Source organism: Talpa occidentalis, unplaced genomic scaffold (assembly GCF_014898055.3).
Source record: "Talpa occidentalis isolate TD23 unplaced genomic scaffold, MPIMG_talOcc4v2.1 talOcc4.13, whole genome shotgun sequence".
Lineage (NCBI taxonomy): Eukaryota > Metazoa > Chordata > Mammalia > Eulipotyphla > Talpidae > Talpa > Talpa occidentalis.
Window position 1 is genome coordinate 49202911 of NW_023601322.1, and position 132207 is coordinate 49335117.

Genomic DNA, 132207 nt, shown 5'->3' on the forward strand with positions numbered 1-132207 from the left:
TTAAAGGAACAATTCTAACATTTTATCATTAAATGACCTTTACTCTACTTTGTTTTGTTTGTACCCCAAAATTTAAATTCTTTTTATTCTAGGTTTGCCTCTTTATCTTCCTCCCTCATTTCCCTTCCAGTTTTCTTTCTCTTTTAAATGATGGAAGGGTGACATCGTTTATTACATCTACTGAGATTGTCATCCTTTCCCCCTCATTTAATTGGCTAATGTTTAATTACTTTCATCAATTTCCAATGGTAGTTCACCCTTGCATTCCTTGGATAAAACCAACTTGCAGATTTGATCTAGGAATTTTGCTTCTGAGTTAGGAATGAGATTGGTCTGTAATTTTTTCTTATACTCAGGTTCAATATCAAAATAATAGCTTGTAGATTGGGTGAGATGGTATTCCTTCCTTGTATATAATCAGGAATATTTTGTATAAAATGGATATATTCAGTTCCTTGAGTTTGTATAATTTTCTAGTAAAAGTATCTTGACCTGGTTGGATTTTTTGTGGGTAGATTTTTAACCACTGATATAATTTCTTTGTTGTTTATAATCTTACTTTGGTTTTCTAACTTTTTGAGTGATTTTTGGTAATTTGTGTTTTTCTGGGAGTTTTCCCAGAAAACTAAGTTTTTGAGTTTATTAGAATAAAATTGTTGAACAGCTTTTGTCATCCTAATCTATACCTTTCTCATTCCTAGTACCGATATTTGAGCTTTTTTTCTGCTTAAACAATTACACCAGTTTGTTTGTCTTTTATTTCCTTATTTTCTTATTCTGTTTTCCTATGTCCTTATAATATATAAAAATAAATATGTACATATGTATAGCAAATATACCTATGTATGTATACATAAAATGTACCTATGTATGTGTACATAAAATACACAACAGAAGCTTGTTTCTCACAGTTCAGGCCCTTGGAAGCCTTAGGTCAGGTGCTAGCCAGGTCAGTTTTTTTTCAAAGATTTATTAATTTATTTATGCATAGAAGAGCTGGGGTGTAGGCCAGAGGTGAGGGGGTATAGGAGAGAGGGGGGAGAGAATACACCAGAGACAAAGTGAGGAGCACAACAGGTGGGTGTAATGAAATACAGTGCTAAGGGGAGTAGCGGGCAAGACAGGAGATGTCTGCTGCGCCATATGTGGGTTAGCTCCCTGGCTGGGGATTGAACTCAGGTTGTAGTGATGATAGAGACTTAATTTCTAGGCCACCAGGGAGGCCACACAGTTTTTGTCTTTCTCTGACTTAACTTGGCATAGGTTTCCTTTTTTTTAAATGTCTGAACAGTATTCCATTGGCTGTATATACTGTGTTTTATTTATCAATGCATCTAGCAAATGACAGTTTGTTTCCATGCATTGGCTATTGAGAATAATGCTTCAGTGAACATAAGAATATACATATCTTTTTGAGTTGGTGTTTCTGTCTTCAAATAAATGCCCAGCAACGGAATTGCTGGGTCATATAGTAGTTAATATTTAAGTTTTTGAGGAACCTTCATATTTTCCACAGTGGCCCATACCAGTTTACATTCCTACCAATAGTAAACATAGGTTCTCTTTTCTCTACATCCTTGTCAAAACTTATTTCTTGTGTTTTTGATAACAGACATTCTAATGTGTCAAATAATATCTCATTGTGGTTCATTCCCAGTTGATTAGTCATGCTGAGCACCTTTTCATGTACCTATTAACCATCTACATGCCTTTGGAAAAAATGTCTGTTCAGATTCCCTGCTCATTTTAAACTCACATTTATTTTCATATTTATTTTTACTAATGGCAGTATCATAATATTTTTCCTAAATGATACAAGACCCTTAAGTAGCTTAATTCCTCTGTTAATTTTTTTTCTCTTAATATTTTTAAGAATGGTTAACAGGTCAATATCAGTATTATACCACCTGAGAGCTTTTAAGAAATTCTCACCCTTAAGGGGACCTACTTTTTAAAAACCGGACTCTTGCAATCTACACAAGATCTAGTAAACACAATATGCATTTTAACCAGATCACCAAATTATTCATATGCACATTATAGCAAACTTTAGAAGCACTGCATTAACAATTTCGTTAAGATAAATTTACTGATGGGAAAAGCTCAGTTTATCTAAAAATGTATTTTACCCTCATTTTCTGTAGTTGTACTGATTAACTGAGAGTGGACAGTTTTTTCCCCCCTCTCAGAACTTAAAAGATAATGTAGTATCTTCTGGCTTCCATTGTTGATAATAAGTTTATTATCAGTCTTATAGTCATTCCTTCCTGGTGATGTTTTATTATTTCTTACTGCTTGCTCACTTTTTGCCACTCCATATTTCCTTAAATATTTCATACCTAGTTTTATTGTCTTTGAAAATGCAGTGCAGCATCTATATATTTCTGCTATTCTCACTTATGATTATTCCTCATATTTGGTGCTTTCTATCAGTCAGGCTCCTTCAGAGAGAGGATCAATAGCATTTAAGGTGAGATATATATACACCCCTCACTCTCCATCCACATACAAAATCTCCTTCTTCTTTGGTATACCCTATCTCAGTGAATGATCATGACAGTTGTATAAGTCAAAAATCTGAAAGTCACCAACACCTCTTTCTTACCACCATACCCAATTATTCTCCAGTACAAATTGATTCTAACGATTAAATATGGAGTCCAGTCTCTTTCCTGTTGCTTTACAGTCTATCCTAGGTATTTTCAATCTCTAGTAAGTCATATAAACACACCTTTTGGCAGCAGCTCTTTCTTTAAGGCTGAAAAACCAGTGGGGTTTCCCTCTGTCCATGGCTGTGGCCCCTGGCTCTGACTTCATAAAGAGCCACTGTGATGGCAACCATGGAGCCTACATAAGCCCTGCCCGGACTGCGGCTGTGTCCTTAGGAGCCAGGAAGCTTTGGGGTAATGACCTGTGGACTTGGACAGAGAGAGAGAGTGTGTGTTTTGGTGTATTTAGTTTTCTTTTGGTTTATTTATTTTTTTACTTATTTAGTTATTTGTTTTAGCTATTTATTTATTTTACTTTTATTTGTTTTTTCTTATTTTCCTTTGTTTATATTTTTCTATTTTTCCTTTTATTTCTTTGTTTTTTATTTTCCTTTATTGTTTTATTATTTGCTTATATTTTTGTTTTTGTCTTTATTCTTTTAATTTTTTATTTCAATTTTTTTTAATTAATTTATTTTTATACAAGAACCGGGGTACAGGCCAGATGTGCGGGAGGGTGATGGGATTCACCTAAGACAGAGCAGGGAGCAGAACAGGCAAACTGAAGAAACACATTGCTGAGGGGAGCAGTGGACGCGCAGGAGAGGTCTGCGCGCCATGTGGGATTCTTGCCCGCCAGCCGGATGGAACCCGCGCTGCAGAGGCTGCGAACAGCTTCACAGCGCAGCGCTGAACCGCCTGCGCCACCAGGGAGGCCCTCAGTTTTTAGTTTTTTGGTTTTCCTTTTTTGTGTGCTCTCTTCCATTTTCCCTTCTGTTGTCATTTCATTGTTCTTTTTCCCCTTTGTTATTTGTCTGTTTTTGTTTTGTTTTGTTCTTAGTTTCTAATTGTTGTTTGTTCTCCTGTTGTTTGTTCTATTTGTCTTTGTTGTTGTTCTATGTTTTAGTCTTATATTTAGTGGTTAGTTTGTAATTCGTTTGTTTTTATCATATTTTTACATGTTTATCTCGTTTGTAATTTTTTTGTTTGTGTATTTTCATTTATTTTTTGTGTGGTTAGTATTGCTAGTAAGGCTAGTGAAGTTAGTATTGCTGGTAGAGTTAAGTGAGCACTGTTAGTAACTGAGCTTAGTGAATACTAGTAATATTAGAGTACTATTAATATTAGATTAATAGTACATTTGTTAGTATCGTAGGCGAGTTAGTTGTTAGCAAGGCAGCAAGGGCTGTGAGCACAGTCAGGGCTGTGAGCGTAGTCAGCACAGTCCAAGTCCACATTCGCTATGCTTAAGCGTCTCACTCTCCAGGGACGTCAAGTAAAAACCCACCTGGTGCTCGGGACACTGGGGGAGGGCGCCCACGCCCAGGTGAGGCTGGCACTGCACGCGCTCACAAGCACGAAGGTGGCGATCAAAACCCTCCGGGAGGCCAAGCTGCGCGACCTCCGGCTCCTGGCGGGTGAGGTGGGGTGCCTGAAGGCGCTTCACCACCCGTGCATGGTTGAGCTATTCCAGGTGGTGGGCACCAGGGAGGAGCTGCAGCTGGTAATGGAGTATGTGGAGGGGGGCGACCTGCTGGACTATCTGAACGAGTGGGGGCGCCTCACTGAGAATGAGGCCCGCCAGATATTCAGGCAGATCATCTCGGCCCTCAGCTACTGCCATGCCAAAGGCATCGCCCACTGGGATGTGAAGCCCAAGAACATTGTGCTTGTGGGAGAGAAGCACATAAAGCTGGCGGACATCGGGCTCAGCGTGCGGTGCTTCAACCACACGCTGAGCACCTACTGCAGTCGCGCAGAGTACAGGGCCCTGGAGCTCTCCCTCCACCAGCGGTATATCAGTCCAGGGTGGACGCGTGGGGCCTGGGCGTCGTCTTCTAGCAGATGGTCACCAGCACGTTGCCCTTCAGGGGGACCAGCGTCGGGGAGATCAGGGAGCGCGTCCTGGGCGGGTTCCTGTACCTGCCCTTCTACCTTTCGGTGCAGTGCCGCGCCACCTGCTCAACAAAATGCTGGCACTGGACTCCCGGAAACGCAGCACCCTAGAAAGTCTCAAGCAGCACCCCTGGGTGGAAATGAGTAAGGGACTCCTGACCTTCGGCGAGGCAATCCTCAGACACCAGGACCCGGCCATAATGAGAACCATGGAATGCCTTGGGTACCAGAGAGAGGTAATCTGCAGGGCCTTAGAACAGAAAAATACCATGATGTCCTGGGAACATACCTGATTCTCCGCTCCAGGAAAGAGGAGGTGGACTATGAGGAGAAATGGTAAGTCACCTTCTGGGAGCCCTTCCCTCACACTGTGCCCCAGGGTGACCGGGGTTCCGAGGAGTGCCTGAGCTTTCCGGGAATACTCAAAGGCCTGCAACACCAGGTTGTGCCCAGGAGCACACCACCACCTCCAGGCCAGGCCCCTGCTGGAGGATTCCCTGGAAAACAAAACCACCTCCGTGCCAGGCCCCCTGCTAGAGGACGCCCTGGAGAATAGCAGACCCTCAGCGCTAGGCCCGGTGCTGGAGGATGCCTGGGAGGAGAGCAGCACCTCCGTGCCAGGCCCCAGCTGGAGGACATCCCGGAAAATAGCACCACCAATGTGACAGGCCCCCAGCCAGAGGGGGATGAGGAATGCAGGACCAACACCACCAATCCAGCCCCCCAGCCCTCCAGCACCACCCTAGGACCTCACCCAAGACGTGGCTGGCACCTCCAGCACCATAACAATGCAGGGGCCCAATTAGGAGGAACCAGCCAGGTAAAAAATGGCAGCCAAGGTGAGAGGGCCAAAGCTTGGAGGGTCCTAAATGCCATCTTGACATTTTGCTGCTGCTGCCCACCATTCGGACCCCACAACAGAGACAAGAACATCTAGCGCCACACCCCGCAGAAGACCCCCGGCCCCACAAAGTGCAGCCGCCCAGTGGCCATGGTAAACAGCAGCACACCAGGGGAGGGCAAGACTCTGGAGAGGGCTCAGGTGCTGGGCCCAGTCAGGAGCAGCATGAGACTCACAGGACTGCAGCACAGAAGTCTGGGCAGCACCGATGTCCCTGGAGCACAGATGTCCCTGGAGCAGAGCAGGTGAAGGGCCAGGGGGGCAATGGAACTGGTAAAGCACCTGGAGGGGAGCAGAGCAGGTGAAGGGGGGGGGCGCTGAGGGGTTGGGGAGAGCTGGGCAGGTGAAGGCCCCGGGAAGGGTGTGGGGCTGTGTGGGCAGAGCCTCCAGACACCCCAGGGCCAGAGGTGGGGAATCCGGGGCCTCTCTTCCCCATCTTAGGCTCTGTGACATCAGGGCCACCCCGCCCCCTTGCTGGGAGAGCCCTGCTGTCGACCCCTGGGCACACGGATGGTGCAGAAACTGCAGGAGCTCTTTTGTCTGAGTGGCATTGTCATTGACTGACAGCCACAGTAGCAAGTCCCCCTGGATTTGGCCCTTTTAAAACTGAAATTCCAGGTTGGAGAATCACTCACCTGCCAGCTAGTGGCAGCTCCTAGGGCCTCCTGGTTTCCTTCTGAGCCTTGTAAAATCAGGAGACAGTCAGAAATGGATTGTTCTGTTAACATGTCTATCCCATGAAACATTAAATCATTGTTTGACACCGACTGCATTTGCTTCTCATCTATGAATGCACCCATACTTCCAACACATGAGTCATCAGGTACCTGTATTTGCTTGAAAAATTCAGAAAGCATTTAGAAAAGTTTACAAAAGTCAGATGGGTCACATGGTGATACCACGGTGACATAAGATAGTGAAACAGACCTACCAATGAGTATGTCATTAGCTATTTGCGCTGAGGTCTTACTATGCCTAATCCTCCATACTACTTTTTAAAAATTAAGTTTGTTGAGAGACTATTGGTTTACAATACTGTATATGTTTCACAGCACAGGGTCACACCTCCACAACACATTATCACACCACACCCACCACCAAGGCACCAATAATCCTCTACCATAGTCCATTGACATTCCCTCCCTTTCTGGCAGCCTCAGTTCTGCAAGTCAGAGTTCAAGGATTTGTTCTGGATAATTTTGTCTGTTTTGTTTATGTTCTTTGCTTATATTTCTTTATATGCCACATGAGTAAAATCATCCAGTATTTGTCTTTCTCATTTTGATCTATTTTGCTTAGCATAATCTCCATTTCCATCCAGAAGAGATGGAATGCTTTATGAATTTGCATGTCCTCCTTATGCAGGGGACATACTAATCTCTGTGCATCATTCCAATTTGTGCTACCTAAAGTGAGCACTATAGTATGTTATTTGTATGATCCTCATAAAATGTGAACATCACTTCTGGATTAAAATTCTTTCAATTGTTCCCCATTTCCTTTAAGAATGAAAATTAAGTGGCGTGTGATTTTTTTTTTAAGATTTATTTATTCATGCATACAAGAACCAGGGTATAGGCCAAATGTACGGGAGGGTGAGAGGATTCACCAGAGACAGAGAGGGGAGCAGAACAGGCAGATTGACCGAAATACACTGCTGAGGGGAGCAGCTGGTGAGACAGGAAAAATCTGCTGCACCACGTGGGTAGCTCCCTGGCCAGGGATAGAACCCACACTGCAGAGGCTGCAGACAGCCTCACAGGGCTGTGCTCAACCACCTGCACCACTAGGGAGGCCCATGTGATACTTTCTGTATAAGTCCTTCATTCACCTTTGCTCTCTACCACTTCCTCCTGTTCTCTGTTCCAGTCACTGCTAATCTCGTTTGACTCCTTCAGTGTGGAGAGTGTGGCATCTCTCTCGTCCCCTGGTCTCTACACACACTGATCTTCTCCCTCCCCATGCAGTCATCTCCGAGCTACTTCATAATCCTCCAGTTCTCAGCATAAAAGTCACCTGCCTCTAAGAAGCTGTTCATCCTTGCTCTACATGCCAATTGCTCTCTCAAACACCCTCTAGAGTCAATCAGATTAGTCTGGAAACTGAAGAAACCAGAGTTAGCACTGTCCATTTTTTTGTGTGTATGAAGTTGTATAAGATGATGCATCTATGAGTTGATGCAATCTAGAAAGAGGGTAAATTTCTGACTAAGCAATGGCAGAAATAATCTTTTAGTCCTACAATATATTTAAGGGTAATGACTTAAAACAGCAAATTCATGATGAAAATTATTGTAATAGGGCCTCCCCTGGTGGCGCAGCGGTTGAGCGCTGGGCTGTGAAGCTGCCCACAGCCTCTGCAGCGCCCGGTTTGATCCCCAGCCACCAGGAGGGTTCCACATGGCGCAACAGACCTCTCCTGTCGCACCCGCTGCTCCCCTTAGCAGTGTATTTCGTCAGTCTGCCTGTTCTGCTCCCCTCTCTGTCTCTGGTGAATTCTCTCACCCTCTCATGCTTCTGACTGTACCCAGTGCTTGTATAAATAAATATTTTAAAAAGTTCTTTATAAAAAAAAAGAAAATTATTGTAATAAAATATTACTCAATAAAAACCAAAAACAGAATCTTCAGTATGGTTTACAGCAATGTGCATAAGATTCCATCTAATAGCATTTATATATACTTAATGTGTCCTCATGCTCCTTTCTTACAATCAATGAATTTAAGTTTCAGCAAGGATACTTTGGTGTCTGGGATATTTTACTGTATGTCAATTATTTAGTAAAGCTTAAATAATTGAAAGTTTATTTTAAAATGAGTTCTCAGTAACAGTATCTTTAATGGAATTAAAGCATGCTCCTTTTGAGAAAATATACACTAAATAATCCCAATACAAAACTTTAATAAAAGTTTGGAAATTTGATGCATACACATACATATGTGAATTTATACACCTATACCTATTTGTATTTGGCAGGAGAGAAAGCAATATCTGAGTATTTATACAGGATGCAAATTGTGACCTAGAGAAATAGAAGCACAGGATATATGCATTATTAGTGCAAATTAAATAAATTAGTTAAAATTTTATTAGTAATGTGGGACCAGTTTACAAATGAGGTGGCAATAGTAGCAAAAGCAGCACGAAGGGAATTGGCATTTAACATCGTCTAATAAATACAACTTGGTGATTCATTAAATATTATGAAACTATAGAGGTTCAAACCTTCTTACACTTGAATAGATCTTTAATTGATATGTTTCAGATAAGCCAAATACTTTAGATAGGTAAGAAATTGCTGACAGGTAAGAAAGTACCTGCTGAAATCATACTTTAAAGGAGTAACTTTGAAAATTTATTTCACTGTCTACAAAAGCTGCACAAATCCAAAATACAAGATATAATAAATAATATATTTCAACAATAATGGAAAATATCAGCCTACCATTTTCAATTTTAGCTGTTCTTTATAGTTCAAATATTTTTTTGTAAGTAAGTTACATATCTGAACCCTAAAGACATGGTAAATATGATCAACTTTCTTGAATAACCTTAATGTGTTTATTTAGTAAGATGCTTTTGGGTGAAATGATTTACTAAAATATTTAGATTTGTTATATAAAATTTATTACATATTCCCACTATTTACTTGGCCTTAGAGATTAGATTTGCAGATGAGCTCTAAAAGTAGTCATAGGTCATTTCTGTCATGTAGCTTGAGACAGAAGGTAATTAATAGATTAATGAACATCAATTTTACAGTAACTTTATCTATGAGAACTAAGATAAGGATCTAAAGATAAGCACACATTCCAATTATTTATTCAATGTATGTGTCCTTTAGAGCTCACACTATTTGTTTTTGTTCTTTATCTTAATAGGATTAGCTTTATTTGATTTTGCGTTAAGGCAAAAGACAGATATCTCCTTTCCTTTGGCTTTAATGAATCCAAAATCTATCTAGGAAGAGGGAAAATAATGTTCATTTCTTAAGAGGTCAACATCAATATTAGGACAAAATTTTTTCTTCTGACAAATCTATGCTGTGTTTGTATTAAACTAAGGTTAAAAATACTAATCCTGAGCAAGAGTAAAAATAAGAAGTTTTGACCAAAGAATGAAACCCTTCATTGTTAAACCCAAACAGTTTAAAATTCAACCATAAAATATAAAGTCAGTAAGGCTAGAATTCAGACTTCTGATATCCATGACAAACCTGAATACTCTGAAAAGAAATCACAACATAGTAGATAATACATCACAGTAAAAAGCATCAGAAATTGATGCTCCTGGATTTTGTTAAATATAACAAAGGTCACTCAGTCCTTCATGGATAAACCTACCCTGGAGGACAGCACTGAACAGTGTATTGCATTGAACAGATCCCTTAGAAAGGCAACACTGGATTCCTTTTCAGATAGGCACAGACCTTCCCCCCCCCCCACCCCCAAGACATTCAAAGACAAAAGACACATTTGGAAATATACAATATGAATCTGTTTCATGAAAACAAAAAGTTCTGGCCACTCTACAAACGGAAGTCAGTCACTCGAGCTCAGCTATGGCTACCCCTCCTGAAAAGCTTCCTACCCAGCAGAGCGGTGTCGTGACAAAATATGTATACTCCAGGGACGGCAGTAAGTGAGGGCTTTTCAACGTGAGTCAACTGAAGTCAAGCTCTACAAATAATCTTCGAGTCCATGACGTGAAAGTGCACATTAGTAGGGGAAAGGCCAGCCCAGCGACGATCCTCTCCCAGCATTAAGGCTCGGCCACACAGGAATGGTCGGCAGGACGTCGCGCAGTGAAGGCTAGGCGAGGGTTTCTCACGCTGAGCACCGCCCTGAGGCTTCTCCAGCCCACCCTGTCCTCTCTTCCGCCTGTCTGTCTTCCTCTTCATCGGCTTCTTCAATGACCTGAATCTCATCAGCCTGAGGTAAAGAAGAATTTTCCACCTGCAGTTTATTCCCGTCAGTTTTACATTTTTCTTCTTCTATGATCTCCTTCCATATCTTGTGGTTTTCCGTGAGGTGATGCATTAGCTGACAAAATAGTCATCGTCTACTTTTCCTCCGTTGTGATTCTGTGAAATGTAAAACAAATATGTTCTAATCATTGTAATACGATTCATTTATTTATTCATTCATTCAACAAATATCTAAGTGCCTAGTATATCCCACGCAGGCTTCTGAGCACTAGGGTTATAGTAGTAAACAGTAAGATAATAATTCCTGCAGTATGGAGCTCATTTTCTAGTGGGAAAGACCTAGGCAATCAAACACAAAAATGAAACATAAGTATGCTAAATGGTGTTCACTATTATGGGTAAGAATAAAGCAGAGAATGGGATTAGGGGGAAATATTGTGAGTGGAAGAGGGGAGGATAGTATTGAAATGTCAAATGATTAATAATGCACAGTTAAAAACAAATATTTTTAATGTATTGAATTTATCACAAGTGTCAACAGTCTAGTGAATATAAATAATTTTTAGAAGGTAGTCAACTTTCCTAAATTGACACTCTGATGGCAGTCACCTAAGATTACTCTTCACTCTGCTAATCTTGAACATAGCATGGTAGGAAAGGGGTAGTTTTTTGTTATCTGTTCCAATTTACAGCAAGCTCGGAAAACAAAACAAAACAAAATTAGATGTAATTTAAATTCTATTTAAAAGAGTAAATACCTGATTCAATTTACACTTACAAAGGTGACAAAAGTTTTTCTTTCCCTTCTACTTACTGCCTTATATAAAAAAGTGTCCTTACAATTGGGTAATTCAAATTCATAATGCCACAAAACATGATTCTCCTCTTAGGGTCAGTGTGTATTTTCTTCCTTCCCACTTATTTTGACCTTTTGCCTAAATCTAGGTGAAGGGCAGGTTATCAGGCTACTGCTTCAGAAGTTGTGCTCTTCAGTCATCTGGTGGGTTGGTGAGAGGGTGGTGTGAGGAGAGGTGAGGTGAAGGCTAGCCACTAGGACTCTCCTGCCTTATATACATTCAGAGGTGCTGACTGCTTTTCATCATCCAAGCACAGGTAAAGATGCTGCTGTAACTAAGAATGCTGGTGTGATGGCATAAGCATGGTGGTATTTAGAACAGTTACTTTAATCAAGGTATGACCACTGAATCTCTACCTTTAGATATAAAAGATCCAAATCCACATTAAATGAACCTTAAGAACATTAAAGAAATCATGGTTTCCCTATATTCTTACTAGAACTTAGGTTATCTTCTATTTCTTCATCTGTATCTAATTGTTCACCATAACTTTCAGTATCATCATCCTCTTCTGCTTAACAACTTTCAATATCATCATCCTCTTCTGCTTCTATCCATGCCCAGGTAGCAAACCAGCAGCATCACAGGAGTTACACAGGGGACCCACTATGTGGGTGATAAACGATTCTTGGAGCTTTGCCAGTTGCAGAGAAGAATGATCCATGAAGGGACTGATGGATAGACCAGGATTTTCTTCTTCATCTCCCTGATCATTTTAAAAAGAAAACTACATTTTTTTAGGCTTTCACATTTGTTGATTTTTATTCAAAATCTCTTTTTCAATACAATTTACAACCTCATCCCCATTTGCAGTCTGATTATACAAGTGCTAAGTAGCAGAAAGATCTAGAATAAATACATCAAAAAGAAGAGGCAAAGCTGTGAAACTAAGCTGCATGCAACAGGTCTATGAGGGCAGGGGAAAGTGTCTGGGAGATAGAGGGAGATAAAACAGTTAAGACACAGTAACTGGAAGGTTTTAGCATAAGTTCTTTCAGTCGTCCTTGTCTTTTGCTCCATGTTTAAGGATACGGGTGAACTCGATGTAATTGAAATTTCCCTTTTTGTCAATCGGTGCCTCCCTGTACGGCTCATCCACTTCCTCGTCTGTAAACCGATCTCCCATGGTTGTCAGCAGCTCTCGCAGGTAATCTTCCTGAATGGTGCCAGTAGCTTCTTCATCAAAGCAAGCAAAAGCATTTCTGATCACATCTACTGGATCTGTGCCATTTAACTTCTCACCAAACATCGTGAGGAACATGGTGAAATTTATGGGCCCTGGAGCCTCATTCATCATGGCATCAAGGTATGCATCTGTTGGATTCTTCCCCTAGAGAAGCAAGCATGTCATGCAAATCTTCCTTGTCGATGAAACCATCTCTGTTCTGATCAATCATGTTAAAGGCCTCCTTGAATTCCTGAATCTGTGACTGGTCAAACATGGCAAACACATTAGATGTTGCGCGCTGGGGGTGCTTCTTGGTGGTCTTGGTCTTTGCTTTTTTGCTCGACATGGTGTCTATTTAATTCTTTTAAGCTTTTGGCCTTGGCTACCTTTCACCGCAGCTGCAGTCCGAGGTACTAAGTTCTCCCTCCGCTGCCAGACACTAGAACGCGGGCTGCCCTGCGCTAGAGGACGGGTCACGGCCGGGGCGCGGGGCTGCGGCGGACAGTGGCGGCGCCGGCACTTCCTGAAAAGGAAGTTTTTTTTTTTTTAAGATTTTTATTTATACAAGAACCGGGGTACAGGCCAGAAGTGCGGGAGGGTGAGAGGATTTACCAGACAGAGCGGGGAACAGAACAGGCAGACTGACGAAATACACTGCTGAGGGGAGCAGCGGGCGAGTCAGGAGAGGTCTGTGCGCCATGTGGGACGCTCGCCGGCGGCCGGGATCGAACCGGCGCTGCAGAGGCTGCGGACAGCTTCACAGCGCTGCGCGCAACCGCCTGCGCCACCAGGGGAGGCCCCTGAAAAGTGCATTTTTGACTGCTGAAAAAACAACCGTAACAACCTTTAATAGCTTTGCTTTAAAATTCTTGACATTTTTTAAAAAGCACTGTCTACATTAGGTTACAGAGAAGCATTAATGAATCTAATTATTTTATCATTTCAACTGTAAGAATTTCTCTAATATTTGTGAAATCCTAAGTAAGACTTTATTCTCACACTGTTCCCACCAGTCAACCCATAATGGTTGATATTCTGTTAAGAGAAATATACACCTTTAAAATAAGTATAAACATATTTACTAACTACCTGAAACATTCTATAATGTCAAATATTCTCTTCTGAGGGAGATGGTATAATGGAAATACTTTGGTGTTGTAGTTGTACCTCAAATGTACAAAGTTGAGTTTTGCAATTTTTTTCTAATCCCCTCCTTTTTGCAGGACCCTTTAAGGGATCCAAATCAGAAAACCCATTTATTAATACGTTTTGAAGTAAGAATTCTGGGCCCAGAGCCTCCACTCCCTGCCCTCATATTCTGCCACTGTGGCTCTAGGGTTCTGGTGAATAGTTTCACATCAAATGGGGTTTTAAAACCTACTTTTGTCACCTGTTTACCTCTATGGTATTGAGCAAACACTTCACCCAATGAATGTTTAAAATCTGAATAATCTACCTTACGGGGTTGCTGAGAATGAGAAGCAACATTATGTAAGTGTTTAGCACAGGGCTGCACAGTCCCCAAGTTCCCAGTGTTTCAATGCCCTGGGGATGATATCCCATGATGTGCAAAGTTTGCAGGCAAGCAGTGTCTATCTGTGATGAGCCCACACGGCTCCAAGGAAACAAGAAATGGTCCCAGTGATTAGCTGTCTATTCATGATTAAAAATCTATGACTTTTTCTTTTATGAGGAAGAAGACTATTGTTTTTCAAAAAGAGAAAAAAAAAAACAAAAACAAATGCTCTACAACTTCGTAAGAATTTTTTATTCCCCTGTTGGATCTGTCCTATGACACTTAACTGGCCATAGGGGTATAAAGATAGTTTAAGGGGGGCCTCCCTGGTGGCGTAGGGGTTAAAGTCTCAGTGCAATCAAGCTATCACCAGCCAATGCAGCTTGAGTTCGAACCCCAGCCAGGGAGATACCCACATGGCGCAGCAGACCTCTCCTGTCTTGTCCACTGCTCCCCTCAGCAGGGTATTTCAGTAGATTCACCTTTTCTGCTCCCACTCTGTCTCTGGTGAATTCTCTCACCCCCCACCACCTCTGGTCTGCACCCCAGTTCTTCTATGCATAAATAAATACAAACAAATCTTTTTTAAAAAACAATAAAGATAGTTTAATTAGGATAACAAAAAGAAAAAACAAGGGAAGAATGGAATTTTGTATCCATGTCTACAGGAAGTTTAATAGCTCTTGTGAGCAGTGACTAGGACTTTCAAATATGAATAGATTAATACATTCAACTGTCACGGGCCACACTGGTAGGGTCTTAGATGACATTTTTCTCCTTTGACATATGAAACCTAGAAAGATTAAATGAAACAGTCTGAAATTGCACATATTCTTAGCCTTCACAGCAACCTTATGAGTTAAGTACCATCGCCATACCTATTATACTAACAAGTGAAAGGACACACAGAGAGGTTAAGTAACTTGCCCAATGTCTAATTGCTGGTAAGGAAGAAGAGCCGGGATTCAATCTCAGGCATGCTTTCAAGCTTATTTAATACAAACTAATTTATGTACTTAAAAGAATTACATTATAAATTGGGTCTAAATGATCTTTTCTAATGTTATTTTGCATATCAGTAAATTTTCTAAAATTGGCAATCATATATTGCTACTTTTTTATTTCCTCTGTACAGATAGTATAACGATGGTTAATTTTCCTTAACATAAAATTCTTTTTTGAGCATTGGAGAACTCTGAGACAGGCTTCAATTATCTTTGAGAATGAGGATGGGAAATGTAGACTCTTGCAATCTACAAATTAAATATTTATAACTATTACCTAAAATTACCTATAATTCCATTGCAATGTGTCAGAATAATAAAATATGATCTTGAACAGTCATTTCCTTGATTAAACTATATGGTATTTTGTAACTTATAGGTAGCAGAGTATACATTAGCATGTTTTGGGATGTTTAGCTAAGGTGGAGGGTGATGGATATTGCATAGCTACTGGTCATTCAGTACAGTCTGGGGTGATAGGTATAATGGATTTAGCATGCATGGTTCATAAACTCACTTCATTACTCCTACTGGAGTAGCAATTCAAATAAAAACAGTTCTGTCACAAAGGTTTTACTTGGTAGATATCTTGATCATTCCTGAATTAGATCATTCCTTGATCATTCCTGAGTAAGGATATCCAAGGAATACAATTCCAAGTCAAAAAGATGTATTTGATATTTTAGACACAATGAACTGATTGGCTTGTGGAGAAATCAGCATACTTCTATATTGTAAAGAGCCTCAAACTCGGACCCCCCAAAAGTACAGATTCTGCAATGCAATAAAGCCAAAATTTTATTTTTTTAATATTTTATTTTTTAAAGATTTATTTATTTATTTATTTATTTATTTATTTATTTATTTATTTATTTATACAAGCACTGGGTACAGTCAGAAGCGCGGGAGGGTGAAAGGATTCACCAGAGCCAGAGCGGGGAGCAGAGCAGGCAGAAGGACCGAAGAAGCACACTGCTGAGGGGAGCAGCGGGCGGCAGGAGAGGTCTCTGCGCCATGTGGGACCCTTGCTCGGCGGCCGGGGATCAAACCGGTGGTGGTGCTGCAGAGGCTGCGGGCAGCTTTGCAACCCAGCACTCAATTGCTGCACCACCGGGGAGGCCCTATTTTTTAATATTTTATTTTATATATTTTTACATCATTTTTCATTTTTGCACAATGTACACAATGTATGATTTTTCCTTTTGGTTATATTCCCCATACAATTCCCACCCCCCTTATTTTGACTGTAATCCTTCCTACCTCCCACGCCCTGTAGTGTGCTTCTGGTTTATAGTTGCTTGTTGATTTTGATTTTTACTTTGTATTAATTAGTCTTTTTCCTGGTCCCTTATTTAGGTTTCCTAAATTCCTGCTATGAGTGAGACCATCCGGTATTTTTCTTTTTCTTTCTGGCTTATTTCGCTGAGTATGATCCCTTCCAGCTCCATGTTGCTGCAAATTGCATGAGTTTATCTTTTTTGATTGATGAGTAACATTCCATTCTGTATATGTACCACATCTTCTTGATCCAGTCATCTATTTTTGGGCATTTAGGTTGTTTCCATAGCTTAGCTATTGTAATAGTGCTGCTATAAACATAGAGGTGCAGGTGCCCTTTGGAATTAATGTTTCTGTGTCATTTGGGTAAATACCTAGGAGTGGAATTGCTGGATCATATGGAAACTCTATGTTTAGTAGGTCAAGAAATCTCCACACAGCTCTCCATAGTGGTTGGATCAGTTTGCACTCCCACCAGAAGTGCAGGAGAGTTCCTTTTCCTCCACAACCTCGCCAATATTTGTTGTTGCTAGTTTTTTTAATATGTGCCATTCTCACTGGTGTAAGATGGTATCTCATTGTAGTTTTGATTTGCATTTCCCTGATTACAAGTGATGTTGAACGTTTTTTCATATGCCTGTTGGCCATTTGTATTTCCTCTTCAGAGAAGTTTCTTTTTAGCTCTTCTGCCCATTTTTTAACTGGGTTGTTTACTTTGTTTTTGTTGAGTCTCATCAGTTCTTTGTAGATTTTTGTGATCAGTCCTTTATCGTTAGTGTTGGGTGCAAAAATTTTCTCCCAGTCAGTGGGGTTTCTCTTTGTTTTGGTTATTGTTTCTTTTGCTGTGCAGAAGCTCTTTAATTTGATGTAGTCCCAGCTGTTTATCTTTGCCTTCACTATCACACTATCACTGCTTTGGGCGATGTGTCTGTAAAGATGTCTTTGAGGTGCATGTCATGTAGTGTTTTGCCTATATTTTCTTCTACATATTTTATGGTTTCAGGTCTTATGTCTAGTTCTTTAATCCATTTTGAATTGGTTTTTGTGCATGGTGTGAGGTAGTAGCCAAGCTTCATTCTTTTGCATGTAGCAACCCAGTTTTCCCAGCACCATTTATTGAACAAACTTTCTTTGCTCCAGTGCATATTCTTTGCTCCTTTGTCAAAGATTAGTTGACCATAGATCTGTGGGTTTATTTCTGGATTTTCTATTCAGTTCCATTGGTCCACATGTCTGTTCTTGTTCCAATACCATGCAGTTTTGATGATTATGGCTTTGTAGTATAGTTTGAAGTCTGGGAGTGTGTTGTAAGGCCAAGATTTTAAAACATGAAATAATTGTATGTTGATCTATCTGAATCCTTGAAAACTATAGAGTACTATATTTCTAGTCCTCTGCCAGACTTTTTTATGTTGTTGATGTTTCTAAGACATTCTTTTGGTAGCAATTGAAACTTCTATTCTTTAAATATAAACTAAGAATACTCTGAATGAATTAAAATCTACTTCATTTGGAAATAAATTTTCCTAGGTTATAGGCTCTCAGGGTTGAAAGGGGCCTCAGAATCATTATGTATGCTATTCTTTTTTTTAACCCCATTTTTTTTAGATTTATTTATTTATTTATACAAGCACTGGGTACAGTCAGAAGCGCGGGAGGGTGAGAGAATTCACCAGCGCCAGAGCAGGGAACAGAACAGGCAGACTGATGAAGTACACTGCTGAGGGGAGCAGCAGGTGTGGCAGGAGAGGTCTGTGCACCACGTGGGACCCTCGCCCGACGGCCGGGGATCAAACCGGTGCTGCAGGGGCTGCAGGCAGCCTTGCAACCCAGCACTCAACCACTGCACCACCGGGGAGCCCTATGTATGCTATTCTTACCTGTAACTCAAGAACATTCATTCCAGTGGAGATGGGCGGTTAAGTTATATCTTGCTGTTTTAAAATTTCAGTAGCAAAGGCAAAATGAGTTTAGGAAATACCAAGACAAGATCAGAATAAATACAATAATTTCTAACCCTTTTGATCAAAATAACTCATATTTCAAACATAATAAAGCTATCTAAATCCTAATAAGTAGTGTCAATTCCACCAGTCTCATGTTTCAGTTTACCTGCTCATAAAATTCATTGACAATGTCTTCCGTCTATTTCAAATGCAAGTTGCGAGCTTTTGCTGGGCCATTTATATCTGCCAGTTTGATGCAGATCTGGCATACTAAGAGGCGGTCATTTTCATTATTCCATTCTATATCATTACTATTTACATCATTGACCTATTTTGGAAAAACAGAATTGTGTTAGGTTCTGAGAGCAAAGGACTTTTTTTTTAAACCAAATTAAAACTGTTTCCTATCAACAGGATAGGAGGAAATTTCAATAAATGCTTTCATCAATCAATTTGTGCCATAAAATGGGCATTTATGGGTTAAATTTCTCTTTGAAGCATAGTACTAGAAAAGATAACAATTTCATACATAACAATTTCATACATTTCAGTATTTGTGATGACCACAGAGAATCATAATTTGTGTGTGTATATAACATATATAAGTATATATGCCAAACAGTGTGGAAAATAATCAAATCAAATAAAAACTAATTTCTACATTAGGAAAGAATACTTAAGGATCTAAGAGGAGGTTGGTTATAGCCATTAAAGGTAAAACACAAGTCTTAGGTGCCAATCCTTATGGTTTTAAATCCTGATTCAGAGTGATTTGTAACATTGGAAAAATAACCTTTTAGTCTATCAATAAATAGAAAAAGTAATGCCAATCTAGCCATATTATCATGAGATTAATAATGAAAAATGCCCAGAGTCAATAGAAAATGCTAAATTAGTGCTAAATGACATTGTCATTTAAAGAAAAGATAATTATCATTATTAATTCAGCAAATTATTATGCTTCTCATGGGCTCGAATTTCCTCTTATAAAAAATGATGTGACCAGATCAATATCTTTTGAACTTCTAATGTGGAGGTAGTGTTTTTGACACCAAACCCTTCTGTCAAAGGAAAATTTATTTGGAACATCAATGTAGAGAACACTTAAAAGGAGAACTCTTTTGATTGAAACTCTTGGACTTCTAGAGCCCCAGTCAGATGGTATTTCCCTGAGACTACAGAATAGAAGTCTGTGAACACACAGATTCAAAACTATTGGGTTGGATAATCTTTCATCTGTAAAAACTTCTGTAATTCTAACATAAGCACATAAATGAATTTATATTAAAGTTAATGGTAATAGAGCTTTACAACCCTGGAATAATTTGAAAGGTATGGTGACTTCTTGCTGATTTTAATAAGCATTATGTTAATATTATTATAGCAACATAGCTCACGTCTCCTTCTGGTGCATTGAATCTAGTACCCCTTTGTTACCTGTTTCTCTGCCCTGAAGTCTACCTTCTTCCTTTAGGTCACAAATATAATCACGACAAAACAACTTCCTGCTAAGGGACAATACCAAACACGTTCTATGAAGCCAACATTACACTAATACCAAAACCAAACAAGGACAACACAAAAAAGGAAAACTACAGGCCAATCTCCCTAATGAACACTGATGCAAAAATCCTCAATAAAATTTTAGCTATCAGAATCCAACAATGTATCCATAAGATAATTCACCACGACCAAGTAGGATTCATTCCAGGGACACAAGGATGGTTTAACATCCAAATATCAATCAATGTTATCCAACACATCAACAAAAAGAAATATAAAAACCATATGATAATATCAATAGATGCTGAGAAAGCTTTCGACAAAGTGCAACACCCATTCATGATAAAAGCCCTTGAAATTCTTGGGATACAAGGAACATACCTCAACATCATAAAGGCCATATATGAGAAGCCAATAGCCAGTATCATTCTCAATGGTGAAAAGCTGAAAGTAATTCCATTAAGATCTGGAACAAGACAAGGATGTCCACTCTCACCACTGCTTTTCAATATAATACTGGAAGTCCTAGCCAGAGCAATAAGACAAGAGAAAGACATCCAAGGAATCCAAATAGGAAAAGAAGAAGTCAAACTATCACTATTTGCAGATGATATGATAATATACATAGAGAACCCCAAAAAGTCCACAGAAAAACTAATTCAACTCATCAATCAATTCAGTAAAGTGGCAGGATACAAAATCAACACGCAAAAGTCAGTAGCCTTCCTATACACAATAAATCTGAAGAAGAAGAAGTCAAAAAAAATCCCTTTTATTATTGAAACAAAAAAAATCAAATATTTGGGAATAAATCTAACAAAAGAGGTAAAGGACCTATACAAAGAAAACTATAAAACACTGTTAAAAGAAATAGAAGAAGACACAAAGAAATGGAAAGACATCCCCTGCTCATGGATTGGAATAATAAACATTATTAAAATGGCCATCCTACCAAAAGCAATATACAGATTCAATGCTATTCCAATCAAAATTTCAATGTCATTCTTCAAAGAAATAGAACAATTATTGATGAAATTCATATGGAATCACAAAAAACCCCAAATAGCCAAAGCTCTACTGAAAAAAAAAGAAGGAAATGGAGGCATCACACTCCCAGACTTCAAACTCTACTACAAAGCCATAATCATCAAAACTGCATGGTATTGGAACAAGAACAGACACACAGACCAATGGAATCGAATAGAAAATCCAGAAATAAACCCACAGCTTTATGGTCAACTAATTTTTGACAAAGGAGCAAAGACTATGCATTGGAGCAAAGAAAGTTTGTTCAATAAATGGTGCTGGGAAAACTGGGTCGCTATATGCAAAAGAATGAAGCTTGACCACTACCTCACACCATGCACAAAAACCAATTCAAAATGGATTAAAGAACTAGACATAAGACCTGAAACCATAAAATACATAGAAGGAAATATAGGCAAAACACTATGTGATTTGCACATCAAATACATCTTTACAGACACATCACCCAAAGCAGTGATAGTGAAGGCAAAGATCAACAGCTGGGACTACATCAAATTAAAAAGCTTCTGCACAGCAAAAGAGACAATAACCAAAACAAAGAGAAACCCCACTGATTGGGAGAACATTTTTGCACCCAACACTAACGATAAAGGACTGATCACAAAAATCTGCAAAGAGCTGATGAGACTCAACAACAACAAAGAAAATAATCCAGTCAAAAAATGGGCAGAAGAGCTAAAAAGAAACTTCTCTGAAGAGGAAATGCAAATGGCCAACAGGCATATGAAAAAATGTTCAACATTACTTGTAATCAGGGAAATGAAAATCAAAACTACCATGAGATACCATCTTACACCAGTGAGAATGGCACATATTAAAAAAACTAGCAACAACAAATGTTGGCGAGGGTGTGGAGAAAAAGGAACTCTTCTGCAATGTTGGGAGTGCAAACTGGTCCAACCACTATGGAGAGCTGTGTGGAGATTTCTGGACCTACTAAACATAGAGCTTCTATATGATCCAGCAATTCCACTCCTAGGTATTTACCCAAAGGTCACAGAAACATCAATTCCAAAGAGCACCTGCACACCTATGTTTATAGCAGCACTATTTACAATAGCTAAGCTTTGGAAACAGCCCAAATGCCCAAAATAGATGACTGGATCAAGAAGATGTGGTATATATATTCCATGGAATATTACTCAGCATTCAAAAAAGATAAACACATGCAATTTGCAGCAACATGGATGGCACTGGAAGGGATCATGCTCAGGGAAATAAGCCAGAAAGAAAAAGAAAAATACCGGATGGTCTCACTCATAGCAGGAATCTAGAAAACTTAAATAAGGGACCAGGAAAATGAATAACTATAAGAAAGTGAAAATCAAAATCAACAAAAAACTATGAACCAGAGACACTTTTTGGGGTGGGGGGCGGGAGGGGAGGGATTGGGGTCAGAATGGGGGGGTTGCAATTGTATGGGTAATATAAAAATAAAATTTATTATTAAAAAAAAAAAAGAACCAAGCCATGTTAGAACCTCTGCCTTATTGATATTCCAAGAGAAAGATAAAATATTTTTTCACACACACACACAAAAAAAACAACTTCCTGCTGGCAAATGAAGGGGGCATCTTTCATTGAGGAAACTAAAGAGTAGTTCTTTACTTTTTTGCCCCCAATGTCTGAGTGATGTAACACAGTCCCGTCAATACCACAGTCACACAAGGGCAGTGATTCTCGATTCTGTGGTGAATGTGAGCTGTCTGAGAGCAGGGAATTTGCCCTGTTCTTTCCTTATTCTTCACTCGCACAGTGACTGTACATGTGGGCAATCCAAAAAATAGTTGTTCAATGAGCATTATTCTCAAGTAGAAGAGGAAAGCATACTTCTCTTCATACCACCAGTTAAAGCATCACAAACAGGAAGTGTGCCAGATATGCAAAGTAGGCATAACTGGTTTCACAGAAAACATCTTTAATTTCTTATAGTTCCTTACTTGGCACTGTGCACATTTTCTCAAATATGCCCCTAAAAGCTTTTGACATAATTAATTGGTTTTCACTCTGTGAAGAAAGGTCAACATTATAGGTTGATGTGTCAGAAGGACATGCAGCAAACAAGAGCAATTTAGGACATGTTACCATAATAATTTTTTTTTTAAATATTGTTACATATTGTCTTACATCAGAGACTCTAACTTTCTGAGTTAGTATTCTAAATTAACATTAAAAACGTTTGCCTTTTATCAGTAACACTGATAAAATGATTTACATTTTTTAAAACAGCCAGTTTGCATAACAAACCTTGGCATTGAATTCAGCAAGGAAGTCAAAATGCTTTTTAAGATCTGTGGCAAGGATTGCTTCAATGACTAAAAAACGAAAGCACTTGAATTCCACATGATCAAAGATCAAGAAGGAAGTGGTATTCTGGGCAAGAAAGATATAGGTTCCAAGCTGACGCAACACGATGATTTTCCAGAACAGATCTGTCGTTGTATAAAACTGCCTAAAAATAAGAAAAATGAGATAGGCATCTCAAAGATTAAAAACTTCAATAATGAACAGAGTTAGGATTAGACTGGAATACAAGCAATGAGCACCTACTATAAGCCAGAGATTTTGCCAGATATTTTAATATCTGCAAAGAAGGGTTGCATTAATTTTATAAATGAGTAGACTTTTAAGTGCAAAGAGGATAACTACACTTCTCCAACATCCACAGCTAAGAAATGAAAGGATCATCTGTGTCCAACGTTCATCTTCTTTGCAGGCACTGTGCTGCATCCCAAGAAATGATAAAGTTAATATTTAAGATTTACTTAATTCAATAAAACTCAGATAAAGCTTCTGTTAATAATAGTAATGAGGTATATAGAGTAGGTTTAGGGATACAATTCTGTTCTTTAGCCAGCATATGGAGTCCAGAGTAGTAGTGCATGAAGAAGAGGGAAGCAGCACTGTTCCAGGTGAGTCAGACACCTGGGTGTCTGAAAGGTCACAGTTTGTACCCCCATTCCAACAAAGCACATGGGAGTAAGAAATAAGGGTGAAAACACAAATTCTCTGGTTCAAGTGGTTTCATCTAGAAAAAAATCCTAATTTTGAAAAAATCAAATAGAAGTAGTAAAGCAAGTGCTGCAGAAAGCAAAGCAGCTAGCAATAACAATAAGAATAAAAAGATGATTTTCTTTAAAGAAACAGTCTTGATAAACAGCTGTCTTGGGATTCCTTCACCCTGAGGTTCTAAGTTTTGAAATTTCTGATAGTCTCATATCTTCCGAGATTATTTGTTAGTTACTATCCTTGTTTTATTGAAACACATTTTCAGGCAACTTTCAGAGATAGGATGAATAAAACATGGTTTTTAGGTCCTTTGCATAGCTGAGTATCTCTGTATTTTGCTCTTAACACTCAATGGCTGCTTAGAGGGATATAGAACTTTAATTAGAAAATAATGTCTCTACACCAGCACTCCCTGTTCTTCCTTTTTCCTTCTATCCCCTTGAATCTATTTCTCTTCTTTCCCTTTGCCCATTTTTTTCCTCAAACCTACACTTCTGTTGGTTAGAGAATCTATCTCCTATATTTTATTTTGTTAAAGATTTATTTTTTATTTATTTATGCACACAAGAACTTGGGTCTAGGTCGGAGGTGGAGGGGGTGAGAACTTTCACTAGAAACAGAGGGGGGAGCGGAACGGGGTGAAGAAAAAGAAACAAGTCTGGCAAGATGACAGCCAAGTAGAGATGCCAGGCTCGCCTCCTCCAGATGCTCACCATCAAATTGCCCTAAAACAAAGCCAAAACCCTGAGGGGAAAATGAGGCACCACAGCAGACACTGCAACTGCAGCATCAGTCTGACAGGAAGGGAAAGGAGAAATTTTTAGAGAACATTATTTAGAATGAAAATGGGGTGGGACAACCAAAAAGAGGGAAGAGAAGATGCTATGCAGAGGCCCCTATAGCTATTGACTCAGGGCTCCAGAGACCCCACAATGTACTGGATAAGGGGGTGCATGAGTTGGCAGCCAAGACAGAGGATGCTTTGTTAGGGAGTTGCAGGGCTGAGGCTGCAAACCTAGGATTACTGGTTTGAGCTTGAGGCTCTTAATATAGAACAACTGGAGCCTGAACTGGGTCAGAGCACCTGGGTTTCCTTACTGAAGACATGACTATTTGAAGTCCAGGCTGAAATATTAAAAATACCTGCCACCCCACCCTAAGGCTAAAACAAACAAACAAACAAAGCTTGAACAAACTAGTGTTCATCAACTATCAATAGAAGAGAAAATATTCCAAGACTAGGCTCTGTGCTAGAAAAGAAAAGAGAACAACTCCTGGCCTGTGACTGCTTATGAACTGCAATCCGTATTCAGTGCTTCTTGTGGTGCCTAAGAATAACCTGCAAAGGAAATGGACATGAGACTATGAGACACCAAAACAGAGGTGCTGCCCTAGAGGAGTCGGTCACTGTGGATTTGGCCCCCACAGTGAAGTGGGAAGTTGAAATTCCCAAGTCTATTGGAGGTGATCCTCTGATGCCCTACTGGCCTGGTCCTCTTTTATACCTTCTACCCTTCGCCATTACTAGTCCTTAGATTATTTCAACAAGTGCAAAGACAACAGTCTGAAAATCTATATCTATTAATCCCATAAAAAATCTAAAATGGGGGGCCTCCCTGGTGGCTCAAGGGGTTAAGCTTCATCACAATGAAGTTATCCGCAAACACTGCAGCAAGAGTTCAATCCCTGGCCAGGGAGCTACTCACATGGCACAGCAGACCTCTCCTGTCTCACCCGCTGCTCCCCTCAGCAGTGTATTTCAGTCAATCTGCGTGTTCTGTTCCCCACTGTCTCTGGTGAATCCTCTCATCCCCCCCACCTCTGTCCTGTACCCCAGCTCTTGTATACATAAATAAATAAATCTTTTTTAAAAATTTAAAATGAGGACACAGAGGAACATACAGAAATGTAAGAGTAAGATAACCTGGAAGGAGCCCCAGCTCCTCAGCAGCCCCAGCTGCTGAGCATGGCAGGAGGGGAGTTCAGGGAAACAGTCCTGGCAAAGCTGATGGAACTTAAAAAAAAAACAAAACAGAGAAGAGAAAACAACAACAGATGAAGATAAGGAAAATGTGAGGCAGCTACAATTAGAAATAACAAGCTAAGAAACACTACAGCTGATATAAAAAATAAAATTGAGGACTTAAAAAGCAGACAAACAGAGGCAATGGAGAGAATGAATGAGCTCAAAGTCACAATGTTGGAAAACACACGCTGGAACAAAGTAGAGAAAAAAGAATTAAAGAAACAAAAATAGCATCAGAGCTCTCTGGGACAACTTGGGATAAAAATCAGTATCTATTCATGGGACACCCAAAAGGAGACGAGAAAGAGAAAGGCAAAGAAAATTTATTTAAAGAAATAATCACTAAATACCATCTGAATATGGGAAACAAAACAGACATTGTGATTCAAGAGGATTAAAGAGTTCCACACAAAATAATGCCACACCAAGAACATTACAACAAAGCTGTTGAGAACCAGTGACAAGGACAGAATACTAAACAAAGACAAAAGGCTAACCTATAAAGGCAACCTGAAAGGATCCACCACTCAGATTGTCAACAGATTTTTCTGTAGAAACATTACAAACAAAACTTAAATTGCTTAAGAAAAAGACCACAAGCCCAGAAGGCTTTACCCAGAAAGAATGAAAAGTAAGAAGCATCACTGAAAAGCAAAAACTAAAGGAATTTTTCAACACCGAGCTACACATGAAAGAATTTCTAAAGGGGTTATTATAAAACAACAGAACAATGACTATCAAGGCAGCAGACACTGAAGTCATTTCACATGGAGGAAGAGAAGGAGGAAAGTAACAACGTGGCCCATGAACTAAAAACGATACCCAGGGCCTCCTTGGTGGCGCAAGGTGTTAAGACACAACCTATGAAGCTGTCTGCAGCCACTGTAGCATGAGTTCGATTCCCGGCCAGAGACCTCTCCTGACTCGCCTGCTGCTCCCCTCAGCAGTGGATTTCGGTCAATCTGCCTGTTCTGTTCCCCACTGTCTCTGGTGAATCCTCTCATCCCCCGCACCTCTGGCCTGTACCCCAGTTCTTGTAAGCATAAATAAATCAGTCTTAAAAAAATGATAACCAGAAGGCCAAAAGACATGAACAAATGTTTATCGTCACATTAATAAGAGAGAGGCCGATTAAAACTACAATGACATACCTCCTCACCCCAGCAGACTGACACATATTAAAAAAAGACCACAAACAGCTGTTGGAGAGGATGCAGAGAAAAAGGAAGCCTGTCACACTGTTGGTGAGTATGCAAACTGGAAATTGCTTTCCATTATGCAAAGTGATCTGGCCCTATCTTAAAAAACTAAAATTGGGGGGCATCCCCTAGTGGCGCAGGCGGTTGAGCGCAGCCCTGTGAAGCTGTCCTCAGCCTCTGCAGCATGGGTTCAATCCCAGCCGGCTGGGGAGAATCCCACATGGCGTGGCAGACCTCTTCTGTCTCGCCTGCTGCTCCCCTCAGCAGTGTATTTCATCAGTCTGCCTGTTCTGTTCTGTTCCCCACTCTGTCTCTGGTGAACCCTCTCACCCTCCTGCACATCTGGCCTGTACCCCAGTTCTTGTATGCATGAATAAATAAATCTTAAAAAAAAACCTCTAAAATTGGAACTACTGTACAACCCTGCTTGGGAATCAATCCAAATAATATGTGACCATCAACACAAAAACCCCTATGTCTTTTTTTAAAAAGATTTATTTATGCACACAAGAACTGGGGTGTAGACCAGAGGTGCTGGGGGTGAGAGGATTCACCAGAGACAGAGTGGGGAGCAGCACAGGCAGATCTACTGCATTACACTGCTGAGGGGAGCAGCGGGCGCCACAGGAGAGGTCTGCCTGTGCCATGTGGGCTGTTCCATGGCCTGCCTGGAGATGGAACTTGTGCTGCAGTGGCTGGCAATAGCTTGATAGCACTGTGCCTTTAACCCCTGCACCACCAGGGAGGCCCCCTCTATGTTCTTTTATGTCATGGCAGCATTGTTTACAATAGCCAGGACATGGAAGCAGCCTAAATGTTGATCAGTGGATGTCTGGATCAAGAGGATGTGGTATGTCCACACCATGTATTATTTTTTTTTAAAGATTTATTTATTTATTTATTTATACAAGCACTGGGTACAGTCAGAAACGCAGGAGGGTGAGAGGATTCACCAGAGCCAGAGCGGGGAGCAGAACAGGCAGAAGGACCGAAGTACACTGCTGAGGGGAGCAGAGGCCGCCGCAGGAGAGGTCTGCGTACCAAGTGGGACCCTCTCCCGGCTGCCGGGGATTAAACTGGCACAGCAGAGGCTGCGGGCAGCTTGGCAGCTCAGCTCTCAACCGCTGCGCCACCAGGGAGGCCCAATCACACCATGTATTATTACACAGTCATAAGAAAGGATGAAATGTGACCATTTTCAATAAAGTTGAGGGAATTTGAAGGAATTTGAGTCAGAATGATAAAAATGAAAACTGAACGCTTACATGGCAGCCACTTCAATAATGTAAAATAAAACACTTATAAAAAAAACAGTGGACATCAATAAACATTCTGAGGACTATAAAGCTAAGAGGGAGCAGGGAGGGAGTGGGACAAGGGGCCAAAATGGATGGCTTCATTCAGCTGCTAGAAATTTACTGAAAATGTGGGCATTGCCCAAAGGTAAAAAAAAAAAAGTTGGAAATAGGAATACAAAGGAAGTTTTGACGAGCTCCATTGTTTAACAGCTTGAACCCTTCAGAATTCACAAGGTCCTCAAATGAGGCTTGTATGGTGAACAATCAAAGCATCTGTGGCGCAGCAAACACATTAAAATCATGTTCAAAGCAAAACCACATTTGCATGACGAATGTTGGAACATTGCTCAACGCACAGGCCAATCCCTGGAACCTGATGAAAACTCAGGAAAGCACCACTGTGGGTACTTGGAGCAAGATGCTGAACTCCAAAGACGCAAATTTTCCCTTTTTATATGCTTCCATGCCTACATACATTGTGTGTGTTTTGCGCTCTTGGCTGAGCAAATGTGTCCATTCCCTCTTGCCAACGTCCATGGGCCTCTGTTAGAAATGGAAGTCCCTGGTGCAAGGGTATGAAGTTGTACAGTCTAGTACATCTGTAAAATGGCACATTCCCTCAGGTCTTTTGTGTTTTAACTCTCTCCGTGGAAGCAGCATATATCTAGGTAGTAACTTTTTTTTTTTGCAATGTCTAATACAATTAATGACAAATTTGTAGTGCCACATTTGCAAATCATTGATTCAGGCTTTTAAAAAAAATCAACTGGTTTCACTAAAGTCAGGAGCAAGTGCAGTATATATTTGCCAGGGTCATACTCCTTAACTAACATTTTTCATTTTTTAATTCCAATGTTGCCATATTAATAAGGAGTAATGATAAAAATATGCTGTGCAGAATACTTTTACCTAGCAAATGGATTAAACAGCAAAGATGTTTGCTTCTTATTTTATATCCAAAGTTTCTAATATTTCAGCTATTACATAAGCTTAAAAGGTTTCTTTTCCCTACTCATGGTTAGTATAAATTAAAAAACTCATCATTTTTCAACATTTCAGTTTTATGGTGGTTTTTGAAAAATTAAGGCAAAATTCCACATTCCAAAAAATGAACAGGGCCTATAAATATGTCTTCATATGCTGTATTAGTTGGCCTCACGTCCATGATAACCTTCTTGACCGCCTTTAGCCAGATCTCCAGTGGGAACAGATTCTTCTGATCACAGCTGAGCTTTGTGGAAATTCGCAGACAGCAGGCCCAATTGATCTGGGAGCCTTCCTCATAGAGTTAAATATTTGAATTGGTCCTGAAGACATGCTGCCTCTAAATTAATTCTCATCACACAAACCACCAAATCTGAGATAGCCCTGAGGCTACAGATGCTTCCTTACATATTTCCACTTTATTTAGTCTGATACTTATTTTATATTCATGTCAGTGAGTTTCCCTGGTCAATGAAAGCAGAAAGTGAGTTAAAAATTTGTTCATGAACTCTACTCAGTTTTCCCAACCTAGACTTTATTTTTATTTGTGTAACTGCACAAGTACCTTACATATGCATGCTCAGTGTAAAACATGCAACAACGCAGACATATATGACCAAGCAGTGAGAGCTCCTTCATACTTCCCTCCCACATTATTGCCTCCACAGAGCCTTCAAGACTTCTCTCAGGGGATTTATAAATTTATTAGGAAACCTCCCACCCTAGCCCCCTTCCTATGGCCCCTCCTCACTCATCTAGAACACAAAACAAAAAGAATTTTATTCTGCAGCACTTCCTAATATGGAAAAGGAGGTGCAATTTTACAAAGGAAAGTGTCCAGTAGAAACTCTGGAGGGAAAGGACAAAGTTCCCAAACACTGCTGTGTTTTGGGGGGTTGAGGAGGCTGTTTACAGAAAGGGCCTTTGGGATTAATGCCAGGGCTAGAAGAGGGAAACTTTCAGGCATGATGAGAATCTGCTACGATAATAGTGGGGTGCCCACCTGTCCCACCCTTCCAGAGCACAGTTTTTTTTTTTAATATTTTATTTTATATAATTCTTACATCAGTTTTCATTTTTGCACAATGTATGCATTTTCATTTTGGTTATACTCCCCATACAATTGCACCCCCCCTTATTTTGACCCTAATCCTTCCTCTCCTCACCCCTCAACCCCCGTCGCAGTGTGTCTCTGGCTCATAGTTGCTTGTTGATTTTGATTTTTACTTTGTATTAATTAGTCTTTTTCCTGGTCCCTTATTTAGGTTTTCTAAATTCCTGCTATGAGTGAGACCATCCGGTATTTTTCTTTCTCTTTCTGGCTTATTTCGCTGAGCACGATCCCTTCTAGCTCCATCCATGTTGCTGCAAACTGTGTGTGTTTATCTTTTTGATTGCTGAGTAATATTCCATTGTGTATATGTACCACATCTTCTTGATCCAGTCATCTATTTTGGGGCATTTGGTTTGTTTCCATAGCTTAGCTATTGTAAATAGTGCTGCTATAAACATAGGGGTGCAGGTGCCCTTTGGAATTGATGTTTCTATGTCATTCAGGTAAATACCTAGGAGTGGAATTGCTGGATCATATGGAAGCTCAATCTTCGGATCAACCTCTATCATTAGGATCAACCTTTGCCAGTTCAGAAGGTCTGGGTTAGCAAGAACTCCCATCTTCTATGCCTTAATTTCCTTATGTAATTGGGTCCTTTCAATGTCACATGGGGGGAAGGCCTAGAGAGACCCAAGGACACAGGGACTTGTCTCATTGACTCTTGGGCAGGCTCCAGGGGCAGCCTGTAGCAACACTGGGGCATGGCAGAATCACACAGCTTCCAGTGCTCCCCAAAGCACCCCACAGCATGGTCTCAGACCTTGATATGTCTTGAGGATGGAAGGAAGCTCCTAAAGCTCAGAAATGACCTGGTTGAAAATGGGTGAAAGTTTGCACAGATATTTCTTTAAAAAAAGACATGCAAATATTTTCTACTGGGTCTATAATGTGTGTGTCTGATGACAATTCTTCCATAGCCCGTTATGAGCTCGCACACCATATGCTCCTGGAGATGTGTGTGCATGTATGTGATTCCATTTTTTTTTAAATCCCGCACACACACGCTTTTTAAATATTGTATTTGTTCTTCTGTGACTTGCCTCTTGCGCTCAATACACTATAGTAGTCATGTAAATAGATAGAGTTGTCTCATTATTTTGAACACAAACTAGCTGTCTTTTAAAATTAGAAAGTTATTTGTATTCATTTTTTCTGTTTATTTAAGATCAGGAGACAGGCATCAACGTGTTTGGAAGCATCTTGTTGTGAACCATCCTGCAGTTTAGGGGGCCACCTACTATGACTTGGCCTGAGCCTGTACATCTCAGCAAAGGAAAGTTGGGGGGAGATGGGGAAAATCCCCCAAATCCATTCTTTTGAAAAAATGTTTCCATTTCGTTTTAGCACAAGCCTATCAAAGCTTCAAAGGCATTTAATGATGTTAAATGGTCTTCCCTTCCCTTTTATTTCTTTTTCTTTTTTGAAAAAAATCAAAGACAAACTTCAAGTGTTTAGAATGTCAGTTTCATCCTGTTCAATGCTTTTATTAGTGTTGCCAAGACACAAATTCCCAGAAGCAAAAGCAGCAAATGATCTTTCTGAAAGCAGGGGGCGGGTAGCTTATTTTAAATGTCTGTGGTCAGCAATATTCTTGAAATATAATTACAGCCTTTGAAACTTGCCCCTAAATCACAGTGAGCTTTTCTTTCACAAAACTTTCAAGCAACCTCAAATGTAATATTAATTAGTAATTTGTTTTTCATAAGAATGGCACTCACGACAGCTCCTTCGTAGTTCGCTTGTGCAAGTTAATAAAACGGGGCCACGCCGTGAATGCCGGGGCAGGATTCAGGGCCAGGAGCCAAGCAGATGTGTCTGTTGTGGTCCTGCCTCCGAGCGAGGAGTTTTTCCAGGCAGTTCTGCTTTCCTGGCTTGTAAAAATGTCCTCACCTGTTTCAACAACTGCAGAGACGTCAGGGGAGCTGAGCCAGAGACTGAGAGTCCAGACTTTGATCTTCCTCAAGTTAGTATAGAGGGGATTTTACAAAGTGTAATTCTCTCAGGGAAAAGGCCGATGTGGTTTTTCAATTGTGAAACTGTACTTCCAAGTTCTCCTTGGGAAAGTGGGGTAACAAAGGTCCCACGTGAAAGGCTCACCCCATAGAGGCAGAGAGGGAGGGGCTGCGGGGAGCATTGCCCGCTCATGCAGAAGGAGCCCTCTGCTGAACCCTGGGGACGGCAAAGTAGGGGCTTCCTAAGTTACTGCAGCGGAGCAGTATTTCCCATCCAGGGCTGCAACGGTTCACTTTGTTAGAGGATAAAATGGTCATTGTTTCTATTTCAGTGTTTTCAAAGTAATGCAGTAGTAATGTTGAACATGGGCTGTTTTTTGTTGTTGTTGTTGTTTGTCAATTTGGTCAATTTGGTCAAATTGAGTAAGTTTTTGTATATCTTGGATAGTAACACTGTTGGTTGTGTAATGTGTGAGTATCCTCTACCAGTCAGTATGTCTTTGTAATCTACTTATTGCTTTGGTCTATTTTTGATACCACAATGCAGATAGATTTCAATCTTTTTTTCTCATTTAAGCAATTTTTTATCAACATAATTATATGTTACTTTTTTTAAAAACGGAGAATAGCAGGGTTTGTGATGAAAAACCTGTCTCCTCTTACATCTCTCTACCCAGGCCTACATGCACAATGCATAAAAGTCTCATGAAGATATACATTTTATTCAATAATAAAACAAATACAATAACTGAAAAGACTACTATTTTAAAACATTGGACAAATGAATTATTGATTCATGAGTAGTTTTTTTTTTTTTTTTAAGACTCATTTACTCAGCATCATGCTCAAACATTTAGCAACCAAAATCATGGGTGCAGAAAAATATTGAAACCATCTATTGGAATGCCTCACTCTTTCCACTGGACGGAAACTGAAATAACCTGTTATACAATTAGTCACAAATACAGTCCTCAAGTTTTTTTTACCCATGCCCATGTGTTATCTAAAACATGTCTTCTTTGCCATGGCGAGGTCCTGCCACCTCTGTGCTGGGCTGAGTTCACAAGTTTCTTGTAACCTGCAACTTCCCTATCACTCCTCTGACTCTCCTCTCCTGCTGAGCATTATTTCCTGGCAGTTAATTATAACCTTCTGCCACTGCCATGGCTTCTACTGATGCTGGCACCGCCACAGCCACCTTGGTTTCACGGTTCGGCAGAGTATCGGCCTCTGCCACCACCACCGTAGAAGCCAGAGTTTCTGCCTCCAACATTTCCTCCTTTTTCATGGATGCAAAATTTGAAGATTGAGTATTGTAATTTCCAAAATCATTGTAGCTCCCATCACCTTCAAAATTGCTTCCACCATTACCAAATCCATTATAACCATCCCCACTGCCACCATGTCCACCACCACCAAGACTGCCACCAAAGCCACTTTGACCACTAAAGACAGAAGATGACATTCCCACCAAAACCACCTCAACAATCACCATGAAAGTTTCCAGAACCACTTTCACCACTTTGGCTGGATGACCTCTTTTGGTCATCTCTTACTTAAATACGGTTCTTCTTACTTCACATTTGTGGCCATTCGTAGTATGATATTTCTAAATAACAATCATCTACAAATCATGGTCATCAAAGACTACAAATGCAAAGCCTCTTCTCTTGCCACTGCCTGGATCAGTCATGACTTCAATCACTTCCACTTTCCCAATACTGCTCAAGATAATCTCTTAGATGTTCTTTAGTGTCATCTTTAATGCCACCCACAAAAATCTTTTCCATAGTTGGTCTTTGAGAATTTTCTCTTGACATAGTCCCTTTGGTTCCATAACTCTTCATCCATCTCTTATGGCCTTGTACTCCTGGCTGAGCCACCTCCTCCATCTCAGCATAAGTGACAAACCCAAAACTTCTGGATTGCTTGGTGTTTGGATCTCTCATTACCAAACAATCTGTGGGTGTTCCCCAACATTCAAAGTGGCTTCTCAGACTCTCATTGGTTGTTTCAAAGATTAAGCCTACAATGAAGAGCTTCAGCAGCTGTTCTTGCTCTTTGGGAAACTCTAACTTGGACATGATGGCAGTGAAAGGGGAGACTTTTGCTAAGTTTATCTGGTGGAGTCCATAGACAGAAAGCACAGAGATTTTATTTTTATTTATTTATTTATTTATTTATTTATTTATTTATTTATTTTTTTTTTTTGGAAAGTGATCTGAATTTACCTTTATTTTTTTTTTTTGATTTAAAATATTGGTCACTTTATTCCAGAGAATTTAAGATTATGAGACCAGGGCTAATGAAACAGTTACTTCTTTCATAATTTCTAAAAGAGCAACATATAAATAACTGTTTAGTTATTTAGGAGAATTCCCAAGTCATAGAGGTTTTCTGGTACATCTGCTTGGTACATAGTTGATGCTAAATAAACTTTCTTTAATCAATTAAAGTATTAATTAATTAAATGGCCAAATGTTTCTAATGTTATTACAAAGGGACATTGATTTCGCTTATCCCTAAATTTAAAAAAAATATTACTTATGTCTACTTAATAACAATATCTAAGGAAAGTTTTATTCCATGCATCTGTCATGTTTCTTCTTTTTTTAATTTAAATTTTATTTTTATATTCCCCATAAAATTACAACCCCCTTATTTTTACCCAAAGCCCTCCTTTCCCCGCCCCCCACCCCCCATAGTGTCTCTGGTTCATAGTGATTTGTTGATTTTTTTAAATAAATTTTATTTTTATATTCCCCATACAATTGCAACCCCCTTATTTTGACCCCAATCCCTCCCCTCCTCACCCCCCATGCCCCATAGAGTGTCTCTTGTTCATAGTTGTTTGTTGATTTTGATATTTTCTTTCTTAGAGTTATTCTTTTTCCTGGTCCCTTATTTAAGTTTTCTAGATTCCTGCTATGAGTGAGACATCCGTTTTTTTTCCTTTTCTTTTTGGCTTATTTCGCTGAGCATGATCCCTTCCAGCGCCATCCATGTTACTGCAAATTGCATGTGTTTATCTTTTTTGAATGCTGAGTAATTTTCCGTGGTGTATATGTACCACATCTTCTTGATCCAGTCATCTATTTTTGGGCATTTGGGTTGTTTCCAAGGCTTAGCTATTGTAAACAGTGCTGCTATAAACATAGGCGTGCAGATGCTCTTTGGAATTGATGTTTCTGTCCTTTGGGTAAATACCTAGGAGTGGAATTGCTGGATCATATGGAAGCTCTATGTTTAGTAGGTCCAGAAATCTCCACACAGCTCTCCACAGTGGTTGGACCAGTTTGCACTCCCACCAACAGTGCAGAAGAGTTCCTTTTTCTCCACACCCTCGCCAGCATTTGTTGTTGCTAGTTTTTTTAATATGTGCCATTCTCATTGGTGTAAGATGGTATCTCATGGCAGTTTTGATTTGCATTTCCCTGATGGCAAGTGATGTTGAACATTTTTTCATATGCCTGTTGGCCATTTGCATTTCCTCTTCAGAGAAGTTTCTTTTTAGCTCTTCTGCCCATTTTTTGACTGGATTATTTTCTTTGTTGTTGTTGAGTCTCATCAGCTCTTTGCAGATTTTTGTGATCAGTCCTTTATCATTAGTGTTGGGTGCAAAAATGTTCTCCCAGTTGGTGGGGTTTCTCTTTGTTTTTGTTATTGTCTCTTTTGCTGTGCAGAAGCTCTTTAATTTGATGTAGTCCCAGCTGTTGATCTTTGCCTTCACTATCACTGCTTTGGGTGATGTGTCTGTAAAGATGTCTTTGATGTGCAAATCACGTAGTGTTTCACCTATATTTCCTTCTATATATTTTATGGTTTCAGGTCTTATGTCTAGTTCTTTAATCCATTTTGAGTTGATTTTTGTGTATGGTGTGAGGTAGTGGTCAAGCTTCATTCTTTTGCATGTAGCGACCCAGTTTTCCCAGCACCATTTATTGAACAAACTTTCTTTGCTCCAATGCATAGTCTTTGCTCCTTTGTCAAAGATTAGTTGACCATAAATCTGTGGGTTTATTTCTGGATTTTCTATTCGATTCCATTGGTCTGTATGTCTGTTCCAATACCATGCAGTTTTGATGATTATGGCTTTGTAGTATAGTTTGAAGTCTGGGAGTGTGATGCCTCCATTCCCTTCTTTTTTTTTCAGGAGAGCTTTGGCTATTCGGGGTTTTTTGTGATTCCATATGAATTTCATCAATAATTGTTCTATTTCTTTGAAGAATGACATTGAAATTTTGATTGGAATAGCATTGAATCTGTATATTGCTTTTGGAAGAATGGCCATTTTAATAATGTTTATTCTTCCAATCCACGAGCAGGGGATGTCTCTCCATTTCTTTGTGTCTTCTTCTATTTCTTTTAACAGTGTTTTATAGTTTTCTTTGTATAGGTCCTTTACCTCTTTTGTTAGATTTATTCCCAAATATTTGATTTTTTTTTGTTTCAATAACAAAAGGGATGGTTTTTTTGATTTCTTCTTCTTCAGATTTATTGTTTGTGTATAGGAAGGCTACTGACTTTTGCGTGTTGATTTTGTATCCTGCCACTTTACTGAACTGATTGATGAGTTGAATTAGCTTTTCTGTGGAGTTTTTGGGGTTCTCTATGTATAATATCATATCGTCTGCAAATAGTGATAGTTTGACTTCTTCTTTTCCTATTTGGATTCCTTGGATGTCTTTCTCTTGTCTTATTGCCCTGGCTAGGACTTCCAGTATTATATTGAAAAGCAGTGGTGAGAGTGGACATCCTTGTCTTGTTCCAGATCTTAATGGAATTGCTCTCAGCTTTTCACCATTGAGAATGATACTGGCTGTTGGCTTGTCATAGATGGCCTTTATGATGTTGAGGTATGTTCCTTGTATCCCAAGAATTTCAAGGGCTTTTATCATGAATGGGTGTTGCACTTTGTCGAAAGCTTTCTCAGCATCTATTGATATTATCATATGGTTTTTATATTTCTTTTTGTTGATGTGTTGGATAACATTGATTGATTTTTGGACGTTAAACCATCCTTGTGCCCCTGGAATGAATCCTACTTGTTCGTGGTGAATTATCTTATGGATACATTGTTGGATTCTGATGGCTAAAATTTTATTGAGGATTTTTGCATCAGTGTTCATTAGGGAGATTGGCCTGTAGTTTTCCTTTTTTGTGTTGTCCTTGTTCGGTTTTGGTATTAGTGTAATGTTGGCTTCATAGAACGTGTTTGGTATTGTCCCTTCCTTCTCAATTTTTTGGAAGAGTTTGTGAAGGATAGGCACTAATTCGTCTCTGAATGTTTGGTAGAATTCATTTGTAAATCCATCAGGTCCTGGGCTTTTGTTTTTGGGGAGGTTTTTGATTACCATTTCAATTTCGCTAATTGTAATTGGTCTGTTTAGGTGTTCTATTTCTTCTTTATCTAGCTTTGGGTGATTGTAGAGTTGTAGGAATTTGTCCATCTCCTCTAGATTGTTAAACTTGTTTCCATATAACTGTTCATAGTAGTTACTGATTATTCTTTTGATTTCTGCTGTGTCCGTTGTGATTTCTCCTCTTTCATTGATGATTCTGTTTATTTGTGCTTTCTCCCTTTTTTCCTTTGTGAGCCTGGCTAGGGGTTTGTCTATTTTATTGATTTTTTCAAAGAACCAGCTTTTGGTTTCATTGATCTTTTGGATTGTTTTTTTAGTTTCAATTTCATTTATTTCTGCTTTGGTTTTTATTATTTCTTTTCTTCTACTGGTTTTGGGGTTTTTTTGTTGTTCTTTTTCTAGATCTTTGAGCTTCGAGATTAGGTTGTTTCTTTGAGTTCTTTCTTGTTTCTTGATGTGAGCTTCTATTGCTATATATTTTCCTCTTATTACTGCTTTTGCTGCATCCCATACATTTAGGATATTGGTGTCCTCCTTGTCGTTCAATTCAAAAAATTTTTTAATTTCTTCTTTGATCTCCTCATTAGTCCAGTGGTCTTCCAGTAGTGTGGTTTTTAATCTCCATGAGGTAGGAAAGTTCCTTGCCTTCTTTTTATGGTTTATTTCTAGTTTGATGCCTTCATGGTCAGAAAAGATGGTTGATATGATTTCAATCTTGGTGTATCTGTTGATGTTTGTCTTGTGCCCCAGTATGTGATCGATCCTGGAGAATGATCCGTGTGCACTTGAGAAAAATGTGTACTCCGTTTTTTGGGGGTTTAGTGTTCTATAGATGTCTGTTAAGCCCAATTGCTCTAGGTCCTTATTTAGAGCTTTGGTTTCTTTACTTATTTTTTGTCTTGTTGATCTATCCATTGTTGATAGTGGTGTGTTGAAGTCTCCTACTACGTATGTGTTTTCTCTGATGTCTGTTTTCAGGAGGACAACAGTTGTCTGATATATTTTGGTGCTCCTTCGTTTGGTGAGTATATGTTAATGAGTGCTATTTCTTCTTGAAGTATTGTCCCCTTGATCATAATGTAGTGACCATTGGGGTCTCTTTTTATCTTTTTGAGTTTGAAATCTGTTTTATCTGATATAAGTATAGCTGTTCCTGCTTTCTTTTTTGGTCCATTTGCTTGTAGGATTGTTTTCCATCCTTTAACTTTGAGCCTATTTTTATCTTTTGTAGCTAAATGTGTTTCCTGGAGACAGGAAAAGATTGGGTTTTGTTTCTTAATCCAGGCTGCAACTCTGTGTCTTTTTATTGAAGAGTTTAGTCCATTTACATTTAGAGTTAATATTGATATGTTAACATCTGTATTTGCCATTGTGTTTGTCTTTCCTTTGATTTTATTTATTTATTCTTTTAATAACTTTTTTTTTTTTTTTGGCCTTCTTTCATTGTTATTCGTCCCTCTGAGGTTCTGGCTTTAGGACTCCTTGTAGTATTTTTTGGAGTGGGGGTTTAGTTGCAATGAAATTCCGGAGTTTCTGTTTGTCTGGGAAGGTCCATATTCTTTCTTCAAAGAGGAAGGAGAGCTTTGCGGGATAGAGTATTCTTGGTTGGCATCTGTTTTCTTGGAGTCTGTTGACTATGTCCCTCCACTCTCTCCTTGCCCGTAGTGTTTCTTCGGAGAAGTCTGATGTCAGCCTGATTGGCTTTCCTTTGAATGTTATCTGTTTCTTCCCTCTTGCCAGCTTCATTATTTTTTCCTTGTCCTGGATTCTAGGGAGCTTTACTATTATGTGTCTTGCTGTATTTTTTCTTTCGTCGTGGAAGTTTGGTGTTCTTCTTGCTTCTTGTATATCAATTTTCAGCTCCTTCTTCACATTTGGGAAGTTCTCTTCAATTATCTCTTTGAATATTTTCTCTGTTCCTACTTCTCTCTCCTCTCCTTCTGGTATTCCTATAACTCTTATATTTCCTTTCCTCATGGAGTCAGATAGTTCCTGAAGTCTTTCTTCATTCTTTTTCCTTCGTACTTCTCTTTCCTTTTCTGTTTTGGTTCTTTTTATTTCTGTGTCTTCAAGCGCACTTATTCGTTCTTCCATTTCATCAATTCTGCTTTCATTGCTTTTCCCAGAATTCTTTAGTTCTTCCACTAATTCTTTGATCTCCTGCATTTCTTTTACTTCCCTCTTTAGGGACTCAATTTCATTCTTCTGATCGTTGATTATTTTTCCCTTATCATTGTTTTCCTTTATGACTTCTGTCAGTTTTTTAATCACGGCAATTTTAAATTCTCTTTCTGGAAGGCTCAGAAGTTCTTCCAAGTTACTGTCGTTGCAATCTGGGGGCTGGTTTTCTTTTTGTGGTGTGCTTTTTCTCTGGAGAGTTGCTAGGTTGCGTGTGGTTCTTCTCCTCCCTACTGTCTGTTTTCTAATTTGCCGTATGCGTTGGGACACTGTGTTGATGGGACTGGCCTGCATCTTGGGTGGGCTTCTCTGCTCCCCTCTGGTTCCTCCAGGAGTCATCTGTCAGTTTCAAGCAGTCTTTATTGGAGAAAGGTCCCTGTCCTAAAATGCCGATGTGGGGACACACTCCCCTGTGCGCCTGGTCTGCCCCAGCGGTGGGTTCCTGTTGCCCCTCTGGGCTTGGACTGCAGGCCAGAGGGGGTCTGGCGTGGGCGAACTTCCCCTGCTCACCTCTGGCTCCTGAGGAAGCCTTGTGCAGGTAGTCTTTACTGAAGAAATGTCCCTGTTCTAAAATGGTGATGTGGGACACACTCCCTGTGCGTCCAGTCTCAGGCACACTCTTCTGCGTGCCTGGTCTGCCCCGGCTGTGGGTGCTCGCTCTCCCTGTGGGCTCAGACTACTTGTTCGGAAGGGGCCCGGTGTGGGCTAACTCCCCAGCTGGCCACTAGCTCCTTCAGGAGCCTGTGCTGGCTTCAAGTCGCTAGGTGGCGCCAGAGATCTCTCCTAGAGCCCTTGGGGAGCTGATTTTCCACCCCGTGGGACAGGGAGCAGAGCGGGGATGGTAGGGTACACCTCAACGGCTTTGGGGTGCTGTGTCTGCCTTGTGCCCCACCGTCGTGGGGAACCCACGCCCCTAATTTCGTGCCCCGGGTCTCAGTTCCAAAGCCCTCAGTTCCAGGACGCGGGCTGTAGCCCAGTTCAGTGGCGCGGGAATGGCGCCTTTTGCACCGCTCCCGTGCCTGGGCGCCTGGTTCCTGCTCACTCAGGGAGGGACCTTCACCTCAGTGAGGACCTCCGCGCATCTCCCCGCAAACCTAGGTCGTCTCCCAAGCCTAGGTCGCAGGCGCGGGGACCTGGGCAGCCGGGATCCCGGTCTGCACTTGCTTTTCAAGCGCGCCAAGCGCACCGCTTTCCCGCGCCAGCTTACCGGCAGCCCGGGCTGTGTGCGCGTCTCCTGGGGTCTTTGTTCTTCTCTAATGGCGCCCGGAGCCGTTCGCTCACCGCCGCGGCGAATCCTGCAGGGTTCGCCTCAGCTCCCGTTCACGGGGTGTGGTGGCTGCAATAGTTCCTTTCCGCTCACAGTCCCGCTTGCTGCGGCGTTTGTTCTTGTTGGTCGTTTTGGTTTGTTGTTTTCCTCCTCTCTGCCGGCCGGAGAGTGCCGCCTCTGTGGGCGGGGGAGGGGAGCAGGGTTCTGCGCTTCCCTCCCTTCTAGTCCTCTTTTATGGCCAGTTTCTTCTTCGAGCAGTTTGCTGGCGTCACCCGTTTATCTTCCGTGTCCCACTTCTCACTGGGACCTGCCGCTTTTCCTCCCTATTCACTTTTTTTAATGGGAGATCTTACTCGCAGCGTCTCCCCGCCGCCATGTTGCTCCGCCCCTATCCTATTTCTTCTTTCTATTTATTTATTTTTAAGAAGTGCTTACTGCCTGTTTTGTTTTTTTTTTTTTAAGATTTATTTATTTATTTATACAAGCACTGTGTACAGTCAGAAACGCGGGAGGGTGAAAGGATTCACTAGAGACAGAGCAGGGAACAGAACAGGCAGACTGACGAAATCCACTGCTGAGGGAAGCAGCAGGCACGGCAGGAGAGGTCTGCGCACCATGTGGGACCCTCACTGGTGGCCCGGGATCGAACCAGCACTGCAGAGGCTGCGGGCAGCTTCGCAGCCCAGTGCTCAACCGCTGCACCACCAGGGGAGTTCCAAGCGCAGAGATTTTAAACTGATAAGTGAGAAAATATATATTTAGCAACGTTAGCAAAAGAGTAAATATTAGGGGCCTCCCTGGTGGTGCAGGGGATAAAGTCTGTCAAACTTTTGCCAGCCACTGCAGCATGAGTTCGATCCCTTGCCAGGGAGCTAATCCACATGGCACAGCAGACCTCTCCTGTCTCGTCTGCAGCTCCCCTCAGCAGTGTATTTCTGTCAATCCACCTGTTCTGCTCCCCACTCTGTCTCTGCTGAATCCTCTCACCCTCCCCACCTCTGGCCTACACCCCAATTCTTGTATGCATAATAAATAAAAATAAATCATTAAAAATATTAATCAGTAAAAAAATGAATGGAAAATGTATATGGACATTGTATAACCTATTTTTTAAATTACCTTCTTAATGAGCCAACATAATTATGTACTTGATATTTATTATAGATTTTAATATTAGCCTATCAATTTCTCATGCTTTCAGATTGTTAAACTTTGTTAAACTTTCAAACGTACACATCTAACCCCTGATAATTCTTCAAAAATTTTGCATAATTTTGTTTTTCTGTTTTTGCTTACTGATTAATTCTTTAATTATAATGTTTCTTTAGGTAAGAGACTGAAATATACATTATAATTAGAGGAGGATCAACAAAATAATGACTACTTCATTTGTCCTTCAGTCTTTATTTTTTCTTGCTTTTTCTAGAGCATTATTACTCTAATCTGGTTAATCTAATCAGACTAATCAGAATATTCCATTCTAATGAATCAAAACATAACAATCACTTTGTTAGGTTTTTCTTACCTCGTTAATAAACAAATCACAAGGTATATGTTAGCTGTTAAATAAGAAAATCCAATTTAGCCTTATATATAATTGATTTAGAAATATGAAATAATTCTGAAAATTATAGTACAACTATTAAAATGTTTCTTATCATTATACTTAAAATAACTTCTCGGGGCCTCCTCGGTGGCGCAGTGGTTGAGCGCTGGGTTGCAAGGCTGCCCGCAGCCTCTGCAGCACAGGTTCGATTCCCCGGCCTGGCAAGGGTCCCACATGGCGCGCAGACCTCTCCTGCTGCCTGCTGCTCCCCTCAGCAGTGTACTTTGTTGGTCTGCCTGTTCTGTTCCCCGCTCTGGTTCTGGTGAGTCCTCTCACCCTCCCACGCTTCTGACTGTACCCAGTGCTTGAATAAACAAATCTTTAAAAAAAAACAAAACTTCTCTATCAAGTACCACATATAACCAAATATCTATTTAACAACATTCCAAGGACTCATTCTAGAATTTATATGAAAATGCAAACCTCCTAGAATATCTTAAGTAATTTTGAAAAAGGAGAACAAAATTGAAGAACTTTTCCTATCTGACTTAAAGATTACTATTAAGCTATAGTGATCAATGTGGTACTAAAATAACAGACAAATCAATGAAGCTAAATAGAAAGGCTGGAAATGGATCCATATTTATTTAATTGTTGTTAACTTATTTAATTGTTGATCAAAGTAGTTTAATGAAAAGAGGAAAGGCTTTTCAATAAATGGTGTTGGAACAACCTGGATAGACATATGGAAAAATTGAACTTCCACCTGTGTCACATCTTTACCCAGTAAGTAATTCAATATGATCATATACCTACATTTAAGAGCTAAAACTATAAAACTTCTGGAAGAAAGCATGAAAGAATAATTTCATTACTATGAGGTATGCAAAGACTTTTTTAAGAAGGACCCAGAAAATGGTAACCATAATGTAGGGGCAGGATGGCCACCAAGCAGGTTTTCTGATCCAGCAGACGGGTAAAGGAGCATCCTGGAGCCCTCGGTGGCTTTCTCAAGCTTTTACTGAGCTTTACATGTAGTGTGGCATACAGGTACACAGCAGGCAGAGGTGCCGGGGGGCCAGCAAGTCTTCACTCTAGGTTTCACTCTAGGCCCCCAGCAAGTCTTTACTCTAGGCTTCTGGGGTTCATTCGCCCCTTCTCTCTCCTGCCTCTCTCCTGCTTCTTCTCTGGGTGACTAACCCAAAACTCCTCCCATGGCCCTCGGAAGTAAATAATACAACAATGTAACAACTGAGGTGCCCCATCAGGCAGGGCAATCCTAATGGTGGGAGGGCAGAAAAGCCTGAAAACCATGTACCCTACACATAAATAAAACATTGATAAATTAGACCTCAGAAACATTTTTAAAAATTCCACTTCCTGAAAAGACATGGTTAAAGAAATGAATGCATAAAGAAAACAATTGCAAAGTATATATTTAATAAAGGACTTATATCCAGAATATATGGAAAACTCTGACAACTCAATAATAGAAAAAGAAAAAAAACCTTTTTAAAAAAAGGCAAAAGAGGGCTTCCTTGGTGACACAGGGGTTAACGACAGCACTATTAAGCTATTGCCAGTTACTGTGGCACAAGTTCGATCCATTCCCCAGCCTGCCAGGGAGCAACCCACATGGCGAGCAGAGCTCTCCTGTCTCGCCAGCTGCTCCAGTCAGCAGTGTATTTCAGTAGATCTGCCTGTTCTGCTCCCCACTCTCTCTGGTGAATCCTCTTACCCCACGCACCTCTGGCCTACATGCCAATTCTTGTATGCATAAATAAATAAATCTTTTTAAAAAAGGCAAAAGATTCGAGCAAGTACTTCACAAAAGAAAATGAACTAATTATCAAGAAACAAATGAAAACATATTCAACATCATTAGTTGTCAAAACATACAAACTAGAAGTATAAGTTACCACTACAACTAACCAGATGACTAAAATTAAAAAACTCTGAAGGCACCCAATGTTGGCAAGAGTTGAAATAATAAGTACTCTTCTGGGTTGTTAGTGGGTACATAACATGGTGTAATCACTTTGGAAGAAGATCTGATAAACCAACATGTGCCTTTATGACTCAGAAATAGTACATAAGATTTGACCCAGGAAAACAAAACCATATTCACAAAAAGATTTCTATAAATATGTTTTGTTGGGAAACAGTTCTCCATGTTTTTTTGCACATTCTGTGAGCAGAGGGACTTCCTGCCTTTGCTTGGAGCTCCCTATGCCTGTGCAGAAAATAGTCTTGGAAGAGAAAGATAATATCTCCCTCCAGGGCAATTATAAAGCATTTGGGTACCTTAACCTCAGGCTTCCTCTCCTGTAACAGAACATGTGTATGCAGGTGTCTTTGGCCTTATTACATCACCTTATGGAAATTGAGACTTAGGGAACTGGTGCAGATATTGATACTCTGGTTACTGCTTTTGCTGTGAACAGTAAAACCCGTTGTGTCTCACTCATGAGTACAGTGTCTGCATGCAGGAATCTGTGTGAGCTAACTTGTAATACTACAAGTGTGTGAAACCTCAGACTCTGCACATTCTCAATATGTTCATAATTGCTTTTTTCCTAATTGCCCTAAAATGGAGACACTCCAAAGTCCATCAGTGAGAGAATGGATAAAATGAATTATGATATACTTCAGTAATTGACAACCACTCAGTAATAAAAAGGAATGAAATATGGAAATACACAAGCTGAAGGACTCTCAAAAAAAAACAGGCTGATTGAAAGAAACCTTACACAAGGGAGTATTTACCATTTGACTGTACTTATATGAAGTTCTAGGGTAGGCACAACTGGTATAAAAAATGAGGGCAGTGGTTGTTTCTGCATGAGAGCAAAACTAAAGACTGACTAGGAAAAGGAATGAAGAAATTTTCTTTGGTAATGAAATGTTCTCTAGATAGGGGTTAGGTTGAATATTGCATTTCTAAAAATCTCGAATGTTTGGTACACTTAGTATTTGTTTATTTCATGATATGTAAATTTTTCTGAAAAGAGAAAAGATTATGAACAAATATTAAGATCTTTTAGCACATGCAAGCTGAAATGTTTAGGGGTAAAGTATCCTTATACTGATACTGCTATCAGCAAATTATTTTGAAATGTTTACAAAAACAACATGACTTGATGGATGAGGATATATATGAATGAAAAATAGATATGTGATAGAGGAAATAGAGAAATATATTCACGATTGTAGAACCTAATAGTTCTCTCAACTTTTCTACATAAGCAAAATTTTTCATTAAAAATGGAAGAAATGGTCCTCCCTGGTGTCGCAGAGGTAAAGATAGCGCTATCAAGCTATCAGCAGCCACTGCAGCACTGGCTCGATCAATCCCTGGCTGGCCAGGGAGCAACCCACATGGCTCAGCAGACCTCTCCTGCCTTGCCTGCTGCTCCCCTCGGCACTGTATTTCAGTAGATCTGCCTGTTCTGCTCCCCACTCTCTCCGGTGAATCCTCTCACCCCCTGCACCTCTGGCTTGCATTACACCCCAGTTCTTGTATGCATAAATAAATAAATAAATAAATAGGGGAGAAATACACATAAAAATTCGAATGGAGTCAGAGATAATATAATTTACTGTGAAAGGAGTTTGATAATAAAAATAAAAGTACTGAGAGCCAGGTAATTCATTATTTTCAATTCTGCAAGTAAGCTATAAATCCAGAGATGTCTCTCAGACAAGAGATGGAGAGAGAGATATGAAAGATGATGCTAATGCTTCTTGCTCAACATTAACAGAATCTTAAAAATGTGTTAGCTACATAAAATCAAGATGTCTTTTAAAATTATCATCAGCAAGTTCTTTAGTAACATGATCCATACAAGTCATCCCCTAAGTTCATCAAAATTTTAATAAATCAATCTGCATTTTATTAAAATAATTGACATTTAATACAGATTTATGCAAGTTTAGATAAAATTTATGACACCATTGTATTACATGTTGTATGTATCTCCTTTTGAATACATGACATAATTTTGATCATATCTGTATACTTCTAATCTTGACATAAATCATTACATTATTTCTTTTGCAAAAATATAACTTATTTTGTATCAGTTGTCAGCAAAACATTTTGGAAAAAAAGAGGTACTACTAGTTGTATTTTTAAGTAAAGAATTATGTTAGATTTGTTTTTTAAATTTCTTGCTATCTATATTCTATGTGAGGAAATTGGATTGGATGACAGGTCTCTTCAGCCCAATATTCTGCTCTTTGCTCTGTCTCCCATGAAAACACAAATTGCAGCTCCCCCCCCAAAACTAGGCATCATTATTTTCCTTCTTCATATTGCATTATTTTTATAAATAGTTCAGACAACACAGAAAGACTAGACACATTCTTTTACTCTTGCACCCTGTAGGTTCTAAGGTTTTCATTATTTAAAACAGTATTATAAATATTTATTGCATCAGTGTTTGTCCTATTATAAACTTGAAGTAAGTTTTTGGATCACAGTTAATGGGTACTTTAAATGCTATTAGATAGCCTAAATTTCTGCCCCAATTTAAAGTTTTACAAACAATGTAAGAATTTTTCAACTATTACTTCAGCTTCTCAAAACCTGCAGCTCCTACTTTGCAACGTAAAATATTTTTAAAAGAAACAATTAAATATTCACTTGAGGGACATTTCTCATCCTTTTTCAACCAGAAAGATTGCCAACCATGACAATTAAAGACCCTTTAAAGGTTATTTCAACTGTTACTCTGTTGTAATTAGATCCACACATAAACTTCCCAGGAAGATGGTAACTCACCTCATTTTCTTTCAAAAACTTATCTAGTTTTAGAAGCTTTCAACCCTCACTAAAGGAAATCCTTTTGATGGCAGCTTCAAAGACTTGTTTTGGCTAAAGCTCTTTTCTTTTTGTTTCAACTTCAGTAAAACGATGCAATACCTGATTCTTTTACTTGAAAAGTAGATTCATAGTCATTAAAGTCTTGTCTCTACAAGCACAGCTGAATCCAGCAGGCCTGAGATGATGCATTCATTAAACAAGAACTGACCTCACTAGCTCTAGCTAGCTCGCTCCTCTTATCTGGAAAGGTCTGTACCAGGGGAGAAAGAAGGAAAAGGAGAGGGGAGGGAGGGAAGGAGGAAGGGCAGCAACCCAAAATCTGCTTGAAAAAAATGACAAAACAAAACTGTTAAGTGCTTCAGAAATACTAAGTGCTAAAGTGAATATTTTTGGTTCACTCACAGATGGTGTATCTACAGGGCCAGAGCCAGAAACAGATAAATCAGTGAACCAGAAATTATAATGCTTTATTTAAAAACCCTGGGCAGGGGACCTCCCTGGTGGCTCAAGGGATTAAGCACCACACTATGAAGAAATCCGCAGCCTCTGCAGCTTGAGTTCCAGCCCCTGCTGGCCAGGGAGCAACCTACATGGTACAGCACACCTCTCCTGTCTCACCTACTGCTCCCCTCAGCAGTGTATTTCAGTAGTCTGTTCTGCTCCCCACTCTGTCTCTGGTGAATCCTCTCACCCTCCACACCTCTGGCCTGTACCTCAGTTCTGGTATGCATAAATAAATAAATCTTTAAAAAAAAAAAAAACCCTGGGCAAATTAAACTCTTCTGGGTTCTGTCCATTCTAGCCACACCATGGAGCTTGGAGAGGTTGGAAATGTGTCCAAAGAATCTTGTGACTAGTTAGTGGCCAATCCCAGATACAGTCCAAAATCTATCTGACTTTGAGTGTTTTACTGCCTTAGTGTGTGTTATTTCATATAAGTCTCAGAACAAAGTAGTTAGCATTATAACCATTTTGCAAAGACCTATTTGAGCGGGAGTCACCACAATGGCCCATGGACTAAATCCAGTCTTTCACTTGGTTTTCTAAATAAGAGCTTTGGGGGGACATAGCAACATCCAGTTGTTTACATATTTTCTGTGGCTACATTTGCATTACATCAGCAAAGTCAAGGAGTTCTATCAGAGATGATAGAGCGCCACAAACTTAATGCACTTATTACATGGCCCTTTAATAAAAAGTTTGCTTACTTTGACATAGAGTAAGAATTAGAGCCAACCTTCAAACTCATTGTGTTGAATTCCAAAAATTTTGTCTAATTATACCTGCTCATTGTGCATTCAGATTTTTATGGTTTTGACAGTATTTCTCTTCTCCTTGGGATAAGTCATAAAGTAATTAAGTGTCAGTGGGAGGTAGAGACCATCCTACAGTGATCCCAACAGAGTCTGTTCAGTAGGTCATATCTATAAGTTATTTTGCTGTATCTTCTTGCATTTGAGAGATGGTTGCTTATGTGACTGGTAGAAAACTTGAATAGAATTCTCTCTTGATTTTCAATAGTCAAATTTAACCCTCCAATGGAAGCAAGATAATCTAATTGAGTTCTTTTTTTTTTTTTTTGACTTCTTTTATTGTAGACTAAGACAGGGAAAGCTTGGCTAGTATTCCATATGGTAAATAACTTGTCACTTGCCAATTAAAGGCAGAAAACCACTAATCCTGGAAAAATCCAATAAAAAGAAGGAATTTTTAAAAATAAAAATGGTAAACCCAGAAGGGCAAAGAGAATGAGAGAAAGTCAACAATAATGACATCTGGAAGCTAGAAAACAGATTGATATATTAACTAGCTGCCTTAGCGGAGCCAAGAAAGATGAATTCTAAGCTGCCAGTGGAAAAATCAGAAAGCAAACCACTCTACAGCAAAATTTGTCCCAAAGCTCAGAAATTAAATGTTCTAGATAAAAGGCCCAAAAATGATATCAGGAGAATTGGTTTAAAGTCGTTTTAAAAAAGAGTTAAGCCATACATTCTATCCAATTCAATATATTCATCCATATGCCGCTATACTAGACCTTTTTGTCAACAATATTTCAGTCTTCTTCCTTCCAGGTCAGTCCCTTCAGTCAATCAGCCAATTGGCCTGGATGTAGGAACTGAATATGAGATCATGACTTTGGGAAATGGCTTCTTTGAGCCTCTGCTGTTTCACTCCCTTTTGTGGATATATATACACACACACATACATATATATACATATATACACACATATATATATACATATATATATATATATATATATATAAGCTTATTGGCTTACTGTTTTACTGTTTATTCTCCCTGTGGAACACCATACTCTTGAATGTCTCCACTCCTCACTGCTGGAGGACCCTTGGCCGCCCTCTGGCCATACTGGTCACGATATTAATTGCAGCCTCCTAACTGCCGGAAGTTAAATGCTGTTGCCTGGCCTCTAGTAATTAGGGGCTCCATTTTCCAGCCCTGTTCTTTCCAACCATCATTCCTGGTCCTGGACTGCAGAGGAGACCCCTCAAATGATGCTAGTGCTCCTCTAACAAATATATTTCTAATGGCCTCCAAAATGATGCATCCTGGGACACTCTTGTGGTGCATAGTTCTCTGTTGGGTCCATTTGAACAGATCCACTTCCATCAAACATTTTATTCTTTATTCTGGCACATACCAGGGAAATTCAGATATTTCTGCTTCAATGAGTGTCAGCTATTGCTTTTTGAAAACTTCTAAGGGCCTCCTAAACACCAAATGTGTTCGGTTCCTTATAGCCTTTGCTTTGCAGTTCAATCTCCTGTCTTTAAAAAGTGTCCCAAGATAATAAATTTTTATTTATACAGTTTTTTATTCCACTCCCCTTGAATAAGATACTTCAAAAATCAATCCCAGGTATACTCTCTTTGCTCCTACCAGCACACACTGTCCAACTGAAGCAACTTTCTTAGTGGAGCCATTATTAGGCCCAGCATGTCCAAATTATACTGGTATTGAGCCCTAGTTGTTGCCCTGCTTCCAGGACAGGCCACTTCTGAGGGGGAGAGCTGTCTTAGTGTTAGAGTCTATGATTCCCAGCATAGCAGAAGTATCAGCTCTTGCTTGAGAAGTGTAGCACATTTAAAAGCATAGGGCTAAGAGCTGTCTGTAGAGTCAACATCCTCAATGCCATATATTCAATTGTCTCTGTCTCAAATTTCAGAGTCACAGGTTTTCCTAACCCAGGACTTTGGCCTTAGCACAATAGACACGTTTTTGGCTGAAAATTCAAGCATCCCTGTATCTTATCTGTGTCTGCTCTTCCACTGCAGGAGATAGGGCCTCTTAGTATACTGCCAAAAAGACTAAGGACCTGTAGCCATTTACTACTTATTAATGGTGTTCAGTTTCTAATTATCCCTTCACAGGACATTAAAACAATTTCTCAGCAAGCGTCCAACTCAACTTGCACGGTAAACCATGACTCTTGAAAGCACAATATTGCATCCTGTAGGAATGGTCTTCTCTTAATCTTCCTGACTCTTTCAGTCACCAGCTGGGGAGCAGCCAGGGTGGGATGTGTGACCCTGGCAAGAATGCAGAGATGCATTTGGAACATGGCAACTGGGACCAGATCCCTACTGTCAGAGATCCAAGAGGCACATTCCTCCTGACTGCCATGATTTTGTGCCCAAGAAAAAGGGATGAACAGCTCTTTTTTTAAGCAAGCATTTATTTACAGCTTTATTGAGATATTGTTGCCACATAATGGATAATTTTAAGGTGTACATGATGATTTGATATATACTGCAAAATGATTACCATGATATAGTTAGTTAACATCTCTGGGGGAAACATCTTGTGGAGGAAATCAACACACTGATACTCCCCAGAAAATGGCCCATCAGACTACCTGACCGTGAATGAGGTGCACAAGTCTCAAGTCCTATTCGCATGGCCAAAGCTTTTAGACAACTTTTTAGTTCTAGACTTTAAAACATATTTGGACAGCAAAGGATCACTGAAGATTTGAGGGAAATATTTAATATGAAAGCTAAAAATCAAAACAAACCCAAACAACAACCACAAAAACATTAAAATCTCAGCCTGAAAAGAATCAAGTTTTTGCAAAGAGATGAAGACTTTAATATATGCATCATTGCTAGTTTCAGGCAAAGAAAATAGGTTATTGCAGCCAAGAATAAAGCAAGATGTATATTAAAAAGGTTAAGAGAACCAAAAAAAAAAGTCCTTGGAAATTAGAATGTGATGCCAAAATTGTAAAACCCAGTAAAATAAGTGGAAAGGTTGTGGAAGAAATTTTCCAGAAATGTATGTAAAAAGACAGAGATAGAACATAGGAGATAACAAAACAATAAAAGTAGAGATTCAACAGCAAGTAAAAGAAGTTATAGAAATAGAGAACATGGACATGAAGGGGAGAAATTTTTTCTTTAAGATTTATTTATGGGGCCTCCCTGGTGGCGCAGCGGTTGAGCACTGGGTTGCGAAGCTGCCCTCAGCCTCTGCGGCACTGGTTCGATCCCTGGCTGCTCCCCGGCCATCGGAGGAGGGTCCCACATGGTGTGCAGACTTTTCCTGCCACCCGCTGCTCCCCTTAGCAGTGTACTTCGGTCCTTCTGCCTGCTCTGCTCCCCCCTTTGGCTCTGGTGAATTCTCTTGCCCTCCCACGCTTCTGACTGTACCCAGTGCTTGTATAAATAAATAAATAAATAAATCTTTAAAAAAAAAAAAATTCAGCCTCTCTCTAAAAAAAAAAAACAAAAATTTATGCATACAAGAACTGGGGCCAGAGGTGGTTGCGGGGAGGTGAGAGGATTCACCAGAGACAGAGTGTGGAGCAGAACAGGCAGACTGACTGAAATACTCTGCTGAGGGGAGCAGCAGGAGAGACAGGAGAGGTCTGCTGCACCATGTGGGTAGCTCCCTGGCCTGCCGGGGATCGAACTCGTCCTGCAGAGGCTGCAGATAGCTTCACAGTGCTTAACCCATTGCGCCACCAGGGAGCCCCTGGAGAGGGGAAATTATCAATGAACTAGTTCAAGAAAATATCTCCAGGACTGCAGTGCATGAATTCCCAAATTGAAAAGGCACATAAAGTATCTAACCCACAGAAAGAATACAATCATTCCCACTCAAAACATTACTATGAAATTTCACAGAACCAGGGAATTTTTTAAAGTATTTTGTCCTTTTTAAGGAATTTTTTCTTAAAGAGGGTCAAACTCAAGTTTTTGTTTTTTTTTTTAAATAGAGGACTGAAAATCAGAATAGCACTGACAAATTGTAAGGTAAGCACTTTTATCAAGGACTTTAAGTATATTTGCCTCCTTCTGAGCATCCATGTCGTGGATGTACAAATAGCCATCAGAAAGTCCCCACAGGAACTAACTAACTAACATGACTGGTTTTATTTACAAACAGAGAATATGGTTGCTTAACTCTGCCCTTAAGTCCTCGCAACTTCTCTTTGGGGATCATGGGATTTGTAGTTCCCAGTGTCTTGATGGAGTGGGGGTGGCATTCTCAAAGCCTGTATGGAGTTTGCTCAGGGCATCCTTTCCCCCTAACAGTCTCTGTGTTGTTGGAGGCACAGAGGAATATGCCATCCCTGCTGACAGCCAATGAGTAGATGTCAACGCACCACTTAATTCCTTCCCAAAAATCAGAGCTTTTGTCCTTCTGGAATGGAAAATATCCTAATGATTGGTTCCGTAAGCTTGGTTCCATACTTGTAGAAGGCCAGCATAGCTAAACGCTGCCATGGCCCAGGATCCTTTTGAAAATTTGCCCCTTCCGGATGATTGCACTGCCTGGCACACCAAGTAATTGTTTATTGACAATATATACAAGCCTGCAGGGTTGAGGACAGGGGGTGGCCTCCCTGATTGTATGTAGTATCACCTGCTCCCAAAGGTACCATATACACAGACTCTTCCAGGCACGCTAGTAGCCTCTACTGTTCCAACTTCACAGCCAGTATACTGTTCCAATATACTACTATACTATTGCAGATCTCGGTAGCTCTTTCAATGTGGAAAACTGTTAACTTCCCAACAGCTCTGAGGCAGTCTCCACAACGTCTATTTTCATTCAATAGTAGTACTAGAAAAAAAGAAGAAAAAAAGGCTACAAGCTGAGTGAGCTCACCCAGCAAAAAGGCTTGTTCCATTTTTTTTTTCCAAGCAGGGAGTAAAGAAGTTACATCAAAAACTCAGGAGGAAATTTGGAGATAATGTTTTATCAAGTTCAGCCTAAACGAAAAAGAAGAATTTATTTTTTTATTAATTTTTAAAAATTTTTTACATCATTGTTCATTTTTAAACAATATTTGCTTCCCCCCACCCCCTCAGGTATAGTCCCCATAGAGTTTCCTTCCCCAATGCACCTGTGCACCATCACCTCAGTCCCCTGTGCTCCTCCCTCCCTCCCTCTGATCCCTCTCCCTCCTCCTTCCCTGCAGTATGTCTCTGATTTATAATTGTCTGTTTTTGCTTTGTTGTGTTTTGTACTGTTATTATTTTTTTACACTGATGTCTTATTTGGTTCCCCTATATTCCTGCTGTAAGTGAAACCATCTGATATTTTTCTTTTTCCTTCTGGCTTATTTCACTGAGCATAATTCCTTCTAGCTCCATCCATGTTGCTCCAAATGGCATGAGTTTATCAGAAAAAGAAGAATTTAGCTCAAGTTTACAGGCACAAAAAGAAATGACCCTCCAACCAGATTTTGAGTCACATCATTCAGTATAGTATCAATGTTAGTTTGAAGGATGAAAGACCACTCAAACACAATCAAAATTCAAATTTTAAGTATAAACTTTTAGTATTGATTATAAATCATTTGATATAATATGAAATCCATATGAAGGATCAAGTCTAGATCAATGGGTTGGAATTCATAATCTCAAACATTATGTGATGTGAATAATTTTTTACTGGAAAATAAATATATATTCAACTTATATATGTTATATATAAGTGCAGTGCTTGGTACACAAGTCATTACATAAACTGCAGATTATTGGGCCTCCCTGGTGGTGCAAAGGGTTAAGATGCAACCTATGAAGCGATCCGTAGCCTCTGCAGCACAAGTTCGATCCCTGGCCAGGGAGCTATCCACATGGCACAGCAGACCTCTTCTGACTCACCCGCTGCTCCCCTCAGCAGTGTATTTCAGTACATCTGCCTGTTCAGCTCCCCACTCTGTCTCTGGTGAATCCTCTCACCCCGCACACCTCTAGCCTGTACCCCAGCTCTTGGATGCATAAATAAATACATCTTTCAAAAAACCCCAGCAGAATATTTCAATTCAGAGAAAGAAAACATACACAGTTACAATGTACAGTCTCCAAGAACATAAACTTAGTGGTGTTTTTGTGGCTTCATGCAGAGTCTACCAGAAAATGAACTTAGAACAAAGAAAGAAAAGCCAAAAGGTGGTAAGGGAGTGTATTGATTTTTGATGCATTTGAAGTGCTGGAACCAGCTGTGCCTGGAGATAGTACCTTGAGCTTCTTGGGTATATGTGCCAATATATTTTCCTTTTTGATTTAAGCAAGTTTGGATTGGCCTTCTATCACTTTCTACTGAATAAATACTAATAGCCTTACCACACAAAAATTTATTAAGCATCTAGTATATGTCAGGCACTCTACCAGTTATCAGAGTTTATTTTTTAAGTAAATTCTTTCATTTTTTTTTTAATTTTGGGTTTACAATTTTACTCCTCCATATCTGCACATGTTCCACTCACCCTCCACAAAGCGCCTGTGCCAATACTCTTCCCTCCCCCATTCCTTTGTCCCCATCCTCTGTTCCTTATAATAACCAGTAAATTTTTTCACTAAGCCCAAGATTTGCTTTTGCTGTACTTTGCCAGTGTATTTTTTTTATTACTTATATTCCACAGATGAATGAAACCATCTGAACCTGTCCTTCACTTTCTGACTTATTTTAGTGAACATAATTATCTCTAGATTATGTTCCCATTTTGTCCCAAGAGACACTATTTCATCTATTTTTAATAGCTGTGTAATATTCCATTGAGCATATATTCCACAAGTTCTTTATCCATCCAGCCGGCTATCGGCACTTGATTTGACATTTATGGACAGTGCTGCTATGAATTTAGGAGTATATAAGTTTGTTTTGTATTGGAGTTTTATACTTTGAGGGTAAATACATAGCAGAAGTTTTGCTAGATCATATGGGATTTCCATTTTTATATTTTTAAGAAATCTCCAGTCCATTTTTCACCCTAATTTTTTTCTTTGTATTTTTCTCCTCTCAAGGTTGATTTTCTTTGGGTGGATAGTTTTCATATTTTGGGGATAAATATTGCTGGATCATATACGATTTGTTTTTTCTTTTCTTTTTTTGTTAAAGATTTATTTATTTATGCATACAAGAACTGGGGTACAGGCCAGAGGTGTGGGGGGTGAGAGGATTCACCAGAGACAGAGTGGGGAGCAAACAGGCAGACTGACTGAAATACACGGCTGAGGGGAGTAGGGGGTGAGACAGGAGAGGTTTGCTGTACTATGTAGGTAGCTCCCTGGCTGGCCAGGGATTCAACTCGTGCTGCAGGGGCTGCAGATAACTCCACAGTGCTGTGCTTAACCCACTGTGCCACCAGGGAGGCCCTGTTTTTTATTTTCTTAAGAACTCTCCAGGTAGTGCCTTTTTCTATGCAGGTGCCCCTTTTAACTAACCTGTCCCTTTCAAAAGCAGCTTTCTGCCCACTTGTGTCTATGCAAGTGTATTTCCCTCAGTATACCTGACCTTTTAAAAAGAAAAAGGAAAAGAAATCACCATATCATTTTCCATACAGACTACACCTCCTTGCATTCCCACCAACAGTGGCTGAGAGTTCCTATACCTCCACATCCTCATCAACATTTGTTGTTTTTATCCTTTTTGGTATGGTCCATTGTCACAAGGATGAGGTGATGTCTTGCTGTGGTTTGGATTTGCATTTCCCTTATAAAAATAAATGACATTGAACAATTTTTCATGTGTCTGTAGACCATCAGAATGTCTTCTTTAGAAAATGTGTATTTAAGAGCACCTGTACACCTATGTTTATTGCAGCACTATTTACAATAGATAAAACCTGGAAACAACCCAAATGCCCAAAAATAGATGACTGGATCAAGAAGATGTGGTATATATACACAATGGAATATTATTCAGCAATCAAAAAAGATAAACTCATGTCATTCACAGCAACATGGATGGAGCTAGAAGGAATTATGCTCAGTGAAATAAACCAGAAGGAAAAAGAAAAATATCGGATGGTTTCACTTATAACAGGAATATAGGGGAACCAAATAAGACATCAGTGTAAAAAAAATAATAACAGTACAAAACACAACAAAGCAAAAACAGACAATTATAAACCAGAAACATACTCAGGGGAGGGGGAGGGAGGGGGGGTGAGAGGGAGGGAGGGAGGAGCACAGGGGTCTGTGGTGATGCATGGGTGCCTTGGGGAAGGAGATTCTAGGGGGGCTCAATGTGAGGGGGTGGGGGGAAGCAAATGTTGTCTAAAAAAAATGTAAAAATTGATAAATGTTAAAATGGAAAAAAAGGAAAATGTGTATTTAGGTTTGGCCATTTTTTGAAAAATATTTATTTGTTTATTGCATAGAAGAACTGGGGTGTAGACCAGAGGTACCAGGGTCAGGGTGGGTGAGAGGATCAGCAGAGACAGAGTGGGGAGCAGAAAAGTTGGATCTACTGAAATACACTGCTAAGGGGAGCAACAGGTGAGACAGGAGAGGTCTGTTCTGCCATATCCCCTGGCTGGGGATCAAACTCAGATTATAGGGGTGATAGTGCTGAGACTTAACCCCTAGGCCACAAGGGAGGCCCATTGTGCCCATTTTTTGATTGGGTTGTCTGGGTTGTTGTTTTTTTTTTTTGTTGTTGTTGTTCTTGGATTTTATATTTTGGAAATTAGTCCCTTGCCAGGCATGTGATATGCAAATATTTTCCTCACCTTCTGTAGGCTGCCTTTTTGCTTTTGTGATGGTTTCTTTTGAGGTACAAAAGCTTTTTAGTTTGATGTAGTCTCAATTGTTTTCTTTTGTTTGTTTGTTTTGCTTTTGCTTTCCTTGCCATTGGAGTTGGCATACATCTTTGTGGTAGATGTCCTGTAGTGTGTCCTCTATGTTTTCTTTTAAGTATTTGACAGTTTGGGATCTTATATCCAGATCTTTAATTCACTTTTGAGTTAATGTTTGTGTATGGAGTTAAGTATGGATCTGGTTTCTTTTTTTTTTTTGCATGTGGCTATCCATGTTTACCAATGCCACTTGTTGAAGAGGCTATCTTTTCTTCATTGTATGGTCCTAGCTCCATTAAATATTAACTGCACATATATATATATATATATATATGGGTTTATCCCTGGACTGTCTATTCTATTCCATCAGTTTCTGGTTTTGTTCCGATATCATACTCTTTTGATTACTGTTACTGTGTAATATAGTTTGAAGTCATGAAAAGCAATACCTCAGTTTTTCTTCTTTTCTTCAGGATTGCTTTAGCAATTCAGAGTCTTTTATGATTCCATAAAATTTTATATTTGTTTATACTGTTTCCTTGAAAATAGTTATTGGAATTTTGACAGATATTGCATTGACTCCGTAAACAGCTTTAGATAATATAGTCATTTTAATTATGTTTATTTCTATAATCTATGAGCACAGGATATATTTATTTTTCAAAAATATAGCTCTTTGCATCACTTATCTTTGGGACTGTGTTTATATTCTAGTTCATTTATTTCTGTTCTAATTTTTATTATTTCTTTCCTTATACCGATTTTCATATTTGCTTGTTCTTCATTTTCTAGTTCCTTCAGCTATAGTGTTAGATTACTTATTTGAGATATTTTTTCTTGATTTTTTTAAAAAATTGGGTTCTGTATTGCTATGAACTTCCTCTACAGTGCTGCTTTTAGAGCATCCCATAGACCTGGTAGCTTGTCTCTCCATTTTCATTAGTCTTCATATACTTTTTGATCTCTTCTTTAATTTATTCATTGACCCAGGAGTCATTCATAAGCATTTTGTTTAATCTCCACTTGTCTTGGCTTATTCCTGTATTCTTTTTGTGGTTAATTTCTAGCTTTATACCACTGTGATCTGAGAAGATGCTTAATTTTTATTTTCATATATTTTTAGGCATATTTCATGTCCCAGTATATGATCTATTCTTGAGCATGTTCCATGTGCACTTGAAAAGAATGAGCATTCATTTCTTTGGGGATGGAAATCTATAAAAAGTCTTTTTTTTATTTATTTATTTATTTATTTATTTATTTATTTATTTATTTATTTTCTAAATTTATACAAGCACTGGGTACAGTCAGAAGCGCGGGAGGGTGAGAGGACCCACCAGAGCCAGAGCGGGGAGCAGAGCAGGCAGAGGGACCGAAGTACACTGCTGAGGGGAGCAGCGGGCGGCAGGAGGGGTCTGCGCGCCATGCGGGACCCTCCTCCCGTGGCCGGGGAGCAGCCGGGGATCGAACCAGCGTTGAAGAGGCTGAGGGCAGCTTCACAACCCAGCGCTCAACCGCTGCACCACTGGGGAGGCCCTATAAAAAGTCTTTTAAATGTATCTTGCCCAACACTTCATTTAACATCTTTTTCTCTTGTTAATTTTCTGTCTGGGGATCTATTCCAACATGTCAGTGGTGTGTTGAGGTATTCAATATAATTGCATTTTTGATAGTATTTTTTCGGTCTATTAATAGTTGGTTTGTACAACTATGTTCCCCCTTGTTAGGTACATAAATATTAATGACTAATATTTTCTTCAGACATTGTTCCCTTGATAATTATGTAGTGTCCATTTTTGTCCCTGATTACCTTTTGACTGAAATTCTAGTTTATCCAATATGAGAATAGCAGTCCCTGTTTTTCTCTCTGTGTTATTCACTTATAGGACCTTGCTTCAACCTTTTACTTTAAGTTTTTTTGTCTTTTGGTTTGAAATGTTTTTTTTGTACACAAAGTATAGATGGCCAAAACTTTTTTTTTTTTTTAAGATTTATTTTCAGGGACTCCTGGGTGGTGCAGGGGGTTGAGCACAGCACTGTGAAGCTGTCCACAGCTCCTGCAGCACTGGTTTGATTCCTGGCAGGCCAGGGAGATACCCACATGGCCCAGCAGTCCTCTCCTGTCTCACCCGTTGCTCCCCTCAGCAGAGTATTTCAGTCAGTCTGCCTGTTCTGCTCCCCACTCTGTCTCCGGTGAATTCTCTCACCCTTCCATGCCTCTGGCCTATACCCCAGTTCTTGTATAAATAAATCTTTAAAAAAATAAATAATTTAGTTTCATTTATTTATGCATACAAGAACTGGGGTACAGGCCAGAGGTGCAGGGGGTGAGAGGATTCACCAGAGACAGAGTGGGGAACAGAACAGGCAGATTGACTGAAATACACTGCTGAGGGGAGCAGCAGGTGAGATAGGAGAGGTCTGCTGCGCCATGTGGGCTAGCTTCCTGGCCAGGGCTTGAACTCATGCTGCAGTGACTGTGTTAGGGGGAAAGGATGTCCTGAGCAAACTCCATACAGGCTTTGTGGACCCCCACTCCATCAAGACACTGGGAATTATAAATCCCATGATCCCCCATGGGGGAGTTGCGAGGACCTGAGGGCGAAGTTAAGCAGCCATTTTCTCTGTTTGTGAATATAACCAGCCATGTGAGTGGAGTCTTGCTCTCTTGGCTCGCTCTCTTGGCCACGTGGCGTTGGGCTTTCAGCCAATTCTCATGGGTCATTTGGTATTCCAGGTCGGCGGAACAGGTAGGACACATTTACGAACTTGTCTCCTTTTTCTCCCTGAGTTATTGATTTACTCATTTCCCCTTTCCTTGTAAACCCTTTGCGTGTGCCTGCAGTTTATGTCCCCTTTAAGCATGCTGGTAAGGACCCACAATCAGGCAAACCATTTTATATTGGGGTTGCCCTGTAACAGCTGTGGATAGCTTCATAGTGCTGAGACTTAACCCCTTGGCCACCAGGGAGGCCTTCTGTGCTTTTTAAATAGTTGGTTCAGGCCATCCACATTTAGGGTGATTATTGATATATGCTGTTTATTACACTGTTTTTAATTTTTTTTTATTGTTTTTTATGTTTCTGGTGTTCCTTTATCCATTTGTTTCTCTCTGTTCTTTCATTTGGATGGCTTTCTTTCCCTAGTGATACCGATACAGGGCAGTAAGGGGTACTAAACAGGCCAAGGACACTGCCCAAATAATTTGCAAGTCACTGTCTGAGTTCTTTACCCTCGTGCACAATTGCAAGGCTACTCAGGCTCAGAGAACAACAACAAAGGGATTTATTTAACAAACCTGGAAAAAAAACAAAGTTACTGAGGCCAGTAATGGCCTTTACCTCACTCCAGTGTTTCTTAGTCCTGTACAAAAACAGTTAAAATGGCATCTTCCTACCACTGAAGACGCAGATACAAGAACAATCTATTCTGATTGTTCCCTCCCACCCCCAACAATAGGCCACATGTCTAAGATGGCATCTTCTTGCCACTGTGGACACGCGGCAGTCAGACTCTAAGCCAGGTTCCAACTCATGAAGACAGCAGAAAACACAACAGGAGATGCTCCTTGAGCTGCCGGGATGCCCCAGCACAGCACCAGACAGGCAACCCTCAAAAATAGCAGCTACAGCAGTCAAGTGACAGAACAAATGGCCACACTAGTGTATCTCAGTAAGATGCCTGGCTCCAAGTCTTTGCCTTCTCTGCCAGGCTGCAATAGCAGCAAAACCAGATAACAGTTTCAGTCGCTTGGCTACTTACAAAGCCTCCAAACTCTTCCTCTCAGAACAGCAGTTACAGTGGTCAAATGACGACTATGTTTACACAGCTCAGTAAGACGCCTGGCTCCGGGGTCTTCATCTTCTCTGCCAGGCCACAATAGCAGCAAAACTGGAAAACAGTTTCAGTAGCTTGGCTATTTGCAAAGCCTCCCTCCGAACTCTTCCTCTCTGAGGTTGGCTGCTGAAAGCCTTCACCTTCAGAGGCCCACAACAGCCTTCTGGAATATCCGCACAGTGGGGGCCCAAATCCTCTGACCCCACATACTGAATCCCAAAAACGCTGAATTCTGCAGACTAAATGAATCTGCATCCCTCCTGCAGTCATTTATATTACTTAACATTTGCTGAACCCCACTTTTTCAACATTTTTCCTGGGACTATCTATCCTCACTAACAACTCCCTCCAGGGGGCACCACCTGGAATAGTCTATGGCTTCAGCCACCAGTTACAATATTATCGGTTTCTTTGTTTCCTCTTCTGTGTGTCTCTATTCTAGATTTTTTGGCCAGTGATTATCATGAGGGTTATACCTAAATTATTATGCCTAAAAATCTCCTTTATATGCTGGTTCTCCAACATTTAACTATTCAGGTTGAATCATAATATTCTTAGTCATCCTTTTGGTTTCGTATTTCTATAGTCACTTTGCTTAGGGTTGTGTGTTTTGTTTTTCTTCTTGTAAAAGAACTTTCTTTTTTTTTTCAAAATGATTTCTTTTTATTCCTAGTTAAACAAAATTATATTGTAAAATGGCCAATCAAATGATATAATTTGTAGAATAATTTGCTTATCAAGTTGTTTTAGTAACTTCCAATAATTTCTTTATTTTTAGGAAATGTTGAAATGATTTTCCTGCATTACTCTGTGACTTCCAAATAAATGATGCCATTGTTTGCTGTTGATGCCTTTAATGCCATGTCTGAATAATGATCTGCGTAGGAAATACTGCAATCTCCCCCAGTGATATTGACAGACTTCAGGTGACTTATGGGGAGAACTGCTCTTAACATCAGTTATATCGCCTCTAGCCTTCATTAGGTTTATAGAAGAACTTTCAGCATTTCTTGTAGGGCAGATATGGTGGTGATAAACTCCATTAGCTTCTGGTTTTTTGTTTTTGTTTTGTTTTTTTGGAAAGGTTTTATTTCACCTTCATTTTTGAATATAATTTTTCAGGATAGATTGTTCTTGTATCTTAGTATTGCAAATGCTTCTTTCCACTCTCTCCTTGCCCAGAGAGTGACCGGGGCACAATCTAAGGAAAGCCTTTTTTTTTTTTTTTTTTTTTTTTTTTTGTAGATTATCTTCTTTTCCTTAGCTTCTGGGAAATTTTTTTCTTTATTTTTTGATTTTTGATCATTTAACAATGCTGTGTCTTGGTATAAGTCATTTTGCATTTAGAAATGTGGGTGTTCTTGGGCCTCCCTGGTGGTGCAGCAGTTGAGCGCTGGGTTGCGAAGCTGCCTGCAGCCTCTGCAGTGCCGGTTTGATCCCAGAAGCCGGGCAAGGGTCCCACATGGAGTGCAGACCTCTCCTGCTGCCCACTGCTCCCCTCAGCGGTGTACTTCGTCAGTCTGCCTGTTCTGCTCTCCACTCTGGCTCTGGTGAATTCTCTCACCCTCCCGCACTTCTGACTGTACCCGATGCTTGTGTAAATAAATAAATCTTAAAAAAAAAAAAGAAGAAAGAAAGAAAGAAAGAAAAACAAGAAAGAAATGTGGGTATTCTTTGTGTTTCCGGAACATGCTTATTTCATTTCTTATGTTTGGAAAATTCTCGGCTATTTGAATAGGGTCTCTCTCTCTTCACCTTCTGGAATACACATTATCCTTATGTTTCCTCTTCTACTTGAGCCTGATTATTTCTTGTAAAATTTTTTCATTTTTCCTATGTCTTGTTTCTCTTTTCCTGATTGGATGATTTGAACATTTGAGTCTTCTATTTCTGAAATTCTTTTTTCCGCCAGTTTAATTATTTTTAAAGCAATTTCTGCATCTGTTTTCACTTTATTCAGGAACCCTTTTTGTCTTCTTTTAACATTTTAAATCTTTTTGGGAACAACTCTCTTTCATCCTGGATTTCCTTGTTATGATCTTACACCTACCTAACTGCTTTCAACTGACCTTCCAGTAAATTCATCTAGCATTTTTAATATTATTGTTTTAAATTCTTTTTCTGATAGGTCCTCTATTTGTGTGTCCTTTATATTTGGTCCAGAACTTCTGTTCTTCTCATTTTGCTTTTCCATCTTGTGTTCAGATGTTGTTTCCTTGACATGTGAGTGGGCTTATTTTTGTTGGTTTTTTTGTGGTTGGGTTGCTGTTGGTTTAGTTTTGTTTCTTTTCTTACCTTGTTATGTAGTGGGGGCAGGAGAAAGGACTTAGATACCCAGTCTCAATTTTGTTGAGGAGTAAGGCTTGTCATCTCTGCCTCTTTCCCTAATTCTCCATGGCAAGCTCAGTTCAGTGCTTCAGTTGTCCTAACTCTCTACTGCTCCTCCCTATTAGTCCTTTTTGCCACAGATAGTGAGCTGTGAAGCCTGAGTCTTCTGGTAAGGGGAGCTAGCTTTCATCCACAAGGTTCATGCTCTGGGATTCAGTTGGGCCTGGCAGGCAGTAAGTGCGGTACATACCCTATTGTCCACCTATGACCTTAGGCAATTACTGCCACAGCAGCCTCCACCACTGCCACCCTGCCTCCAAAAGACCTGGACAGCAAACTTTGAACTCTCGCTTGTTACTTTGTGAGAGATTGGCGAATTCTTTCTCATCAGTCCTTCTCTCTGCTCTCGGATCTGAGATGGAGCCTGCCCACGCTATACCTGACAACTCCTTAATTTCTCACTTCTGGGAGGGGGATACAGGAAGAGCTTTCCTTGGCCATGATGGTGATGGGGTTCCCAGTGTCCCAGGCTGAACCTGTACTTTCACATGACTGCAATCCTTAAATCCCTCGAGGGAAATTTGCCATACCCTTTAATGCCCTGAAGGAAGGCCATGTATGTCAGAACCCCCAGCCCATTCTGCTTTCCAGGCCACATCCCTCCTTGCCTCCTCTCTCTCCTTCTCATTAGTCATTACCAACTTTAGTGTATGTCCTCTGTGGGAAAGTTCTCGCACTCTGGAAGCTTCCGAATCTTTTTTTGAGGAAATATTTTTTTTATTGTTGTTTTTAGGGAGGTCATCCCAACCTCTCTATTCCACCATAATATAGGTAGAGTCTAGTTATCAATTTAAATGGTGAACACGTTCTTGTAATTCCTTCTACAGTGCTAGTCAAAGATCTAAGAGACAGCTGGTTTAGCAAGAGGTAACAATTCACAGTAATTATGAATTCTTGGAGGGTATGAAATTATTACTTTAGGGACTAAGGAGATACAAGAGTTCTTGTTGCAGTTTGCAAATGGCTACAAATTCTTTTCAGTGTTTCCCATGTAGAGGCAGAGTCTATGTCTTTAGCCCTTGAATATGGGGCTTGCTTTGGTAAGTGACTTGCTTTGGCCAAAGGGACATTAGTGAATTACATACAAAAGTGTTTGTGTCCTGAAGATGCAAGCTAACATTTTGCAAAATGAGAGACCATTACAAGAGAGCATCTCAGTCATTCCACTGCTTAGCATGACTGCAGCCCCCACCTAATAGGACAGATGAATTACAATTGCATGAGTATTGGAATACTAGGTTGTAGGGTGAGTTACAAAAGAGCAAAGATGAACCCATACAGTTCTGACACTTCGTTTTTAAAGAATAGTTTCATCAGTTACAAAATTCTTTTTTTTTATAATAATTTTTATATTCCCCATACAATTGCAACCCCCCCATTCTGACCCCAATCCCTCCCCTCCTGCCCCCCACCCCCCAAAAAGTGTCTCTGGTTCATAGTTGTTTGTTGATTTTGATTTTCACTTTCTTATAATTATTCATTTTCCTGGTCCCTTATTTAAGTTTTCTAGATTCCTGCTATGAGTGAGACCATCCGGTATTTTTCTTTTTCTTTTTGGCTTATTTCACTGAGCATGATCCCTTCCAGTGCCATCCATGTTGCTGCAAATTGCATGTGTTTATCTTTTTTGAATGCTGAGTAATATTCCATGGAATATATGTACCACATCTTCTTGATCCAGTCATCTATTTTTGGGCATTTGGGCTGTTTCCAAAGCTTAGCTATTGTAAACAGTGCTGCTATAAACATAGGTGTGCAGGTGCCCTTTGGAATTGATGTTTCTGTGTCCTTTGGGTAAATACCTAGGAGTGGAATTGCTGGATCATATGGAAGCTCTATGCTTAGTAGGTCAAGAAATCTCCACACAGCTCTCCATAGTGGTTGGACCAGTTTGCACTCCCACCAACAGTGGCTTATTTCGCTGAGCATGATCCCTTCTTTGTTGTTGTTGAGTCTCATCAGCTCTTTGCAGATTTTTGTGATCAGTCCTTTATCATTATTGTTGTGTGCAAATATGTTCTCCCAGTTGGTGGGGTTTCTCTTTGTTTTTGTTATTGTCTCTTTTGCTGTGCAGAAGCTCTTTAATTTGATGTAGTCCCAGCTGTTTATCTTTGCCTTCACTATCACTGCTTTGGGTGATGTGTCTGTAAAGATGTCTTTGATGTGCAAATCATGTAGTGTTTCGCCTATATTTCCTTCTATATATTTTATGGTTTCAGGTCTTATGTCTGTTCTTTAATCCATTTTGAGTTGATTTTTGTGTATGGTGTGAAGTAGTGGTCAAGCAGAAGCTCTTTAATTTGATGTAGTCCCAGCTGTTTATCTTTGCCTTCACTATCACTGCTTTGGGTGATGTATCTGTAAAGATGTCTTTGATGTGCAAATCACATAGTGTTTTGCCTATATTTCCTTCTATATATTTTATGGTTTCAGGTCTTATGTCTAGTTCTTTAATCCATTTTGAGTTGATTTTTGTGTATGGTGTGAGGTAGTGGTCAAGCTTCATTCTTTTGCATGTAGCAACCCAGTTTTCCCAGCACCATTTATTGAACAAACTTTCTTTGCTCCAATGCATAGTCTTTGCTCCTTTGTCAAAGATTAGTTGACCATAAATCTGTGGGTTTATTTCTGGATTTTCTATTCGATTCCATTGGTCTGTATGTCTGTTCTTGTTCCAATACCATGCAGTTTTGATGATTATGGCTTTGTAGTACAGTTTGAAGTCTGGGAGTGTGATGCCTCCATTTCCTTCTTTTTTTTTCAGTAGAGCTTTGGCTATTCGGGGTTTTTGGTGATTCCATATGAATTTCATCAATAATTGTTCTATTTCTTTGAAGAATGACATTGAAATTTTGATTGGAATAGCATTGAATCTGTATATTGCTTTTGGTAGGATGGCCATTTTAATAATGTTTATTCTTCCAATCCATGAGCAGGGGATGTCTTTCCATTTCTTTGTGTCTTCTTCTATTTCTTTTAACAGTGTTTTATAGTTTTCTTTGTATAGGTCCTTTACCTCTTTTGTTAGATTTATTCCCAAATATTTGATTTTTTTTGTTTCGATAATAAAAGGGATGGTTTTTTTGATTTCTTCTTCTTCAGATTTATTGTTTGTGTATAGGAAGTCTACTGATTTTGTGTGTTGATTTTGTATCCTGCCACTTTACTGAACTGATTGATGAGTTGAATTAGTTTTTCTGTGGACTTTTTGGGGTTCTCTATGTATATTATCATATCATCTGCAAATAGTGATAGTTTGACTTCTTCTTTTACTATTTGGATTCCTTGGATGTCTTTCTCTTGTCTTATTGCTCTGGCTAGGACTTCCAGTATTATATTGAAAAGCAGTGGTGAGAGTGGGCATCCTTGTCTTGTTCCAGATCTTAATGGAATGGCTTTCAGCTTTTTACCATTGAGAATGATACTGGCTGTTGGCTTCTCATAGATGGCCTTTATGATGTTGAGGTATGTTCCTTGTATCCCAAGAATTTCAAGGTCTTTTATCATGAATGGGTGTTGCACTTTGTCGAAAGCTTTCTCAGCATCTATTGATATTATCATATGGTTTTTATATTTCTTTTTGTTGATGTGTTGGATAACATTGATTGATTTTCGGATGTTAAACCATCCTTGTGTCCCTGGAATGAATCCTACTTGGTCGTGGTGAATTATCTTATGGATACATTGTTGGATTCTGACAGCTAAAATTTTGTTGAGGATTTTTGCATCAGTGTTCATTAGGGAGATTGGCCTCTAGTTTTCCTTTTTTGTGTTGTCCTTATTCGGTTTTGGTATTAGTGTAATGTTGGCTTCATAGAACGTGTTTGGTATTGTCTCTTCCTTCTCAATTTTTTTGGAAGAGTTTGTGAAGGATAGGCACCAATTCATCTCTGAATGTTTGGTAGAATTCGTTTGTAAATCCATCAGGTCCTGGGCTTTTGTTTTTGGGGAAGTTTTTGATTACTATTTCAATTTCGCTGCTTGTAATTGGTCTGTTTAGGTGTTCTATTTCTTCTTTATCTAGCTTTGGGTGATTGTAGAGTTGTAGGAATTTGTCCATCTCCTCTAGATTGTTGAACTTGTTTCCATACAACTCTTCATAGTAGTTACTGATTATTATTTTTATTTCTGCTGTGTCCGTTGTGATTTCTCCTCTTTCATTTCTGATCCTGTTTATTTCTGCTTTCTCCCTTTTTTCCTTTGTGAGCCTGGCTAGGGGTTTGTCTATTTTATTGATTTTTTCGAAGAACCAGCTCTTGGTTTCATTAATCTTTTGGATTGTTTTTTTAGTTTCAATTTCATTTATTTCTGCTTTGGTTTTAATTATTTCTTTTCTTCTACTGGTTTTGGGTTTTTTTTGTTGTTCTTTTTCTAGATCTTTGAGCTTCGAGATTAGGTTGTTTCTTTGAGTTCTTTCTTGTTTCTTAATGTGAGCTTCTATTGCTATATATTTTCCTCTTATTACTGCTTTTGCTGCGTCCCATACATTTAGGATATTGGTGTCCTCTTTGTCATTCAATTCAAAGAATTTTTTAATTTCCTCTTTGATCTCCTCATTAGTCCAGTGGTTTCCAGTAGTGTGGTTTTTAGTCTCCATGAGGTAGGAAAGTTCCTTGCCTTCTTTTTATGGTTTATTTCTAGCTTGATGCCTTCATGGTCAGAAAAGATGGTTGGTATGATTTCAATCTTGGTGTATCTGTTGATGTTTGTCTTGTGCCCCAGTATGTGATCGATCCTGGGGAATGATCCGTGTGCGCTTGAGAAAAATGTGTACTCCGTTTTTTGGGGGTTTAGTGTTCTATAGATGTCTGTTAAGCCCAAATGCTCTAGGTCCTTATTTAGAGCTTTAGTTTCTTTACTTATTTTTTGTCTTGTTGATCTATCCATTGTTGATAGTGGTGTGTTGAAGTCTCCCACTACATATGTGTTTTCTCTGATGTCTGTTTTCAGAGATGACAACAGTTGTCTGATATATTTTGGTGCTCCTTCGTTTGGTGAGTATATGTTAATGAGTGTTATTTCTTCTTGAAGTATTGTCCCTTTGATCATAATGTAGTGACCGTTAGGATCCCTTTTTATTTTTTTGAGTTTGAAATCTTTTTTATCTGATATAAGTATAGCTGTTCCTGCTTTCTTTTTTGGTCCATTTGCTTGTAGGATTGTTTTCCATCCTTTAACTTTGAGTCTATTTTTATCTTTTGTAGCTAAATGTGTTTCCTGGAGACAGCAAAAGGTTGGGTTTTGTTTCTTAATCCAGGCTGCAACTCTGTGTCTTTTTATTGAAGAGTTTAGTCCATTTACATTTAGGGTTAATATTGATATGTTAGCATCTGTATTTGCCATTGTGTTTGTCTTTCCTTTGATTTTATTTATTCTTTTAATATCTTTTTTTTTCCTTGCCTTCTTTCGTTGTTATTCATCCCTCTGCGGTTCTGGCTTTAGGATTCCTTGTAGTATTTTTTGGAGTGGGGGTTTATTGGTAATGAAGTTCCATAGTTTCTGTTTGTCTGGGAAGGTCCTTATTCTTTCTTCATAGAGGAAGGAAAGCTTTGCGGGATAGAGTATTCTTGGTTGACATCTGTTTTCTTGGAGTCTGTTGACTATGTCCTTCCACTCTCTCCTTGCCCGTAGTGTTTCTTCAGAGAAGTCTGATGTCAGCCTGATTGGTTTTCCTTTGAATGTTATTTGTTTCTTCCCTCTTGTCAGCTTCATTATTTTTTCCTTGTCCTGGATTCTTGGGAGCTTCACTATTATGTGTCTTGCTGTATTTTTCCTTTCATCATGGAACTTTGGTGTTCTTCTTGCTTCTTGTATATCAATTTTCAGCTCCTTCTTCACATTTGGGAAGTTCTCTTCAATTATCTCCTGGAATATTTTCTCTGTTCCTACATCTCTCCCCTCTCCTTCTGGTATTCCTATAACTCTTATATTTCCTTTCCTCATGGTGTCTGATAGTTCCCGAAGTCTTTCTTCGTTCTTTTTCCTTCGTACTTCTCTTTCCTTTTCTGTTTTGGTTCTTTTTATTTCTGTGTCTTCAAGAGAACTTATTCGTTCTTCCATTTCATCTATTCTGCTTTCATTGCTTTTCCCAGAATTCTTTAGTTCTTCCATTAATTCTTTGATCTCCTGCATTTCTTTTACTTCCCTCTTTAGGGACTCAATTTCATTCTTCTGATCGTTGATTATTTTTCCCTTATCATTGTTTTCCTTTATGACTTCTGTCATTTTTTTTAATCATGGCAATTTTAAATTCTCTTTCTGGAAGGCTCAGAAGTTCTTCCAAGTTACTGTCGTTCCAATCTGGGGGCTGGTTTTCTTTTTGTGGTGTGCTTCTTCCCTGAGGAGTTGCTATGTTGCGTGTGGTTCTTCGACTCCCTACTGTCTGTTTTCTAATTTGCCGTATGCGTTGTGACACTGTGTTGCTGGGACTGGCCGGCATCTTGGGTGAGCTTCTCTGCTCCCCTCTGGCTCCTCCGGGAGCCATCTGTCAGTTTCAAGCAGTCTTTACTGAAGAAAGGTCCCTGTTCTAAAATGCCGATGTGGGGACACACTCCCCTGTGCTCCTGGTCTGCCCCGGCGGTGGGTTCCCTCTCCCCCTCTGGGCTTGGACTGCAGGCCAGAGGTGTTCTGGTGTGGGCGAACTTCCCCGGCTCACCTCTGGCTCCTGAGGGAGCCTTCTGCAGGCAGTCTTTACTGAAGAAATGTCCCTGTTCTAAAATGGCGATGCGGGACACACTCCCTGCGTGTCCAGTCTCAGGCACACTCTTCTGCGCGCCTGGTCTGCCCCGGCTTTGGGTACTCGCTCCCCCTGTGGGCTCAGACTACTGGTCAGCAGGGGCCCGGTGTGGGCTAACTCCCCAGCTGGCCACTGGCTCCTCCAGGAGCCTCTGCTGGTTTCAAGTCGCTAGGTGGCGCCAGAGATCTCTCCTAGAGCCCTTGGGGAGCTGTTTTTTTTTTTTCTTTCTTTTTCTTTTCTTTTTCTTTTCACCCCGTGGGACAGGAAACAGAGCGGGAATGGTAGGGTAAACCTCAACAGCTTTGGGGTGCTGTGTCTGCCTTGTGCCCCACCGTTGTGGAGAACCCACGCCCTGAATTTTGTGCTCCGGATCTCAGTTCCAAAGCCCTCAGGTCCAGGACGCGGGCTGTAGCCCAGTTCAGTGTCCACAGAATGGCATCTTTTGCACCCCGCTCCCGTGCCTGGGTGCCTGGTTCCTGGATACTCAGTGAGGGTCTTCGCGCGCGTCTCCCTCCAAGCCTAGGTCACAGGCGCGGGGACCTGGGCAGCCGCGATCCCAATCCAAGTTTGCTTTTCAACCACGCTGCTTTTCCGCGCTATCCCGATCCCGATCCGCGTTTGCTTTTCCAGCACTCCGCTTTTCTGCGCGATCCCGATCCTGATCCGCGTTTGCTTTTCCAGCACGCCGCTTTTCTGCGCAAGCTTACCAGCTGGTCCGGGGCTGTGTGCTGGTCCTGGCGTCCTCCTGGGGGGCGGGGTCTCTGTTTAATGGCGCCTGGAGCTCACCTCCGTGGCGAATCCTGCAGGGTTCTCTGCAGTTCCCGTTCACGGGGTGTGGTGGCTGCAATAGTTCCTTTCCACTCACAGTCCCGCTTGCTGCGTAGTTTGTTCTTGTTGGTCATTTTGGTTTGTTTTTTTCCCTTCCTCTCTGCTGGTCGGAGAGTGCCGACTCTGTGGGTGGGGGAGGAGAGCAGGGTTCTGCGCTTTCCTCCCTTCTAGTCCTCTTTTATGGCAACTTTCTTCTTCGGGTAGTTTGCTGGAGTCACCCGTTTATCTTCCGTGTCCCAGTTCTCACTGGGACCTGCCGCTTTTCCTCCCTATGAACTTTTTTTAATGGGAGATCTTACTCGCAGTGTCTCCTCGCCGCCATGTTGCTCCACCCTCCAGTTACAAAATTCTTGGTTGCAGTTTTTTTCTCAGTACATTGAATATATCATTCTGTTGCCTTTTCTGTGTAGTATTGTTTGCTAATAAGTTAGCTATTGTTCACATCGCTTTTCTTCTGTACATGAGGAATCATTTTCTCTTTGCAACTTTTAAGATTTTCTTTTTTTCCTGGCTTTTCAGCAGTTCTATGATTCATTTAGTTAGGGTTCTCTTTGTATTTCTTACTTTGAGTTCATGAAATTTCTTTTGCCTATAGATTAAAAAAATCAAGTTTGGTAAGAGATCATTATTTCAAAAATGTTTGACCTTCGTGTCTCCCCTTCTGGGATTCTTATTTCACGTGTGACATTATTTGATGTGATTCCACAGGTCTCTGAGGCCCCATTCTCACTACCTCTAGAGTCACCAGTTTTATTGTTAAACTAATTTGATTCCATTATCCCTATTATATAACAATTTGTATAATTTTTATTAAAATAATATTTAAGATTATAATAATGCTACACTCATTCTCATCAATATTTAAGTATTTCCATTTCTTTTTAAATTTTTCTATTTTTATAACTACAAACCATGTCCTTGAGTCTGACTCATTGTAAAAAATATCCATTCTATTTTGTCTTTAGAGGCAGAAACAGTATGGATGTGTCCTTATTTCTTTCCCCTTTTTTTTCAATTATTTTTCTTCTTATCATTGGATAAAATAATTTCTATTAATCTGTCTTCAAGTATACTGATACGCGTCCACTGATGCCATTTGGTAAATGATTCATTTCTGTTATACTTCTCAACTGTTCTATCTGAATGGAAAAGTTTCACTTTTGTAATATTTCCTTCTTGAGGTTCTCTATTTTTAAAATAATTGTCATCATATTTTCCTTTAATTCTTTGAAAAATTTCCTTTAATTTTAAAATATAATAGCATCAACAAAGAGTTTGCATATAAAGCCAGTTCTATCTGGGCCCACTCAAAGTCAGTTTCTATTGAATACCAGTCCCCACAACCCCACTTCCCGCCCCCTTACCCCCAGAATGGGCAATACTTTCCTGTTTTCTTCGCATGAACTGCTAGTTTAATTTTAAATGTATATTTTATATATTGTAGCAACCCTAGATGCTGTTTTATTTTTCTTTTTGTTGGTGGCTGTTTTGTGTTTTTATTTTTTTAGTAATCTACCTAGGTTTAGACAGATTTGGAATTTGTCTGTCCTGTGATTGTGGCTGCTGGTCTCTCTACTCTCTTTTTTAAATTCTCATTTTTATTTTTAGCTTCATGTGCTGGAGGCTGCTCCCGTTTGCATAACTTAGTGAACAGTCAATAATTTATGCAGAGGTTGTAGTTAAATATCTTAAGTTTGCAAGTCTTCCTTCATCTGCCAATTGATCTGTATTGTAGACTGATGAATACATTCATAGTTGCCATTAGTTCTCAAGTTTCCCTGGGCTTTTACTTTTCAATGGGCTTCTTGGATCATCTCCAGATAAGCACATGATTTCCCAATCAGTCAGAGACGTGCGGAGGATTAGCTCTTCAACACTCTTATTTCAAATATCTGTTATATTTATGACTAACTTGGCATGAATGTGACATGTGACTGCAACCTAGAGTTAGTGACACTGGGTTTTCTGTTTGTTTTCATTGGCGTTTCTCACTTTTAGCTGGCAAAGTCATGACCTCCTAACACAATTGAGTCCATTCCTTCTGGCAATGAAGCTGCTAGTTTTCTTAGTTAGTCCCACCCATCTGGTAAAACTACAGGACAGGACAGATGCAACCTCAGGTAAGGTCAGAGAAATCTTTTGTTTCTACTAGGGTTACTAGCTGTTTTCCAATAATAGATATTTCTTAGATTATTGTCTGTGTTTGAGTTCCAGAATCCTGAAAGTGGTTTTCAGCAATTTTGTCCAGTTTCATACTTGTTTTGTGTGAAGAGGAATTATTAGCCATATCACATAGCCATAGCTAAATGTCTTCTGAAGTTTAAGTAGGAACCTGTATTAGTCATTATTAGTCAGGATCTTATAATGTCAAGTAAAAGCAATCCAACTAATTTAAGTAGGATTCTATAATTTTGAGTCACAAGTCCCACTACCCCTAGTATAAACTGGCTTAAACAATACAGGTAATTTATGCCTCATGATTCTGAAGTTTATAGGACAGTCTGCAGGATAGCCCAAACAGGTGAGATTTGCTAATGTATCTCCAATGATGCCGGCAAATAAGGTTCTTCTCCATCTTTCCAGGGCTCCACTTTACAGTGTCAACTTCATCTTCAGACTCTGCTGGAACCCCTCCCTAAACCTCTAGAGGTCTTCCTCTTGTAGTAGCAAAATTACTGCCACATTTCCAGATACTTACGCCACATCAGAACAAGGAATTGGCAGTTTACTAGGAATTCCAATATAAGTCTTTGTGGAACTCCTTGGTTCTGATTAGGTTACATACCATCTCTGAAACTCAGCCACCAGATGGAAAGGCTATGCTGTATAGCTTAAATCAGAGGAATGAACACTAACCAACAGATGTTTTCTGTATCCACACAAACTATCCCTAAAAACAACAAATAAATAAATGGATTAGCTCACTCAGTTAGGCACACATGCTCAAAGCATTTAAAAAAGAGCCCTACAAGCTGTAGCCTCTGAAACTGAAACCAAGGTCTTCCTCCTGCTAGCTTATTTTCTCCTTCTCCCTTAATATCTCTTCCTTTTGGCCTCATTCATACCTTCTACAGACAGGTCTCTTTATGTTGTAGACAACTTTGGCTATCAGCAGTTACTTCAGTAGAAAACCTCTCTCCCATCCCTCTTCTCTGTCCATATTCATTTCAAGCAAGGGCTGAGTAACTAAAGCTTGGGTCATTGCCTGTCCCTTAGCCCAAGGTGTGTTGTCAGAGGCAAAAAGAATGTAATTGGCATGTTCACTTGCCCATCCCAGTGGGTACTGTTCTGTTGTTAAAGGGGCATAAGTTTTTCAGTCAAAATACAATGGCTTCCACAGATCATCTTGGTACCCAGGCTTAAGAGGATAAGCTTACTAGGCAGGAAATGCAGAGTAAACGGGATAGACCTATTGTCAGATTTGAAGAACGCCAACTGGGACATACAGTGCATGATCCATTGCCGCAGCCAATCTAAATATGTAATTAAGTAATTAAGTACTAAAGAGATGTGGCATGTAGGGCTGGACGTGCTGGGAAGAACCATCTATCCCAAATCATATCTTTCTCTTAAATACCAAATTTTATAGAGTAAGAGCACTTTCGAAGACTTATTTCCAGCCTTCAACCCCTCAAGGTTTTGTGAAGGATTTCTGCAGGAAATCCGTACAATCTTCTTCATGATTCAGTCCTACTTGTAGGTTGTTCTAACTTAGGTGTCATTTAGTCAAAGAGTGCGGTGGAAACAGCAGTTCCGCTGCCCCGCAAGAACCAGGAACTGGCCCTGGCCAACACCCATTTGAGGAAATGTGAGGGTGGTCCCCACAGTTTAATGCATCCCAAACTCCCAGCAGGCGCTCCCTCCTCCAGCAAGATTCCCCACCCAGTCTCTGGCGGAGAAACCCCACCCAGCAGGATGGACTGGCCTCCTAAGCTAGTTGAACAGGTTAGGCCGACTTAAGTCTGCTAGCACAAAAGGTCTGAAGTTCGGGAGCTGAGGAACAAGCTGGCCAGAGGGCGGACATTACCACTGATAAGAGAGAACTTCAAACCATCTTCACCGATCAACGATCGGGTAAGTGTACATCCCACCCCGTCCCCCAAGACCGGGAACTGCGCAGGCGCCCGCACTGCACTGGCGCGGCGAGTTCTCTCGCGCGCTCCTACAGGTCTCAACGGGTCCTGGGACGAAGGAAGCGCGGTGCCTTCTGGGTGTTGTAGTTTTCTTCCCACAAGGCGCCTTGCTGTAGGCTGGCTACTGGGTTTTTTAGAACTACACCTCCCAGCATGTCCTGTTCCGGGGCGCCGGGCGTTTGCCATTGACGGCCAGACCCGTCAGCACTGAGAGGCGGACCCGGGAAGCCGGCCGCGGCGGGAGGAGGGAGTGCGCGTGCGCGCTGGGCCGGCTCGTTCCGTTCTGTCCCAATCATTGTAAACAGGCGGAGGCTGGGCGGGGTGGGAATGGGGCGCCTGAGGCCGGTGAGAATTGCCGCGCAGGAGGTGGCGACGGCGGCCGCGGCGGCATCGTGAGAGCGAAGAGGCGGTGGCTGCGGCGGGGCGGGCGGTCGCGCGGCGGCGGACACAGGTCAGGGCGGGCAGCGGCGGCGTCCGCGGGTCGCGGCGGCGTCCCTCGCGCGTGTGGGCGCCCTCTCCGCGCCCTCCCGGTGGCCGCATCTGTCAGGTGGCTGGCGGGGCTGGCGCTGCCGCGCGCCGGCTGGAGTTGGGGGTGGGGGGCGTGGCTGCCCCGGGTGCGGGCTCCCCCAGGCTGGCTTCTCCCGGGTTCCAGCACCCTTTGCTGTCCGTGCCTCCCGCTTGCCCGCCGGGCCTCCCTTGGGCGTCCGCGTTTGTGATTTGGGGCTCTGGTGTTCTGGAAGGGGGGTGCAGGGACCACCCCTCCCCCCTTAGGGCTCCCAGCCCCCGAGCTAGTCGTGGGCGTCTGGGACCGGACGCAAAAGAGGGGGTTCAGTCTTTACATAATCATATTCTATTTCAGTCGTCGCCGGAATATTGACCCTCATCCAGTGCTCGCCCAGTGGACTAGAAACGCTCTTAGTGTTCCCATCGCTGGCTTGGTAGCACTGGGCTCCTTAGGGTGCTGGTCTTCAGGTCAGGTTTCAGTGCGAATGGACAGAACTGGAGTTGAGCAACTCATTTTAAGCGTGCTTGCACCAAAATGCTCTTAGTGAGGTCTTTTTTTTTTTTTAATTTAATTTATCGTTGTAAGAGTGAAACAGGCTTTACAGAATATTGCACACTTCGGTCTTAACTTGAAGTCATTGTGCTGTTTCAAGTTTCGGCATTCATTCCTTTACAGAGCCTCCCAGACTTAAACAAGCAGCAAGAGGGCCTAGTAGAGTTCTTGAAGATAATTAAAATGTTAACTCCGTGTATTTTGAATGTTCATGTAATAGATGCACAGTCTTTTGGACACTGAGTTAACACATTATCGAGCCTCATTAGAAGTGCTTTCACTGAATTTTTTGTCTATTGGAGTGGGCATGTTCAGATGCTGCAGCACTTTGGGAAACATTTCATCATACTTGGCAGTTATTCATAGAATATTTAAACGGTGATAAGGAGCAGGCCCACTTTTGGTTTGGTGCTAAAGGAGGCAGCGCTGCTAAGTGAATAAATGGGACTGTAGATGAAGAAGGTATACTTATGCTTGGTTCCACAGTAACCTCACTTTCTGCCTTTCAAATTATCTTGGCGATTTGGAAATGAGTAATTACTGTAAGCTATATTGGCAGAATACTGGTTGATGGGAAGTTAGTTAAGTAATTCCCACTTTTCAAAGTGGCCCAGAGATCCAAGTAGGGTAAGGGAGTTAAACAGTAACCGTTGAGGAATAATTTTCTCAAGCAAAGTATCTTTAAGCAATGTGACGTAATTAATTTAAGCAGTGTGACATAATTTGCTATCTTTTCAAAATATCATTGCTCATTTTAGATATTTCAGGGACCATTTCTCCCCCAGTTTAAAAAGTGGAAGTGTATCAAAAATACATACGTTTAGTTTGTACAATTGGATTTGCACAGGTTTTTGTTTTTTTTTTTTTTTTTTTTTTGGCAACGAGGAAGTGGGCCTAGAATGTAATCCAATAAAATGTCCTTTCATTCTTGAAAGAAAATTCCTGACAGATGCCTATGTTAAAGTATGTGAAGGAATGAAGAAAAATGTGGATCATTTACCACAGAGGATTTACTGTATTAAGGGTACGGTGCCAGGTGAAGAAAACTTGCAGATGGAGAAGGCATTGCCTCGCCTTCAGGATGATAGGGCTTTTCTTTCATTTGATTTGTCAGCAAGTACAATGTCTTTTTAAACTTGGTTTGCTTGGAGAAAGTATGCGGGATACAGTGGATGTACAAAGGGGTAGTGGTCAGTTTCTTAAGGGAAGAGGAGAGGTTGACTAAAGTGGTAGTGGTAAGGAACAGCTTTATATAGGAGCTAACAGTGAGTGTATGACATAGAAAGGATGGGCGTTTAGTAGAAAGAACAGTGTGCCTAAAAGCACAGGAATAAACAATTGCATAGTGAGTTGTAGGATCTGCAAGTACAGCTAGTGAGAGTGTAGGGTAATGGTTAGACATGAAACTGGGAGGTAGGCAGAGACCAAATTATGGATAGTCTTGTATACAGTTAAAGCAATTTCAGTTTTAGCTTCTATATTTTTGTATAGGTGTCATTAAAACAGGATAAAGTGAGACCTAAGCCAGCTCAATCCATTTTTAACTCCTTGCTATGTGTCAGACATTCATTATATTAGGTATTTCATACTTTGTCCTTAAACTTAAAGGAGTGTTAGGCGTGACTGAAACAGAAAATGGGAGGGTAAGGAATGTAAATTTCAGGGAAAGTTGAACATGATAAGAGAGAGTATAGAACACTTTTAGGAATGGCAAGTTCTTATAGCAGTGGGTTTGTATTGGAAATTAGCAGGTGAGACTATATAGATCCTCAAGTATGGCAAGCCATTCTAAGGATTTTATGTTTTTTTCCCCCTATTAGTGGCTATGGATTTTTTTTTTTTTTTTTTTTTTAGGGAAGATGTGATCAAGTTTTGATTTTAGAAAGACTATTCTGGTATTGTAGAGTGTACAATATAGGTTTAAGAAGGAATAGAAAGGAACATAAGACAGTGTAGAAACATTGGTTAGTTTTTTGTAATAATTGAGATGGGAGATTAGAGTAAGGCAAATGCAAAAAAATTCAAAGGATTCAGTGACCACTGGGTTTAAGAGTGAGAAATAGAATAAGATGGCTTGCATTTTTAACTTGAGTGATTGAATAGACAAAGGCAAAGTATCCTGAGACAAGGAATTAAGGAAGAGGAACAAATTTGGGGGAGGAACAATATTTTAGCTTTTGGACATGAGTGGGAGTTATTTGTGAAACATCAAATGGAAACATCTGCTACAGAATTGGGTGTGGGGTTTGGAGTACATTAGAGAGGTCTTCATATAGGAGTCTTGAGGCAGTGTCATAGGTGGTAACTGAACTTAGGTCACACCACACAGAAATAGTTTACTGATGGAGGGTTCTAGAAATAAGCTGAGGTGAACATTTAAAGTTGCGTATGTAAGTGGAACTGGGAAAGGACCTAAGTGTTTAGAGACTTGTAGAGAATTCATGAGAAAATGTTGTAGTAGCCCAAATAGGATCATTCAGCAGGAAGCAAATCCTTCACAACTGAAATTCCAGGAAAAAAAAAAATGACACTGTGTATTTCAAATGCTTTGAGAATATGAGTGAAACAATGATTATTAGGAGTCTATTGAATTTGAAAATTAAGAACAATTTTGTAGCATTCTAGCTAATGCTACCATTTGGAGGGAGGGAGCTAAGTTTTATTGAATTGAGGAGTTAATGGGCAGTAGAGGAGAGTAAGCAAATGTTGATTATTTTAAAAATAATCTTACCTATGAAGGAAATAATAGAAAGATGGTAGCAGAGGATGATAAAGGGTTAAGGGAGGGTTTTTGCTTTTGCTTTTTAATATGGCAAAGGCTTGAGTCCGCTTTTTTTCCTTATAATAGCTTTAGTAAGACATTCATACTTTTAAAGTGTATAGTTTAGTGAGTTTGGTTTTTTTTTTAGTATGTGCACAGAGTTGTGTAACTGTCTCCATAATCAGTTTTAAAATTTTTTGTTATCCCCCCAAAAAAGCTTGTTATCAGTCACTCACCATTCCTCCTGGCTCCTACCCACTGACAACTGTGGATCTACTTTCTATCTCTGAGCATTTGTTTATTCTGGACATTTACTATTAATAAAATCATATATGTGATCATTTGTCACTGATTCCTTTTACTTAAGGCAATGTGTTCAAGTTTCATCTACATTGTAGCATATATCAATACCTCATTTCTTTTTTGTTTCTGAAAAAAACAGAATACTTTGTTTGGTTACACTGTATTTTGTTTATCCATTCATCAGTTGATGAACATTTAAGTTGTTCCTACTTTGTAACTTTTATCAGTAATGCTGATATGAATATTTATGTGCAAGCTTTTGTGTGGATATGTTTTCATTACTCCTAGGTATATGCTAGAATCATGTGGTAACTCTTACATTTTGAGGAACTGCCTGTTTCCAGAAGCAGCTGACCCATTTCACTATCCAGTGCAGGAATTCTAATTCATGCACATCCTCATCAATACTTGTTTTCTGGTTTTAAAAAACTACCTACCTTATGGGTGTGAATTAGTGTCTCTCTGTGGGTTTGAGTCACATTTCCCTAGTGACTGGTGATATTGCTTATCTTTTCACATATTTGTTGGCTATTTGAATATCAACTTTGGCAAAATAATCTGTTCAGCCCTTTGCCCATTTAAAATTGATTTTTTTTTTTTTTGTTAGTGGGTTGTAATTGTTCCTTTGTATATTTGGATAATACAATTTATCAGATGTATTATTTGCAAACATTTTCTCCTAATCTGTACGTCATCTTTTTACTTTCTTTATAATGACCTCATGTGTACAAAAGTTTTGAAGTTTTTTTTTTTAAGATTTATTTATGCATACAAGAACTGGGGTATAGGCCAGAGAGGTGCAGGGGGTGAGGTGAGAGGATTTGCCAGAAACAGAGTGGGAAGCAGAACTACTGAAATACGCTCCTGAGGGGAATATCAGGCAAGACAGGAGAGGTCTGCTGCGCCATGTGGGTTATTTCCCTGACTGGGGATCGAACTATCAAGCTGCCAAAAGCTTGATAGTCTTTAATCCCTTGCGCCACCAGGGAGGCCTGAAAGTTTTAAAGATTTGTTGGAGCGTAGCATCCAGTTTTTCATTTGTTGCTCATGATTTGAGTGTCAGATCTAAGAATCTACTGTCAACTCTAAGGAAGTAAAGATTTACACTATGCTTCCTTCTAAGTGTTTTATGGTTTTAGTTCTTAAGTTTAGGTGTTGGTTTACTTTGCATGATTTTTTGTTTATCATCTGAGATAGAGATCCATTTTTAGCATGTGGAAGTCCAGTGTCTTCCGTATCTGTTGAAGTGACCGTTTGTTTCCCATTGGATAGTCTTGACACCCTTTTTGAAAATCAGGTGATCATAGATGTTTAGGTTCATTTCTGGAGTTTCAAATTGATTTCATAAGTCTATATGCTTATCCTAATGCCAGTACTATATTGTTTGATGTTATTGCTTTGTAGTACTTTTTGAAATCAGGGTGTCTTCCAACTGTATTTTTTTTCTCTATTTAGGGCCAACTGCAGTTCCATATTAAACTTTTCCATTTCTACAAAGTGTGAAGTTTTGATTGGGTTTGCATTGAATCTGTACATCACTTTGAGGTACAGCAGTCTTTACTGTCTCTTTCAATTCATTAAAAAGGGGTGTTTTTTTCCATTTGTCTTCTTTAATTTCTCTCAGCAATGTTATATAATTACCAATATATAAATCTTTTTCCTTCCATTTTATTCTTTTGTTTTTGGATGCTTTTTACTGTTTAAAATTTCATTTTTGGAAAGTTCTTTGCTATATGTAGATACACAACATATTTTCTGCTTTGATCTTGTACACTGTAACTGTGCTGAACTAATTTATTAGCTCCAATAGATTGTCTTTTTTTTTTTTTAAGATTTATTTATTTATACAAGCACTGGGTACAGTCAGAAGCGCAGAAGGGTGAGAGAATTCACCAGAGCCAGAGCGGGGAGCAGAACAGGCAGACTGACCAAGTACACTGCTGAGGGGAGCAGCGGGCATGGCAGGAGAGATCTGCACACCATGTGGGACCCTCGCCTACCAGAGGCCAGGGATCGAACCCATGCTGCAGAGGCTGCGGGCAGCTTTACGGCCCAGTGCTCAACCTCTGCGCCACCAGGGAGGCCCTCCAATAGATTTTCATTGTGTTATTTTGGGTTTTCTGTATAAGATGATATCATGTGAATAGAGGTTGTTTTACTTCTTCCTTGTAAGTATGACTACCTTTTATTATTTTATATTCTTTCCTAATTGCCCTGACTTGAACTTCCAGTACAGTGCTGAATAAAAGCAACAAGACTAAACCTCTTTGTCTTGTCCCCAATCTTAGGAAGAAAACTTTCAGTCCTTCACCATTAAGTATGATGTTAACTGTAGGGTTTTCATTGATGCCTTCTATAATTTTGAGGATGTTTCCTTCTCTTTCTAGCTTGTCAGATATTTTGTTGAATGTGTTTCTAATTTTGACATATTTTTAAGTTTGTCAAAAAGCTTTTTCTGTTACTGACTTCCAATTTAATTTCATTGTGGTCATACGTAGAACATATTTTATATGTTTTCAGTTATTTAAAATTTATTGAGGTTTGTTTTGTGACCTAACATGATCTGTCATGGAAAATGTAATGTCTGCTCTTGTTCAGTGGGTTGTTCTGTAGATGTCTGTTAAGTCTAGTTGGTGTAAAGTATTGTTTATTAATCTTCCATCTAGTTGGCCTGTTCATTATTAAAAGGGGGAATTGAGGGCTCCAACTATTCAAGTGTTCCTTCTTTCAGTTTAGTCAATTTTTGTTCTCTATCTTTTGGAGTTCTATTTTGTAAATGTATGTTTGTAATTGCTGTATCTTGTTAGCAGACTTACCCTTTTATCATTATGTAATATTCTTTGTCTCTTTTAATAGTTTTTGTCTTAAAGTTGATTTTTTTTTTTTTTAGTACACCCATCCCAGCACTCTTTTGGTTATAATTTGCATGGAATATAATTTTTTATCTTTTTATTTTAAACTTGTGTCTTTTAATCTAAAGTGAGTCTCTCAGAAGCAACATGTAGTTATAATTACATCTTTTTTTTTTTTTTTTTTTTGCTTGTTTGTTTAATTTGTTATGCCAGGGCCTCCCTGGTGGCGCAGCAGTTGAGTGCTGGATTGCGAAGCTGCCCACAGCCTCTGCAGCATGGGTTCGATCCCTGGCCACTGGGCAAGGGTCCCACATGGTGCGCAGGCCTCTCCTGCCGCCTGCTACTCCCCTCAGCAGTGTACTTCGTCAGTCTGCCTGTTCTGCTCTCCTCTCTGGCTCTGGTGAATTCTCTCATCCTCCCGCGCTCCTGACTGTACCCAGTGCTTGTATAAATAAATAAATAAATCTTAAAAAAAAATTTTGTTATGCCAATACCTGCCTTTTAATTTTAGGAGTTTAGCTCATTTACATTTAAAGTAATTACTGATTATGAAATGTGGCATGAAAGAAGTCTGTGCTCCCCACTGCCCAGGAAGAAGTATCATTCTTTCAAAAATATCTATTTCACTGTTAATACTGCATGATAGTTATTATCATTTTTATTTATTTATTTATTTTAAAGATTTATTTATTTATGCATACAAGAACTGGGGTACAGGCCAGAGGTGTGGGGGGTGAGAGGATTCACCAGAGACAGAGTGGGGAACAGAATAGGTGGAGTGACTGGAATATACTGTTGAGGGGAACAGTGGGTGAAACAGGAGAGGTCTGCTGCACCATGTGAGTAGCTCCCTGGCCGGCCGAGAATCAAGCTCATGCTGCCGAGGCTGTGGATTGCTTCATAGTTCTGTGCTTAACCCCTTGCACCGTCCGGGAGGCCCTGTTACTATTTTTTATAAGAAAAATTTTTTTTTCCAGCCCTGATACTTATTAGTTACCTCTAGGCCTATGCCCTGCTAGGTGGGCTCCAGAGAAGAGGTCAGTGTCCACCAGCATCCAGGTGGGAGCATGAGAATACCATGGCCTACCTCCCTGGGTGACAGACTGGAGATTGAAGGAACAGGTCTGGCCTTTGCTGCGTCAGCACCGGCTACCCAGGCAGGCACACAGGTAGGGGCCAAGAGCCAAAGCTTGCCATTTATCTACTAGCCTACCTGTGTTTGGGGAAATATTCCTTGCTACCATCCACATTGGGCTTGATTGTGTTGCTTCCTGGCTTCTAGGCCAGCAGAATAGACTTCCCCATGCTCATCAGTGTACTGAAAGGCCTGGACCAGTTTCAGGGCCTCATCCACAGAACACCCCACAGGTAAATCACTGGTGGTGATCTGTCAAAGGACACCTTGCCATCAACGGTAAAGAAGCTATGTTGATGATGCCCTCATTTTACTTCAGCACACCATAATTGTGGGACAAGCTTTTGGTTGCTTCAACCAGCACAGGCATGTTTAGGGTGCCTAGACCTCCCTCCTGGAGGCTGGGGAGGGGTTATTGATCCAAACCAGATGAGTGAACTGAGAGTCCACAGAGACCCCCAGAACCTTTCAACCTAGTTTGTGGAAGTCTTCTTTCTGAGTACTTTCTGAAAGTGATGGTCTCCAGGGGGCACAAAAAGGTGAGTCCAATGGGTAGAAAAAGAGAACTATGTATTTTTCTTGGTAGTGGGAAAGCCTCAGTTCTTTGAAAGGTGCTGTCCATCTCAGAGGTGGCCTGGAAGTTTGTGCAGTCTTTCCCATACATGTGTTGCAGGAGGCTGTGACTGGAAGCTGCCTGGGCTATGGCGGGTTGCTGGGGACCAGCAAGCTTGCATTGAGTAGTGGAGCCTTTTATACACAGTAGAACCATGATAAGCAGGCAGGGAGGGCAGAAATTTTTTTTTTTTTTTTTGTTTATGGCAAGATGCCCCCATACTTAACATACATATACAGTGTTTGGGCTAGGCAGCTATTTGTAGAACTTTGTCTTTCCCAGGCTTTCACCTTGTAGCCAGTAGGGGGAATTATTATCTTTTATTTATTTATTTATTTTAACATCTGAGCAGAATTTATTTTTTAAATATATTTATTATATCATCCTTCATTTTTGCACAATGTATGATTTCCCTTTGAAATTCCCACCATCAATTCACCTGTGCACCATCACCATAGTCCCTTGTGCTCTTCCCGCCCCTGTCCTGATCCTCCTCCCTGCTCCTCTCCTACAGAATGTCTCTGATCTCTGGTTGTCTGTTGATTTTGATTTTTACTTTGTTATAGTTTTTTTTTTTTTTCTTCCCTGATCCCTTATTTGGTTCCTCTGCATTCCTGCTATAAGTGAAACCATAGGAATTATTTTTATCTGCCAGATGCAATGTTTTGGCTGCTTTTTCTAGTAGCTAGCATTCTAATCCTGAGTTTGAATTTGCACTTTACATAATGGACATAACTTATGCTCTTTAGATTTAGTTTCCTTTGGAGGTTGATATTATGTATTCTGTCATTTCTAATTTTTATGTTTTGTGGTTGTTAGTCATTTAATAGTTGCCAGCATTAAAAAAACAATGATACATTTGTATTTATTATAATGAACTTGAGATTTTACATTTTAAAAACTGTTTCTGTATATACATCCTTATCTTAGGCATATTGTTTTAATCAGTGAGAATTTTAAACATTGTTTTAAACATTGAGAATGTTTAAATGAGAGTGAAAAACATTAAATCACTCTGTTGTCCGTTAAATTTCAAGGTGGCATATGGGACTCTAAAAGTTTGTTTGGATAAGCACCCAACATGGGAGAAACTAAAATAAAATCTGATTACATGTAAAAAGGATACAGAAAAGAAGCAGTAACCCAGTTAAAGAGTAAAATCTCTATTATCATCCTCACCAAATTTGAAAGGACTAGTTAGCTAACAACCAAGTTGGATGACAGTTGGTCCACAGAGATGTGCATGACAAATAATTTTCAAGCCTTTAAGTGTGAATAGTACTAATTTGTATTTACTGGATAGTAGTCACAAACTTCAAACATATTATAATAAGAAGTATTTTTCTGATTCACTCTAAATATTAAGGGTTATTTCTGGTACATTTCAGTTTATAAACTTGAAATTATTTTTTTGGGTAGTAGTATTCATAGTTTAAGAGAAACCGCATTTTCTCTTTGTTTGATTTTAATATAAGATTTGAGTATTCTTTTGTGAAACATAGATTTCATTTTTTTGTTTTTAATTTTTATCATAGTAATCCATAAGAATAGTATCAGAAATCAAATATAAATGGTCCCTGATTTACATTGGTTTGACTTAAAATTTTCAACTTTACGATGAATCATTTGACCTTTTCCTGGGCTTATGATATGTGGTTTAATACTCTCATGATGTTGGGCAGTGGTGAGCAACATCTCCCAGTCACCTCACTCTGTCTTGAGAGTAAAAAAAAAAAAACAAACTCATTTTTCACTTTTAGTGCAGTATTCAATAGATTACATGAGCTAATCAATACTTAATTATAAAATATGCTGTGTGTTAGATGATTTTGCCTAATTGTAGGCTAATTTAAATGTATGTCATTGTAAACTAGGCCAAGCTATGATGTTCAATAGGTGAAGTGTATTAAGTGTGTTTTTGACTTAGGATTTTTTTCAATTTATGATGGAATTATCCTGATGTACCCCATCATAATCTGAGAAATAGCTGTAGTACTTGTGCAGAAAGAATTACCTTAGCAAGCCTGAAGATTGTTATCACTAGAAAGGCCTGTTTGCAAGGTTGGCCCTTGATTGACATCTCGGAACTTAACTAGTTGAGTTCCCTACACTATATAAACTCTTACTAAATGATAAGAGTGGGCCACTGTGCCTAAGTTGTTTGTAGGGGAGTGAAATGTGGTTTATCCTGAGTACTGCCTTCTTCTTGGAGTCTGGAATTTTGGTATATACAAGGCAGAGGGTGGGTGCCTGTATGATCTAAAAAGACTTTGGGCTTTGAATATAATGAACTGTCAGGTAGACAATACTTTACACTTTTATTATTGTTCAAAATATTCAACTTGTCCCTGAGACTTTTGGTAGCTTGACCCTGGCCCTGATTTCATCAAGACTTCACCTCATGTGCCTTGTCCTTTGCTGTTTTTGCTTTGTATTCCTATTTCTTAATAAGTCTTAGCAGTGGGCGCTGTCACCCGCCACTGTAGCGGCTGGACAGGGAGCAACCCACATGGCGTAGCAGACCTCTCCTGCCTTGCCTGCTGCTCTCCTCAGCAGTGTATTTCAGTCAATCTGCCTGTTCTGCTGCCCATTCTCTCTGGTGAATCCTCTCAACACCCCTCACCTCTGGCTTACACCCCAGTTCTTGTATGCATAAATAAATAAATCTTTTTTTAAAAAGTCTTGGCAGTGAGCAAGACTATATTCTGAGTGATGTTAGTTCTCCTAGTGGGTCATTGATGCTGTTGTAATCTTGGAGACCCCTGCACAGAACTAAAAGATTTATAGTGGAAAACATTCCCTGCCCTTTTTTTGCACCCCTTTCAGTCTTTATTCTTTTAGCTATTTCTTTTGGTATTTATTGCCTTATTTCTAAATGGTATATGAAAACTGCTGTTTCTTAAGATAGCAATTCCAGACATTATCTATTAAGTAGATATTGTAATAGATGAGGATTTAGATTTCTTATAACTTCCTACATCTCCTTGCCCCAATCAGCTAATATAATCACATCTGGCACGAGGTTTGGTTATATCTATGTGTGCATTGTCTTCGTTATGATAGATATATATTGTGTATTGCTGAGCTAAGAAGTGGGCTACTGTTTCATTTTCTCATCTTTCTCTTGGAGTTAATAGTTGTCTTTTTTTTTATTTGAATTTTTTTCTCTGTTCTTATGACAGATTTATCCCAAAAGTTCTAGCAATTCTTTACCACATATTATTATTCTTTTCCACACAGTCGGATGTCTGTAAATCCCATTGTCCTCAGGAGCTCTTCCTCCTGTGTCACTGTGGCCAGTGTCATGAGTTGGTCACAGGCCTGCTTTTCCTGGGATTCCCTTAACTGCTCTCGAGGGTTGAGTCTCAAGACCAGGATTCTTGAGGAAGTGCATTCTTTGTGACTGTGTATCTGACAAATGTCTTCATTTTACCTATACACTTGAATGATCGTAAGAACTAATTTGCTTTCAGAGTTTTAGAGATACTTCTTTATTACCTTTAAGTTTGAGTGTTCTTTAAGTTTTGAGTGTTGGCAAGTTGCTCCTCGTCCTTTATGTGTCAGTTCTTTGCCCTGTTTCCTATGCTGTGGGAAGTCGTTGGTATCACATTCTGTCCCTATCCACTGAAATTTTATGTTGTGCGTTGGTGTGGTTTTCTTCATTTATCTAGTGGTCCCTCATGATTTGGACACTCTTGTCCTTTAATTCTGGGGAAATTCCTTTTACATCAGTTGAAGAACAAGGAAGTATTATGTATTTCCAAAACCAGGTTATATAAATATTTACTTAGAAATGTATGTTTAGGCAGATGTTCAAAATAGGTATTTTAACAGAAAACTATATTTTGAAGTATATGATTATCTTTAATTCATGCTTATTTTTTGCTTCATCTTTGTTCTACATCAAAGAGTTCAAAAACATCTTTAGGGACCTCTCTGGTGGCGCAAGGGTTTAAAGTCTCAGCACTATGAATCTATTGGCAGCCACTGCAGCATGAGTTCGATCCCTGCCCAGGGAGCTATACCACATGGCGCAGCAGACCGTTTCTGTCTTGCCCCCTGCTCCCCTCAGCAGTATATTTCAGTAGATCTGCCGTTTCTGTTCCCCACTCTGTCTCTGGTGAATCCTCTCACCCCCTCCCTGTTCCTCTGACCTATACCCCAGTTCTTATATGCATAAATAAATAAAATAAATCTTTAAAAAAATCTAATTTCTGGAGGGTTCTCTTCATTTTTTCCTTCTTTCATTTATCTACTACATGCTCATTTCTGTGAAATAAAATGTCAAAAAATCTATTGAGAACACAAATATTATTTATAAATGTAACATTTTCAAATATTAGCTTAATGCTGGTTAAGGTTCAGTAGATGTGTTAATGAGACAGTATTTGAGTTGCCTTTAGAGACTTAGGTTAGAGACTATAAAATTAGGGAAAAGCTGCTTCTAGTGAATTCAAATCTGATATTTATTAATAAAGAATATTTATAAAACTGAATTTGTCTAATTTGTAAACTAATTAAGCAGGCTCTTACTTTTCTGCAATAGGCTTTTTTCCTATGTAGATACTTTCAAGTTTCATAAGCCATTACATTTATTCTCAAAGTCTTATTTCAGGAGACTTTAATTTAGCAATGTTTCTTTCCTCATACTATTTTGTTCTTTTGCATGGATGAGTGATTCTTATTATGTGTGCTGATTAATGCTGGTATGTGAACAGTGAAGACTATTTTAAGAATGATGTATAGCTCGCTTATTTGGAGAAGTGAATGTTTTTAAACCATTATTTTGTTGAATCTAGTTTTTGTGAAGCTTTTTTTAAAATATTGCTTTACCTCATTGTAACTGTCATACCTATTATTTTTACTTAAATATTAGTGAATTTCAAAGGTATGATTTGATTTTGATTCTAAAATAAAATTCTAGTTTTTCAATTTTTTGCTTTAAATTTTTAATATTTTTTGTTAGATACTGTGAAAGAAGCATTTTAAAAACCTTCATTTGGTTATGGAGATAAATTGTTCTTTTATACAGGAACAAGCCAAAGGCTTTTTTCTTTGGGAAAGATTGGAAATAGACATTCATATTATAGTGACTTTGGGTATGGTGGGTGTTGGGACTTTGATGATAAAGGTAGGAGTAGCACCATTGCAAAAGGATTCATATGTTTTAATGCCTTATCTCTACATAGCATCCATGGCATTTTTCTCTTGTGAGATTTTATTTAGATAGAATTTATATTTAGCAAAATGTACAGTTTAGTAAGTTTAAACAAATGTGGGCATTCTGTAGCCCACATGCCAGTCAAGATATAGAACATAGCAATCAAGCTGGAACAGTTCTGTCTTGCAATGTTGTAGTCAATCCCTGCCTTTTCCCCATACCTCCACAACCACAATTCTAAATTGTGTCACAGTCTGATATGGAGATGTGTTTGCCTCTTCCAGAACTTAATATAAGTAAAATAATACAGTATGCACTTGATGGTGTCTAGGTGTGCAGTCTAATAAAATTCATCTTTTGTGTGCATATGCAATTTGCTCTTTTAAAAAATGCTAATATTCCATTATGTGTATATATTGGTTGTTTTACCTTTGAAAATGGTTGAGATATAATTTACCTGCTGTAAAATGAACCCATTTGAAAGGATACCGTTCTTTGTGTTTGGACAATTGTGTGTACTTACAAAATCAACAGCATGATCATGATATAGAACAATTTATCACTCCCCAAATTCTATCATGCCCCTTTACATCTATTCTCTTGGCTGACCACATCATCCAACAGCTACACTGACTAGCTTTCTGTCACTATATATTAGTTCCGCTTGTTATAGAATTCTATATTCATGGACTCATACAGTGTATGTCAAGTCCAACTCTGAACCACTTGGCCATCATGGTGATCAAGTGTGTATTCTTTTGTGAAGAATTCTTTTGCTCAGTATTTTTTTGAAACTCTTATGTCTTGTTGTGTCTAACAGTTATTTGTTTATTTTTATTGCTGAATAATAATCCATTGTAAGTATATATATGACTTGTCAATTGTTAACAGATATTTGGGCTATTTCCAGTTTTGAGCTATTTAAGTCTTTGTGTGGACTTAAATTTTTATTTCTCTTGAATCATTACCTAGATGATATAAAGGTATGTTAATTTTATAAAACAAAATTATTAAGCACTTTTGTAAAGTGGTGCCATTTTGAATTCCAGCATCAGATAAAAGTATTAGTTGTTCATATTGACAGAAACATTTGGTATTGTCAGTCCTTTTAATTTTAGTAATAAATGTATAGTAGTAGTTCATTGCGGTTTTAATTTGTATTAATTTGTGTTTGTATTTTCCTAGTGAGCAAAGATTATGTGCATTGTTTTTATTTGCTCATAATTTTTTACTTGGGCTGTTTGTCTTATTGATTTATAAAATACATATCTTGTAGATACATGTATATATAAAATATTACAGAGAGATTACATGGGCTTTTACTCAGGCTGCAGTGGCTGCTGATAGCTTGATAGTGCTGACTTTAGCCCCAGGGAGGCCCAGAAGTTTTAAATTTTAACGAAATCTAAATTTCAATTTGTTCTTCTATGTTTTGTGCTTTTTGCATCCTGGCTAAGATTTATTGTCTATATTTGTCTGCTTCTGTCGCTTACTAAGGGGCGTTGATATTTCCAGTGATAATTGGGAATTTGTCTGTTTCTCTTTAGTTCTGTTGGATTTTTCTTCTTGTATTTGAAGCTCTGTGATTAGTGAAGTACATATACAGAATTATGATTGTGGGAATGTCCTTTATTTCTGGCAATACTTCTTGAAGTTTGTTTTGTCTGATTATAATCAGTCCATCTTTCTTATGATATGTGTTTACATGGTATGTCTCTTTTTATTCATTTGATTTGAGCATTTCTGTGTAGTATTTGTATTTAATAAATGGCATATAATTGTATCTTTTCCATCTAATTTGATTATCTCTGCCTTTTAATGAAATGCTTAGTTCATTGTAATTACTGATTTTAATTCTACTGTATTGTGACTTTTCTCTGTAATTGATTTTTTCTTCTCCTTTCATGATCCACTATGCACTCTTCACTAACACCAAAGTGGGCATGGTTTCATTACCATTGGCAATAGTGAAAATTCTGACTCTTTCACTAGACCACTGTTGATACCATTCAAAGGAAAGGAGCAGGGCACCAAGTTACTTCAGGGTTGGTGGAGGGAGTGAGTGGAGAGGAGGGGGGTTACAGATTCTCCACATAGTGTTCAGTGGTTCTCCTGATTACCAAACGGTGTAGGTGTTTAAGACCCAGCTCCCTACTTGGCCTTTCCTGACATCCCTTCAGTGGATGTTTTGGGGAAAACTCTTGAAGGTGCAAATTTCTGCTTTTTCTTACTATGCAGATAGGGGTGGTGTGAAGATTTTTTGGTAGTTATTTGACTTGAGTAGACCATTATTGTCTGAAAGTTTTCTGTCTTGAAAGGCAGCTTCTTTCCTGGTCTTTTGGCTAGAGAGAGAAGACTTTTGTTTTTGTTTTTGTCTACCCCCCCACCCCATGAGTGTCTCTGGGTTTCTGGTTTCTTGAGCTCCAAGTCTCTGAATGTGTGAGTCAGAAGAAAACATAGGGGCCTCACAACTGTGTTGGTTCTCAGTCCCAAGGTCTCTAACCTGTATGCCTTTTTTTCTCACTACCTTTCAGAGCCCATTGCCATTTTTTTAACGTCTGACATCCAGACTTTTTGGTTGTATTTACCATGAGGCATAGGGATAAGTACTTTTTCTTCAATGTTTAAATTTTTACATTGGATCTCCTCTTGCCTCAAAAATAAGAATTTCTTACTTTTCTTACTTTCTTACCTTTGACTATATATACTTAAATTTACCATGGAACATTTGCGGTCTCTCTCTTCTGCCCTTTTATTCAGTGTAGCTTAGACGTGCTGTAACTCCCCACTGCTCACACACAGTGCCCTAATGCAAACACATTGTTCTTTCTTATTAAACCATACTATAGGCACACTCCTGCCTGTGATTCTGCTTTCAGTTGCAAATTCCCAACTAGGTGACTCAAGTCAACAAATATTTCTTTAGAGTAATTTTGGCAGGATCATCTCTTAGTGCTTTGTGAGTGAAACTCTTCTTCATTGACCTAATATGGAAACTGAACAAGGATAATAGTGAGTTTAAGGGAACATGTGCATATAGGTGTAACTTAGTGCTGTAGAAATACAGAGGAGGGAGTGATTAAAATCTGCTGGGTATTTTGTTGCATGTCACCCTGCCCTTACCCCTTTTAATTTGTCATGTAGTTTGGAAGTGCTAATGACTTCCACATCAAGTCTGAAATCCTCAGCTTGGCACATGAAATCCTCATTTAGTTGGCACATATCTCAGAGCTCATCTTGTCTGTCATTGTCTTCTGTCAGACCAGTATTCTTGCTAATCTCATAATAAACTGCATGTTTCTGTTTGTCTTTAACCTCAGTCCTCCTGGCATACTTTTTATATGTATGTACATAAAGAGCAGTTTAGTGGGAAAAGATGTGATGAGTAAAACAGACCCCAACTTTGCCTCTTACTTGCTGTGTGATTTAAGGAAGTTACATTAGATTTTTGAGCTTTTCTCCTTTTTGTAAAAATGGGAAAATACTAATTTTCTGACAGGATATACTAAGGTATTCCTGAAGCCACAGGAATTCAAATGAAATTTGGATTCCCTTTTTTTGTTTCTTTAATCAAAATGTAAGCCTAAAAACTAGCTTTATTTCTTCTAATCTTTGTCTCATCAGCACCTGAGAATATAGATTAATTATTAAGTACATTTTTGAGGACTCTGGTGTGCCCTATGTTATTTTAAATGCTAGAACGCACAAATTTGGGGGCAAGAAAGACGTATGTGTAGGTGATTAACACATAGCATGGTGCATGCAGTGCTAAAGGTGTGTCCAGAAGATTCTGGGAACACAGAAAAGATGTGCTTTAGACTGGGGGAGTCATGGAGACTTCCTGGAGAAAGTGTTGCTGGTACTTGGAAGGACTGAATTTCAGGGCTTGAACTATGAGCATGCTCAAAGGTAGGGAAGCATAAAATGTGTTGGTGCAGTTTAATTTCCATAGTGTACAACTCTGTTCCTTCTCAGCAGCTGTGTCAGTTTACTAGGTCTTTGGAGCTGAGTTTCCTCATCTGTAATTCATGATTGTAATATGCTAGTTGAACTCTAGATTTCTGCTAAACTCTCAAATCCAAGGATTGTGAAAATTTAATGCTTTCAATTAAAGGAAAAATAGAATGTAGTTTTTAAAATAGCCAAAAATTGAGGCCAGTCAAGAAAAAAACAAAAGAATTATTGTGATGCTTATAGATCCATTATGTAACTTCCTGCTGCTTTGAATGTTTTTCTGATTATACAAACAATAATGCATGCTGAGAGAAAATCTATAAAAGGCAGAAAGTAAAAAGAAAATTTTGATTACTTATCTCATAATTCAGAGATTATCAGTATTTTTATATACTTTTACATTTATATTCATATATTTAAAAATTGATAACTGTGCTCTGAATAAAATTGCACCTCCCCACATTATTAAATATTATAAAAAATATATTTCAATACGGCATAATTTTTTAAGATTAAAAAATATGCCCCATTCATTTTAAAAACAGTAATAGTAATAAAAAATAATATATAAATATGGTAAGGTTAAGCTACATAAAAAAATTAAAAAATCTTTCCCTTCCCTTTTACCACTTCCAAGAACTAGCAGTGGGTAACTATTTCTCATATGCTTTTAGAAATTGTGTGCATGACTGTAGTCATTGTTTGGATGTACTATTAATTTAACTTCTGTTGATCACCATTTAGATTGTTTTGCTTCTACAGTGCTGAAACAAATCTTTTCATGTGTGCTGCTTATAGACTATATTAGTTGCAAAAGTGTATGTGAAAGGTCTTAAAGGAGGAATTTCTGGATCAAAGATAATATGTTTAAATTTTTGATAGTACAAAATTTCTTTTCAAAAGGATTGTGCCTATTTAGAATTATACCATTAGTAAATAATTTCAAGAGTCCCTGTTTGCACATATCTTTTACCAACATTGGGTATTATATGCCTTTTTGTTCTTTGCCAGTCTGATGTTAGAAATATGATAGCTTAATGTAATTTAAATTTTTTAAATTATAGTCATGGTTATTGTTTTCATAAAGATATTAGTCATTTTTCTATCAACTCTTTTCACCCTTAGTGAAGATCTCTTGATTTGTTTTCACTGATTTTGTAAGAAGTCTGCTCTTAAGAAATAAGTTCTCTTGAACAATGATGTATAAAATAAAAATTTTAAAAAAGAAAAATGAGCTCTATCAAAATTTGCAGATTTTTTTTTAACATTTTCTTGTCTTTTGACTTTGTTTATGGTCAGATTTATCAGTCTTATTTACAGCTTGTGGATATTTTTAATTCCAAAATAACCCTAAAAGTGAGAAACAAGCATTCTAATAGTATTTCGGTTGAATATCATAAAGACATTGAAAAGGAGTGAAAACTAATCCTGGTAACTTTTGCCTGGATTTTGACTAAGTATCTTCCCTCACAAGAAAAAGAAAAAAAGCAAAATATTTAAGTCTCACTGCATTTGCCCTTTGTGATTTTCCATTCTAGTGAAACTATATTGTGTGTAGTTTAGAATTGAGCAAATGAGGTTTACTCTTTTTCTTCCAGCATAGCTGAAGTAGGGAAAAAACAAACAAAAAAAAGATGTGACTCAGTTCTAGGCTACCCCATTAAAGCAAATGTCAAAATGAAGAGTCTTACTGTTTTTTTTTTATCCCCCAATGCATGTAAAAGTTATCTTTACACTGTAATATCTAGTCTATAAGTGTACCAAAACATTGTTTAAAAAGTGTACATACTTAAAAATATTTTATTGCTAAAAAATGCTAACCATCATCTGAGCCTTTTGGGAGTTGTAATTTTTTTTTTTTTTTTTTGCAGATAGAGGATATTAGAACAACAAAAAAACAAAAAGGCATGCTGTAAAAGTTCAGTAAAACCAAGTGCAATAAGACAAAGTTTGCCTGTATCAACACATGTCCTGTCCAGTTTTTTCCAACGTACAACTGCAATTAATGATCTCTAATTGTGTGAATAGATGTGTGAGTCATCCCAAGGTTTAAATATATTAAATATATCACTTTAGCTAGATTGCAAACATTAGTTTTTCTACCAAATTATTGATGTCTTAGTAATTTATTATTCAGAGTTGTTTAGTCATAACAAAGAAAAATAGTAAGAATATATGTTGGATTGCATTCAAAATTAATCCCTTTACACCTGAGTGGAGAAACAAATTACTGTACAAAAATAAGCAATAATGTAAGAAAATTTAAAAAAAAGTGGTTTTAAAATGGGACACTATTCTACTTTGAGAACTCTGATTTTTATTTGATTTGTTTTTTCTAATAGTTGAAAATCCTAAGACTTCCAGCTCTTTGAGAACTATAAAAGTTGCATGGAATGTAACTTCATATCATAAAAGAGTGTTTTTAAAGGGAAGTTGTGAAGAAAAATATTTTTGATCTGTGAATGCACAATTTTGAGTGGTACTTCTGTGTTTTGGTTGGTGTTAGATGATGCTAATGACCCTTTCCCCTCTATGCAGGTGTAATGGATAGGTAACAGAACAGCTGTCTTCACTGTCTCATTAGGGAGGCAGAATGACTGAGTGCTTCCTGCCCCCCACCAGCAGCCCTAGTGAACACCGCAGGGTGGAACATGGCAGTGGCCTTACCCGAACCCCCAGCTCTGAGGAGATCAGTCCTACTAAGTTTCCTGGATTGTACCGCACTGGTGAGCCCTCACCTCCCCATGACAGCCTCCATGAGCCTCCGGATATAGTGTCTGATGATGAGAAAGACCATGGGAAGAAAAAAGGAAAATTCAAGAAAAAGGAAAAAAGGAGTAAGTGCCATTCTTCACTATGCTTTAGCTGTATCTTAGATCAACTTCTCTAATCACATGTACCTGCTGTCTTCTGGAATTATGTTGGTCAGAGACTCCTGTTTTACATTCTCTTTTATTTTTCAGGGTCTTAACTTTTAGGTATTAGAGTTGTATTTTAAAGGCTTAATCTCACAAATGGTGGAAATTTCTTAAGGTGGTCATTTAAAATAATCTATTGTATGATTATACTTGTTATAATTTAACTATTAAATCATTACAGTCCAATTGTTTTACAAAGCCAGTTTGGGATGGGCTGCATTCCAGTTATGCTGTATATAGTTTGAATTATACATAAATTGCCCCTTCTTCTGAGCACCCCTGCCACGCTGGGTATTTTTCATGGTTTGATAAGTTGTATACCTGGTGCCCCTCACCTGTTTCAGTCATTATTATTTGATGACAAAATAGAACTCTCATCATTGAAGGAGAGAATAGATGTGTGATTCATCCCAAGGTTTTTTGAGTTGTACCATTGGTGGTACTCGGCCTATTCATTGGAATTTTTTTTTGGTCTTAACTGTTTTCATCATTTCTCTAGGGGAGAGGCTTGACCAATATTAATCTTGAGTATAGTTTTTTCCTTTTCTGTCCAAGGGAAATTAATATCTGTCCTTAAATGTCATTTATCTACTGACTCGTTATTGGGGAAAAGAAATCAAATGTCAGCCCCAGCAGATGTAATTGTTGCATATAAATTGTTAACAAGTAATGGCTACAACTCTTTTAATTTTTATAGTTATAATAATTAGCACATCGTAAGATGTAAACCTTTGCTTTTTAAAGTTAATTTTACTATTTATCACTGTTTATTCTGTCACCATTGGTTTCATGATGTAAATACTATATATTGAACAGAGTGTCAAGTCTTTGTTATCATAGTTCGTGTTAATAGTGGGGCTTTTGGGTGTTTAGAAATTTTTGTGGTTAACAGTCAGTGCAAAATTACTTGATGATGTATAACTCTAGAATTGAATTTTAAGGAATTCCCTAATATGTAAACTATTTTTTATCTGAGGTATAAATAAACTATGCCAAATAAAATAATGCATAGGACATAAATATTGAAATTTTGTCCTTGTCGAATCTTACTTTCTTGCCTTGGTTGTGTTGGCCAATTGGGGCATATGTTTTTGGGACTACAGAAAGTGTAGTTTATTCATCTGTTATTTTAAGTATTATTTTAAGTATTATTATTTTAAGTATTCCTTTATTTTGAGTTTCATGGTATTTTTAAATTATATTGAAGCCTAGTATATAGATACAATGCAAAAATTGTGTACAACTTGATGAGTTATCACAAAATGGATATGCCTGTAACTACTACAAGGCTCTGGAAACAATGCCTTATAAGCACCTAGAAATCCCTTTCATTGTCCCTTCAAAGGGAATCCCTCACCCCTCTCAAAGGTAAACTTCTTTCAGTGTAACTTGATACCACCTGATTTTAAACTTTTTAAAATGGAAAAGTATTTCCTCTTGTGTCTAGTTTCTTTTGTCCTTTGTTAGATTCATCCATGTTATTTTATATTTTGGCAATTTGTTCATATTTATTGCTGCGGCCATATTTTAAAATAGAATTTATACTCTCTACTGTTACAGGTTATTTGAATTGTTTTCTGTTTTTACCTGTTATGAGCAGTACTTCTGTGAACACTGTTGTACATGTTTATGCAGTTTTATTGTATATATGCCTGGGAGTAGAATTGCTTGCTCATAAGCTATGCTTATTTCAGCTTTATTAGAACCTGCAAAACAATTTTCCAAAGTGGTTGTACCAGTTTACACTCCCACCAACAATGTCTGAGAACTCCGGTTTCTTTACATCATGTTATTACCCTCTTAAGATTTTTGTAATTCTGATTTGGTGTGGAGGTTTGTGGTATTTTAATTAGAGGGTAATTTATGAAATATCTTTAATCTTTGTAATAAAATAGCTGGCTAAAGAAAAGGAGAGTCATAGATACTGAAAAACAACAAACCAAGTTAGGCTAACTCTGATATGACAGAAAGCAATTGGCAATGTGTGAAAACGAGAGCTCTGATACAGGGAAATGGGCTAATAGATTCAGCCACCATTCAAACATTAGTAGGGAAATTCCTGTTTGTTTTTTCCACCCAAGTGAGGCTGCCATCCCTTACTACAGTCTTCAAACTGTAGTATTGCTACTGACTGGAGCTACTGACTGGAGAATGAAGTGTGATTGGGCAAAAGACTGGAGCATCTAAGTAATAATGCAGTTTGTGTCATGGTTTGAGATTGCTTCAAGCTACAGGTACTAAAGATGAAAAAAATCAAAGCCTAATAAAGTTAGTAAATTAGAGGATGTTATTCAGATGACAAAAGATGCTCTATTTTATGAGATTATTTCTGTTAACCCTCTATGTAGAATCTTTCTCGTGTAATTATAATATTTGATTTGCCACAATGCTACTTACACAGACATGAAATAAAACCAGTTTAACCACCTATGATTGGAAAGATAACAGGGTCACTGCGAATCTCTCTCTTGTGGTCAGGAGATACACAATATCTCATGTTAGCTGAAAGGAATCCCTTTTCGTTACTGGGAATAGTACCCAGGAAGGATTGATTCTGAGAGCTAGGTAGGGAGTACCAGGTAGCACTTTTTTGGTCTTGATTTTAAAAAGCATATGGGCAGTTTGAAGTTAAACAAACATATAATGTATACTTACCTGCATTTCTTTGGCAGCTGAAGGCTATGCTGCCTTTCAGGAAGATAGTTCTGGCGATGAAGCTGAAAGTCCTTCCAAAATGAAGAGGTCCAAGGGAATCCATGTTTTCAAGAAGCCCAGCTTTTCAAAAAAGAAGGAGAAGGATTTTAAAATAAAGGAGAAACCCAAAGAGGAGAAACATAAAGAAGAAAAGCACAAAGAAGAAAAACATAAAGAGAAGAAGTCAAAAGACTTAACAGCAGCAGATGTTGTTAAACAGTGGAAGGAAAAGAAGAAAAAGAAGAAGCCAATTCAGGAGCCAGAGGTGCCTCAGATTGATGTTCCAAGTCTCAAACCCATTTTTGGAATTCCTTTGGCTGATGCAGCAGAGAGGACCATGATGTATGACGGCATTCGACTGCCAGCAGTTTTCCGTGAATGTATAGACTATGTAGAGAAGTATGGCATGAAGTGTGAAGGCATCTACAGAGTTTCAGGTATTGGGGCATGCACTTAACTTGTTGGTTTTCAAAAATTAACTACACTTCTATTTTTCAAAAAGGAAAAATATCTTGTGAGAAAAACTGAATGGGTCCTAAGCCCCATTCATTTCCTTGATTCTTCCAGTTGAAACATAAATGCCCCCCTGCACTCTTTGTTGTGTGTGCCTCTGTGTGTGTATGTGAGAGAGAGAGAGAGAGAGAGATAGACAGAGAGAGACAGAGAACGTGCACTTTGTTGTTGTTTTTCTATTTTAATGATATTATCTTCCATGAGGAGGATTTACACATCAGTTGTTCACAGCTTGCAGAAACCTGAAATGAGAGGAAGGGAGGTCATCAGGTAGTGTCCCTTATGTTGGGTGCACTCAGGCCCTGTTATTTTTTTCCTGTCTGCCTTTCTAAGAGAGACTCAGTTTTGTGAGGGAAATCAGCAGGAAAAGAATGGGTTAAGAACACTTCTTGGCCAGGAGACATATTTATGACACAATCATATGTAAAGGATATCTGGGTTAAGGGCACTTCTTGGCCAGGAGACATTTATGACACAATCATACATATTTTCTGAGTTCAGTTAGTTAAGTGCATGAAATGCTATTTGTTAAATGTTTATGCCCCCACTGTGAATGGTTCTGTCAGCCATGGGCAGCCTATAATAGTGGAACATATTAGTGAAATTGATTTTCCTTTTATCTGTGTTCCATATATATGAAAATTAACATTTCATGCTTGCTAAATGAGAATTTAATTCATATTGAGTATCTAAAATCAAGCAAAATATTATTTAAAGTAAAAAGACTTACAAAGTAGTAAGATTAGTTAAGGATGAAAGTCCTGAACTGTGACAACATCTGTGTTCCAATTCCCATAATTTAATTTCTTAGTACCAGAGATTTATTTGGTAAAATTCATTGTTTTTCACACATGTATTCATGATGAGTCAAATCATCATGATGAGGTAAATACATAAAGAGATTAGACTTAGTTTTTTAGCTTACTTGGTTCATATGCAATTAGAAGGAAGATTTGATACTTAAATTTTGTTGAGAAAAGGCTGGCATTTTTGGTAATTGGGAAAACCTTTACATAATCCCATAGATCATATTATCATTTAAGAGTATTTTTGCTAGAGTATTATTTTATGGAAAGTTAAATTAGTCATTGAATTTGAGTTGATAACTCCTTAATTATGGAAAAATAAAAAATTAATTGAATTAGAAATTTTGACTTGTAAGAATAATTTATGATGGATTGATTTTTAAATATTGAAACAATAATATAGCTGCTTCTCACAGATGGCTTTTATAGACAGGGAGAAATTTTGTTTTAGGTGAAAGTTTCCCAGAAGTATTTCTGCAGTGGTGTTCAAAGGATTCTTTTGTCTTTGACCTATTTTTGGTGTTTGCATTCTTTTTGAGAGTCAGAGTTGCAGAGCTTCTCTGTATTTGTGTGTCAGAGCATTCAAACCGAGTTGTTGCCCTGACTAAGAGAGGGAGGGTAGTGGGGAGGACAACCGAGCTGTTCTCCTGACTAGTAGGGGGTGTGGGGGGACTGAGCTCCTGCTTTGATCAGTTTATTTTATTAAGCTCTGGCAGTGTGCTTCACTCAGCACAGTGGGGACTACAGAATTTATGGCTGTGACTTTTCTTTTTTTAATGCTAGTACTAGAACTGTTCTCTGATGGAAATTTACTCATATGTAAGTTCTAATTTTAAAACTAATCACTGAATGCACCTGTATGTTCTCTCTCTACCTGGAATACTTTATTTGAAGTGTCTGATTTTTAAAAGGAAAACAATTTGATAATTTCAGAGTGACAGTAACCAAACACATATTCTAATTGTTCACTTATACAATTTTTGAGGTCAGCTCTGATGGGGAAAAAAAGATATTTATGAGAGAGAAAGGAGGCTTTTACCAAGAATTTCGATAAGTTATCACTTACTGTGTTTTACTTGTATTGTCATAAAAGTAAGAAAATGGAAATTATTTTTTAAATTTAATGCTTGAAAATAAAGATTATACAGAAATAAGATTTATATTGTTATTTCATATTAGGAGTTACTGATTTTATTTTGTTATTTCTGGGAAAGTTACAAATTTGTCATAATTCCATTTAAAGATTTTCAATAAACTAAGGACTATCAAAGCCTAGATGTTGAATACTCTTGATTGTAAAATGCTATTCAGATTGGATGTTACTTGAACATTCATATTTACCATTACAATCTGTCAACCTTAATTTGTGACATTTCAAATAATTGACCTAAAGTTTTAAGTATTAAAAAGAAAATAAATGCTATTTTGCATGAGTAATCACTGTCACTGAATTGTCATTTAAATGCACATTGGACTAGAGACTTATGTAATGTTTGTTAAACATACATTTTATATGTCAATATTTTTTTATGTCTGGTAAGAAAAGCAAAACAAATTGATTTTAGAAATCCAGGTTTCACTTTTGTTTCATCTCTGTTGTAGATTAAGAAAACATGAAAAATTCAGAAATTTTTTGATGTTGCAAACTTTTCTTTTAATTGGGGTAGCATGGGTTTATAATACTGTATGCATTTCAGAGGTATAGTATCATACCTTTTCAGATATATATGAGAGATATCTACCACACCCACCACCAGAACACCCATAGTCCCCTACCATAGTGGAGGGAACATGGGAAATTCTCCATTAAAGAATCCATGGGAATTCTTTAATGGAGATAATTTTCAAAGAGTTTGTTTAGATAGTGAATTCACTTTTTTGCATTTATGATACAATTTTTACTTATAGAAGAAATAATTACCCACTGTTTGGAACATGCTTATATACAGCAGGCTGAATTTTACTTATATTGTCAGTGTTGTGACTACTTTGAAAAAGCAGTTGGCCACTCTTGTAAAGCAAGACTAATTAGGCTTGGATTGTAGTTGAAATCTTGCCTGAATTTTTATATACCTGTGTTTAAATTTTAAAAAGATTTTTTTTTTTCTTGATTGGCGTCTTTGCTTAATATGTCTGTGATTATTTTGACTTTTGTTCTGAATATTGATTCTTTTTATTATCATTTAGTTTGGGGCTAAAATCACCCTCAGAGTGACTGTCTTACATTACCTTGTTCACTGAGGAATTGTCTGAGCCTTGTGCACATAACTAGAAGTTTGTTACTCTCAGGTTGACTCTTTCAGTTCTCCCCCCCAGCCCTTCCCAGGGTTGGTGAGGAAAGCTGTGTATTTGACATTTTTCTTTGATGTTCTCTTTCTCTTTTGAACTTGATTGTTTTAAGGAATTAAGTCAAAGGTGGATGAGCTGAAAGCAGCCTATGACAGAGAGGAGTCTCCAAACTTAGAAGAATATGAGCCTAATACTGTAGCCAGCTTACTGAAGCAGTATTTGCGAGACCTGCCAGAGAATCTGCTTACCAAAGAGCTTATACCCCGCTTTGAAGAGGCTTGTGGGAGGAGCACAGAGAATGAGAAAGTGCAGGAACTTCAGCGCCTATTGAAGGAACTGCCAGAATGTAACTATCTTCTGATTTCCTGGCTGATCGTGCACATGGACCATGTTATCTCAAAGGAACTGGAAACAAAAATGAATATACAGAACATTTCTATAGTGCTCAGCCCAACGGTTCAGGTACATGGCTTCCTCTGTACACGTGCCTCTTGGCGCTAGCCGGTGAACTGGGGGTATAATTTTTTGCCGCCGAGCTGCATACATAGCAGTTAATCAGAGAAAGTAGATTAATGTAAATGTTGTTCCTTTTTTTCCATCATATGGACAGTGTCTACATAGAAGCCAGTGAGCATATTTGCCTGTTAGTTTGTAGCTATGTAATTTAAATATTGTAGTCTTTGGTGTGGGTTTATAAACCCTTTCCTGATGACAGTGATTGATGTGCGTAGTGACAGAGCCCACAATTAGAGTTCATCTATAAAATCCTAAAGATTTTAGTTATTTCTTCAGAGTTATTGCTATTTTATGTCGCATACACATAGTTACACTCAGTCACAGAGGGGCCTAACCTTTTGTTTGGCCAGGGATTTAATCTGAAATCTGATTCATAAAGATAGAGCTAGGGAAGCATTTTACAGAAGTTTAATCTGTTGAGGCATTTAAGGGTACTGGATAGTATATTAATTGGCATCTCCTTTGAACATATTTGGCTTTCATTTATTGCCACTCATTTGGGGCTGACATAGAATGTGTGTTTTCCTTTAAATAGTTAATGATATTTTACTCAGACCAAAAACAAAAGGTAAAAGTAAGTTAATTATAATTTTTATCTTAAATCCACTTGTTGGCCAGTATGCTAGATTATTACCAATCATTATGTATTATAACACCTGTTAAAAAGTATATTTTCTTAAGTAAAGATTCTTTCATTGCTCATTTGATCATTCATATCAGTTAGGAGTTCAGAATTTGTTGGGTATATATTACATTGTTACTTAATATTACCATAATAGAGATTATAGTATCACAGAAGACTGAGGTATATTGTAAAGTCAGGTCTGAGGTAGGTAGTATTTTTCTGATTAGCTTTTCAGTGAACCTGATAACTTGGTCTCTTAGCTTCTGAGAATCAAGTTTGAATACTGGCTATGCAAGTGCACCCAGAAAGGATTTACTTCTGTAGTGAGGGCTGTCACACTCTCAGTTCAGCTTTACAGATGCCAGTATTCTTACTTCCTTTTTGTTCCTTGGTAGATCCTGTAGTGTATGTTAAAAGTTCTCAAAATAACTTAAAAATAAAGTAAGTTTAAAAAAAAATCATTTGATATTATAGTGAATTGATATTCTAGAGCTAAAAAAGAATAAGTTTGTGGTCACTAGTTTCTGCATCCTTTTATTGTCGTCCCCCCCCCTCGCCCCGCTATTCTTTCTGGTGTTTGAGTACATGACTTATGTGTATTTTTCTATTCTCTGTTTTAAATTGGTCACTAGTAAGCAAAAGATATCTAGTCACTGCTGAGGAAAATTCTCATGTCCAGTATTAAAGAATGTTCTATGCAATAGATACAAATCATCAAATAAGTTGATCATTTTAATAGTTTTCTTGCAAATCTTTTTTTTTTTCCTTAGATTAGCAACCGTGTTCTGTATGTGTTTTTCACACATGTGCAAGAGCTCTTCGGAAATGTGATTCTAAAGCAAGTGACAAAACCTCTCCGATGGTCTAACATGGCCACCATGCCCACACTGCCAGAAACCCAGGAGAACATCAAGGAGGAGATCAGGAGACAGGTATGTGTGCACAGCCCTTTGCTTCAATCTACCTTTGTTGTTCCCCTTTTGGACACTGATGATGGTGATGAGCTTTTGCTCTTTGAGCACTTTCTGGAACCATGTTAGGCACATTCTTCACAGTATACTGAAGTCAGAAACTTCCATTTGGGACTATTTCATGCCAGTTAAGTTAGACCTGACTTTAAGTTCTTACTTGCTCTGCTCCTAATTGACTAACTGGCTTTAGGTAAATTGCTTAACCTCCTTTACCCCAGTGAGCCCATTTTTAAATGGGTCCTCTGAGTGGTGTTCAGTGTGAAGATTTCTGTAAATGAATTACAATGCATTAAAGATGCTCTACACAGCTCTGGACACATTGTAAATGGTCCAAAAATGTTATGTAGATAAGATTGCTGTTAACGACCATATTTTACAGATAAGAATGCTGAAATTGGGCCTTCCTGGTGGCGCAGTTGGGTTGAGCACAATGCTGTGGGGCTGTCCGCAGCCTCTGCAGTGTGGGTTCGATCCTGGCTAGCCGGGGAGATGCCCACATGGTGTGGCAGACCTCTCCTGTCTCGCCCGCTGCTCCCCTAAGCAGTGTTTTCTGTTAGTCTGCCTGTTCTGCTCCCCACTCTGTCTCTGATGGGTCTTCTCACCCTCCAGCTCATTTGGCAGGTGAATAAATCTTTAAAAAAAAAAAAAAAGAATGCTGAAATTTGGGGATGCTTAGTAACTTACTATGTCATATAGTTACTAAACTACTGAACAAAAATTGAACCCAGATCCTGTACTTTTATGCTATGCTATTTTGACACGTGTGATATGTTTGCAAGCTGAATAAGAAATATATGATTATATAAGAAATTTACTTACATTCAATTACTATGTCTTTTACTTGCATGTACATTATCAAATCCCTGCTTACTTTTCTTCATATGTTCTGAGCTGCTATAATATGTTGGGGAAGGAATGTGAATTAGCTAGTACTGAACCAATGTGAATTCATGAATGAGAACTTTTGCCCAGGCAAAACAAATAAAAAGGATTTTCTAATCTATCTTTGAAAAAATAATTTATGCCATTATTCTGTTCCTTTAATATTAAGTGAAAATCAGCTACTTCTGCATCTTTAGAAATTATATGTAGTGTTATTTTAAAATAAGACCTGGACTACCACTCAATGTGTGTATATTGTTTTCTAGGAGTTTCTTTTGAATTGTTTACATCGAGATCTACAGGGTGGGATAAAGGATTTATCTAAAGAAGAAAGATTATGGGAAGTACAAAGGATTTTGACAGCCCTCAAAAGAAAATTGAGAGAAGCTAAAAGACAAGTGAGTAAATTTATTTCTTTGGTACATCATGTTTATAATAAAATAAAAAGAATGCATTGGAATATTTTATATACTATCTTAAGTTATTTCTTTTAAAAATATTATGTATAAAATATATATATACACACACACTAAGAGAGATATATGTGTGTGTGTGTGTGCATACACACACACACGCATATATATATATGTCTTAAAATGGAGTTCTCTCATGGGAAATTTATTTGTTCATGTGTACCCAGTTCTGGCTTATTGATCCTCCAGCTTAGTTCCAGACAAATGTTTTCTTTAATTAAGAAAGTTGTTTTTTTAATCAAACTTGATTTTACTGAAAGATGTATTGTCATTTCCTGCTTGGTTATACCTGTACACACAGATTTCTAATTATGAGAAGCAGCTAAATGGTGTTACATTTCAGAAACTGCTGGGGAATTTGAGACCTTTAGAATGAGTCACCCCTATGGAAATGCATGGAAGGTTATGATGATCAAGAGGAATTTTCTTTACCTAATTGTAGGAAGCATGTCATATGACTCCTGATAAGTTTGGGGTATGTGAGCCACCAAACTTTTCATTTCCCTTCTACTGTATATTGTTGGCTGTAGAACTGTGAGTTTCCCAGTCACACCAGGACTAAGTAAGATACCAAACCTTTGGATCCCCATACAACTCACATGCAGATTCAACAGCAGGCTCCAGGCAGCACTTTAAAGGAACATCACAGTCATGCACTGCATCAGTGACCTTTCAGTCAGTGAGGGAACACATGTACTACAGTGTTTCCAAAATTCCTATCACCTAGTGATGTCAAAATGTTGTAGTGTTTTTTATGTTGGCAACAGCCTCTATAGCTATTGTTTACCTCCTGTCTTGATGGCATATTTTCCCCTTGTACTTGATTATCCCTTGTTGTTTTTCCTCACCATGGCCCCTAAGTGCACAAAATCCACTAATACTGCCAGTAAGAGGCACTGATGTTGCCACATCAAGTGATTGATCTGGAAATGAAAAGTGATTAAGGACTAAGAAAATGGAAAATACAATGGTTATTGCTTATCAGTTAGGCACATCCCATTTGATCATAGCTATGATCTTGAAGAACAGGAACAAAGTGGCAGAAACTTTTAAAGGATATGCTTCATTGAAAACAATGAGATTAACAAAAAATTGAGAAACACCTATATCAGATATAAAGAAATGTTTTATGACCTGGATTAAAGACTAGTCACAGTATATCCCTGTCAGCAATATAATGATCATAACCAAAGCAGAAAATATGTTTTTGGTGTTGAAAGAGAAGGCTACTTCTTATTTCATTGTTGAATTTACTGCTAGCTCTGGGTAGTTTAAACAGTTCAAGAATCATTATTCATTACATAATACCCAAGTGAGTAGTGAATCTTTAAATGCTGATACAAAGGCATTTAAAACATTTTTGGAAAGTCTAGATAAATTGATAAGTGGAGGAAACGTAATTTGCCAGAATGGATAAGACCTTCCTATTCTGGATACAGATGTCTGAAAGGGCTTTCATACATAAGGAGGCATGTCAATGCCAGGTTTCAAGGCTTTTAAGAACAATGGAACAGTCTTGCTTGCGGACAGTGTTGCAGAGTACAAATTAAAAACTTCTGTGATCTGAAACAGAACCCCAAGACCTCAAACATAGGAGTAAGCGCAGACTGGCAGTGTACTGCAGGAGCAATAAGAGGGCATGGATGACCCAGCTCTTCTAAGATGCCCTCCAGAATTGCTGTGCCAGTGAAATAAAGAACTGTTTGGAATATAACATGCTTTTAAAGCTTTTGCTTATTGTTGATAATGTTTCTGGACATTCTTTTATTGGTGATCTTCTTCCCAATATCAAAGTAGTGTTGCTTTCTCTAAATGCCACCTCTTTGATCCAAGGTGTTAAAACAGCTTTTAAGGCCTGCATCTGAAGAGGGCTTTTTCCCAGGCTATTGATGTAACTGAGGAAGACATTGGTGCAGCTCTGGAAGGATTACAATGTCCATGATTGCATCAATAACCCTTTTGGGCTTGGGGTGATAGCACCTTGGTGTATATAAAAGGGATCTGAAAGAAGACACTCAATAGGTGTACCCATGACTTCAGATCATTTCCCAGGGATGAGGAGGTTGTGACAATCAACAAGACTCTGGTTGAGATGGAAAGCAGTTTGAACTGGGTATGGATAAGGACATTAAGGACCTCTTTGAGGCAGTTCTGAGGAACTAACTAACAAGGAGTTGTTGGAACTGACACAGGAATGTGTAACTGAAGGAGAGACAAGAGAAAAGGAAACTGCAGAAGAAAAAGAACCCCAAAGAAAATTCATAGTGAAGGATTTAGAAGCTTTCTCAGACCTCAGGAAGCTTCTTAAATAGTTTGAAAACCCAACACTGACAGCTTTTTATTAATAGAGAAGAATGCTCATGTTGCATTTTCTACATACATGAAAATCTGTGATAAAGAAACAAACCATCATGGGCTTATTTCTGAAAAGAGTGACACTGCCTCCTGAAGAGCTTCTGACATGTTTCAGGAGATTACAGCTCCATGCAAGTTATTGCCCCTGAAGTCCCTCCAGTGGGATGAGATGTGGAGGCAGAAGACAGTGATAATGGTCCCAACTCCTTGTAGGCCTAAGCTAGTGTGTATGTCTGTGTGTGTTACTTAAAGCATTAAAAAAAAAAGTTTAATTTAATATAGAAAAAGGTTTATAAAAAAGGATATAAAGAAAATATTTCTGTATACCTGTACAATGAGTTTGTTTTAGACTTGATGTTATTACAAAAGGGTCAAAAGTTGAAAAATATTTTAAAGTTATAAAGTTACAGTAAGATAAATGCATTATTGAAGAAAATTTTTTATATAAATTTAGTATAGCCTAAGTGTAGAGTGTTTATAAAGTCTACATTCATGTACAGTCATGTCCTAGGCCTTCACATTCACTCACCACTCACTCAGTGACTCACCCAGAGCAACTTCCAGTCCTGCGGGCTCCATTGATGGTAAGTGCCCAATACAGGTGTACCTTTTTTTCTTTTATACCGTATCTTTACTATGCATTTTCTATGTCTAGATATATTTAGGTACATAAATACCATTGTGTACAGTTGACTGCTGTATTTAATGCAGTAACATGCTCTACAGATTTGTAGCCTAGCACAGCAGGTTGTACCATATAGCACATGTGTAGTAGTCCCCACCCTCTAGGTTTCTGTCTGTACACTCTGACATTTGCACAACAATGAAATCACCTAACAGCACATTTCTCAGAATGTATCCTCATCATTCCACACAGGACACATGGCTGTAGTTAGCATTTTTCAGACTGGGAGAGCCTGATTGATGGTGGGTTACCATTGTGGCTGTGCTCACAAGAGAAAGACAAACCAAGTATTTTTGTTGCCCTGAGTTTAGAGATTTGCATTTATATGGAGAATATCTTTGTCAGAAGGAAAACATTCATGTGCTTTTTACACATGCAATCTAGGACTAAAAGACTAGCGTTAGTTCTGTCTGAATTTTTCTTTCTTATTTTCTCCTGCTTCTAAGATTAACTAGATTACCTTATTATTGTTGTTCTTATTCCCTTAAATAGTTCAGCCTGATACTGGGTGTTAGTTACTGACCCACCTCATGGTTGTAATTGTTCACCATGTGGCATTGCCCATCAGCATTTAAGTAAGCATGTCTGACCTAGGACAGTATTAATGTAGACTTGGCTTTCATTTCTCTTACTTCTGCATGTCTCTTGGATAAAGGAATCATGATACAGCAAGTCAGAGCCAATATAGACAGGGATGATTATTTTGACTTTATCAATTTTCTTGATAGTCTGTTTTCATGCCAGCTCAATAATTCACAGAATGCTCAGGAGTTTTTGTCAAGATGATTTCAGCATTGAGGATTAAGTGACTTTTTTTGACAGACTATGGTTCACTATATAACAGATTAAAAATGAAAAAAAAAAAAAAAACAAAACACCACCACAAGATCACATCAGTAGATTCACTGAGCATAATCCCAGCTCCATCCATGTTGCTGCGGATGGCATGCGTTTGTCCTTTTTGATTGTGTATATATACCACATCGTCTTGATCCAGTCATCTGTTTTTGGACTTTTAGGTTGTTTCCATATCTTAGCTATTGTAAGTAGTGCTGTAGTTAGAATTCAACACTTACGATACAAACTGCTATAAACAACTTTCTTAGCCTGACAAAAAGCATCTGTGAAAAAAGTTCTACTTAATGGTGAAAGTTTGACTGCTTTCCCTTAAGATCTGGTGTACATTAATACATTGCATCATGATGTGTCAGTCTACAACAGTGGTCATTGTTGCAGTCATTTTGGAAAATACTTTGCCAGTTTATATATGGTTACCATATGACCCAGCAATTCCCCTTCATGGTATTTAAGAGAACAAAGCATATACTCACAAAATGCATATACAAATGTTCATAACAGCTCTAAGAATAATAAATAAAAACTAGAAAGGAGCCAGTGTGTATAAGCTGTTGAATGGATAAATTGGGATATGTTTATATCATGGCATATTATTCAGCAAATTACTGATACAAACAAAAAAAATGGATGAGTTGTAAAGCATTATGTTAGATGAAGCCAGATAAAAAGACTACTTAGTGATTAATTCAATTTTTTATTAGATATATTTATTTAAATATATATATTTAATATTGTTGTTTATTTTTGTATAATGTCTGATTTTTCCTCTCAAGTCAGTCACCATAATCTGTGCTTTTCTCTCCCCTGATTTGATCCTGCTCCCTCCTCCTTCCTTGCTGTGTGTCTCCGATTTGTAGTTTGCTTTCTAGTTTTGTCTTTTTTTTCTTTCTCTACCCTGTCTTTGGTTTCTCTATAATACCTTCTATAAGCAAAACCATCCAATATTTTTCTTTTTCCTTCTCACTATTTCACTGAGCATAATCCCTTCCAGTTCCATCCATGTTGCTGTGAATGACATGAGTTTATCTTTTTTGATTCTTCCTGGTGTGAGGTGATACCGCATTGTGGTTTTGCTTTGCCTTTCCTTGATTACTAGTGATGTTGACCATTTTTTCATGTATCTGTTGGCTATCTGCATTTCCTTTTTGGAGAAGTGTCTTTTTAGTTCTGCCCATTTTTTGACTGGATTCTTTATTTTGTTTTTGTTGAATTGTGTAGGCTCCTTATAGATCTTTATGATCAGTCCCTTATTGTGTGGAGTGTACATATTTTATATCAATCTGTAGGGCGTCTGTTCATCTTGGTTATTGTCTCTTTTGCTGTACAGAAGCTTTTTAGTTTGATGTAGTCCTAGCTGTTTGTCTTTTCTTTCATTTTCTTTGCTTTGGGGCATGTGTTTTTAAAAGTATTTCTGAGATGTATGTCATGGAGTGTTTTGCCTGTGTTTTCTTGTACATATTGTATGGTTCAGGTTTTACATTCAGGTCTTTTCTCCATTTTGAGTTGGTTTTTGTATATGGTGTGAGACACTAGTCCAGTTTCATTCTTTTGCATGATTGATTCAGTTTACGTGAAACTCAAGGAAAGGAAAAGCTCGAGCAATGGAAAGTGGGTCAGTGGTTTCAGGGGTCTGAAGATGTTGGCAGAGCCCCTCTCTGCAGTCATTTTGTGTGATGATGGGAATGTTTTATATGACTGCCGGGGTAGTTACTTGAATGTATACATTTGTCAGAACTCTGAAATATATGCTTAAAATTGACTCCCTACAAAAAAATACCACAGAAGGTAATTTATGTGTAATGGTGAGCACATTAGCCAGAATTGAGCATTTTTCATAGTATAGCCACAAACTAAAATCCACATGTTATTTTCCAAGCCCAGTTAACAAAGACCCATTTATCCAGATGATTCATCTGACTTTCTGTTACTTTTTAATTTATAATCGTAATGATGTTGAATATGTATCATATTTAGACTGACTAGTTCTTTTTCATTTGTCTTATTTGACAGGAGTGTGAAACCAAGATTGCACAAGAGATAGCCAGTCTTTCAAAAGAGGATGTTTCCAAAGAAGAAATGAATGAAAATGAAGAAGTTATCAATATTCTCCTTGCCCAAGTAAGTTAACCTTTTTTCTCTTTTTTGAAAGATTTTCTTAAATAAAAATTGTATAAATTTAAGGTATACATTATAATGATTTGATCACATATGTAGTGAAATTATTACTACAACTAATTGTGTGTGATGAGCACCTGAAATTTACTGCAGTGGTCAGTACAGTATTATTTACTGTAGTCATCATGCCTTACATTAGATTTCTAGACTTAATCATTCTACATAATTGCACCTTTTGCCCTTGACCACCATCTCCCCATTTTCCCCACCCACCGATCCTGGTAACCAACATTTACTCTTATGAGCTTGACCTTTTTTTTTTTTTTTTAATATTCTGCATGTAAGTTATGTCATATGGTATGTCTCTCTCTACCTGGCCTATTACACTTAACGTAATGTCCTCCATGTTTATCCATGTGGTCATAATGGTGGCATTTCCTTCTTTTTCATGGCTGAATGATATTCCTGGTATGTCTGTGTCTGTGCACATACACTACATCCTTTATTCATCTGGCATTTGGGTTGTTTCCATATTTTGGCTATTGTGAATAATGTTGTGGTGAACTTGTGAGTACAGATATATCTCTTCATATCCTGTTTTCATTTCCTTTGGATATATACCACAAGTGCGATTGTTGGGTCATATCTTTTTAGGAACCTCCATACTGTTTTCCATAATAGTTTACCAATTTATACCCCACTAAAGGCATAAAAGTGTTGCCTTTTTTTGATAATAACCATTCTGAGGCATGTACAAAGATATATTACTATGTTTTCCATTTGCATTTTCCTAGTTATTATTGATATTAAACGTCTTCATTTATCAGTTTGCCATTTGTCTTCTTTTGAAAACTCTATGTTCAGATTATTTTTCTAATTGGGTAGTTTTTGCTATTGATTTGAGATCTTTATATTTTAAATATTAACCCCTTATCAAATGTATGGTTTTCAAATATTTTCTCATTCCAAAGGTTGTCTTTTCACTCTGTTGTCTGTACCTTTGGGGTCATATCCAAAATATGACTACCCAGACAAAACCTTTCCCTAAGTTTCCTTCTAATAGTTTCATTTTAGGTCTTATGTTGAAGTCTTCAATTCAGTTTGAGTTGATTTTTGTATATTGAGTGAGATAAGGGTCTAGTTTGATTACTTTGCATGTGGAAAACCAATTTACCCAACATCATTTATTGAAGGACCTGTCCTTTCCTCATTGTGTTCTGAATAACTTTGTCAAAGATGAATTGACCATAAATGCATGGGTTTGTTTCTGGGTTCTGTTTTGTTTCATTGGACTATATCTGTTTTTATGCCAGTGCATGGATTTATTTCATTGGAATATATCTGTTTTTATGCCAGTGCCATATTGTTTTGATTATAATGACTTTGTAGTATATTTACAGCTCAGGTAGTCTAATGCCTCCCATCTTTCTTTATTTTGTTCAAGATTGCTTTGGCTGTTAGCAGTCTTTTGAGATTCTGTTGGAATTTTAGGGTTGTTTCTTCTCTTACTGTGAAGAAAACTTAGAAATTGTGATACCGCTTTCATTGACTCTGGAGATCACACTGGATAGGGTAGGCTTTATACACTTGATCTTAGCCAAAAGGCTGAGAAGCGATAGGGTAGGCATTATAATAATATTATTTCTATCAGTTTACAAACATGGAATATCTTCACATTGATTTCTGTCTTCACTTTCATCAGTGGTTTATAGTTTTTGTTGTATAGATCTTTCACCTCTTTGGCTAAATTTATTACTTTTTTATGCTATTATAAATGAAATTGTTTTTTTTTTTTTTTAATTTCTTTTTCACATAGTTCATTGTTATGTAGAAATGCAACTGATTTTTTTGGATGTTGATTTATTATCTGCAGCTTTACTATTAGTTCTAATTATTATTTATTGGAATCTTTAGGGCTTTTTTTTTTCAAGATCATTTTTATTAATTCCCTGGTATGTATTTCCTTCCTGCTAACTTCAGATTCAGTCTTTTTCTAATTCCTTGAGATAGAAAGCTAAGTTGTTTCTATGAGCGCGTCTTTTTTCTTAATGTGCTCATTTATCACTACATTTCCCTCTTCAAAGTCCCATAAGTTTTGGTATATTTTGTTTTTATTTTCATTTATCTCAAGATACTCAATTTCTTCTTTGTTCCATTGGTTGTTCAGAAGTGTTGTAAGACTCTTATTTGTCATTTTTAAATTTGTACTTAGAGAAGCTTAGCTTCAGAGGTATTTTCTTTCAACCAAATTTATAAGATGATTTAGAGATTTTAGAAGGAGGGACTGTACTAGGTATATTTAACCCTACTTTTATGTGGTGTTTGCATAAAGGCAGGGTCAAAAAGTTAGGGAAAACCTCAGCAGTGTATTTCAGTCAGTCTGCCTGTTCTGTTCCCCACTCTCTACTCTCTCTCTCTAGTGAATCCTCTCACCCTCTGCACCTCTGGCCTGTACCCCCAGTCTTGTATGCTAAATAAATAAATCATTTTTTAAAAAGGTAGAGAATTTAGTTAGTTAGTTAGTTAGTTTTTCAAATTAATATTTTATATAATTCTTACATCATTTTTCATTTTTGCACGATGTATACATTTTCATTTTGGTTCTATTCCCCATATAATTGCACCTCCCCCCCTTATTTTGACTTTAATCCTTCTTACTCCCCACCCCCCGTAGTATGTCTCTGGTTTATACTTGCTTGTTGATTTTGATTTTTACTTTGTATTAGTTTTTTCCCTGGTCCCTTATTTAGGTTTTCTAAATTCCTGCTATGAGTGAGACCATCCGGTATTTTTCTTTTTCTTTCTGACTTATTTCACTGAGCATGATCCCTTCTGGTTCCATACATGTTTGCTGCAAACTGCATGTGTTTATCTTTTTTGATTGCTGAGTAATATTCCATTGTGTATATGTATCACATCTTCTTGATCCAGTCATCTATTTTTGGGCATTTGGGTTGTTTCCATAGGGAAAAAAAAATAAAAAAATAGAAAAGCAAAAAAAAGGTAGGGAAAAAGAAATTTCCTTCTAATTGAGTACCTTTTACTCAGTCCTAGGTGTTTTACTTAAGCTCACTGTTCTATATGTTTTACTTAATCTCACTTTGTCTGTACATAGTTTTGAGTTGTATATATTTTCCCTAATTTATAGATTAGTGCTTCTCATTCCATATTAGTGATACTAGACTTTAATAAATATATTATTTCTGACATCACAAAGTTGGCATTCTTAAAAATGCAATGATACAGATTTCCGCTGGTAGTTGTTGCTAATAACACCTTTTAGATGTTTTTATTTTATTCTTTGCAGGTAAAAATCAATTTCTGGAGATGAATTGTTATTCATTTGTTGATTCAACAAATAGCTCCTAAGTACTTACTATATTCCAGGCATAGAGTTGAAGATGAATTCATTTCGCTCTTTCTGAATTTCTGAAGTCAACCTTACTGTGTCCTGGAAATTCCCATTTTAACCAGAAAGAACAGCAGAGTATGCCTAGCTTTTAGAAGCTTATGTATATGGGATATTCAAAGTCCTGTAAATTAAAGTTATTTTGTTCACTTCTGTCACATTATTTTGCTAGCAAAGACGTAATTCTTATGAAGAGAGAATGAAGTCTCAAATTACGACTTGCAGTTTTTGATCTGTTACTTCTTGGAATGTTAGCCTTGTACTTTGAGGTAGGGGAAAAACATTTCTGTTTAGAAACACCTGAGAAATACTGCATATTACATCTCAGAGAAAGATTCTTTATGCTTTTTGGAGGCTTTGGGTAGTTCACTTTAGAACTTGATCATAGTGTTGTTGTTTGACCACAAAAACCTCTCCATCCTTTGGAAAGAAATGCTATAGACCTTTGTCTTTCTCCGCCTTCTTATTTCCATAGCCCTACACCTCTGTTACCACCTAAGTTTTGTCTGCTTTAGGGCTTTTTCTCTAGATAATGGCAGATTTTCCCAATTGGTGATCCAGTCAGTTTTAGAAATATTCTGTGAAACAGAATATTTATTAATATTTTCTCTGGGGATATGGATTGAGAAAGATGGTGGCTTACAGTGTGGAAAAACGATTTCTTTGTGAACATCTTTTCTTCACTCAAGTCTGCCTCAAGGTGATGCTGACATACCAACCTCAGATCTCCTGGATCCTTCTTTTTCCTGGTGACGCTGTCAGAGGTCACCTTTGGCCCTAAAAAAAGGGAAAACTTTCAGGAAGGGCTGGAAAGTAGAAGCAGATTTAATCACTTGAACTTTGGCTTTGTGCCCATTGTGCTATCATCCAAGGGAGCTTTTGCAAAATAAGGTCATGGAATTCCCCCCTATGTGGGATTTTATGTCCTGAGAAAAATCTAGTCATTCTTCCTAACTTAGTTTACCTTTAACATTGAAGCTGTCTCTTAACATTGAGGAAACAAGATATTTTTGGACATGTATACAAGCTTTCACATGATTTGTGTACAGGGCTAAAGAATTCAGAGGAGCATAGATCTCAAAAAAGTGACATTTCCTAGATTTAAACTCAAAAAGGTGTTCACCAGTGATCATTATTTTAGGAGAATGAGATCCTGACTGAACAAGAGGAGCTTTTAGCCATGGAGCAGTTTCTGCGCCGACAGATTGCTTCAGAAAAAGAAGAGATTGAACGTCTTAGAGCTGAGATTGCTGAAATCCAGAGGTAAAAGAAAGCAGAGGATTTTGAAGTTTCCAAGAATACTTACTTTAGTATAAATGTGTTTCAGTTCTCACTTTTAAATTAAAGAAAATAGGCATCTAAAATGAATTATCTTTAAGTTTTTTATTCATCAGTTCTTAAGAATGGTGTTATAGGGGCCTCCCCTGGTGGCGCAGCAGTTGAGCGCTGGGCTGCGAGGCTGCCCCCAGCCTCTGCCGCGCTGGTTCATTTCCCGGCCGCCGGCGAGGGTCCCACAAAAAAAAAAAAAAAAAAAAGAATGGTGTTAGAGGAAGTAGACTCATGAAAATTATATAAAGTAAAAAGGGAGGTCAGAACAGATAAGCATACCCTCCTTGCTTAGAAAGTATTTGTTATCTCGCCCTGCAGTCGTCAGCAGCACGGCCGCAGTGAGACTGAGGAATACTCCTCTGAGAGTGAGAGTGAGAGTGAAGATGAAGAGGAGCTTCAGATCATCCTGGAAGATTTACAGAGGCAGAATGAAGAGCTGGAAGTGAGTTGGGGAGGGGAAGTAACAGAAATCACACTGTTTTCTAGAAAATTGTGGCGTTTATACATTCCCCCTTAGATTTCCCTTTTCCTTTGGTAACCAACTGGAAATGCTAAGTAGAGTGGAATTTAGAGCAAACTCACCAGAGTTTGTAAGGTGCAAACTGAGTGCAGTCCAGCAGATGACGTAGATATGTCCTCCATGGGCTGTCCCTGAAGTATGACTTTGTGAGTTTAGTGTCACCAAGGTGAGCTACACCTGACTATGTCAGTTTGAGCAACTTTGAATGATTTGATATGTTCCCAGAGAAGAGGGACCAAGAAAGGAGTAGTAGAGGACAAAGGAAAAGTTTTCTAAATTGTCCTTTGGGTACAATAAGGAACAGAGTTGACCCTTAACCCATAAAGCAGCAAGGGAGAGTAAATTCAGCAGTGGGAACTGGGAAGCAACTGCACAGTGAAAAGACAGCAGCAGACTTAAATACTTTTGATTAGAATTTCCCTTTTTACTCCAAATAAAACATTGTCTTCAGATGTTTTGCTCTAGGTTGGGAGAGCAACCATTCTTTTCTCAGAAAGGCCTCTAAGAACAACAGACAGCTTTGTTTCCTTCGTTCAGGTGCATTCAGCTGTTGGAGAAAACCATGGATACATAGCACATAGAAAACTAAAGAATTCCACTCAAAAACACCACCCACGAAAGTCTTCGTCATTGAACCTGGGGATAGTTCAGAGAGGCTGCCCACTGAGGCTCAAGGACAAGACACTTGTCAGAGCCAGAGGTGTGAGGTGGAAGTGGAGTAGTCAACGAGACCTGGGTCACTACATCTCACGTTAGCGCCTTACTTTGTTTTCTTAACATTTTCAGATCACATAAAAATCCTAAGTAGGAAAACATATTCTGGACTTCGAATGCTTGGGATTAAGTTAAGCTGCTATGACAGAGAATACTTTCATGATTTGAACTAGTCTCATCTGGCAGACGTCCAGGTCTGCTATCCTCTACATAGGGTTTTTTCCACTTTGGGTCCAAAGTCCGGCCCATCTTTTCATCAGGAAGAGAAAAGGAAACAAGGAGTGCTCCGGTGTCAAGGGCGGAATGCAAGATGGGAACCCAGCCCTGGTGCTCTGCCCTCGTAGCAAAGGCTGTTTTGTGGCTGGAGCTGGGTGCCAGGGAGACCGGGAAATACAAACGGGAAACGCCATGGCAAGAGGAGGGGAGGCACACCGTGCAGTTCCTGCCTCTGCGAGGGGTGTGGGTAGCAGCGTTGGGCATTAGTTGCTGTTTTATATTAACATCCCAGAGTGAGTGCAGGGAACTTAGATGTGATAGTAGTTTTCTGTGGTTTGACTTCGTAGCACAGTTCAGATATAAAGTATGCCATTCACGAAAGACAAAGAGCATTCACTTTTGAGATAATTCTAGGATTTTATCCTGTTTCTAATGTGTCCCCCTGCCCCTTCCCAGTTGTACTAAAAACACTTGCATCTTCCGCTAAGGCTGGTCAGGAGCCAGTTCAAAAACATAAGTTTGAGACACTAGACCTCTTACGATTCTTAAAATAATTGTTATCTATTTGTACATTTTTCCCCCTAGATTTAGTCACTCTTCTGTAGTTAGGAACAGAGTTTATATTCCTGAATTTTCTCCCTCTGGGTTAAGGTGTTTGTGTACTTCATTTGCACATTCATGTTCATGGCGCGTCTTCTGTTAATAAATTGATTGAAACAAAAATAGACTCTTAGGTAGGATACCTTTGTTAAATGTCCTCTCCTCCTGAATCATTTTTCTCTTGACCTTCTTAAGTCACAACTGTTCTTTCATTCTCAAGATAAAGAACAATCATTTGAACCAAGCGATTCATGAAGAGCGAGAGGCCATCATTGAACTGCGTGTGCAACTCCGCCTGCTCCAGCTGCAGCGAGCCAAGCCCGAGTCGCAGACCCAGGATGACGAAGAGCCCGAGAGGCGTGGGGGCACTTCCCAGGTGCCCAGAGACACCACCCCAGAGACAAAAGCAGCTAAAGAGCAGCCAAAGGCAGGCAAGGAGCAGGCCAAGCCCTCCCCAAGCAGAGACAGGAAGGAGACGCCCATCTGAGCAGCTGGGTCATGGAATCCTCCAGACCCAACAAGACCTGTGCATCTTACTGTAATACCGAGAGTCAGAGTGCACAACTCTCTGCTGTACATTCTGTAAAGATGTCTTTTCTTCTCAGAGACCCTTCCTTCTTTCACACGTATGACTTCTCCGCGTCAGGCTCAGGTTACACAGGAGGAGAAAGCAATGGACACATTGTAGGCTTATAGGGGACAGATGAATTTTCCAGATAGGATCAGCTTATTTGAAGATTAATTTTCTTTGTTAACTTAAAATAACTATTTTAACCCTTGAGTGGCTTCTTTTTAAACCAAAAATTGTCTTTCTTTGCTTTTTTTATTATGGCAGAATCAGGATCTCTTTCTCTTGTTCAGGAGGGGGGGCGGGGGGAGCCAGACAAGGTAAATACTGTTCTTGCCTTGTGGATTACCCCGTAGTCTCACCCTCCGGGATCTCTGCTTACCTAGTCACTCTTGCTTGTGCCTTTTACACCTTTTCGGTGCAGATTATATAATGGGGAGCTGCCTCATATTTCCTGACTGGTCAGAATGGCTCTTATTGGGGTTACCTTTACCTGCCCTGTCACTCTCCTTTAATAGTCCGAAACCACAGTCCATGAGCCTGAGTCACCAGGATGGCCTAGTTGGTCACAGAGCTGCCTGTAGAGCCCGCCCACCAGCCCTGGGGCAGTACCACCTCTCTCCTCCAGCTCCTCACTGCTCGTGATCAGCAAATGGTTTTCACTGGGTTGGTCGTAAGTGGCCACATGGGCCCAGTGTATCCACAAGGATGTGTCTTGAACCAGAAATCTATGACACTGACCTTCCATTAAAAACAGAATGACTTAGATTGCTTGCTTGGGCTAGAATGTGAACTTCTCTTTGCCTGAATAAGCCATATATATGCTCTTACACAACAGTTTTAAATTATCCATATTGTCTCAGTGAACCTGCTGATGGAGTCCCAATGGATGTGATTGAGCAATAGACAGAACTCTCATGATAGCTGTGATCCCCAGCCCTGTTTTCTTGCTTCTGCTACGTCTGTGGTGACCTCAGGCACCTTTGTTCAGTCATGCTCTGTCCAGTCAGTGGTACCCACGAGGTAGGTCAGCTCTCATGGCTGTGAAGACAAACCCCACACACTCAAGGTGATGGAAACACCCCCCCTCCCCATGGGGACTCTGTCCTCTCCTCCTCCTAGTTAGTATTTATTTTCAGCACCTGTTTGATGCGGTTTTTTATCCTCTACCTATTGCACTGTTGTGACTTGTTGGCCATTATTTGATTTTTGTACGAAAAAAAGCTTTGTTATAGAAATCAGCATACTATTTTTTTAAATCTGGAGAGAAGATATTATGGTGACTGAAAATATGGTCAGGTGTCAAATATAAATGTATAAAAATCTTTTTGCTGTCCTGTCGGTCATATTAGATTCATTTTATATTTGCTGGCAATGTTGAAGTTTCTTTTTGTTTGTGTAAACTCTAATTTCTATCAAGGTGTCATGGATTTTTAAAATTAGTATTTCATTACAATTGTCTCGGCGTTGGTTACCTAATTTTTGCCAGGATTATTATTGATCAAGCAAATAAATTCAACAGCCATTTGAGGAAAAAAAAAAACAACTTCTTGTCTTTTGTACACATTCAAATAATGGAGCGCCCCTGGCTCCAGGAATTGGTTTGATACTTCAAGGTCCCAGAGTAAACAAAATGTTTAACTTATTCTGTACGCCCACCTGAACAGTTGATGACCATCCATTTGTCTCTGCAGTGGTCAGCAGCTGTCCTCCTCCATCCCCAGGCTGGTTCTCACACTGAGTGAGGTGTAGATATGTGCACAGCCCGGCTGGCCAGGAGGGGTGTGCAGCTCCTCTGTGAGCCACATCCTGAATCCCATGGCGAGTGAACTTTGCCCTTCTAGCTGGATACACAGGTCATCTGGCCCAAGTTGGCAAAGAAATTGGGTCATTGCAATGTTTGCTTCCTATGGGAATTAAAATAGCATTTCTGGAAGAGCTGAAGCCGTAGTTCTTGTTTGGTGATGAACTTAGCATCACCAAACAGCAACTCTGTTTGGATCTGTTGGCAATTCCCTCCTTTTCATCAGTCTCTCAAGCCTGAGTTGTGACAAAAGCATCAGCACCATGGCTGCATAAATTTCTACCTTTGTCTCCTCTTCAATTTACAACTAGCAAGACATCTATAACGCAACAAAGATCCCTCTGCTCATTACACCAGGGAGCCAGAGACATTCACACATCTGTGTAACTGAAACCTGAAGGTAGACTGAGGCCCGTAGAGGGGTCGGAACGGGGCAAGAGTTAAAATGGAAACTGTGAACCTGAGCAAAAGGAAGGTGACAGAGCATAGGTAGCTATAGCCTTGGCCCAGTGTGCTGAATCCAACGGCAGCACTGGCAGAGCTCACAACACTGACCCAGGTCCCTGGAGAGAAGATGGCAGCAGAAGCACCCCTTTGTTTTCCCTCTGCAATGCCTACGTGCCAAGTGAAACTCGCAAGCACAGTGGGTCTATGGCCCCAGAGGAAAAAGCAATAGCAGAGTATGAATCAATGGCAGCTCCCAGGATACTGGTCCCCTTTCCATCTTCTCCCCGCACAGCTCACAATCTACAACCTGGGTGACCCTCAAAACACCCATCATTCCAGGAACCAGGCAGTGATCCCAAAAATCAGTGACACAAGCCACCCCAAAGGTACAACCAGCAACAAAAGGACACCAATGACTCCTGGAAGAGGCAGTGCTGGATGGAAACTGGGCCAGCTAAGAGAAACCAAAAGTGTATACCATAGCACCACCTACTGGAGAGCAAAATAAAGGTTTCTGTACTAAACTGTTGGATTCGAATCTAAGTGAACAAAACTTTACCTAAACATAAGGTGTGAGCTACTTCAAATATACCAGCAGAGGAGCATTTCATCAAACGCATTAAAAATCACAGTAATGGGCTTCCCTGGTGATGGAGGGATTAAGTCTCGGCACTATCACAGCTGTGACCTGAGTTGGATCCCCGGCCAGGGAGCTACCCACATGGCGCAGCAGACCACTCTGGTCTCGCCCGCTGCTCCCCTCAGCAGTGTGCTTCCGTAGATCCGCCTGTTCTGTTCCCCACTCTGTCTCTGGTAAATCACCCCCATCATCTCTGGCCTACACCCCAGATCAATAAATCTTTAAAAAATAATAAAAATCACAGTAATATAGTATCACAAAAAGAAAACACTAATTCTCCTGAAACCAACCTGAAAGTCATGGAAGTCTGACCTGATAGAGAATTCAAATCAGTCATCAGATGAAGAAGAAACCCAACAAGCTGTAAGAAAATTTAGAAATGTAGGGCCTCCCCGGTGGCGCATTGGTTTGCAGCGCTGGGCTGCAAAGCTGCCCGCAGACTCTGCAGCACTGATTGGATCCTGGGCCACCAGCAAGGGTCCCACATGGCGCAACAGACCTCTCCTGCAGTGCCCGCTGCTCCCCTCAGCAGTGTATTTTGTTAGTCTGCCTGCTCTGTTCCCTGCTCTGGCTCTGGTGAATTCTCTCACCCTCCTGCACTTCTGACTGTACCCAGTGCTTGTATAAATAAATAAATATATCTTTAGGAAAAAAAAAAAAGAAAATTTAGAAATGTAGTTCAGTGGATTAGGAATAAAATCAATGAACAGAAATATTATTTTACCAAAGATATTGAAACTAAAGAAATGACTACTGGAGCTGAAGAACTCAAGAGTGGTTAAAGCAGCATCAAGGTAGCTGATGCCAAGTGAATCACCAGGCACCATCTACTGTTGGAAGCTTATCCTCTTGCTTGCGCTATTTGTAGGTGAACCTTTATCTATAGCCTTCCTGGAGATTTGGAAGATTCTGAAACTTTACTTTTACAGTATCTACAAGTCTTTTGCGATGAATCGGGAGGTTTTGCAATTGGTAAAAAGGACAGGTGAACTATGAGTTGTTTCCAGAGCTGCATTTCTGTTTTGTGAAGGCGCTATTTTTTTATATAAAGATGTTTTTATTTATTTATGCATACAAGAACTGGGGTATAGGCCAGAGGTGCAGGGGGTAAGAGGATTCACCAGAGACAGAATGGGGAGCAGAACAGGTGGATCCACTGAAACACACTGCTGAGGGAAGCAGGGGGCTAGACAGGAGAGGTCTGCTACGCCATGTGGGTCAGCTCCCCGGCCGGGAGTGATCGAACTCAGGCCAGCAGTGATAGAATGATAGTGCTGAGACTTAAGCTCTATGCCACTAGAGAGACCCAAGATTCAGTTTGTAAGACAAGAACTGTTACTCCAATTTCCGAGAAATTGAGTTGAAACCTGGACGACATTGGGGAGCCCACTCAGTCATCCAACTATATCATCTTCAGTTTTTTCCAGTGTATCAGAAGAAAATCTCTAAGATGGAGGTCTAAAGATTCCTACCTTCTAGATTTAGAACTGTGTGTCTTTAGAATGTCTTAAGAAATTCACAAGAGCTTCAGGATGACTTTCTTTCAAATAGTTCATTTAGCTTAGGAGAGAAAGCCTAAAATGAGTTCAACCAGACTCTGATTACCAGTTTCTGATTTGGCCAATTTCTGATCATCGAGGTACTTTAAAAAAATCCTTTCAAATACCTTCTCAGGACAAATGAGAAATAATCCTGGCAGTACTGAACAGCCTCTTGGGTAAGAGATGGGATCCCAAAGAGGGTGCAAGAAAGCATTACCCTCCCAAGATGCAGAGCCACTTCTAAAGAGTCAAAAGGACAGTTCCCTTGAGATGCGGCAAGTTGGTAGGCCCCTAGTCACAAATGGAGCCAGCACAGGTTTCTGTCTGCTAAACTTTGGGGACCCTAAACTGACAGTTGCCAAGGCAAGTTTTCAGGACATTGTCACTGAGGGAAAAAATGCCAACAACAAATGGGCCCTTGATCACAAATTCACAAGTTTTAAGTCAATCAACTAATTTGTACAATTTTTTCCCCCTGCCAATCTGGCTTTAGAAAGAAAGGGGCAATGTGACATTTTACTTCTCTCTCAACCAGGCATCACAGGTACAGACCTGGGAGAGCTGACGTTGCTAAGAATTCTCACCCCTTACCATTCCCACCAGCTCCCCCAGTGTCCTGTTGCAGGCTCTGAAGTGACTGGGGTTTCCCAGCAGAGCTCATCCTGGGTGCCAGAAACTAGAGGAAAAAAATAACTTCCCTACTATCCTTTGTGGTAAGTAGTCTGGTCTCAGGACCTAGTCCAGAAAAAAGAAATACTCAAAGTCTGAAAGCTCGTTGACACAAAACCTGTGGACTTAGGATCTGAGAGGGACTTACTCACAACCTACAGTGGCAGCAAGAAGTGGCAGGCTCAGGGGCTTAGCAGGTAACTACTCCAGGTTGACACCTCTTCCTGGTGGTTCCTGGATCCCTCAAATGAGACTAGAACTTTTGAAAGGTAAACTGAGGCAATTCAAAGTTTGAAGTTTATTTGATCAAAATTCTGTTTGAATCAGACAGCATTTACTCTAAGAGATGAAAAGAAGCTCCAAGAAGTTGTATAAACATTTCTTCGGCAGAAGGCCGAGGAACAAGGAAGACACAGCAGGCAGGAGAGTGGGTGGTTATTGCAGTTACTGTCCTTGAAGGGACGAAAGGGGTCTGTCAGGCAGGTTACTGCAGATCAGGCAGTTCCTGATTGACTTAAGATTCCATTTCTGGAAGAACCAAAGTTGTAATGAATTCCAGTTTGACGAGCTTAGTCTACGTGGCTCCATTTTGGGCTTGCTGCCTGGTTTTGAACAACAGACTGAGGTTACAGTAGGGGTGTGGCCCCAAGTTGGTACCTGCATGGTCACCATATACCCCTCAGGGGGATAAGTGGCAACCAGACTGGTGTCCTGGGCCTGTCAAGGTTGATGGGTGTGGAGGTGGTGGTCGGCAGGAGGGTTAAGTAGGATTCTGCAGTGCCCCAGCTTCAACAAAGGCAAGCAATTACTGAAAATACCAGGTACAGAGAAAGCAAGAGGTGCCTCACTGGGTGTCTGTAGGCTTCTGAAAAGGATTGCTCCACAAGTCACTGAGTTTCTCACGTGGTTATGGATAAAAACATGTGCTGTCACTTCTACTAAGATCGGACTGTATGTCTGCTATTGGCTCCATAAATATGTGTAGAAGGGATATTAAGTTCTTAGGAATGAACCATTAGGCAGGGTCCCTCAGCAGGGTCCCCTGAGGAGCAGCAGTGCCACAGCGCTCTCTGGGTGAAATCTGCTCACTGTTGAGCATTGCCTCCTGAAACACAGATGCCTGCTTCATTATTTTTTAATTTTGCATAGAAGAACTGGGGTATAGGCCAGAGATGTGGGGGGTGAGAGGACTCACCAGAGATAGTGGGGAGCAGAGCAGGAAGATCTATTGAAACACACTGTTGAGGGGAGCAGTGGGCAAAACTGGAGAAGTCTGCTGTGCCATGTGGCTAGCTTCCTGGCCGGGATTGAACTCAGGTCATAGCGGTGATAGCACTGAGTAAACTTAACCCTTAGGCCACCAGGGAAGCCCTGTACACCTTTAACTGAATTCAGGTCCCACAGTGACTAACATTTGCAACGATATCCCTTGCAAACCATATCTAATTTGGGACCCTATTTTCTGTTTCTTCGATACCCTTTTGCCTAAAGCAGTGACCTCAGTATCTTTCTAGACTTAGTGCAGGTACCCTTCCTTTGTGTCTCAACCAGCAACCCTGCTCGAGGTACCTGCTACAAAGTTTACTGTGATCCTAAGTGCTGTTCAAGTCAGAGACAGCAGAGCGCCCAACGCAACAAGATGATGACATCCAGTAGGTAGAAGAGAGAAAGGGAAGTTAGAAGTGACCCGGATTGGCTCTTTGCCTTGAAAGTAATATCGTGGGCACACTCACTGCAAATGCATGTTGTCTGATACCGATACCTGTGGGCAGGGTGTGTGGACACACAAGGAAGCCGCTCTCTCATAAGACATGGAGAGCTGGAGGGCAGTCCTCACTGATGCCCGGACCCTCTAACTGGCTGGTTCTTGCTGCTTCAGGACACCGGCAGGAGAGCTGCCCCGGGACACTCCTAAGTGTGGGCTCACATGCCAATTCAGTGGCCGCTGCGGCCCCACGGTCACTGTGGCCAGGATCACCTGTGCTGCTGGCTGGTGCCATGTCTACATGCAACATGCCTTAGAGCACTGACTTGAGAGAGGGGATAAAACAAGCAATTTAAATACATGCAATCTGTTTGTGTTGAGAAGATGGAAAGTCTTAAACTGGAAAAATTATGATCTCACACCAACAGTTTCTTGTAGGGCTTGTTATTAAAAAATGCCATGTTGACTCTTGTTACGAGTGCTGGGTCTTAAGCTGCTGCAGGGGGCCTTGTTGCCCCAGCCAGATAGAATACTGACAAGCAGCTAAGAGAAAGGGCCTCACACCATGGGGCTGAAGATCTGGCATCCTTTGCTTTTTGTTCTTGGTCATAGGAGATAAAAATTTATTAGAGAGTATATTGGGCAGTGGATTATACGTGTCAGCAGACTGTGGGTGGATGGCACGGAAAATTATCTGTTTAGAAATTAGTTATTAAACAATGTGGCCCACTTGACAATGGGAGACAATTTATTGTACATGCCAGACAAGCAATCCAGCACAATAATTCTAGTAGGTCCTCCTTTTGCCTTCTCTTGAAGTTTCTTGGGAAAGTTTTTAAGTGAAGCTATTTGAGTTAAGGAGTTTCTAGGTAGAAAAAGTTCTGATAGCTGAGTAGCAGCCGGTCTCCGGCTGAAGGCCAGGCGAATAAGTCTTTTCTTGCTTAGGCTTTAGCTGATAGGGATATACTGGCAGCTATCTACTGCCTTAGCTTATTGTTTAGCTGAAACAATGAGTTGTAGTGTAAGCCTTAGTTTTTTTATTAACCTTGAAGGTTGCTTTCTTACTGAGAGCACATAGTGGCCAAAAGTCTATGGGAAAAGGGATGCACTGATTGTTTCTGCTTTGTTTCTATGTATATGATGATATAATCTCTCAGCTTGCTAAAAAAAGTATAAATAAAGCACCTGCTGAGCCCCTCAGCCCCTTTCGCTTCACCTAGGCCGTCTTTTCCTTTCAAGGACTTCTGACCCGACATTTTGCCGAAAGCTGGTCTGCGGCAAGTGGTGCCCGAACAGGGACTTGAAAGGTAATCCTTCTTTTCCTTTCAAGGACTTCTGACCCGACATTTTGCCGAAAGCTGGTCTGCGGCATTAAGCCACATTCAGACCCACTGGACCAGAATCCACATTTTAACAAGATCCCACGTGACTGAGATACATGAACTTTGAGGGGTACCATCAGAGAAACTTAAAAGTGAGAAAACCGAGGGGGGCGGAGCAACATGGCGGCGAGGAGACGCTGCGAGTAAGATCTCCCATTAAACAAAAGTTAATAGGGAGGAAAAGCGGCAGGTCCCAGTGAGAACTGGGACACGGCAGATAAACGGGTGACTCCAGCGAACTGCCCGAAGAAGAAAGTTGCCATAAAAGAGGACCAGAAGGGAGGGAAGCGCAGAACCCTCCTCCCCTCCCCCGCCCACAGAGGCGGCACTCTCCGACCAGCAGAGAGGAGGAAACAACAAACCAAAACGGCCAACAAGAACAAACGACGCAGCAAGCGGGACTGTGAGTGGAAAGGAACTATTGCAGCCACCACACCCCGTGAACGGGAGCTGTGGAGAACCCCGCAGGATCCGCCGCGGAGGTGAGTGAACGGCTCCGGGCGCCATTGAAGAGAGACCCCGCCCCCGGGGAGGAGGCCAGCGCCAGCACACAGCCCCTGGCCGCCCGGTAAGCTTGCTCCGAAAGGCGGCGCGCTGGAAAAACAGGCGCGGATCGCGGTCAGGATTGCGCGGAACAGCGGCGCGCTGGAAAACCAAGTGCGGATGGGAATCGGGATCGCGCGCAGAAAAGCAGTGCAGTTGAAAAACAAACGCGGATCCAGATCGCAGCTGCCCAGGTCCCTGCGCCTGCGACCTAGGCTTGCTGGGAGACGCGCGGAGGCCCTCACTGAGTGAGCAGGCCCAGGCGCCCAGGCACGGGAGCGGGATTCAAAAGGCGCCATTCCCGCGCCACTGAACTGGGCTACAGCCTGAGTCCTGGAACTGAGGGCTTTGGAACTGACACCCGGGGCACGAAACTAGGGGCGTGGGTTCCCCATGATGGTGGGGCACAAGGCAGACACAGCACCCCAAAGCCGTTGAGGTTTACCCTACCATTCCCGCTCTGTTCCCTGTCCCACGGGGTGGAAAATCAGCTCCCCAAGGGCTCCAGGAGAGATCTCTGGCGCCACCTAGCGACTTGAAGCCAGCAGAGGCGCCTAGAGGAGCCAGTGGCCAGCTGGGGAGTTAGCCCACGCCAGGCCCCTTCCGACCAGTAGTCTGAGCCCACAGGGGGAGCGAGCACCCACAGCCGGGGCAGACCAGGCGCGCAGAAGAGTGTGCCTGAGACCGGACGCACAGGGAGTGTGTCCCACATCACCATCTTAGAACAGGGACATTTCTTCAGTAAAGACTACCTCCAGAAGGCTTCCTCAGGAGCCAGAGGTGAGCGGGGGAAGTTCGCCCACACCAGACCCCCTCTGGCCTGCAGTCCAAGCCCAGAGGGGGAGCAGGAACCCACCGCCGGGGCAGACCAGGCGCACAGGGGAGTGTGTCCCCACATTGGCATTTTAGAACAGGGACCTTTTCTCCAGTAAAGACTGCTTGAAACTGACAGATGACTCCTGGAGGAACCAGAGGAGAGCAGAGAAGCTCACCCAAGATGCCGGCCAGTCCCAACTACACAGTGTCCCAACGCATACGGCAAATTAGAAAACAGACAGTAGGGAGGAGAAGAACCACACGCAATCTAGCAACTCCCCAGGGAAAAAGCACACCACAAAAAGAAAACCAGCCCCCAGATTGCAACGACAGTAACTTGAAAGAACTTCTGAGCCTTCCAGAAGAGAATTTAAAATTGCCGTGATTAAAAAACTGACAGAAGTCATAAAGGAAAACAATGATAAGGGAAAAATAATCAACGATCAGAAGAATGCAATTGAGTCCCTAGAGAGGGAAAACAATGGTCAGAAGAATGAAATTGAGTCCCTAAAGAGGGAAGTAAAAGAAATGCAGGAGATCAAAGAATTAATGGAAGAACTAAAGAATTCTGGGAAAAGCAATGAAAGCAGAATAGATGAAATGGAAGAACGAATAAGTACTCTTGAAGACACAGAAATAAAAAGAACCAAAACAGAAAAGGAAAGAGAAGTACGAAGGAAAAAGAACGAAGAAAGACTTCGGGAACTATCTGACTCCATGAGGAAAGGAAATATAAGAGTTATAGGAATACCAGAAGGAGAGGAGAGAGATGTAGGAACAGAGAAAATATTCAAAGAGATAATTGAAGAGAACTTCCCAAATGTGAAGAAGGAGCTGAAAATTGATATACAAGAAGCAAGAAGAACACCAAACTTCCACGACGAAAGGAAAAATACAGCAACCAAGAATCCAGGACAAGGAAAAAATAATGAAGCTGGCAAGAGGGAAGAAACAGATAACATTCAAAGGAAAGCCAATCAGGCTGACATCAGACTTCTCCGAAGAAACACTACGGGCAAGGAGAGAATGGAGGGACATAGTCAACAGACTCCAAGAAAACAGATGCCAACCAAGAATTCTCTATCCCGCAAAGCTCTCCTTCCTCTTTGAAGAAAGAATATGGACCTTCCCAGACAAACAGAAACTCCGGAATTTCATTGCAACTAAACCCCCACTCCAAAAAATACTACAAGGAGTCCTAAAGCCAGAACCTCAGAGGGACGAATAACAATGAAAGAAGGCCAAAAAAAAAAAAAAGTTATTAAAAGAATAAATAAATAAAATCAAAGGAAAGACAAACACAATGGCAAATACAGATGCTAACATATCAATATTAACTCTAAATGTAAATGGACTAAACTCTTCAATAAAAAGACACAGAGTTGCAGCCTGGATTAAGAAACAAAACCCAACCTTTTGCTGTCTCCAGGAAACACATTTAGCTACAAAAGATAAAAATAGGCTCAAAGTTAAAGGATGGAAAACAATCCTACAAGCAAATGGACCAAAAAAGAAAGCAGGAACAGCTATACTTATATCAGATAAAACAGACTTCAAACTCAAAAAAATAAAAAGAGACCCCAATGGTCACTACATCATGATCAAGGGGACAATACTTCAAGAAGAAATAACACTCATTAACATATACTCACCAAACGAAGGAGCACCAAAATATATCAGACAACTGTTGTCCTCTGAAAACAGACATCAGAGAAAACACATACGTAGTGGGAGACGTCAACACACCACTATCAACAATGGATAGATCAACAAGACAAAAAATAAGTAAAGAAACCAAAGCTCTAAATAAGGACCTAGAGCAATGGGCTTAACAGACATCTATAGAACACTAAACCCCCAAAAAACGGAGTACACATTTTTCTCAAGCGCACATGGATCATTCTCCAGGATCGATCACATACTGGGGCACAAGACAAACATCAACAGATACACCAAGATTGAAATCATATCAACCATCTTTTCTGACCATGAAGGCATCAAACTAGAAATAAACCAAAAAGAAGGCAAGGAACTTTCCTACCTCATGGAGATTAAAAACCACACTACTGGAAGACCACTGGACTAATGAGGAGATCAAAGAAGAAATTAAAAAATTCTTTGAATTGAACGACAAGGAGGACACCAATATCCTAAATGTATGGGATGCAGCAAAAGCAGTAATAAGAGGAAAATATAGAGCAATAGAAGCTCACATCAAGAAACAAGAAAGAACTCAAAGAAACAACCTAATCTCGAAGCTCAAAGATCTAGAAAAAGAACAACAAAAAAACCCCAAAACCAGTAGAAGAAAGAAATAATAAAACAAAGCAGAAATAAATGAAATTGAAACTAAGAAAACAATCCAAAAGATCATGAAACCAAGAGCTGGTTCTTTGAAAAAATCAATAAAATAGACAAACCCCTAGCCAGGCTCACAAAGGAAAAAGGGAGAAAGCACAAATAAACAGGATCATCAATGAAAGAGGAGAAATCACAACGGACACAGCAGAAATCAAAAGAATAATCAGTAACTACTATGAACAGTTATATGGAAACAAGTTCAACAATCTAGAGGAGATGGACAAATTCCTACAACTCTACAATCACCCAAAGCTAGATAAAGAAGAAATAGAACACCTAAACAGACCAATCACAAGCAGCGAAATTGAAATGGTAATCAAAATTTCCCCAAAAACAAAAGTCCAGGACCTGATGGATTTACAAATGAATTCTACCAAACATTCAGAGACGAATTAGCGCCTATCCTTCAAAACTCTTCCAAAAAATTGAGAAGGAAGGGACAATACCAAACACGTTCTATGAAGCCACATTACACTAATACCAAAACCAAACAAGGACAACACAAAAAAGGAAAACTACAGGCCAATTCTCCCTAATGAACACTGATGCAAAAATCCTCAAAAAATTTTAGCTATCAGAATCCAACAGTGTATCCATAAGATAATTCACCACGACCAAGTAGGATTCATTCCAGGGACACAAGGAGGTTTAACATCCGAAAATCAATCAACGTTATCCAACACATCAACAAAAAGAAATATAAAAACCATATGATAATATCAATAGATGCTGAGAAAGCTTTCGACAAAGTGCAACACCCATTTATGCTAAAGACCCTTGAAATTCTTGGGATACAAGGAACATACCTCAACATCATAAAGGCCATCTATGACAAGCCAACAGCCAGTATCATTCTCAATGGTGAAAAGCTGAAAGCAATTCCATTAGAATCTGGAACAAGACAAGGATGTCCACTTT

General features: G+C 39.4%; 2 protein-coding genes, 1 non-coding gene and 3 pseudogenes across 6 annotated transcripts; 2 read left to right on the forward strand and 4 right to left on the reverse strand.

Annotated features, from left to right (window-relative positions):
• The first annotated feature begins 3951 nt into the window (after nt 1-3951).
• On the forward strand, nt 3952-4752 carry LOC119242820 (serine/threonine-protein kinase MARK2-like). Its single transcript, XM_037508289.1, has one exon. It carries the CDS (start codon nt 3952-3954, stop codon nt 4750-4752), a length of 801 nt encoding a protein of 266 aa, XP_037364186.1.
• A 2073-nt stretch (nt 4753-6825) lies between these two features.
• On the reverse strand, nt 6826-6928 carry LOC119243921 (U6 spliceosomal RNA). The gene has a single exon (XR_005124902.1). It is a non-coding gene; the product is annotated as a U6 spliceosomal RNA (small nuclear RNA).
• Nucleotides 6929-12031: 5103 nt separating this feature from the next.
• Nucleotides 12032-12819, reverse strand: LOC119243825 (myosin regulatory light chain 12B-like; annotated as a pseudogene).
• A 5580-nt stretch (nt 12820-18399) lies between these two features.
• Nucleotides 18400-34416, reverse strand: LOC119242821 (heterogeneous nuclear ribonucleoprotein A1-like; annotated as a pseudogene).
• Nucleotides 34417-75856: 41440 nt separating this feature from the next.
• Nucleotides 75857-120928, forward strand: RALBP1 (ralA binding protein 1). 4 transcript variants are annotated; one of them, XM_037508839.2, is made up of 11 exons: nt 75857-75940; nt 95197-95357; nt 95864-96162; nt 98916-99374; nt 102658-103007; nt 104457-104618; nt 105806-105937; nt 111921-112028; nt 116576-116697; nt 117082-117205; nt 119034-120928. In XM_037508839.2, exons 3-11 carry the CDS (start codon nt 95919-95921, stop codon nt 119298-119300), a joined length of 1968 nt encoding a protein of 655 aa, XP_037364736.1. In that variant the 5' UTR covers nt 75857-75940; nt 95197-95357; nt 95864-95918; the 3' UTR covers nt 119301-120928. The 4 variants fall into 4 exon arrangements, with proteins under 4 accessions (XP_037364736.1, XP_054550187.1, XP_054550186.1 ...); XM_054694211.1 differs by lacking the exon at nt 75857-75940 and adding an exon at nt 80690-81155; XM_054694210.1 differs by lacking the exon at nt 75857-75940 and adding an exon at nt 83426-83631.
• LOC119242822 (peroxiredoxin-2-like) lies at nt 83672-84257 on the reverse strand (annotated as a pseudogene).
• Nucleotides 120929-132207: the final 11279 nt, after the last annotated feature.

Coding starts and splice junctions, on each gene's coding strand:
- LOC119242820 (XM_037508289.1), top strand. CDS start 3,952: ATGCTTAAGCGTCTCACTCTCCAGGGACGTCAAGTAAAAACCCACCTG.
- RALBP1 (XM_037508839.2), top strand. CDS start 95,919: ATGACTGAGTGCTTCCTGCCCCCCACCAGCAGCCCTAGTGAACACCGC. Junction 104,619..105,805: donor AGGAGGAGATCAGGAGACAG/GTATGTGTGCAC, acceptor ATTGTTTTCTAG/GAGTTTCTTTTGAATTGTTT. Junction 105,938..111,920: donor TGAGAGAAGCTAAAAGACAA/GTGAGTAAATTT, acceptor CTTATTTGACAG/GAGTGTGAAACCAAGATTGC.